The 119,116-nt window shown below is 47.3% G+C and overlaps 1 protein-coding gene and 2 non-coding genes across 3 annotated transcripts; 1 reads left to right on the top strand and 2 right to left on the bottom strand.

Annotated features, from left to right (window-relative positions):
• Positions 1-10,403: 10,403 nt before the first annotated feature.
• Positions 10,404-86,158, bottom strand: DAG1 (dystroglycan 1). Its single transcript, XM_049777335.1, has 3 exons — positions 86,056-86,158; positions 31,766-32,165; positions 10,404-15,317 (listed from the first exon to the last, which is right to left on the bottom strand). Exons 2-3 carry the CDS (start codon positions 32,048-32,050, stop codon positions 12,915-12,917), a joined length of 2,688 nt encoding a protein of 895 aa, XP_049633292.1. The 5' UTR covers positions 32,051-32,165; positions 86,056-86,158; the 3' UTR covers positions 10,404-12,914.
• Positions 60,548-60,651, top strand: LOC126015273 (U6 spliceosomal RNA). Its single transcript, XR_007498156.1, has one exon. It is a non-coding gene; the product is annotated as a U6 spliceosomal RNA (small nuclear RNA).
• Positions 86,159-109,081: 22,923 nt separating the features above from the next.
• Positions 109,082-109,188, bottom strand: LOC126015246 (U6 spliceosomal RNA). The gene has a single exon (XR_007498132.1). It is a non-coding gene; the product is annotated as a U6 spliceosomal RNA (small nuclear RNA).
• Between the last annotated feature and the right edge of the window lie 9,928 nt (positions 109,189-119,116).

Genomic DNA, 119,116 nt, shown 5'->3' with positions numbered 1-119,116 from the left:
AGCTTGCATGCCCACCAGGAAATGAGGGATGGGCATGTGACCACTTACTTTTCCAGTGTGTCATCTCCAATACTTTTAGGAGAACAGAGCAGAAATGGAATGGGAATGGTAGGGTAGCTATCCCAGTAGGAAAATGCTCAGAACCAGCATAGCTGGGATTTGTGAAAATGATTAGTCACTGGAAGGCAAATCTTGGGAGAATGAAGAGGTGACTGGACCCCAACAAGCGTTACCTAGAAGTCAGCTGAGCCTTGGGCAACCCAGACATCCCAGAGGCCTTACACCCTATGGTAAAACAGTGGGCCTCATTGAGGCATTAGTGCTAAGACCTGCAGGTTCAGGACTGCTTTGAGCAGTCATGGAGATTGTTGGCTCATGAAGGTAGAGTGGTGTCACAGTCTAGGTTTCTGCTGCATCCTTACGGGCTTTCTGAGGCATGCCTTGACCTAGGATTTAAAATTGATAAGTAGAATTTTAAATTAGTTTTGTTGCTCACATCTATTCTGGCAGAGGTCTAAAAGGCTCTAGGCCATTTCATAGCCAGAAAAGTATTGCTGGGCCGGAGCAATAGCACAGTGGTAGGGTGTTTGCCTTGCACATGGCTGACCTGGGATGGACCTGGTCGGATATGGTCCCCCAAGCCTGCAAGGAGTGATTTCTGAGCAGAGCCAGGAGTAACCTCTGAGCACCGCCGGGTGTGGCCCAAAAACAAACAAACAAAAATAGGATTGCTACATCTTCAGCTTGTAGTTGATTCCTTGATACATGTTTCTGGTTTTAAACACCCTGTGTTTAGGTTAGAAGTTTTTCTTGAGGCTGGAGAGATAGCATGGAGGTAAGGCATTTACCTTTCATGCAGAAGGTCATCGGTTCGAATCCCGTCGTCCCATATGGTCCCCCGTGCCTGCCAGGAGCAATTTCTGAGCCTGGAGCCAGGAAAAACCCCTGAGCACTGCTGGGTGTGACCCACAAAAAAATAAAAAGAAGTTTTTCTTTACATTTTCCTGTGATGTGCTTATGCAAACAGCCGCTCTTATTATTGACTAGTTTTTCCTTTAATCATTGTAGACAATATTGTTGTATATGTAAACATTTTATGGGATTATTTTGTTACTGACCCTACCCTGATCAGTGATTGTGCCCTACCCTAGGGTGTGACCTGGCATTCTGCCCCCACCCTAGGGTGGTACCTGATTCTGCTTCCACCATTGGGTGGTATCTGATCCCACCATTGGGTGGTACCTGATTCTGGGGGATAAAAACAAGGGTCTGTGGAAGGCAAGGGGATTTTTGGCTGGAACTGATGCTGAGACTTTGGACTTCAGTCTTGTCCACCAAATAAAACTAATATTTCCACAAGCCTGACTGTCTTCGAGCTGTTTACCCACCATTTCACCTCAGAACCGCCGGCTGAACAGAGTGGCAGATGCGTGCTCCGAGTTGGAGAGGAAAGACCTCATCCTCCATCCCTCCATCAGTCAACCTCTTCAGGGGCTGACTTGCAACATAACGTTCTGCCCATCATTTTTACAAGGCAGGAAACTGTCCAGATGCTCCTGGAAACTTCCAGGAAACTCTACATAAATATAGGATAAACAACTCCTATCACAATCCACCTTGGGACATATATGAAGTCCAATGAAGAGAGTAGCCACATCCTATGGCTTGAAATGCTTGGTAGTAAAAGGTGATGTGTTTGTATTTCAGTAGCAGAGTCATAGAAGGGAGATGAGAGAGAGACTTACACAAAGAGGTGGAACTAGGCCTGAAAGAAAGGCTAAGCAAGCTGCCTCTTTCCCTGAAGTAAGACACATGAGTTTCTTAGGAGAGGGCATAAAGCCATAACCACCTTCTCATTGTTCCCACATCCTACCCCAACCCCAAGCATAGAACTGAGGTAGGTTCAGTTCTCTTTGGTGACTGAGATCCCGGTGAGAAAATTGAAATAGGGATTGAGGTGGTCTTTTTGTAGTTTATGGTGAATAAATTCTGTGCTTGACTATCTTACCTGCTATTTCTCAAGGGCAAGTACCCACTCTGTACCTGGCACTGAGAAGGAGATGAGTAACCCCAGATGAGTTCCTGCATGTGTGAATGAAATAGGCAAATTAGGGGGCCGGGCGGTGGCGCTAAAGGTAAGGTGCCTGCCTTGCCAGCGCTAGCCTTGGACGGACCGCGGTTCGATCCCCCGGTGTCCCATATGGTCCCCCAAGCCAGGAGCAACTTCTGAGCGCATAGCCAGGAGTAACCCCTGAGCGTTACCGGGTGTGGCCCAAAAACCAAAAAAAAAAAAAAAAAAAAAGAAATAGGCAAATTAAGACTAGAGATTTGTCTGGGGGTTGTGGGTACTGAGGGGCAAGGAAAGCAGCATATTTTGACTTGGATACATACAACTTGGAGAATTTGTGGCTTCATTAATTTTTTTCTTGTCATAACAAGCCTTCAAAAGAGTACAACTCATAGCAATGGGGTTTAATTAGCTTTCTTGGGAGGAATGCTTGGGTGGTGGGGTTAGGCTGGTGGTAAACATTTCTAATGACTTTTTACTGGCTTTTTCACACAACTCAAATAAAGATTTGCACATTACAACAGGATTTATTCAGACAAAATATTCAGCAAATTTATACCTTACAGTTTTGCTTCTTTTTCCGACTTTACCAAGTTGACCGCTGGGCCAGCTAAGGACTCATACACAAGCAAGATTGTCCAGGCCAGCCCAGGTGGGCTGCTGAGTATCAGAACAAAGACCAGTTCTCTTGTTTGTAACCTCATATCATCTGATCTCCTGCATCCCCCATGATGAATAAGTGGGGCAGTAAGGAAATTTCCCAAGTTGCTTACACTGGAAGGTGAGATAAGCCTCTGCAGCTACAACAAAGAAGATTGTGGAGCCTGAAGGCTGGAGCCCTGGCACCAAAGAATTTCCCTGAACACTAGGTTCAGAAAAGAACCCAACGATTCTTGGTGTGTCCTGCCTTTCCCCTGTATAAAAAAAGATGCAGAGCTCATGGGACCCAAAGTCTTTCCCAGTCTCTATGAAATAGCATGGTATCCATGGTACCATTCAGTAGTACTGTCCTCAATAATCTCATTCTCTTCCGCCCTTCCTATTTGCTAAATTTGACATTATTACTCCTCCCAGTTGACATTTTTGGTTTTGGATTTTTTGTTTGTTTGTTTGGGCCACACCTATTTGACACTCAGGGGTTACTTCTGCTATGCGCTCAGAAATCGCCCCTGGCTGGGGGGGACCATATGGGACGCCAGGGGATCGAACCACAGTCTGTCCTAGGCTAGTGATTGCAAGGCAGATGCCTTACCTCTAGTGCCACCTCTCCAGCCCCTTGGTTTTGGATTTTGAGTCTCCCTGTGGAGGCAAGGAGCAACCCAGAGTAAGTTGGACTGGGAAGAAGTGGAGAAGGCCTGAGCCTGCATTCTGCCTGTCTTCCTGGAAGGATCCTCCCTAGCTCCCCCAAGGTTCTGGGTCAGTGATTGCAGATATCCGCTATCCGTGTTAACCTTTGCTACTTGCATATTAAGTCATCAAGCTGGGTGGCCAGGCATAGGTGTCAGCTTTCTGGAAAGTTGATCTTTTTGGCAATGACTGATGATTGATAGTGCAAACCGAGGGATACCTCAGAGGGCTGGACAAATGACATCTTCCACTTGCCACTAGAAAGCAAAAAGGACACATGTTCAAATGGTTCTCCTCAATCCCACCTTTGCTCATTCCAGCCAAGCTCACCTTCATCCCCTGATCTGCTCCAGGGAGCAACTTGGGTGCACAAGGTGAAGAGACCCCTCACCTCTTGCCTGACCCTCTGAAGATGGTTGGAGTTCCAGAGGCAAGCAGTGTGCCTGGAAGCCAGGATAGGATTTGTGGAAAATAGCTGTTGAGTTATGCTCTGGGGTCCAGTCAATGACTTTCAGTCACTCATTTGCACTCTGATTGCTGCTGTTGACACAATATGCATGCACTCCTCTCCCAAATGTCAAATACCATATGCCTCTCCAGCTAGAGGGACTCCATCACCTTCAATCTCCCCAGATCCAACTCCAGTATAAGTGAGTGGCCCCTGGAGTCATGGAGTGGTTCCTCCACGACAGAGCTTCAGAGACCACTGCAGGACCTCCCGTTGTGCTGCAATCAGTCCTTTCTCTACTAATATATTTTGCAAGAAAGGTGCTAAGAGACTGACGTGAGAATACAGTGTGTAAGGCACTTACCTTGCACACAGCTGACCCAGTTTCAATTCCTGGCACCACATATGGTCTTCCAAGTCCTGCCAGGAGTGATCCCTGAGTGCAGAGCCAGAGATAAGCCCTGAGCACCCCTAGGTGTGACCCAATGAGAGAGAGAGAGAGAGAGAGAGAGAGAGAGAGAGAGAGAGAGAGAGAGAGACAGCGAGAGAGAGAGAGAGAAATGGGGAGTGATCCCCAAAGAGTACTTCACCTGTGTTCCCTGTCATTTTGGCTAGCCCCTACTTGGCTTTTACCACAGGAGCCTGGGACACTGGGATACAGAAGGTGAACAGTGCCCTCACCATTGGCGCTCAGGGCCCAGGCCAGATGCCAACTGGATGCTCCCAGACACACTGCTGTGCTACCGTGTGCTCAAGGCTGTGGCGATAGTGATACCCAAGTGACCTGTGGCAATAGCAATCCCCAAGTGACCCCTGGGGCAGTAATGATCCCCAAATAAAATTCCCTAAGGTCTCCAGGTTGCCTACTCCAGGAACCACCCAAAGAACACTAGTCACAGCTGCTCTGTCTAATGTCAAGTGTCTTTCCTCTGGTGCCCGGAATAGGGGACCCCAACCACCAAAATCTGCTTCCCATCCAGGATTCCAAATGGGTTCTTAAGTCATGTCTTCTTCAGGAGCTCTCTGACAAGCACTGAATCCTCCTGTGTGCAGGCCTGGAGACACAAAGCTTGGAGTTAATGCAAAAGCCACAGGCAAGGACACAGCTCAAAGGATCCTAGAACAGCTGTGCTGTTCTCCCCTCAAGCAGTACCAGGAGCAACCCAAGCAAGGTGCCTTGGTGCTTGTGAGTAGTCCCAGAGCCCCTTTCTGTGTGTGCAGCCCAAAATAAAAAATGGAGGCCCTGGGGCTGGCGAGGTGGCGCTAGAGGTAAGGTGTCTGCCTTACAAGCGCTAGCCAAGAAAAGGACCACGGTTCGATCCCCCGGTGTCCCATATGGTCCCCCCAAGCCAGGGGCAATTTCTGAGCGCGTAGCCAGGAGTAACCCCTGAGCATCTAACGGGTGTGGCCCGAAAAACCAAAAAAAAAAAAAAAATGGAGGCCCAGGAGTGCCCAAAGGAAGGGACGTTAGAGGGTTCTGCCTACAAAATCCAAATGCACTATTTGCTGTCCTTTCAGTATTTTTCACTCTCGCTTGTTCCACACTTGTCCATAGTTCCTGCAGACTCCCAAATTTGAGGGACATGGGGCCCGGCAGCCAGGCTTTGCAGCCCTGTTACACTAGCTGCAATACATCACAAAACATGCAATGGTTAAGTAAACTAAGAAGATGCTTCAAAATGGGGTCTCACACTCAATTTACCTGGGGGCCACAGGAGGCAAAGTCGGTGTGATCCTTGAGTGCAAAGTCAGTAGTAAGCCTTGAATATTTGGGGGTGTGACCCAAACAACTAAAACAAAACAAAACAAAACAAAAGATTCCTCTAGGGCAGGGCCACAAAATTTTGTACAGAGGGCCAAAAATGGCCCATGGGCCTCGAGTTTGAGACCCCAGCCTGCGACTTCTGCCTGTAACCAGAAAGTCTCAGTCCAGCCCAGCAGCCCAGCTCAGGCCCATCTACATCCCGTTTTCTCTGTACTTGTTGGGTCTATGGACCAGCCCAGGGCATCTTTATTTTTATTTATTTGTTTGTTTATTTATTTATTTATTTTTGGGTTTTGGCTCACACCTGACAGCACTCAGGGGTTCCTCCTGGCTCTACGCTCAGAAATCGCTCCTGGCGGGTTCGGGGGACCATATGGGATGCTGAGATTCGAACCACGGTCCTTCTGCATGCAAGGCAAACGCCTTACCTCCATGCTATCTCTCCGCCCAGGGAGGGCATCTTAATCTCTCCCACTGTCAGCCTCGGCTGCCTCCGCCCCCCGAGACTTTTCCCAGCTTCCAGCGCCACCTCCTGGAAGCCTGTGGGTACTGTCCCTCTCTTGGACTGGGAGCTGGCATTAATCACTTGGTGGCAATTTAAAGGTTAGGAAATGACCCCATTCCTGTCCCCAAATCCACCCAAGACGTGGTTCTCTTGACCACATGGGTCCTGCGAAGGACATGAGCAGAGATTTGCTCCATCCTGGCTGAGACTCCAACCAAGGGTCACATTCACCAAAACTGGAGCCTGTGAGAAAGTCTCCAGCCTGGAAACCTCCTTTGAGTTTCTTATCCTTGGAGAAATAGCCCAATGAACAGACTACCTCTTCTGCAAAAGATTCATCCCAGGCACATGCAACCTGTTCCTCAGCACAGAGCTAGCAGTAATCCTTGAGCACCATTAAGTATGTTCCTACCCCACCTCCCATCTCTCTTAAATCTATCTTCTGCTCTGTGTCTCCTATGGTCCCTGGGGAACTGGAACCCATATTCTCCACTGGGGTCTTGTGTGTGTGTGTGTGTGTGTGTGTGTGTGTGTGTGTGTGTGGTTTTTGGGTCACACCTGGCAGTGCTCAGGAGTTATTCCTGGCTCCAGGCAGGCACAGGGGACCATATGGGACGCTGGGATTCGAACCGATGACCTCCTGCATGAAAGGCAAACGCCTTACCTCCATGCTATCTCTCCGGCCCCACCACTGGGGTCTTTTGAGTAATTCTTTTGCCGCTGTACAATAATGGAAATGTTATGTTAACAGGAGGGTGAGGGGGAAGTGTGTAACACACTTAGGACTACCCTGTCACAGGATGGTTTTCAGTCACCTTTCTGCAATTAGGCATTAAAAATAAGCACAGCAGGAAAAATGATTAGTCTTTTTGTTTTTGGTGTTTTTTTGTTTTTGTTTTGGGGCCACACCCGGTGATGCTCAGAGATTACTCCTGGCTATACGCTCAGAAGTCAATCCTGGCTTGGGGGACCATATGGAACACCGGGGATTGAACCAAGGTCCATCCTGGGTCAGCCATGTGCAAGCCATGTGCAAGCCCTACCACTGCGCCATCGCTCCGGCCCGATTAGCCAATTTTTACTTTTATACTTCTAAAGGGAGTAAAGCTCAGTCTCAAAAACAAGAGCTCCCATATTCCATGCCTTTTTTTGTTTTGTTTTGCTTTGTTTTTGGGCCACACCCGGCAGTGCTCAGGGGTTACTCCTGGGTGTCTGCTCAGAAATAGCTCCTGGCAGGCACGTGGGACCATATGGGACACTGGGATTCGAACCAACCACCTTTGATCCTGGATCGGCTGCTTGCAAGGCAAACGCCGTTGTGCTATCTCTCCAGGCACCCTTTTTTTTTTTGTTTTTATAAATATTTAAGCACCATGATTACAAACATGTTTGTAGTTGGGCTTCAGTCATAAACAGAATACCCCACTTCACCAGTTTGGTTTTTGGACCACACCTAGGAATGCTAAGGAGCTACTTCTGGCTCTGCACTCAGGAATTACTCCTGGCAGTGCGTGGGGGATCATATAGGATGCTGGGGATCAAACCCGATTGGCCAAGTGCAATGGCAGAATCCTACCTGCTGTATTATCACTCCAGCCCACATTCTGTGCTTTAGAGAGGACTTATGAAGCTGTTTGACAAGAAGCAGAGGCTACACTAAGGAGAACTCTAGTCTCCAGTCCCCATCAAACTGGTATTCTTGAGCAAGGTTGTTAAACATTTTCCTCTTGCAGTCATGTCCTACCCCCCTTGAAATTTTTTTGACTTCTGATACATATTTATATATACCAAACGTTTACTGATAAACCATAAGCTTTCTTGTTTTTGGGCCACACCCGACAGTGCTAAGGGGTCACTCCTAGCTCTGCACTTAGAAATCGCTCCTGGCAGGCTCAGGGGACCATATGGGATGCCAGGAATCAACCCGGGGTCCATCCCAGGTCAGCCGCATGCAAGGCAAATGCCCTACCACTGTGCTATCACTCCAGCCCCAATAAGCATTTTTTTTTTAGTTAAACAACCCCATATGGGTCATATGGATCATGACCCAGTTTAAGAAGCCAGAAAGTACAGTAGGTATTGAAAGATTGATCCCATGAACCACGTACAATACCCTCAGGAGTGATCCCTGCGTTGTCAAAAGCTTTACCACCTGGTATGAGCCAATCCCCCCACCCTAAAACAGCTAAACTCTAAAGAACTAAGCTAGTCAAGAGACCCCAACTGTCTGTCCCCTTTTTTTTGGGGGGGCACACCCATTTGATGCTCAGGGGTTACTCCTGGCTAAGAGCTCAGAAATTGCCCCTGGCTTGGGGGGACCATATGGGACGCCGGGGGATCGAAACACGGCCTTCCTTGGCTAGCATTTGCAAGGCAGACACCTTACCTCTAGTGCCACCTCGCCGGCCCGTCTGTCCCTTTTATAGGAAGACACATTAGGAGTAATATCTCTATCCTAATTCCACCCATTTATTGGAATACCTCAGAATCCCTTGGAGACCAGCAATGTCCATACATCCCCCAAGGGTAGCCAAGTCAGCAGGCAAGAATGACTGAGGGAGATGAGAAGGCAGGTTTCTGTGGCTGATAGCCCCAATTCTTATGGCCTATTCTTACAGTCCTTTGATCTACGCCCTCACTCCAGCTTCACTCCTTTATCCCCACTCCCAGGCAAGGCCACAGACCTGGCAGGAGTCTCTGTGAGGGGTCCGTGTCTGGTTGAAAAAGAGAGGCAGGTCAAAAGCCAGGCACACCTGGGCTTCTCTTCCTGCATTGACTCACAAGTCACTCAGAACCCCAGGGCTTTGGTTAGACCTTAGCAAGATTTCCTGGGTTGAGAGTGAGGTAGGGTCTTTCTGGTACCCTGCAGCTTCTTTTTTGGGAGGGATTGAGGTGTGTCCCATCTTTCCTTGCACTTGTCAGTGTGGCTCTCATGCTAGGAGTCAGCCCTATATGCAATATCAGATCTCTCTCTACTCCCAGTCTTCAAAGCTGCAAGCAGAGGAGTGTGAGGGCCAAGGTAGAGATGGAAGGACTCCATAAACGTGGGGTTGAATCCAGAAAAGGCACCAGTTGTCCTGTGACCAACGGTCTGATCCTGTCTGTAGATACAGCTGTTGTGCCCTAACCTCCCACACCCTGGGCAGTGACCCAGAACAACTCAACTCCTTCCTGGGCATTGAGTCAGGGTAAGTCAACCCAGCTGGCCTGTCCATCCCAGGAAGGGCACTTAGGGGCAGATCCTCAGAACGTGGAGGCCTGACCAGGAGAATAGCCTGAACAGAAACTGTTCTCACCCTACCTCCACCCTAAAGTCAAATCGGAGTGAATTGCTAGCCCAAGGCAAGTTAAGGAACCCCTAAGAATCTGTGGGGGCCAAAGAGAGCTCATTGGGCTATGCACATGCACTGCATGAAGGAGGCCAAGGTTTAACCTCCAGCACTGCCATGGTTGTCCCGAGCAATGCCAGTATTTGCTGTTTTTTGGTTTTTTTGTTTTGTTTTGTTTTGGGGCCACACCCAGCAGTTCTCAGGGGGTTACTCCTGACTCTATGCTCATAAATTGCCTCTGGCAGGCTTGGGGGACCATATGGGAAGCCTGATGTCAAACCCCGGTCCTTCTGCTGTGCTATCACTCTGGCCCCAAACCAGCTCTGAGAACCAATCCAGGAGTAGCCCCTGAGCATCACCAGTGTGTTCCCTGCCCCCCAAACCAAAACTTGATCTTCACAGGGGCCCACGTAGAGGGACCTAACTTGACAAAGTAGCTTTTACTATGTCTCCCTGTCCCTATTTCATTGTATTCTCTGTATCTCCTACCCACTTTGAGAAACAGGTTCAAGACTTCTCAGCTGACTTAGGCCAAAAAGAAAAAAGTGCTAAAAGGACTTGTGTTGAATCAGCTTCTGGACCACATACATAGGCACATTTCAGGGCCACTGAAATGATATGGCTGGGGCTGGAGAGATAGAATGACTGGTAGGGCAACTTGCCTTGCAGGTGACCAACCTGGGTTTGATCCAAGAGTGATCACTGAGCACAGAGCCAGAAGGAAACCCTGCTCATCACCAGGTATAGCAACCCCCTCCCCAAGATGATAAGGCTATACTAGCCATTTGCTGGTTCATCTTTTCAAGTCATCTATAACTGGGCCTAACCCAGGTCCCCTCTTCCTTGCCACATGACTCCAGACACACCCTCCCTTCACCTCCCCTCCACAAAATCCCGGAACACAAAGGGGCTAGGGAAGGAGAGATTTGGAGGCAATGGCATTGTAATAAAGACACTGCTTTTATTTAGTTTGATATGTTTCTATACAGAATGCAGAAAACACATCTTGAAATCATAAAGAAGGAAATAAAACACATCAGTGGTTGGTGAACACTTAAATGTGAGATTGGCTCTCTGTCTCCGAGTCCACAGCCATCGCCAGCCCAGTGCTCAGAAGGGGCTGCTCCAAGGGCATTGTTGCCGTTGTTATTCTGTTCACTGCCCCAGCCTCTCCAGTTGCTGTGGCAACGGGCCATTCTGGGCCAACTGTCTCTTGGTGGCAGCGTCCCGTCCGATGGAGGTGGTGTTGTTGCTAGGGACAACAGAGCTGTTTGGAAGGCTTTTCAGAGCCCTCACCTGGAACACTGAGAATTTTTTTTTTTTTGGCCAGGTCATCAGAAATAATCTCACCAGCTCAGACACCCCCTATGCTCTTGACTCTGGGGCACCAGAAAAACTCTGGTTTGGACCACGGCTTGGGGGAACAAAGCCCTGTCACCAGAGTTGAACTATACACCTCCCTGACAGGCTCCCTGCAACAGAGGCACTGTTCACATGTGTACCCTATTGGGGCCAGTCAGGAGAGACTACATGGGCCCCCCCAGTGGGAGAAGAGGCAAAGGGAAACATCCCCTGAGGAGGATGGGGTGGAGAACTCTCCCTGGAGCTGCCCTCCCCTCCTGAGGCAACGTACTCAACTCCAGCAGAAATGGTTCGATATGGCTTAGAAGTGGCTGCTTGGTGGTGTGCAAAAGGAACCTGGGTTCACCCACCTGCCCTCTACCATGGAAGGGATACGTTATTGCAGAAGGCATTCCTCCCAAGAGGTATCCAAAATAACTCCCAGACGGCAAGAAAAGTCATGCTTAGAATGGTTTCTTCCAACGGAGGAGAAACAAAGCAGAGTGGGCACCCCTGAGTCACAGGACAGAGATGCAGATGGACAGACGGACATTCTGCTAAAAGAAAAAAAGAAAAGGCAAAAGAAGTCCCAGTGTAATTCCAGAATTTAAGCCATTATTAGGAAAAGGGGGTTAAAAAAAAACCAAAATGAGCAAAGCCGTCAGTTCCATGGAATCAACACTAAGAGCTTGTACAAACTGCTGTAAGCATCGCCATTTTTAATCTTTTTTAATAAAACAAGTTGAGGCTGTATAAAAACTTTAGTAAAAAATCAGCTTTGAGAGCCCACAGAATTTCACTATGAACTATTGCTGGCACTCCTCCCCAGTCCAGACCTTGCTAGCCATTCAGGCCCAAGTCCTGGAACAGAGGTGCCAGGAAGGAGGTGTGGGGTGAGTGGGGGAGGGCGGGCTTAGGGAGGGGCTGTGGGCTGCTGGGACCAAGTGGCCGAGATCGAGTGAGGAAAGAGCATCACATGACATAAAAATATTGCATCTTCACCAAAATGTCCCCCACTGAGTGTTTCAAAAACCATGATTTTCCTTTTAGGAGGGGAAAAAAACACACAGAAGGAAAAAAGAAAGTTAAGTGGATGTGGTCGAGTTCCTCGACCCTCCCCCCAGCACCCCTCCACCAGCAGCTGGCCCACCCTGGAGCACCTAGGTTGGGGGCCACGGCCACCACTGCCTCTGAGAGTCCCCTTTCTGTGGAAACGAAGACCCTTTGGTGGTGGGCCACTAGCATATGTAGGGTAAGGGTGTGGATGTCCACGGCCCAAGAGGCCCCTCCAGCTTCCACCCCTGGCAGCAGCAGGAGAGGAGGCCCAGCACCAGGGCCGGGAGGCCCTCAGGCAAGCTCTGCGGTATCAGAGCAACCAAGTTACATAGTGTGAAAAAATAGGATTCCTTTGATAAAAAATACTGTCCCTTGGTCTTCTCTAAGTTTGAAACACCCTGGGAGCTTATTTTTAGCAAAGCAATTCCCCATACCCACCCAAAAAAAATTATACATACAAGTTTAGGTAAACAGCAGATTAAATGTAAAAACAAACTTAACTTCTGAAAGTCCTTTGAACTTAAATCTTTAGCTACTATTCTCCATGTTACATCCTGCAGCTAGACACACGTGAATAGAAAAAAAACAGTACAGTTAGTGTTAAAGGCAAAACGCAGAGTGCTGGGAGGCCGCCAGCACTGCCTGCGAGTTCATTCACGGTTCCTCGAGGGCTCCTGCCATCTACCTCTACTCCAAACACTGCTTTCAGAGTCAGCCATCAAAACCGCAGCAAAGAATTTTCTATGAACAAATAAAAAGCTGTTAGGCCCAAAAAAAAACAAAAAAAAAAACAAAAAAAAAAGAAGAAGAAAATAAAAAAGAAAAAGGAAAAAGAAAGGAAAAGAAAATTAAAAATATCCCCAAAGTCTCTCCAGCTGCTTTGGGGTTTCGGAGGACCAGAGTGGGCGGGCTTGTCCAGGCCCCGTGTCAGTGTGTGCTAGGTCAGGTGTCGGCTCCCAGTGGGTGATGGCCTGTAGGCCACTGGTCTCCACAGACAACACTGGGTTGTCTCCAGGGCCCTGCCCTACCCCTGCCTCCACCCAGGCGCTTGTGGGTTAAGGGGGGACGTAGGGCGGGGGCGACCGGTAGGGGGTCATGTTCTTGGGACGGGAACCCTTGCCCTCCATGGGGGCCGTGAAGGGTGGAGGCGGCTGGTAGGGAGGAGCGTTGGGGTCCTCATCCCTCAGGGGCGTGTACTCTCCCACGGTGTCCTGGTTCAGAGGCGTGGTCTCGGGCACACTCTGGTTGGGGTACTCGGGAGGGGGCAAAGGGGCTTTCTCCTCTTGCAGGATGAGTGGCATGCTGGAGGAAGGGGGTGGCTTGGAGTCATCCAGCTCATCGGCAAAGATGATGGGCACCCCCTTCTTGATGAAGGTAGCCTGGTCCTCGAGGGTCAGCTTGCCCTTCCGCTTCTTGCGGTAGCAGATCATGGCGATGATGCCTGCAATAAGCAGGATAGCGGCCACCACCACAGCCGGGATGACCGTGTGCAGGTAGACGTCATCCTCACTGCTCTTCTCGGGGTCCCGGTCCGTGACCTCGGTGGGCGGTGCCACCGAGGGCATCCTCCCGGGCGGTGCCACAGGTATGAACTGAAACAATCGACAGCTGCCAGCCCCTGTCACAGAAATGTTCACGGCCTTGAAGTCGGGCTCCAGGGCATTGGAGAAAGCAGCCCGGGGCTTGCCGTCATCCTCGGCAATCCTCCGGCTCAACGCTATGATCTGCTCCTTGGGGCAGGGCTCGAGGGGCAGGGTATTGTTGGTCCACTCCACCACGATGGAGCCCCGAGTAATGTTCTGCAGCGTGATGGTGCTACAGTTGCGGTCCCCAAAGGCAAAGGCCAGCTTCTTTACCAGGGCAATCTTCTTGTGTATGTCGTTGACCACGGGGGCCGGGTCACCCAAAAACTTGGCCTTAAACCGGGCGGGAGCCTTGTCCCCTTGCGGGCGCTTATGAACATGGATCTCGAAGGCGTCCACGGCGGACAGGCCCCCTTTGTCCGTGGCGTGCATGAAATACTCGTGCTTGCCCACGTGGCTGCTGTCGGGCAGGCCGTACATGAGCTGGCTATTGCTGTTGAACTGTACCCAAGACTTCTCGCCTACCAGCTGCTGCTCCCGAAGCTTGAGGGTCAGCTTCAGTTTGTCGGTGGTGGTATCCTCAAAGTCGTAGAAAGTGTCAGAGGGGATCTTCACCTCAAAGTAGGTGCCAACCCAGGCATCCACCTTGTCGATGTGGTTTTTGAGCTCGGGGCGCTGGTTGGGTTCTCCCCCTCGGGGCACCCCACTGGTGGTGGTGCGGACGCGAGTGGGTGGCGAGGCTGTTTCCAGTTTGGTGATGGGTGATTTGGTGGTCACCCGGGGCCCTGGTCGAGGTGTCCGTGGTTTCTTGGTGGGCCTGCGAGTTGTGGTGGCCGAGGAATCTGTGGAAGGGGTGGCTGGTTTGGGTGTGGACACGCGTGGCTTCTTGGTGGTGGAGGTGGGAGGGGTCACGACTGCTGTGGGCTCCACATAACCAGGAATGGTCATCGTTGGGCGGATCTGGCCAGGAACCGTGGTACCCGCTTCTACCACCCGAGTGGGCTGGATGGGGCCTAAGGTTGGGGTCTGAATAATGGCTCCTCGAGTCCGAATGGTGATTGTGGGCTTCCCGGGAACCGGATCCCTGACTGGAGGAGCCATGGTCTCTGTGGGAGGAGCAATGGCCGGAGATGTGGGGGTAGGCACGATTCTGGACGGTGGCTCCTGGATGGCAGTAGTTGGGGGTCCAATGGCAGTGACAGGTGTGGGTGTGGCGTGGATCTGCCTCCGGATGCGCTTAGGGAGCGGAGGTTTCTTGTTCGCTATGTGCCAACCCACGACGGGGTAGCCAAGCTGGGCAGACATAGCACCCTCCCTGGCAGGGGTCTCCACGCCATGAATGTCAGGCACGCTGTTCTGATTCAGGGAGCAGCCCAGCTTCCAAGAGAGCAGCGCCCCGTTCTCTACCACCTTCTTTGCATTTCCGGGGCCGGCCATGAAAGCCGACATGTCAAACAGTCGGTTGTTCACCACGGGTACCAACTTCATGTTGTGAAGCTCCACCTCCGAGAAGCTCCGCATCCTGTGCAGAAGGTCGAGCCTTTGCTTTGGGGTCATCTTGGTGAGGTCAGCATCCAGAATCACCGTCAGGACGGTCACGGGCTCGTCGGCAGCACAGGCGGATGGCACCGCCTCCCCTGGGTCTGGTGACGCTGTGCGCATAGACTGAGGCTCACTGTGGTCTTCAGGGTAGACCTCGATGGAGAACACGCTGGAGGTCTGGGGCACGTGGCTCCCGTTGGCCCCCAGCCGGGCAGCGCTCACTGAGATGTAATGTACTCCCTTATCCGTGTCCAGGGGGAGGCCCTCCAGGGTGTGGCTCTTTGGGTCCCAGTGCAGCCAGGATGGCAAGGCCTCCTTCCCTGCGGCTGATACCTAGAAGAGACACCGGCACAAGTTAAGTGCTCCTATCACAGCATAACTGGAAAACAGTTAACCCCATAGGTTATCCTGAACTGTCTGATAGGCCTAAGGTCTAATTCAGAATTCTTGCTGGGGAGGCCATGGAGCGACAGCACAGCAGTAGGGTGTTTACCTTGCATGCTACAGATCTAGGACAGACCTGGTTTGATCCCGTGACCCATATAGTCCCCCGAGCCAAGAGCAATTTCTGAGCACATAGCCAGGATCGGGTGTGACCGCCCCCCCCCCCCCAAGAAAAACAGAATCACTGCTGGGGAACCAACTCGTTTCCCTAACTTTACTGGTTACAAAATACTGAAGCTGCCAGATCAAAGGCAAATGATTCACCTAAGGCCAAACAGTGGGGAGATAACAGTGCTGGTACTCAAATGCATGCTTCGGAATTTTATAGATTTTTTTTTAGACCTGGATATTTTGGGTAGATTTTTAGACATGCCTTGCCCTGCCACTCTACCTGTAAAATCAAGTCAGTCTCAACCTGTAGTTCTTCTTAGCCCCAAATTTGCTCAAGTCAAAGTCAAGAGGCTTTTCCCTGCCCACGTGGAAATGAATCCAGATCAGAGTGCAAAGAAGAATTCAATGGCTGGAACTCATCCTGCAGCCACCATGTTACAATCAAGTGCAGTCAAGCACTTTTAGGCAGCAAATGCAGTTAATTGTATTCTGATGTCTCAATTATTCATTTCTCAAACCTCAAAAGAAGTGTTTCGCACAGGGTGGGGCAAGAAATTGCTATTGCAGAAGAGAATTTATCGAAATACTTTCAAGGATCTCTGGTTTCTTTTACTGGTTATCACACAACAGCATCTCCCAAACTTATTTTCGACATGGAAGACCTTTCGTCACAGAGATATAACTGATTCCCAGATGGATGTCATACAGACAGCTGGAGTTAACAAGAAAAAAAAAAAAACAAGACTTTCTTCATCTCCATCTGATTTCCTTCACTTTGGGAAACATGCCTGGCCCCAGATGCATCAAGGTGGCATTTATTTTCTGATTTACCTGAATGCACTCATTTCCAATGCCATGTCCCTTCAGGCCCAGAGAAATAAAAGCCAAGAGAACAGCTAGCCTGTCTGCTGCTGGCCTCTACCCAGGTCCTGCCCATCACAGCCACTGCTTGGCGACAAGGACATTGAAATGCTTCCCTCCCTGTTGCGGGAAAGAGCCTGGGCTCTTTGGGAGCTCAAGTTCCCTGAACTACCTCCTGCCAAGAGATCAGTGCCTAAGTGGCTGAAGAGGAGACCCTGTTTGTGCCTGCTATTCCTTAGATGCCAGTGTCAAGGCAATAGGCTATTCTTACCTCCCTATAAACTGGTTTCTTTTCCTCAGTAAACACCCATAAGAAAGTATCTGAGGAGGCAGTTACAGTACAGCAGGTAAGGCACTAACCCCGGGCACGGAATATAGTAGCCTAAGTCCCATCAGCAGTGATCCTTGAGCGCAGAGTCTGGAGTAAACCCCTGATCACTGCCCAATGTGGCCTCCCCAAAATATGAAAAATGACATTATTAGGAGTTACTGTTTTTGGATGGGGGAATGTTAAGTGGGATTTGGGTTGAATTGCTGAGGGGCCCAGGGGACCATATGTCAAGTTTCTTGACCCCCGTACTCTCTCTCAGGTCTTAGGAGTTACTATTTTTTTTTGGGGGGGGGTGTCACACTGGGCAGCACTCAGGGGTTACTCCTGGCTCTCTGCTTAGAAATCACTCCTGGTAGGCATGGGGGACCATATGGAATGCTGGGATTAGAACCACTATTAGTCCTGGGTTGGCCGCTTATAAGGCAAACACCTTACCACTGTGCTATCTCTCCAACCCCAGGAGTCACTTTTATTAAGGCACTGTCCCTTCCTGATTCTGAGCCATGGACCTTACCTTTCTAGGGTCTGTGAACAGCCATTTTTTTTTTTGTGATGCCCCATTCCATTCCATTATCTGTCTCACCAGTAAGAAACCCCTACTCTATTATTCAATATCTATTGCAGTGAATACCAAAAATAAAAAAATTATCAACACAAATGTCATCAAATCTATGAAAACTACAAATATAGTCATTTAAGAGTAATTTTGAGTATCAGAGGGATACATAGTGGGTAGAGCATTTGCCTTCCAACTAGCTGTCGGGTTCAAACCCCAGCATCCCATACGGTCTCCCAAGCACTGCCAGGATTGACCCCTGAGTATAGTGCCAGGAGTAACCCAGAGCACAACCAGGTGTGGCCCAAAACAAAACAAAATGAATAAGGGGCAAGAGTGACAGAGAGCACAGCAGGTTGGGCTTTTGTCTTGCACACAGCTGACCCGAAATGAACCCAGGTTCAATCCCCAGTATCCCATATTGTCTCCAGAGCCTGCCAGGAGCGATTTCTGAGGCAAAGCCAGGAGTAAACTTTGAGCACCATGGGGTATGGCCCCCAAACCAAACCAAACCAAAACTTTAAAGAATTTTTATTGTTTTAGCTGAAAAGCCTATGTTTTAATTTTTTCAGTTTAATTATACAAAATATTAGTATTGCCACTTCCATCTTTTACATATAAAACAAATGGGTTGAACACTTTCATTCTCCAAAGTCTGTGAAATGGGTGCAGTAGGGGAAGGAGCTTGGTGGCAGAGCATGTACCTTGTATATATTGAGGCCCTGGGTCCAATCCCTGGCACTATTACAGAACAACAGAAGAAAATATATAAAAGGAGTCAGAGAAGGTCGGAGAGATAGCATGGAGATAGGGCATTTGCCTTGCATGCTGAAGGACAGTGGTTCAAATCCCGGCATCCCATATGGTTCCCCGAGCCTGCCAGGAGCAATTTCTGAGCGTAGAGCCAGGAGTGACCCCTGAGCGTTGCCGAATGTGACCCAACCCCCCCCCAAAAAAAAAGAGGAGTCAGAGAGCAAACCCAACAGACTGGGGACATCTTTGCATGTGGGAAGCCCCAAAAGAGGCTCCAATAGTCCGATAGGATCAGACTACTCTTTGGACAAGGCAGTCTTTTTCTGTTTGTTTTTGTGCCACACCCCATGGATGACCCCTGGCTCTGTGCTCAGAAATCACTCCTGGCAGACTTGGGGGACCATATGGGATGCCAAGAATCAAGCCCTGGTCCATCCTGGGTCAACTACATGCAAGGCAAATGCCCTGTCAATGTGCTATTGCTCCGGCCCCATGGACAAGGCAGTCTTAAAGATGAACAAATGGGGGGGGGGTTTTGGAGAGATAGCACAGTGGTAGGGCATTTGCCTTGCAAGTGGTCGGCCCAGGACCAACGTTGGTTCTAATCTAGGCATCCCATATGGTCCCCTGTGCCAGGAGCGATTTCTGAGCGCAGAGCAAGGAGTAACCCGAGTACCACTGGGTGTGTCCCAAAACCCCCACCCCCACCCCAAAAAAAAGTGGACGAATGGGGCTGGAGCAATAGCAGTAGGTAGGATGTTTGCCTTGTACACAGTCAACCTGGTTTTGATCCCAGGCATCCCATATGGTCCCCTGGAGCCTGTCAGGAGTGATCTCTGAGTGCAGAGCCAGGAGTGACCCACCAAGCACTGCCAGTGTGGTATCCCCCCTCAATAAAGATGGTTATTTAAACCCATTTCTCAACTGGAACCACCAGGATATTCCAAGGGGGCACAGGTGAAAGATGGATAAATGGGGAGCTGTGGCACAAGACTAGGAGCTACAAAAGTAACAGAAATTGAAATCTGTTCTTCAGCAGAAAGTTTACCACAGGGGGAAGGTATAGGGGAAGGAATAAATTGTGGGGCAGGGGAAGGGCTTTGGGACAATAATATCTGCAGAAAGCAGATATCCTGGGGCAGGGATTGGTAAAGGAACGATTTATGCAAGAAATCTTACCTTTACCACTATTGAACATCAATGTGACTAAAGTTATTTTACAAAATACTTTTTTTAAATTATAAAACAGATTGGGGGAGGGGTTGCTCACCAGTAGGCCAGAGGATCACAGCAAGGAAACAAGGTAGGAACGGGGCCACATTCAGAAAAAGGTTGAGGGGATGGAATAGGTAGTGTGTGCTAATCCTGCACACATCTGACTCCGGTTTAAGCCCTCAGGGCCTTCCACGCTGACCCTGGTTCAAGTCTCCTGAGCCTACGAGGAGAGATCTATGAGCAGAGTCAGAAGTAAACCCAGAGGGGCTGGGCGGTGGCGCTAGAAGTAAGGTGCCTGCCTTGCCTTCACTAGCCTTGGACGGACCTCGGTTCGATCCCCCGGTGTTCCATATGGTCCTCCAAGCCAGGAGCAACTTCTGAGCACATAGCCAGGAGTAACCCCTGAGCGTTACCGGGTGTGGCCCAAAAACCAAAAAAAAAAAAAAAAGAAGAAGAAGAAGTAAACCCAGAGCACAACCAGGGGTAGCCCACTCCACCCCCAACTCCACTAAAGGGGAAAGAAAGGTTGAGAAATGCTGACTTAAAATATGCTTGACTTTGGTTTTAGCGGCACACCCGGCAATGCTCAGAAATTTAATCCTGGCTCTGTTGTGCTCAGGGATCATTCCTGAAGGAGTTCAGGGGACCATGTGGAGTGCCAAGGTTAGGTTGTGGAAGGCAAGTACAGATTATTGTCTCTCAGGCTCCCAATTTAAACCTACAGCTTTACTGACATTTGGGACAAACTGTCAGAAACAAGCTTCTCCAGCCTATACACCTAACCACCCCCTCTGCAGACTCCAGCTCTCCAGGGTTGTGAGGGACAATCACTGGCCACTGTGCGGGGAGGAGTCCATTCAGACTCAGTCCTGAATCTGATAGACCTCAACTCCTGAGTTCTCACTTGAACCCAAACATTGTAAAACCCAATCGTCTCCAAGCACCGAGAATATCAGGTCCAGGCAGTTCTTAGTGTGGTCGTGATTCCGTTTAGAAGGGCCACAGGAAGGCAAACCAAAGCTCCACAAGGAATCTGGCCAAGTGACAGGCACACACTGCATTTTCAAGGCCATTTGGAGAAATTCCCAAAGCGGGAAATTGCAACATGCCTCAAGGGCTGGCTGTGGCCACAGTTCCCAAGGATTCCACTAGTGGGCCCTCCCTCCAAGGACACTGGTGAGGGAACGGAAATGCTCGAGCACACAGCGCCGACTCCACCCTGACACAGCAAGAGCCTTCAGTTTCCAAAACTTCCAGGTCTAGACCACGTCTTTTTCATGCTAAAATTGAAGGTAAAGGTAAAGGCATCTGAAAGATCCCTAAGAGACCCAGCCCCATGACAGGCCAGAACTCGTTCCTGTAACAATAGCCTAGCCATGCTGAGGCCCCACAAGAGAACAGCTCTAGGCAGGCTTGAGGCCTGGGCCAACCTCAGGCCTTTGACAGCTGTGTGTGTATATTTGTGTGTGTGTGTGTAAGGGAGTTACAATCTCTTAGGCCTTTGACAGCTGGGTCTATCTCATGTGTAAGGGGGCGATGACACTGGGTAACACTGAGTCAGTCTGTCTCTTTCGTGTGTGTTTGTGTGTGTAAGTGGTTCACAGGGCCAGGGACATCCCTGTATGATCATGGGATCAGGTACATGCTGAACGTAAGCAGTGTTGCCAGACCAGGGCATATCTAGGCTTCCCTCTCCAGTTCTCCTTCCCAGCTGCTCTCAGATGCAGTGCACAGTGAGGCCTTGTTTCCCTATTCATACCCCAAAGCATAAGCTCAAAACAGCAAGGACTTGGGTAGGTTTCAGGCAAAGGGAAGTTAAGGTTCAACAGGGGAGCAAGACCAAAGCTGGGGGACTTGCCTCTGGGACTTGCCTGCCAGTAAAGACCTGTCTGCTATGAGTGGCTGAAAATCTGGTGCTGATGGGAGAGAGGGAGAACTTGTTGTAGGTGACAACAATATACTCCAATCATCAGTATTTAACCCTGACTCTTCAATCTACAGCAGGTGTGATCAGCCCTGGCTAATCCACACATGAGACTATCATTGGAATCCTCAGTTCACTCATAGAAAAATGTCTGCCCCAGGGGCTGCAGTAGGGAAGCCATTTGTCTTGCACCTGGCTGGCCATGGTTCATCCCCAGCACCCCATGTGGCCCCGAGCACTGCCAGGAGTGATTCCAAAATACAGAGACAAAAGTAAGCACTGAGCACTCTTGGCTGTGGCTCAAAAACAAAACAAACACGTTGGTGCCAGAGCGATAATATAGCAAGGAGAGCACTTTATACACAAGCCAATCTGGGCTCAATCCATGGCACCCATATGGTTTAAAGAGCATACACGGAGTGATTTCTTAGTGCAGAGCCAGGAGTAATCATGGAACGATAATAGGTGTGGCCCAAAAAACAGCCAAAATATTTCTGTCTGACAGAAACTCGCCACAACTCACCCCCTCATGGTTGTCAGGTCAGGAATGAAAAGAAAGAAGAAAGAATCAGAGCTGTCTGTGAAGTATTTATGAGCATCAGCAAAAGTGTGTAGAGGAGGGGCCAGAGCAAGAGCACAGTGGGTAAGGCACTTGCCTTGCACACAGCTGACCTGGGTTTGATCCTCAGCATCCCATATGGTCCCCGGAACCTGCCAAGAGTGATCTTTGACCACAGAGCCAGGAGTTATCACCTTTAAGTGCCACCAGTGTGGCCCAAAAATAAAAAAACAAAACAAAACATGCCAGTAGTGAGGCAGAGAGATAGGACAGCAGTAGAACATTTGCCTTGCACGAAGCCGACCCAGGAAGGACCCGGGTTCGATCCTCAGCATCCCATATGGTCACCCTGAGCCTGACAGAAGTAACCCCTGAGCGCTGCCGTGTGTGGCCCAAAAACCAACCAACTATACAAATGCCAGTAGCACCTGGTAGTTATAGGCCACGAGCCTGCAGAACTTATTTTGGAAAGGGTCCTTAGAGTGACCATCTACAGGAGCCAGAGGTTGCAGAACTATGACTGATTCGAGAAAATCATAGACTCTAGCTTGCAGGTCTCCCAGAAGGAGCCAGAAATCTTTCCCGTGTCATTAACTCTGAGAGAGGCCTTGCTTCTGATCATGAAGGCAAACCCACACTGGGGTAAACAAGATCTCAAACAGTCCACACACTCAGTTGGAAAAATTCTGATTCATAATGTCTATCTGAAAACCCTCTTTCTTAGAAATATTTTATGCATAAGAATCCAAACCACAGCTCTCAAACAGCCACACACTCAAGTTTTAGAAATACTGATTCATGAAGCCTATCTGAAAACACTCTTTCTTAGAAATAGTTTGTATATGTATAAGAATCAAAACCTAGGCTGACCCACAGGAAGTTCTAAATTTCCCCCCGACCCAGAGAAGCCCACAATGAGGCACTGTGAACCGATGACTAAGGAATTAATCAGTAATGGCTTTGATCACTACTCGTTTGATAAGACCTGGTAAACAATTTATAATTCAGTTCTGAGACACATCTCCAACTGTGTTGTGTGACTGGTGTCCTCTCTTGTACAACAGACCATCAAAAATTTGATCAAGATACAACACGTGTGTTCAACACCCACAATACAACCAGAATCTCACCCTACTCCAATACCACTCTGCATATGGAAAAGCAAGTGGCTCTAGGAGCTTCTGTTACTTGGTTTCACATCTAAAAACAAGTTTTTGTCCACATCATAATCCAGCCTGTTTGGCACAGCTGAGAGACAAAAGTGAAAAAACAAGACAAAACAAAAAAGGCTCTCACTAAGGCCTAATTAATTATAGAACTCTGGGTTTCTGAAACCAAGACAACACTCAGCAATGCTCAAGGTCATATTCTACCCAGATAGGAAATGAACTGTATAGAAGAGTCTTAGAAATGGCAAATGGGCACAGGGAGTGGCTCAGTGGCTTAAAACATCTGCATTTCAGGGGCCAAAGTAGTGGTGCAAGCGGTAAGTCATCTAGATGCGGGGCCGGGAAGGTGGCGCTAGAGGTAAGGTGTCTGCCTTGCAAGCGCTAGCCAAGGAAAGGACCACGGTTCGATCCCCCGGCGTCCCATATGGTCACCCCAGGCCAGGAGCGATTTCTGAGTGCATAGCCAGGAGTAACCCCTGAGCGTCAAACGGGTGTGGTCCAAAAACCAAAAAAAAAAAAAAAAAAAAAAAAGTCATCTAGATGCCTTGCCCACACTAGCCTAGGACAGAGCGCAGTTTGATCCCCCAGTGTCCCATCCAGTCCCCCAAGCCAGGAGCCATTTCTGAGCGCATAGCCGAGAGTAACCCCTGAGCATGACTGGATATGGCCAAAAAACAAAAAAAACAAACAAACAAAAAAAAAACAAAAAAAACACACACAAAAAAACATCTGCACATCAAGTTTAAAATTCAACCACTGGGGCCACATCTGCCAAGTGCACTCTTGGCAACTGTCATGTCATCACAAGTGCTTTCTGGTCATTCCAGTCAAATCACAACTGAAGATATGGAAAATTTGGGCTGGAGAGATAGTAAAGTGAGTAGGATATTTGCCTTGCATGCAGTCAACCCAGGTTCGATCCTGGCATCCCAGGATCTTGAGAACCGCCAGGAGTAATTTTTAAATGCAAAGCCAGGAGTAAATCCTTGAGCACTGCCAGGTGTGGCCCATCCCACACTCCCCAAGAGAGTTCGATGCTCAGTGAGCATAATTTCAACCAGAGAGGCCAGAGTAATAATAGTACAGCTGGTAGAACGTTTTCCTTGCACAAAGCTGCTCTGAATTTGAACCCAGGCATCGCAAAAGATTCTTCAAGCACTGCCAGGAGTGATCCTGAGTGCAGAACCAAGAGTAATCCCTGAGCACCGCCAGGTGTGGCTCAAAAGTAAAAAAAAAAAAAAAAAAGCAACTAAAACCCGTGTGAGGCGCATAACAAAAAAGTAAGACCCTGGGCCGAAAAGATAGCATGGAGGTAAGGCGTTTGCCTTTAATGCAGAAGGACGGTGGTTCGAATCCCGGCATCCCATGTGGTCCCCCAGCGCCTCCCAGGAGCGATTTCTGAGCATAGAGCCAGGAGTAACCCCTGAGCACAGCCGGGTGTGACCCAAAAACAAAAAACAAAACAAAACAAAAAAAGTGAGACCCTGAGCAAGCACAGTGACTGAAGGAGTGTGACCCTCAGTGAGTACCAACATCAACTGTGCCAATACCACAACAAGGGATGTGCAGGACACCTATACATCACCGTAACAATGATGGGAAAGAAAGGGCAGGGGAGATCAAACGAAAAAGCAAAAGGAAATGGTAAAACAAGCCCCCTACCTGCTGTACTTCTCTCCAGCCCCATAAACCCAGGGTCTTATTCATGCAAGGCCTGTCTGTTGTCACTAAACCACATCTCTGATGTATAATTTGTTTTTTGAAACAAGAAACACTTTTTTGAGGTGGTGGAGATCAAGTTGAGAACCCCAAAAGTGCAAGGCATGTACTCTACTACTGAGCCATAGCCTTGGCCCTGAGAAGACGAATTTTCAATATATCTGAATTGATGAGCACGGGCAAATGCCATTCGGAGAACCCACCCCCAAGGATGCCTTCCTTCGCCAACCCACATTTCCCGGTGTGCCATCTTCACAAGGGGCCCATTCAGAGCTGGGAACACCCACTCAAAGCAGGAAGAAACTACAGTTCATCTCATGCAGGCAGGACTCCACAAAGCTCTCAAGCATCTGAAGAAATGCTCCTTTCATGAACTCCCCTCCTGGCTAAAGAGACTGCCCATTGTTCTCAATGGAACAATGAGGGGCCCATGCCAGCAGCCAGGGCACAGTCCCTGGAAGGATTGCTCCCAGTCTGCTGACATCTTGGGCCAAGCAAAACTCCACATTGTCTCCAGACAGGAGGCTCTGAGGAATAAAAAGCAAGGATAAAAAGCCATCTTCACACGCTCTATCAAAATGACACATCTAGGGGCTCTAGGGGGAGTCCCCAGTCATTTCAGGGAACTTCCTAGGAAGGAGGGCTTAGGATGTCCATAGGCATCTCCCACCACCCCCATCTGCTGTCTCTCAGCCTGAGAAGCAAGAGTCAGGATTAAGGTCAACTCCAAAGCATCTAGGATCTGCCTACCAGAGGCCAAGCCAGCTGTGATGGGCTCCATCCCCCGCACAGACTTTACAGATGAAGAGGGAGAGTCCTATGAGAGCAAAAGTTAATTAAGATCTGGAATGAGGAGCTAGAGAGATAATAGTACAGTGGGTTAGAGCACTTGCTTTTGCACTACTAGGAGTGATTTCTCAGTGCAGACCCGGGAGTAAGCCCTTGAATATAGCTGGGTGTGGCCCAAAAGCAAAAAAAAAAAACAAACAAAAAGACCTGAAATGAGCTTCACATATGGCATCCAATCGGATCAAGGGAACACACATCAGAACCAAGTGGTTGCTTCACTGTGTCCCAAGATCACAGGGACAAGCCTGCAGCCCCTTTACACATCATCAGGTCAATGGTGTCCATCTGGGAGGTAAGCTGGGGTCAATAAAAACATGTTGATTTCCAAGGCAGAGCTAGAAAACAGCTGGGGAAGCAACAGTCTGGCTAGGCTGAGATGGCCCAAGGGTTATGAGGACATAAAAGGGTGTCGGAAGTTGGAGAGAATAAAGGACCCATGACTTCAGAACTACATTCTCCAGGCAAGACCCCTTCCTTTTCCTTTTCCTTTTCCTGGATACATCCTTTCTGCCTAATATATAAAGTAGGGAAAAGCCCTCATTTTAGTAACTTTCATTACTTGATAAGCAGATCTGGTGATATCAAATAAAACACCTTTACCACTCACTCCTTGAATTTACACAACTTCCTGACATAGTCAAGTACAACAACTTATAGAGACCTAACAAAATTTAGGATACTGCAGATGACTTAGAATAAAAATTTCCCATTTTGGGCCCGGAGAGATAGCACAGTGGCATTTGCCTTGCAAGCAGCTGATCCAGGACCAAAGGTGAAAGGTGGCTGGTTCGAATCCCGGTGTCCCATATGGTCCCCCGTGCCTGCCAGGAGCTATTTCTGAGCAGACAGCCAGGAGTAACTCATGAGCACCGCCGGTGTGGCCCAAAAACCAAAAAAAAAAATTTCCCATTTCATGGGGATGAAGCAATAGCACAGTGGTAGAGCATTTGCCTTGCATGCAGCTGACCCGGAGGGATCCGGGTTCAATTCCCAGCATCTGATATGGTCCCCTGAGCCTGCCAAGAGCGATTTCTGAGCGAAGAGCCAGGAGTAACCTCTGGGCACTGCCATGTGGACCAAAAAAACAAACAAACAAACAAACAAAAAAAACAAAACAAAACTTCCCATTCCTATTCTTTAAAAAATTTAAAAAATTGTTACCCTCACTATTTCAAATACAGAACTACACCATCACCAACTGCCAAGCACAATCTCTGAACAGTCAGCTCGTATGACCACAATCCATCTAATCTAATTAGACATAAGAACAAACACGGGGCCGGGCGGTGGCGCTGGAGGTAAGGTGCCTGCCTTACCTGCGCTAGCCTAGGAGACGGACCGCGGTTCGATCCCCCGGCGTCCCATATGGTCCCCCAAGCCAGGAGCGACTTCTGAGCGCATATAGCCAGGAGTAACCCCTGAGCGTCACCGGGTGTGGCCCAAAAACCCAAAAAAAAAAAAAAAAAAAAAAAAAAAAAAGAACAAACTATGAGCCCTTTTTTTTTTTTTTTTTTTTTTTTTTTTTTTTGGTTTTTGGGCCACACCCGGTAACGCTCAGGGGTTACTCCTGGCTATGCGCTCAGAAGTCGCTCCTGGCTTGGGGGACCATATGGGACGCCGGGGGATCGAACCGCGGTCCGTCTCCTAGGCTAGCGCAGGTAAGGCAGGCACCTTACCTCCAGCGCCACCGCCCGGCCCCCAAACTATGAGCCCTTAACTAGCAACCGCAGTACGTACAGCCACACTGGCATGAAGACCACCTCATCAGAGAACCCACAACGAGGGTGTTGTGTGGTTGTGACATGCTAAGCAAAGAAAAGGGGAAAGGAGTGATCTAAGACTAGATGACCTGGGGCTTAATCCTAAAAAGCAGTTGGGTCATGGGGTGGTTTGAGCAGATTAATGTTTTACAAAGATGAAGATTTCTCTTCCCTGAGTATAAGAGAACACACTGGTCAAGATTAAAGTGAGGAGAGCCAGAGTAATAATACAGCAGTAGGCTCTTGCCTTGCATGCAGTAGAAGTGGGTTTGATCCCTGGCACCCCATATGGCACATCAAGCACCACCAGGAGTGATCCCTGAGTACAGAGTCGTAAGACCTGAGGTCAGCAGGATATGGCCCAAACAAGAGAAAATTAAAGTGAGAAATTTGGGAAGGAATGAAGAATAGCTTACAAGGTACAGAGATAGTCATAATCTGTAATTCACCCAACAGCGTTCCTTTGGACCTAGGTCAGAAGTGTTCCTCACGGGGCCGGAGAGATAGCATGGAGGTAAAGCATTTTTGCCTCACATGCAGAAGGATGGTGGTTCGAATCCCGGCATCCCATATGGTCCCCCAAGCCTGCCAGGAGCGATTTCTGAGTGCATAGTCAGGAATAACCCCTGAGCACTGCTGGGTGTGACCCAAAAACAAAATAAAAAAGAAGTGTTCCTCACATAAAAATACTGGGCAGGAGGAGGACAAGTCCATGGTAAGAAGCTTGCCACAGAAAGGGGAGAGTGCAGTCAGGGCAGAGAAGAGATAACTGTGACAATGATAGCTGGAAATGATCACATTGGACAAGAACTGGGTGCTCAAAGGAAGTAAAGAGATATGCATGATAACCTTTCAGTAACAAGATTGCAAACTACAGTGTCAAAAAGGCAAAGAGTAAGGGAGGGAAGTAGGGAGAGAAGGAGGAGGAAGAGGGAGAAGAAAATGTCTGCCATAGAGACACGGTGGGGACATTGGTGGCAGATGTGCACCAGTGAAGGGATGGGTGTTGGAATATTGCATAACTATTTTTTATTTTGTTTCTTTTCTTGCTTTTTGGGTCACACACATCAGTGCTCAGGGGTTACCCCTGGCTCTGTGCTCAGAAGTCGCCCCTGGCAGGCTTGGGGGACCATATGGAATGCTGGGATTCAAACTACTGTTCATCTTGGATCAGCTGCATGCAAGGCAAATGCCCTACCACTGTGCTATCTCTCCATCCCCGGAACATTGTATAACTGAAACTCAGTCATTGTAACTGTTATCTCCAGGTGATTCAATTAAAAAAATTATTCATTAAAAATAAATATTGGAGGGGCCGGGCGGTGGCGCTAGAGTTAAGGTGCCTGCCTTGCCTGCGCTAGCCTTGGACGGACCGTGGTTCGATCCCCCGGTGTCCCATATGGTCCCCCAAGCCAGGAGCGACTTCTGAGCGCATAGCCAGGAGTAACCCCTGAGCGTTACCGGGTGTGGCCCAAAAACTAAAAAACTAAATAAATAAATATTGGCAAAATAAATAAATATTGGCAGGCCGGAGAGATAGCATGGAGGTAAGGCATTTGCCTTGCATGTAGAAGGACGGTGGTTCGATTCCCGGCATCCCATATGGTCCCCTGAGCCAGGAGCGATTTCTGAGTGCATAGCCAGGAGTAACCACTGAGCGTCACTGGATGTGGCCCAAAACATACATACATACATACATACATATTGGGTAGGGACTAGACTGTATATATAATGGAGGAAACACTGGTTTGATCCCTAGCACTAACTATGGTTCCTAAGCACCACCAAAAGTAATCCCTGAACAAAAGACAGTAAGCCCTGATCAGTTAGGTGTGTCTTAAAAATCAAGTATTTTTACATCTATCTGTGGGCAGTCATTAAACACTTCATTCCATGCAGGAGACACTATATGCAAGCAGTGGACACTGGTCTGATCCCTGTCACCACATATGGTCCCCTAAGCACCATCAGGAGTGATTCCTGAGCGCAACTGGGTGTGCACCTAAAAAAGGAACATTCCCTGAAAGTGGGAATAGTGTGGGGAATCAACAATACCTGCCTTAGAAGCATACAGTCACAAGTTCAAAGTCCTGATAGCCCCCATATGTGCTGCAAATCAGGCATCTCTGCTGCCTGAGTCTCACAGCTCTTTTGTCTGTGACCCTGGTGTCAAAAGCGATTTCTGGCTATACTGCAGGCATATGACTTATTGTGAGCAGCACAAAAAGGGGTCTGGTAGTCAGGGAGATGGTTCAAAGGACAAGAGTGCATGGTCTGCAATCTGGAGGCCTGGGTTTGATCCCTCCCACTACTGGTTAGGACAGCAAGCACTGCTGGGAATAACCAACCCCACAGGATTGCAGGGTATGGCCCAAAAGCAAAGCCAAAAAGGAAGGAAGGAGTGCGATGCCCCAGAAGCACTGCAAACAAAACGTATGTGAGCACCTCGGCTGGCTAGACACTGTAAGCACCAATCAGTTCTATGGGCCTCAACTTTGAGTGTCAACTTTGGAAGAACTTTGCTGCGGAATGTTTGGAGTATTCAAGCACCAATCTTGATAGCAACCCCTCGGCCCCTATGAGCATCCTAGTCAAGTGTGTGCAAACCTCACTTACCACAATATCAACAATAACAAAGAGAAAGGGGGTGGCGGGGTTAAAAGAAAAACCTGTTCAACTAGAAAAGACAAGTACATTTCTAAAAATATTTAAGGACTGAAGAAGTGGGGGGAATGAAACACAAATAGACTCAAGCTCTAACAAATAAAAATGGTAAAATATGGGAGACCAGAAAAATAGTAGAGGGGTTACAGTGCTTGCTTTAAGCAAGCTTTAATTACTGTGGGTGTGATCAACCCCCCCCCCCCAATGAAAAAGTCTATTGTGATTCCCAGATCAAAGCAGTTACTTTGTGCACAGCCATGGACATCTCTTAAGAAAAAAAATGACAAAGGAGGGACCAGAGAGCTAGCACAGCAGTAAGGCATTTGCCTTGGACACAGCAGACCCTGGGTTTAGTTCCCAGCAACCCATAGGGTCAGGAGCGATTTCTGAGTGTATAGCTAGGAGTAAGCCCTGAGCACAGCTGGGTGTGGCCCAAAAACAAAAAAACAAAAAGTGAATAAACATTGCTTTGTTTTTCGTTCGTTTGCTTATGAGCCACACTCCGTGGTACTCAGGATTTACTTCTGATTCTGCACTCAGAAATCACTCCTGGTGGGCTTTAGGACAATATAGATGCCAGGGATTGAACTTGGGTTGGCTGCATGCAAGGCCCAACCTACTGTATTTATTGCTCCAGTCCCCAAAATAAAAGTTGCTTTAAAAAAAAAAAAATCAGGGGCCGGAGAGATAGCATGGAGGTAAGGCGTTTGCCTTTCATGCAGAAGGTCATCGGTTCGAATCCCGGCGTCCCATATGGTCCCCCATGCCTGCCAGGAACAATTTCTGAGCATGGAGCCAGGAATAAACCCTGAGCACCGCTGGGTATGACCCAAAAACCGCAAAAAAAAAAAAAAAAAAAAAAAAAAAATCAGGGGCTGGAGAGATAGCACAGCGGTATGGCATTTGCCTTGCATGCGAAGGACGGTGGTTCGAATTCCGGCTTCCCATATGGTTCCGAGCCTGCCGGGGGCGATTTCTGAGCATAGAGCCAGGAGTAGCCCTTGAGCGCTGTTAGGTGTGACCCAAAAACCAAAAAAAAAAAAAAAAAAAAAAATCAGAACTGGAGCATTCACACAGTGATTGGGGCATCTGCTTTGTATGTGGCCAGTCCAGGTTCGATTTGCAGCTTCCCCTATGATCCCCCAAAACTACCAGGAGTGATTTCTGAATGCAGAGCCATTAGTAGCTCCTGAGCGCCGCTGGGTGTGACCCAAAAACCAAAATTAAATAAATAAATAAAGATTTAGAATGCTATTCTAAAATACATTAGGTCCATAGGTAAGCATCAATGTTCATCTCTTAAACAGCACTAAATTAAAGCAGGTCTTGGAAGAACTGAGTTCAAAATTGTTGGAACTTAGAATTGGAAAAACGAGGGCTAGAGAGCTAGCTCAAAGGGCTGAGAATATCCTGTGCGTGTAGGAGGTGAAGGTTTGATCCCTAATACCACATGGTCCACAAGTACCTCCAGGGACCCTTGAACCATAGAGCCAGGAACGCTGAGCAGTCAGGCATGGTCGCAAACCCATCAGGCATGGTCACAAACCTCTGACACCAAACCAAAAAAATTTTTTTGTATTTTATTTAACCTAAAGAATAGCTAATTCGGGGCCGGTGCAATAGCACAGCAGAAGGGTGTATGCCTTGCACGTGGCCAACCCTGGACCGACTTTGGTTCAATTCAGGCATTTCATATGGTCCCCTGAGCTTGCCAGGAGTGACTTCTGAGTGCAGAGCAGGTGTGGCCCAAAAAACCAACCCCCACACACAGAAAAGAAAAAAAAAAAAGGAAAACAAATATAGCTAAGCCATCACTTAAATAAAATGAGCATTATCCCTCACTTATACTTTATATTCAAGTCTCACCTTGATAAGTTCTCCAGTGGTGGCGATTAAATCTGTTGGAATGGTCACACGGAACGAGCGTCCCACGACAGCTGTGCCATCGGGAATGCCAACCACTGTGGGAACTGTTTCGTGGAGGTCTGAGAGCACCGAGTTCATGGAAGCCTCAAGCTGGTTCTCCCAGTCCCTGACAGCCTCCGAAGGTTCGCTGGGCCAGTGGGACTGCGCCACAGTCACAGAGAGCAGGAGGAGAAAGGTCCTGCCCCAGAAGGGGCACAGCAGCAAGAGGTCCACGGACATCCTCATCCCAGGCTGAGTCTGCTCAGAACAATGTTCTCACTGAGAAAGAAAGCGAATGATGTGGTCCCACAGCAGGGTCTTCACCCTCTGCACACCTGATCCATCCCAGAGTTCCTGGAGCCTGAAAGAGAAGAGTAAACCAAGACTTTAGCACACCATGGTTTCAAAGCTATGCAGAAGCAGTTACTACCCCGCCATGAATTCCTGCCAAACATATGGAGCCTGAGTGGTATCCAGTCTCAGTCTGCATTCTTCAGTGCTGAACCACCAACATACATGTGGCTACTCAGCACTGGAATTGTGACCGGTCCATCAAAAAACAAAGTACACAGCAGACTTCTCTTATTTGGTAGTGGGGTGCTAGGAATCTAACAGGGTCTGCGGAACGCAAGGCAAACACTTTAACTTTTGGACTATCTCTCCAGCCCTACAGTGAAACATTTTCTTTAATAGGATTTGTGAAAATCTTATTTGAATTTTTGAAGTATGGATTACAATGCTGAAATATGCTATGTGGAACATAGAAAAAGCATTAAACATATAAGTATAGTAAATAAAAGATATTGAAGTTGAATCCTGTTTTTTTCTTTTCTTTTTTTGGTTTTTGGGTCAGACCCGGCAGTGCTCAGAGGCACTCCTGGCTTTACGTTCAGGAATCGCCCTCGGCAGGCTCAAGGGACCATATGGGATGCTGGGATTTGAACCACCGACCTTCTGCATGCAAGGCAAACACCTTACCGCTGTGCTATCTCTCTGGCCCCAAATCCTGTTTTCTTGAGAGCAGGGAATAGAGGAGGAGGTTGGGGTTTGGGCCACACCTGGTGGTGTTCAAGGATTACTCCTTGCTCTGCACTCAGAAATTATCCCTGGATGGGGCCGGAGAGATAGCATGGAGGTAAGGCATTTGCCTTTCATGCAAAAGGTCATCGGTTCGAATCCAGGCGTCCCATATGGTCCCCCGTGCTTGCCAGGAGCAATTTCTGAGCATGGAGCCAGGAGTAACCCCTGAGCACTGCCGGGTGAGACCCAAAAACCAAAAAAAAAAAAAAAAAAAAAAAGAAATTATCCCTGGAGGACTTCAGGGACCATATGAGATGCTGGAGATTGAACCCAGGTCAGCACCATGCAAGGCAAATACCCTACTGGCTGTACTATCACTCCAGCCCCCTCTGCTTATTTTTATGTGGCTATTTTCTCTATCTTCCCCCTCTTCTATCTACCTATTCCCTTTGACCCCTCACAGAGAAGAAAATGTGTATTTTTCATGTGGAAAATGTAACAAGTAAGTCTTCTCTCTCCCCCTTTCTTTTTCTCTTACCCTTTCTTTCTCTTTTCCTCCCTCCTTTTACTCAACTGACTCAATTTTAGATTTATTTTCATTTCTCTCTATCCCCCTCTTCTACATATACAATTCCTGAAAGAGTATCTGGAATTTTTGACTAGAGATCAGATGTTCTGGCAATAAGATGGTGCGGGGTGGCGAAAATGTCCTGGCCAAGAAGGAGAGCTCAAGGGGCTAAGATAAATGTTTTGTATGTGGAAGAGACAGGTTCAATCCCAGGAACATGGTTCCCCCATATAGTGAGCCATGTAGCCCCTGAGCACTGAGAGGTAAAGTCCCAAACCCATAAAGAAAAATTTAAGAGGCCGAAGAGATAGCATGGAGGTAAGGCATTTGCCTTGCATGCAGAAGGACGGTGGTTTGAATCCCGGCATCCCATATGGTTCCCCGAGCCTGCCAGGAGCAATTTCTGAGCATAGTGCCAGGAGGAACCCCTGAGCGCTGCTGGGTGTGACCCAAAAAACAAAACAAAACAAAAAAAAAAAAAAAAAGGAGTTGGAGAAATAGTATTGCAGGTAGGGTACTTGTCTTATACTCAACTTACCCAGGTTCAGTCCCTAACACATATATGGTCCCTCCAGCACTGCCACGAGTGATCCCTGAGCACAGAGCCCTAAACACCACTGAGAGTGGCCTCCCCCCCCCAAAAAAAAATGTAATAAAAATAAAAGGATCAAGGGGCCGGGTAGGTGGCGCTGGAGGTAAGGTGTCTGCCTTGCAAGCGCTAGCCAAGGAAGGACCGCGGTTCGATCCCCCGGCGTCCCATATGGTCCCCCCCAAGCCAGGGGCGATTTCTGAGCACATAGCCAGGAGTAACCCCTGAGCGTTAAACGGGTGTGGCCCAAAAACCAAAAAAAAAAAAAAAAATAAAAGGATCTGTTCTCAATTTGAAGGTATTCAGGATCAAGTTTTCATCTCTGAATCTGAGACTCTTCCAAGGGAAAAAATTTTTTTTTATTTTTGGGCCACACCCAGTGATGCTCAGGGGTTCTTCCTGGCTATGCGCTCAGAAATCGCTCCAGGCTTGGTGGACCATATGGGACGCCGGGGGATCGAACCACGGTCCGTTCTATGCTAGTGCGGGCAAGGCAGATTTCTCACCACTTGTGCCACCGCTCCGGCCCTGGGAAGAAACTTTTTTTTTTTTTTTGGTTTTTGGGCCACACCCTGTGACGCTCAGGGGTTACTCCTGGCTATGTGCTCAGAAGTTGCTCCTGGCTTCTTGGGGGACCATATGGGACGCCGGGGGATCGAACCGCGGTCCGTCCTAGACTAGCGCAGGCAAGGCAGGCACCTTACCTCCAGCGCCACCGCCCGGCCCGGGAAGAAACTTTTTTAAGGGAGTAATTTGGAAAAGGTAACAATTGATTTTTTAAACATACTTTTGGAAATCAAGATAAAATCAAGTATTTTCACGAAAGTGTAGCAGGTTTGAGCAACAGTACAGTAGGTACTGTGTTTGCCCAGAAGGATTCAATGCCTGGCATCCCAAACAGTTCCCTGAGCCTACCAGGAATGATATGGAAACTTGCGCATGCCCTCCCTCTAACACCAGAGTGACTAGAGCCCAGCATAGTTCTCTCCCCTCCACACTAGCTCCAGGCAGCTCAACACCTGCTCCAAGGCTCTAGTTCACACAGATGCATTGTAAGGGGGTGAGGGGGCAACCAGAGTGTGCTTGGGGACCATAGGGCAGTTTCCCATTTGGAAAAGGATTAAGCCCTGTTCTGCTGTCATGGAACCAAGTGTTATTTTATTTATTTTTTGTATTTGATTTTTGTTTTTCAACCTAAGCAATATAAAATAAAAACAAAATTGCTGAAGAAATAAGGCAAAGGGCCTAAGTGATAGTCCTGTGGTCAGAGTAATCTGCCTTGCAGGCAGCAGACCACAGCATCCCATATGGTGCCCCCAAGCCACCAGTACTGAGTGTAGAGCCAGGAATAGCCCATGAGCATCACTGAGTGTGGCCCAAAACATAACAGAAAGGGAGAGAAGAGGGGAAGGGAGGAGGCCAGAAAAATGGAATGTATACTCTAAAATCAAGTAAATCTAGGGGCCAGAGTGACATCACAGCAGTAGGGTATTTGCTTTGCATGCAGCTGACCTGGGACGGACCCAGGTTCTATCCTTGGCATCTCACATGGTCCCCCAAGCCTGCCAGGAGTAACCCCTAAACACCGTCAAATGTGGCCCAAAAACAAAGAAACAAAAAGAATCAAGTTTAATCCAATTCCCACAGGATTTCTTTTTTTTTTTTTTTGAGGGGGGAGGGATTACTGGTTTTGTTGTTTTTGTTCTTACTGTGTTTATGAAATAAAATTCTTGAGAGGAGCAAATACCAAAGAAGGTAAAAACAAATTTGAAAGTTAGAGTTATAGCCTACCCAAAAAAAGACTCATTATAATGCTACTGTATGTGGGCCAGGGAGATGGTTCAACAGGCTGAAGTATGCGCTTTGCATGCAAAAGCCCCAGATTCAATCTCCAGCACTAACGGCATGGTCCCCATAGCACCACCCAGAGCAAGAGCAACCTTTGAAAACTGTGCTGGAGCAGACCCTTAGCAGTGCCAACTAGTGCACCAGCCCCAAGCTACAAGCAACAAGGAGCTACTGTATTTAAGGCAATGACACCTGGGGCAGAGTAGACAGTGGAACCAGAGTCGGAACCTCGAGCCAGCTTACAAAGGAGCAGTTCAAAGACACTGGGGAAGAGGCTGCCAGAAAAGAATGAAAATAATTATGCTTCTCCCTCATTTATTACACAAATTTCAGGTGAACTAGATACATAAAAGTAAAAATCAGTTGGTGGTGGTGAGGTGAGGGAACTACCTATATACCAAGGCCATAAATATTGGTACACTGTAAACACATTACCTTATAATACACTTTTTGTTTTGCTTTGTTTTGGGGCCACACCCGGTGGCCGCACTCAGGGGTTACTTCTGGCTCTGTGCTCAGAAATCGCTCCTGGCAGGCTCGGGGGACCATATGAGAAGCCGGGGATCAAACCTGGGTCTATCTCAGGTTGGCTGCATGCAAGGCAAATGCCCCACCACTGTGCTATGGCACCAGCCCCACCTCCAAAGACTCTAAGCTGCAGAGGGGCAAAAGTCTGTTGTGATCACAGATGTGCTGAGAGTACTCAGTGCCAGACACACACAAACCTAAAATGACCAGGAAGCTACAAAACTTTTCCCCCTTTATTTTTTTCTATGTTTCTATGCTTTAAATTTAGCTACTTTTTTTTTTTTTTTTTTTTTTTTTTTTTGGGTTTTGGGCCACACAGTGACACTCAGGAGTTATTCCAGGCTCTGTGCTCAGAAATTGCTCCTGGCTTGGGGACCATAGGGGATGCCCAGGGGATCGAGCTGTGGTCTGTTCTAGGTTAGCACGTGCAAGGCAAACACCCTACTGATTTCACCACCACTCCGGGTCCTAAATTTAGCTACTTTTATATTTAATTAGTTTACCTTTAACTTTTATAACCTGATATCTTAAGCCTCTCGGCTTGAGGTGTCAAAGAAACGGTACAGCGGTTAAGGAATTTGCCTTGTATGTGGCTGCAGCTGTGACAAGGGTTTTCATTTTGGCACCACATACGGCCCCCCACTAAGCAGTGCCATGTGTGGCCCCTGAACAGAGGTTCGACCCTAACTGTGAATCCAGATGTGGCACCTAAGCACAGAACCAGGAGTAGCCCCTGAGCACCACCGGTGTGTCCAATAAACAAACAAGAGAGAATTATCAGCTTATTTGAAAACAGCAAGAGACACACCCTGTCCTACCAGAACATAAGCTCAATCTGCTATCTGTGGACACAACCATGGGCATCTATTTCATGTGCATGACTAACAGCTCTGCATTTAGCAAACGGGTGATGTCCAGGGCACCACTCCAACTGCTCGTTGGTTGGTTTTCCATGCCCTGGGGAGAAAATACCCATTGGCAACTTGGCAAAAGGCAGCCAATGTCTTTCTGTTGCTAACTTCCTAAAAAACAAGACTCTCCTCTCCCCAAGCTAGAACTTGGCAGGCTGCATTCTCACACCCTTTTTAGGACATTCCTCTCGGAGGTTTTACACGGCCTGATACTCACGCACTTGGTAATTTAGAGACAGAGGCACTGTGGTTTTTCTTCTCATTTTTTGTTTGTTTGTTTGTTTTGGGGAAATACCTGGCAGTGTATAAGGGCTCTATGCTCAGGAATCACTCCTGGTGAGGATCAGGGTCCGTATGTTGTGCTAGGAATCAAAACTGGGTGATTACAAGACCGGAGCAATAGCACAGAGGGTAGGGTGCTTGCTTTGCACATGGCCGACCAGGATTCACTCCCCAGCATCCCATATGGTCCTCTGAGCACACCAGGAGTAATTCCTGAGCAGAGTCAGAAGTAGACTCTGAACACCACCAAGTGTGGCCCTAAAACAAAACAAAACAACAACAAAAAAGAAATGTGGTTACAAAGGCAAGCACTGTACTGTTGCTTAGACCCTTGTTCTTTTTTCAGGGATCAAAAAATAAGATACCAGGGTCAAGAGACAACACAGTGGTAGGGCGTTTGCCTTGCAAACAGCTGACCCAGGACCAATGTTGGTTCGAATCCCGGCATTCCGTATGGTCCCCCAGGCCTGCCAGGAGCGATTTCTGAGCGCAGAGCCAGGAGGAACCCCTGAGCCCTGCCGGGTGTGGCCCAAAAACAAAACAAAACAAAAAGAAATAAGATACCATCCAGTCAATGCCATACAGACACTGTGACCACAAAGAAAGTGCATGGTCAAAGAAGGTGCTCAAAAAACAGAAGGCTTTGGCCAAAAGTTACCCACTCATTTTCACACCAGACACAGTCACCACATAATTTTGGAATGCCAGTAAGTTCTCGGGGCAATCTAAGAATACTTCTCAGCTGAACTCAGTGACAAAAGCCACAGAAGTCGTCCTGCTGAAAAATGGGTAATGGAAATAGACATCTTGTCCCTCTGCACTCACAAACAAGACAGTCTCCACTACTGCACTTGAAAACTCAACACTGTCCTGGACTTCAGATTCCAGTAATACTTATTCCCCAATAGCTGTATCACCTAAAACTAGTATTTTAAGGGGCCAGAGAGATAGCATGAAGGTAAGGTGTTTGCCTTGCGTGCAGAAGGACGGTGGTTCGAATCCTGGCATCCCATATGGTCCCCTGAGCCTGCTAGGAGTGATTTTTGGGCCTAGAACCAGGAGTAGACCCTGAGAGATGCCAGGTGTGACCCAAAAACAACAACAACAACAAAAAAGAAAACAAACAAACAAAAACAACTAGTATTTCAAGTGTCAAATTGCATGCAGGAGGCCTGGGTTCGGTCCCCAGCAGCTTATGGTCTCCCAAGCGCTGAAGGGGGTAACCCAAGCACAAAGTTGCATGTAACCCTGAAGCTCTGATAAGTGCAGCCCCAAACCAAACAAAATATTTGTTTTTGTTTTGGGGGGCCATACCAAAAAGTGCTAAGGATACCATGAGGAACTGACACTCAAAGCAAAGGCATCTCCATGCAGAGCTGTGCTCCAGCATGTTAAGCCATCTTCTGAGGCACCAACTCCAACCTTCAAGGCTGGAGAAATAGCTCAAAGAATGAGAGATTAGTATAAGGAAAATGTGGCTTCCTTTTGGGGCCAGTGCTAAACTGCAGTTTATGGTACTTTCCTTATAAAACCTCGCCCCATCACGTATCTCTAGCACCACATGGTCTGTCCCCCATGCAGCATTGGCAGCAATAACTTAGGAGGCCCAGAACACAAGCAGCAGTGCAACTCTGGACAGCCCATCACTCTCCATCCTAGTTGGCTGAGAATCTCTGCGAGGTACCTCTTCCCATTAAAATGACTTACTCTTTTTTTGTTGTTTAGGACCACACCCACACCCAGCTGCACTCAGAGGTTACTCCTGGCTCTTCACTCAGAAATAGCTCCTGGCAGGCTCGGGTGACCATATGGGATGCCAGGGATTAAACCCAGGTCTGTCCTGGGTCTGCCACGTGCAAAGGCAAACTACAACCCCATGATTTGCTTTGTAAAACTAAGGCTCTCACACTCCAAAAGCTGAAGTAGTAAATTTTCATGTCTGTTTTAAATGGTTTTAGGAATGTCAAAAGTAAACATCCTAAAGCAAATACAACCTCTCCAGGTTCCATTTAGCAAAAAATTGTTTTGGCTTTGGGGTTGGGGGTTGGGGGGGTTAGGGCCAAGATACTCAAGAATTAAAATTAAATATTAAATGTCAGTCTAATTCCCCCTCTAAAAATTTTTTTTAAATGGGGCAAATCGAAAGTACAGCAGACAGGGAACTTGCCTTCCATGCAACTGACCCAGGTTCAATCCCTGGCATCACACATGGTCCCTCAAGCCCCACCAGAAAGTGATCCCCTGAGCTCATCAGATCCAGGAATTAAGCCCTGAGCACTTCTGGAAGTGGCCCAAAAAATAAAAATAAACGAGGGGGGGGGAAAGGGTGGGGGCTAGAGTAACAGTACAGTGGGTAGGGTGTTTGCTTTGCACATACAACCTAGTGCCCTATATGGTGCCCATGCCCACCAGGAGTGATCTTTCAGAGTAGAACCAGGAGTAAGCCAATCCTCAGCACCTCCGGGTGTATCACCCCCCCCCAAAAAAAAAGTCAGACTAATAATATTTAAATTCTGAAGGGCTGGCCAGTTGTTAAGTGTTCTGATGGCTGGATGACAGAATGTACAACACAAATGGAAAACAACAGTGTAAAGTCACTGTTCCTTTGTGCTTTTACATACCACACAGACAGGAAGAATTCTTGCTCTGAGTTAAAAATAGGCCCTTTCACTCTTTGGCATCAGATGAAAAAAGTGTTGAATCAAGTCAGTGATGTGTCACCACGCTGTCACCCTAAAATTGCTCAAGCTCAGGAGGCAAATGAAGTTTTCCCCTGATATGAGGCAGTTCCTGCATGTCTGTCCACTACAGCAACAGCACTGAAGGGGTAGGGCAGCCCTGCCAAGGAACCTGAGGGCTAGGAATCCACCAAAGGGTCACAGTGAGAAAGTTAAAAGTAAAAATATGTGGGGGGCGGGGAATAGTTATCTCTGAGCAGCTAGTGCTTCACAACACTCAAGTAAACAGAAAAGTTACTCTGGGGGCTGAAGCGATACAGCTAGCAGGTAGGAAGCAGGCAGGGTGTTTGCCTTGCATAAAGCCAACCCATGTTCGATCCTCCGCATTCCCTATGGTTCCCAGAATACTTCCAGGAGTAACTTCTGAGTGTTGAGTCAGAAGTAACCCCTGAGCATTAGCAAGTGAGTCTCCCTCCCACCCACCCCACTCCCCAACCCCGAAAAAAAGAGGAAAAGTTAAAAAGGTTACTTTGAGGGGCCAGAGAGGTAGCACAGCAATAAGGCATTTATTTGCTTTGCATGCGGTCGATCTGAAGGATCCAGTTCAATTCCCAGCATCCCATATGGTCCCACAGCCTGCCAGGGGCTATTTCAGAATACAGGGTCAGGAGTAACCCCTCCACTGGATGTGGCTCCAAAACCAACCAATCAATGAATAAAGTTTAAATTAAAATAAAAAAGGTTACTTTAAATACTTTCTCACTTGGAAAAAGCAAAGATTCAGTTATCAAAAACAGGTCCAGAAAAATAAGTATTACTATTCTGCTGTCAGTGGTTTGTTTCTGTTTTGTTGAGTTTTTTGGTTTGTTTTTCAACAAAACTGGAAGAAACCAAAAACTGAATACATGAGTATAAAATCACTAATGTATGGGCCAGAGTGATAGATTGAGCATTTACCTTGCACGCAACCAATCTGGATTTAATCTCCGGCATCCCATATGATCTCCCAAGCACCACCAGGAATGACCCAAGTGCAGAGCCAGGACTAACCCTTGTGGGTTACTCCTCTGAGCACTGTGATATGCCCAAATAAAAAACTACACAGGTACAAACAAGTCCCAAAGAATGGGTATCAAGACAAGGCTCAAAATCTAGAGCTGGGGGCCAGAGATATAGCATGGAGGTAAGGCATTTGCCTTTCATGCAGAAGGTCATCGGTTCAAATCCCGGTGTCCCATATGGTACCCCGTGCCTGCCAGGAGCAATTTCTAAGCATGGAGCCAGGAGTAACCCCTGAGCACTGCCGGGTGTGACCCCCCCACCCAAAAAAAAAAATCTAGAGCTGAGTGGTAGATGAAAAACGTGCTCATCACTCAATACCAGGGAAATGCAAATCAAAATGACAAGATAACACTTCACACCAATGAGAATCACAAATACCCAAAACAGGAAACAACTAGAGTTGTTGGGGATGTGAGGAAAATGGAAACCACTTGTGGGTTTTCATCTGGTTCCGCTTCTGTGGTAATCAGTACAGACATCTCAAAAAATAGGAACTGGAATTCCATACAACATTGAAGTTATATGTTCATCTATGTTCATTACAGCACTAAGTATAATGGTCACGGTATAGAAAAAAATCAAATAGCCAACAACACACATGCAAGGGAATACTATACAGCTGTAAGATGAGAAGCAGAAACTTGCTTTGCACAGATAACTCAGGTTCAGCTGCAAGCTTTTCATATGGTTTCCTAAGCCCACCAGGAGTGATTCCTGAGTGCAGAGCCAGAAGTAATCCCTAAGCAGTCCCTGTGGCCAAAAACAAAACAAAACAAAAAATAAACAAAAACATAAATGTTAACACTCCTCACCCCCCCTATTTTTTTTAATCTAGGGCAAATGTTGGGGCCTGAAGTCAGGTCGATCCCAGGCATAACATGGTGCCACCGAATACCACTAACAATAATCCATTTGCACCAACCCAGGAGTCGTCCCTGGGCACTGCAACTATAGTCTAAAAACCAAACAAAACATCCATGGTGGAATGGTCATCTAGCACTTCACCCTGGTTTTTAACTTGGGCAGGACTTTTTTAGAAGCATCCATCCTAGGCCAGGCTAGCACTGGCTATGAGGTAGATATTTAACATCTGATCTCATAAAGCTCACTGAGTCCTTTCTACACTTCAACAAACACTATAGTCTTCTGTTAAACATTACTCACGACTAAACAAAAAAAGCTGAAAAACCATTAAGATAGAGAGGCCAGAAAGATAGTAAGGGGTCAAGGACCTTTCCTCAAATCCCAAGAACCCTGGTTCCACACAGTCCCCTGAGCACCAAGCAAGAAAAAGTCCCCAGGTCAACACCTGCAAAAAAGTTTAAGATGGCAAATTTAGGCCAGAGAGATAGCATAGAGGTAGGGGTATTTGCCCTGCATGCAGAAGGACGGTGGTTCGAATCCCAGCATCCCATATGGTCTCCTGAGCCTGCCAGGAGAAATTTCTGAGCGTAGAGCCAGGAGTAACTCCTGAGTACTGCTGGGTACAACCCAAAAACAAAAGCAAACAAAAAAGGCAAATTTTTGTTTTGTTTTGGGGGAGTCGCACATACAGCTGTACACAGGATAATTCCTGGCTCTGCATTCAACAATCACTCCTGGCAGGCTTGGAGGAATCAGATGGGATGCCAGGGATTGAACCCTGATCGGCCGCATGAAGGCAAACACCCCCCACAGCCCCCCACTCTGGCCACAGTAATATAAACTTCTATTTTAATATAGAGGACTAGGCCACACCTAATATTCTCACAACTTACTCCTGAAGGGTCTGTGCTCAGGGATCAATCGTGGTGTGGCTCAAGTCACCACATAAGGTGCTGAGATCAAATCCGGATCAGCCACATGTAAAGCAAGCACCCTGCCCTCTGTACTATCTCTCTGGCTCTCTAGGTGAACTTTAAAAAAGAAAAGAAAAAAAGAAAAAAATTCAGAGTTAAATCAAATTTAATTATAAAATAAATGGAGCAAAACACATAAGGCTCAGATAAATCTAAGAACAGAAAATGATAAACTGAGTACAAAGACAAGGATCAGGCCTAAATGCATCTGGTGGCAGCAGCAGGACTGGGAGTTGGGGCAGAGGTGGGTGGTGAAAAGTGGGTGGCCAGATTCAGTGAAATCCAAGGAATGCATTAGCATATCCACATATCTGTGTGGCACCCGAGAACCCAATTAAAGCAAATTACAATTATCTCAAGACAGCTCAACAATAATTAACGCTTCAGTGCATGTTTACTGACTACCTTCCCTGTGCTAGGTATGATGCTTTATTTGCTACACAGCATGTGATTCTCTTCCCAAATTCCGTACAAAAGTAAGGTAGTTCCCTAGCATGTACATACGTTGCTAATGACTGGACTCGAGAGGCGATAAACTCAGTATTTCTGTATTAAGGCAGGTTGCTTTCTGAGTTGTTGCTTATTGAAAGGTAACCATCTTTCCTTTGGTGCAAAGACTGAGCGGGAAAGCACTGGGAGGGCAGAAATGTCTCGTCTGCCTGTCTATCCAGGCCAGGGCTGAATGCCAAAGGTTGCCCAGAGACGAGAAGAAAGTGGAGAGAAGAGCCCACTGCAGGGATACTCTTGCTCTTCTTGCCCCATTTGATGCCTGCCACCCAGAAGGCACTCAACACACATCAGAGAAAGGGAAGAGGTTTCCACTAAACCAGGCACAAAAACAGTAATCACCTAATAGAATATTTTGAAATGAAGTGCTGAGCCTTTTGATATTTTTTCCAGCATATTATAGATTAAAAATAAGTACCTTAGCCTTAAACTAATATGCTAAGCTGATTTCAGTGAATTAAGCTTAGACAAAGCACACTAATTGCTGTTCTTCCTGACCTAACTGGCTAATCAGATCCCAGAATGAGGGAGGGAGGTAAAATATCAAGAATGACCCCAGCCACCCCCAGCTCCATGCTCAGGTTTACCCTACCAATGCCCTTGTGTCCTGTTCGCCGCCTACCGATATTGACTTCAGGAGACTCCTGGTTCCTGGTTCCTGGGGACTCCTGCCCCTTTAGTAAAAGTCACTGTAGTATTTAATATGCAAACACCTCAGTAGCCCAGTGTTTGAAGTCTTGACCTACATTTTTGGGGTCACATTCTTAAATTTCAACCATTAAGAACACTGTAACCATCATACCAGGAATTCTCAGAGTAACATACCTTGTTTACAGAAAGACAAGACACAACTAGCACTCACTCATCTTTGCTCAGGCTTTCCTACTTACAGAATTCCTTCCCTCCCACATATAACACTGTCTACTTGGCCCTTCCGCATGCCACACATCCTTATCTAGCCGGTTACAAATGTTAAGAATCACAAGTTCTCCGAAAGATTTTAAAGGGTGTGCTTCCAGAACCGAGAACAAAGAGTAAAAAAAGATGGCCTTGCAGGTTTTTGGAAGCCCTGCTCTGTAAATCTCGTCCGATACGGACCCAGTCTAATACCACAGAACAAGATAAATACACCTCCGCCAAGTGGGCTCAGAACAGGCTTGCCCAGAGTAGCACCAGAGAACAGCAGCTTGCCAGGAACCGGAAGGCAAAGTTAAGAGGGCCAAATTCTATCCACTCTTGCTTTGCTGACCTTCAAAGGTCATTGGGTTGTTTCTCAGGGACCACAGCGCATCCAGGCAATTGCGTGTGCTCAGGAACTAAGAAAGATGGAGAGAAACCATCACTTCACTGTGCTTTCCCTCCTCTAAGCTCCGAAACTCCTCAGCTCCTGTCTGTCACAGTGGATTTACATGCAGGTTAATGGCAGCTCGAGATGTCTTGTTCTCACTTTTCACTCTCTCTACCTCCTCTTTCTGCAGGTTCTCCTCATACCTACTCCAGAATAATTATCTCTGCGTTTTAGGACCCAAAAGCAAAAAAGGGATAAGGGAAGGGCAAATTGGAAAGATCTTCCTCTTAACAAAGGAGTAAAGCTAAAATTAACCTAATGCCAAGTAATGGGAAGAAAGGAAGTTCTAGGGAGTATTGTTCTGTAGTGACCAGAATCTGAATGTACGCAAGATGTTTCCTTCTTCCCAAAAGTGATAAGATCACCTGAATTTCAAAGCTAGATCACTAGTTTTCCTGGTATCCCACAACTCAAATAGACAGGGATCTCACCAACCACAGCCCAATTTTTCAGATATTTTATCTTCATTTCCAATAAATCTTCAACTGGTTTCTAAAGTGAAAACCTACCCTTCCCAGTCTCTCTGAAAGGTTATTTATGCTGAGCACTATTTAAAGGATCTCCATTATAAATGAAAAAAAAAAAAAAAAGATTTTTTTTGGGGGGGGGCCACACCCAGTGACAGTCAGGGGTTTACTCTTGTTACTCCTGACCATGAGCTCAGAAATTGCTCCTGGGACACTGGGGATCGAACCACAGTCCATCCTGGGTCAGCCGTGTGTAAGGCAAACACCCTACCGCTGCGCCATCATTCTGGCCCCATAAATGAGATTTTTATTTTAGGTCATCAAGCATACAGCCATACAGAATCTTGGGGGGGGGGGGAGGAATCTGCAAAGTGCTCAGGAAGAAGCCTGGGGAAAAACTATTGCTGGCATGGCTTGGGGGCACCAGGGTTATACCTAGCAGTGCTCCAGAGTGCCAGGAATCAAACCTGAGATGTCACATGACAGGGCATTGCACTTTCAGCTACTTCCAAAATTTCCTCAAAGAATCAAATCAAAACTCCTGTGATTGGACTAGAGTGATAGTCTAACCAGGGAGTACGGAATTTGCTTGCCTGCAGCTGACCCTAAATTCTGGTTGGATTCCTGGCATCCCATATAGGTCATGTGAGGTACCACCAGGAGTAATTCCTGAGCACAAAGACTGGAGAAATCCCTGAGCATCTCTGAGTGTTGCCCAAATGAATGATGGAAGGGAAAGGGAAGGAGGGAGGGAAGGATGGAGGGAGGGAAGGAGGGAGGGAGGGAAGGAGGGTGGGAAAGGAAGGGAGGAAGGGAAGGGGGAGAGGGAAGGAGGGAGGGAAAGAAGGGAGGAAGGGAAGGAGAAGGAGAGGAAGGAAGGAAGGAAGGAAGGAAGGTAGGGAGGGAGGGAGGTGGAGGGGAGGGAGGGAGGGATGGGAGGGAGGGAGGGAGGGGAGGAAGGAAAGGAAGGAAGGAAGGAAGAAGGAAGGAAGGAAGGAAGGAAGGAAGGAAGGAAGGAAGGAAGGAAGGAAGAGGAAGAGGAAAGGAAGGAAGGAAGAGACTTCTGTGGCTGGAGTCCAGGAGACAGCTCAAAGGTCTAGTGTATACAATGCTCTACATTTGAGAGGCCTACATCTCTGGTACGACATTACTACCACTGCCAGGAGTAACATCCACCCCTTCCTAGCACACACAGCAACCCTCTGGGAATAGTTCCTGAGCACTGCAGGTGTGACCCAAAACAAAAAGTCCTGTGGTTTCTTAGGAATTGGACATAATCAGAGTCAGGAACGCTCATCTTTGCATTTATGTCAGTGAAGAGACAAAAAAGGACACTTTCTGTGGGAGGGGGTGGGTGCCACAAGAAAGGTAATTGGAGGGTGGTTGTTGTTGTTATTGCTTTGGGCCACACCTAGTGGGGCTCAGCACTTAACCTCCTGGCTCTGCACTCAAGGATCACTCCTGGTAGGCTCAGAGAGCCATATGAGGTGCCCGGGATCATTTTTTTGGCTTTTTTATAACCAAGCTTTCTTTACAAACTCATAATCCTCAGAAAAACTCAAGAAGTTATTCAGTAACAGAAAGTCACTCAACATAGTCTAAAACCAGAGTTTCCACTTCCTCACATCCCAAAAATAGATGCGGCTGGAAACTAGAGCAGCTAGATGATCCACCCTGAAAAGAACTTATAGCCCTATTCAAAAAGGGCAAATTTAAAGTTTGAAAGTCTATGTTTCGGGGCCGGAGAGATAGCATGGAGGTAAGGCGTTTACCTTTCATGCAGAAGGTCATCGGTTCGAATCCCCGGCGTCCCATATGGTCCCCCGTGCCTCTGCCAGGGAGCCAATTTCTGAGCACGGAGCCAGAAAAAACCCCTGAGCACTGCCGGGTGTGACCCAAAAAAAAACCACAAAAAAAAAAAAAAAAAAGAAAGTCTATGTTTCAGAGGGGGTGTGTGTGTGTGTGGGTGTGTGTGTTTGGGGGGCCATACCTGGTGTGGTGTGTGTGGGGGGGGGGCCATACCTGGTGTGTGTGTGTGTGTGTGTGTGTGTGTGTGTGTGTGTGTGTGTGTGTTTGGGGGGCCATACCTGGTGGTGCCTAGGGGTGTCTCTTGGCTTTGTGCTCAGAAATCACTCGTGTGTGTGTGTGTGTGTGTGTGTGTGTGTGTGTGTGTGTGTGTGTGTGTGTGTGTTTGGGGGCCATACCTGGTGGTGCTTAGGGGTGTCTCTTGGCTTTGTGCTCAGAAATCACTCCTGGCAGGCTTGGGGGACCCTATGGGATGGATGACAAGCCCTGCCCATTGTGTATCACTTAAGCCCCTTTTAAGATATCTGGTTTTGATTTTGGTTGTTGGGCCACACCAAGCTGTGCATAGGAGTTACTACTGACTGCACTAAGGAACCACTCTTGGTGGGCCCAGGGGACCATGTGGAAAGCCAGGAGTTGAGTCCAGGTCAGGTGAGTGCAAGGCAAACACCCTGCCCACTGCACTACGACTCTAACCCTACTTTCAGATTTCTTATAATGCATCCACGAACCTCAGCTACCTCGTACTAGTATTTAGAACTGAGTTTACTAAGACTGAATATGACACTAACAATGGGGCCAACAAAAAAAAGATAAGGCTTCATTCAGACAACACAGGCCTCTACTGAGTCTCCTGCAAGCACCTTGCCAAGCAGGATCACTTTGTCTGGTAAGGGTGACTTCCTCTTTGCTCACCACCCTGCTACAGCACAAGTAAAGCGCCTCTGAACACCAAAGGCTGCAAACTGCACTTTTACAAACCAGACATAGTCAAACTTTAAGGAAATTACTTCCAAACATTCTGGAGGTGGAAACTCAGGATCGCTCAGAATTTGGCCAGAATTTGACAAGGTGACTCCACTACTGGGACTCTCACAGTGCCACAACAGCATGCGTTGCCATCTTCTTGCACACTGCAACAAAGTGTCTGCAAACACCTCAACCTAACATAAACACCTTCAATGAGCACAACTAAAATGTGTGATCTCCAGTAAAACTGCCGACAAAGACCCTCAAAACTCTGACTAACTGCAGGCCACACCAGCGCTGCAATTAAAAATGTATGTCAAGCACCAGAGCTAAACCCCCAAGGAGAACCACAACCACGCATGTCCCTGGCCCCATCGTGATGAGAAAAAAATAAGAGGCTGGGGTCAGAGAAGAGTTGTCGAAAACACATATTCTCAAGAGTAAACATGCTCCTTGACTTTACCTATTCTCCCCACTAAGAAAATAGTCATCCTCCTCAACAGTCCTCAGGCAAAGTTGTCTTCTGGTTACTAGACAATTAAGAGGTCAGTTATTAAGAGAGGCTCCAGTCTTCAAGAATTCAGAGCAACAGATGGTGCAATGAACAACAGCAATTCTCAACAGAAAATTTTCTGAAACTATTTCACAAATATCAATCAGTTCTCAGAAGCTATTTCCCCAGCTACAACAATAATTAGCAGTGTGAATAGCGATAAGTCGAGCAAATGACAAAATAACGAAACTTGGTATTTGTGTCATTATTTGGATGAAAAACATCAGATAAGTATCACAGGGCCAGAGAAAGGGATATTAACAGACTGAGCACCTGCTTTCTGAGTAGAGATGGCCAGCACTGACCATATCCCCTGAGCACTGCCAGGAACAAACCCCTAAGCACTGAGCTGGGAGTAAGTAGTCCGAAGTACATGCAAAGAGTGGTCCCAACAGCAAAACAAAATAATGACATAGGAAAAACTTATAGTTCCCTACAATCTTTTATTTTCCATAAAAACACTGTAGTATCAAGAACAGCTAATACAAAATTATATTTCTTGGGGAAATTTGCCTTGAATGCACCTGCCCCCTGGTTTGATTCCAACCATTGAATATAGTCCCCTAAGTAATGCCAGGTAAATTACTGAGCATCATCAAATAATGGGGGGACCATATGGGGGACACTGGGAATTGAATCTCGGTCCTGTCCCTAGGTCAACCGAGTTCAAGGGCAAACACCCTACAGCTACGCCACGGCTCTAGCCCCCCAAAAAAATATAATTTTTCAATGTAAATTAAAATATCTACTTCTGGAGCCAGAGTGAGAGCACATTGGTAGAGCGATTTGCGTCTCAACATGGCCGACGCTGAACAGACCTGGGTTCTGTGTGGATTCCAAGCCTGCCAGGGAGTGGTTTCTGAGTGCAGAGCCAGGAGTAACTCCTAAGCACCACCAGGTGTGGCCTAAAAACAAACAAACAAAAAAAAAAGAGAGAGAGAGAGAGAGAGAGATCATATTTCTGGGGTCAGAAAATAGTAAAACGGGTCTCAATTCACTCTCCAGCACCATCTAGTCCTCTGAGCATGCTGGGAGTGAAGCCTGAACACAGGGACTTGCAGTAGCCTCCAAGCACCCTCGGGTGTAGTAAAGACAAAATTCTACTTTCTATTTCTTGGTTTGTTTTTTGGGCCACACTTTGATAGTACTAGGGGGACTAGATGGTGGAACGAATGAATCCTTTTGGCCACATACAAGGCCAGCACCTTAATTCCAGTACTATTTCTATGGTTCCTTCCTTGATTTTATTCAACAAGTCTGGCCACTCAGTATCAGACTATCTTGTTCTTTAATTCCATCTTCAATCTCTTCATAAGACTGACAAAATGAAAACGTTTGTTCCAATTTAGAGGATGGAAGCCTCCAAGAAAAATTCATTACTCTCATTTATTAATAAAAAGTTTCCCTACTATCCCTATGTTCCCTGAGGACTGAAAAAGAATCTAAATTCATGCATGGTCCTGGATTCAGATTCAAACTGCTTCAGTGCAGGTTAAAGAGCACGGCTCAAGATGGGGTGGAGGATCGAGTGCAGATCAGCAACCAGCAGGGGAACCCCAACTCATAGCCTCAGAGTATGCCATCCCAGCTCAGTCTGTGTGTCTATACATGATTTCAAGGTGGGGAAAAGGAAGGGACAGACAAGGTCTAGACAGGATGCTTACAGTCATTCCCTGGGGCCTTCCCAAGAAAATAGAGGTACCACCATTTACCCACTGTTGTAGATAAAGATCCAGGTCTTTAAGAAAAAGAAAAACATATCTATTCCCACCTTACTTGATCAGTGTCTTGTCTGAGGTTCCTGGCCCATGCATGAACTCTAGCCACCAAGCCGGGCCTCTTCCACAAACCTCGATGCTCTCACTGCCCAGAGAAAAGATAGGTACACAACCCTCAGGTTCTTAACTTACATTCAGGATCTGGCTCCAAGTTCTCCTCTTCTGAGACCTCTCCTTCTCCACTCCAGGAATGCTTTTCTAGCTATCGAAGCACATCCCCTCCCGTGTCACTCATTAAACAAAGAGTACACTCCTGCGGACATACTCCTGAACAGACGAGCTGTAAGTATTCCTACAACACAATTATGCTTCATTTAACCTGAATGCTTACTCCGTAATAGCCAACTCAACCCCTTCAATGGAACAGGAGTCTCAACAAATATTTGGGAAGAGAGGTTAAGACAATCACTGTTTTCCAAAAAAAAAACAAAGTTCTTTTCTTCCCTTTAGCTTTACCCACAGAAATAGTACAAATTGGACGTTTGCCTTGCACACGGCCAACCCAGGTTTGATTCCTGGCATCCTATGTGATTCTCCAAGGATACCAGGAGTGATTTCTGAGCACAAAGCCAGGAGTAACAGAGTAATGCTGGGTGTGCATCCTAAAAAATAAAAACTCAAAAGGGGCTGTATCGATAGCAGTGTGAAGGGAGATTCATTGTCTTGTACAAGGCTGACCTGGGTTCAATCCCCAGCACACCAATTTGGTCCCCTGAGCCCGCCCAGGAGTGACCATGAGCACAGAGAAAGGGAGTAAGCCCTGAGCACTGCCGGGTGTGGTTCAATAAACAAAGAACGGCCTGGAGAGATAGCACAGCTGGCATTTGCCTTGCAAGCAGCCCGATCCAGGACCAAAAGGTGATTGGTTCAATCCCGGTGTCCCATATGGTCCCCCCGTGCCTCGCCAGGGAGCTATTTCTGAGCAGACAGCCAGGAGTAACCCCTAGAGCAATGCTGTGGGTGTGGCCCAAAAACCAAAAAAAAAAAAAAAAAAAAAAAGAACACAGAAATTCTTTAACGTTAGTCAGGAGGTGAGTCATATGGGTCTGAGGCCTGACCACATGAAGAGTAGGTAGAAACTGAATAGGGCTGAAAAACTGCTGCACAGATGAGGAAAACATAACCTGAAAACACCGGGACCTAGTATCAGCCCATATAACTGACTGACCCTACCAGGACAAGGACTCCTGTTTTTAAATTTCTACTGGCTCTTCAATTCCAGAAATCCAGATTCTCCAATAAGTATCTCCAAGATATGCTGTGATGTTTTCTCATCAGTGAAATGGGAACCAAGAAGTCAAGTACTTCATCCTGGTCTGTCAGCATGACCTAAAAGTGACAAAGTAGTCTTCATCTAAAAGACTGTGAGGGAGGGAGCAATAGCACTGTGGTAGGGCATTTGCCTTGCATGCAGCGACTAGGACGACCGGGTTCTATCCCTGACATTGACATATGGTCCCCAAGCCAGCCAGGAGCGATTTTGAGCACAGAGCAGGAGTAACCCCTGAGCACTGCCAGGTATGGCCCAAAACCAAAATAATATTAATATGAATATGAATAAAAGTTAGTGTGAGAACTCGGGAAGGCCACAGCTCACCAAATTAACTTGCCTCTGCTTCAACCGCCATCATAGACTCCTTGTGTCTTGGGCAGTTCTTCAGACTATCTACAAATCTGGCCCACCCTCTAACCTGCCCAGCACAAAAGTAAGTGCTGTATAATTTGTTAAATGGAATTTTTCCTTAACTTCCTCTAACCCTCCTAGTGACCTGCCTCTTGACCGTGCCAACTAAGTCGCTCCATTGTCTGATTAGTTCTCCAGTGACTCTTTCTTCTCAGAACAGTCTTATTTGAAGGGGTGTGTGGGTGTCCTTGCTACTCCAAAGTCGGTGCTGGGGAACACTCCCCAAAGTAATCAGGGGAACATATGTGGAGCCAGAATTGAATCGGGTTGAACGCAGCTAGGGAAAACACCTTACCCCCGTGCTATCCCTCCAGTCCTGAAATTCTCAGTATAGTAAGAAAAGGGCTAGATTCTAAATTTTTTTCCTATGAGGGGTCAGAGTGTTAGTAAGTAGTGGGAAGGCATTTGCCTTGCACACGACCAATCTGGATTTGATCCCCTGGATTCTCTTATGGTCCTCCCTCCCACAAGTACTACCAGAAGTCATCCCTGAGTATACGAGCCAGGTAAAACCCTGAGCTGCCAGGTCTCTCTCTTTCTCTTGTCTGTCTCTCTCTGTGTCTCTCTAGTCCTGTATGTCTCTCTATGTCCTCTCTGCTCTCCCTCCTTCTGTCTCTCTCTCTCTCTCTCCTCTCTCCTCTCCTCTCACACACACACACACACACACACCTCACACACACACACACACACAAGACTCCTGAGCACAGATCCAAGCACCACCGGAATATGACCCCCAAAACCCCCCCAAATAAATTAAAATTCTAAATTAAAGATATTTAGTAATAAATACATGCACCATGCATTCCTATTTTTGGTTTGAATTGCCACTACTAAAAAGAAAACAAGAGTCCTTATGAAGTGCACTCTCCCCTAAAAAAAAAGATGGTAGAGAGAAGATAAAACACTTCTTGGTGCAAGATCACAATCAATACTGAAAAAGAGATAGTCCTAGTATCACTGTATGCTGACAATAGAGGGCAGGAACAAGGTATTTATATAATTTCAAGGTTATCTCTCCAGAACTATTTATCAATGGTAAATATGGGGTGTGGGAGGCGGGGAGAGTAAGTTCACAGTAAAACTTCCAGACACCACCTTAGCTAGAATTGGTCAAACAGGACAAACTAGCAAACTTTTTCTCTCCTTTTGAGGTGGGATTCCCTGAGGGAGTTTACTCAGCAAAGCCTAAGGTCTACTTCCGGTTCTGTCTATGCTCAAAGTCACTGCCAACAACTCAAAGGACCATATGGAGCTGGGATCAAACCCAGGCTTCCTCTACACAAAGTATGCATCTAATCCATAATCCACTGAGCTACCTTGGTGGTCTCCAAACTATCTTGTACGTACACCTACAGGGCTATCAAAGACATTATGGGGCTAGGGATATGGTGAGTGGTGGGTAACAGGCCTTAGGTTCAATCCTGGATACCCAATGCAAAAACAGTAACAGCTACAACAGAAGACACTACTGGGGACAACTGATACTGACAAATGTACTGTAATTATGTAAATAAATGTCCTTTTTCTTGGAAATTAGAAAACTAAGTATTTGAGAGTTGGGCCGGAGAGATAGCATGGAGGTAAGGGCTTTGCCTTTCATGCAGAAGGTCATTGGTTCGAATCCCGTTATCCCATATGGTCCCCAGAGCCTGCCAGGAGCAATTTCTTTTTTTTTTTTTTTTTTTTTACATGGAGCAATTTCTGAGCGTGGAGCCAGGAGTAACCCCTGAGCACTGCTGGGTAGGACCCAAAAAAAAAAAAAAAAAGTATGAGAGTAAAGGGGAACGATGGTTGCCAACTACTTACAAATGGTCTAGAAAAGAAAGGTAGAGGGAAAAAAAATGACAGGGGCCAGAGCGGTGGCACAAGCAGTAGGGCTTTTGCCTTGCACAAGCTAAACTAGGACGAACCGAGGTTCGATCCCCCAGTGTCCCATATGGTCCCCTAAGCAAGGAGCTATTTCTGAGTGCATAGCCAGGCGTAACCCCTGAGTGTCCACTGGATGTGGCCCCAAAAAAGTAAAAAAAAAAAAAAAAAAAAAAGGACAAAATAAGGCAAGAAAAATAAATGGTCACTCAACAATAAGGGTATTCAGGAGTTCCTTATATTGTTCTTACACTTTTCCAGAAAGGTTTAAAAAGTTTAAAACTAAACATTAGAATATGTATACCAGAAGTCTGAGAAATATAGCAGGTAAGGCGCTTGACATGCCTGTGGCTGACCAAGGTTCTATCCCTCACATCCCATAGGTTTTGTCCTGAGCAAAGCTAGCAGTTAATTTCCTAGTGCAGAGTTCCGAGCACTGCCATGTGTGGCCTCTCTCCCCGCACTGCCAGGGTTGAGGAGTGGGTAGGGGACTTGCCTTGTGTGCAGCTGACCCAGGTTCAATTCCTAGCATCCCACATTATGCCCACCCCAGAAACACCAGCAGTCGACTCCTGAGTCCAAAGGTCAGGAGGTGATTCCAGAACACTGCCAAGTATGGCCCCAAAATGAACAAACAAACAAACAAAAAACCAAATTATGCCATTCAAAATAGAAGAGACAACAGAACAGAATATGAGGTCTAGTCATCCTCACTCCTTGGGCTTCAGTTCTTTTTTGGTTTTTGGTTTTGGTTTTGGTTTTGAGGTCACCACCGGCCAGCGCTCAGAGTTCCTCCTGGCTCTACGTTCAAATCGCTCCTGGCAGGCTCAGGGGACCCTCTGGGACTCCGGGATTCGAACCACCGTCCCTTCTGCATGCAAGGCAAAACGCCCTGCCTCCATGCTATCCTCTGGGCCCTGGAGCTTATCTTAGAAAAGCAGAAAATACTCACCAGCACTTGGGGGATGCTGGAGGATCAAACTGAGATCAGTCACATACAAGGCAAACAGATGAATTTTGGGTTTTGGGTCACACCCAGCAGCGCTCAGGGATTACTCCTGGCTCTGTGCTCAGAAATCGATCCTGGCAGGCTCCGGGAGATCATCGGATGCCAGGGGTCAAACCCAAGTCTGTCCCAGGTCACGAAGTGCAAGGCAAACACCCTACCGCTGTGCATCGCTCTGGCCCAAGCAGCTAAATTTTGTAAGTTGTGATGGCCTATGCAACCCTAAACCCCATACTTCATCCTCTCAATGTCCAGCAGCCACAAACTATTCCAAGATCAGAGCACCAAAGACCTACTCAGCGTGATTCAAAACATAAACAAGTTAGGAAGGAAGTGGGAGTACTTTAAAAAGCACTTACCTCTATGAATAGAAAATACGTAGGAAAGGGTTTTAGGGGTTGGGAGGTGGCTCAACGTGCTATATAGCACATGCTCCGCAGGCAAGTGGCCCAGATATAATCCCAGAAGCTGGGAGCAATCCACCATACCCAGGAGTAGCCACAGAGCACCACTGCTCTGGGTCCCACAACAAAAACAAACATACAAAAAAAAAAAAAAAAAAAAGAATTTTATTTTAAAAGTACCTTAGGTTATAATGGAAGAAAATAACACAGTGAAGCCTGAAATTACTCTACCGGACTATGTTTGTTTAGGATTAAAAATAGATTCCATCTTCCTTTCCCAGGAGTCTTCCCTCCTGAAGGAAACAAATCCCAGAGCAGATCATCACCAAGTACAGAGGTCTGGAACTTTGGTCCTCCACCAGAATCTGGCCAGGGCTAGTGCTCACTGTTTCCCACTATCAGAGTCCTTACTGACACTTTCAAGAGATGCACAGTTAGGGCCCGGAGAGATAGCACAGCGGCGTTTGCCTTGCAAGCAGCCGATCCAGGACCAAAGGTGGTTGGTTTGAATCCCGGTGTCCCATAGAGTCCCCCGTGCCTGCCAGGAGCTATTTCTGAGCAGACAGACAGCCAGGAGTAACCCCTGAGCACTGCTGGGTGTGGCCCAAAAACAAAAAAAAAAAAAAAAAGAGATGCAGTTAAGTCTCACAATGATGCTATCAGATGTATAGCCCTTATTTCTGCACTCGATCCAATTAGAGTAATTCATACTGAACTAAAACAAATTCCCACTGAACACTAGAGTACAGCTGAAAAACATGTCTTCTTTCTAGGTGAGCATACTGAGTTTAATAGCTATCAGCAAATAACCTTTCATATCTCTAAACATATAATGTACATGTAATGTGCTCACACCAGCTTTTTACAGGCTTTTTCCCATCTGAATTCAGAAGCCTGTATTCTCTCTTGAACACACAGCAAGTAAATTACAAGTACACTTTTTGTTTATCAATATCTTTACTTAAGCACATGGTTATAAATATGTTTGTAGTTGGGTTTCAGTCATAAAATATGGGGCCAGAGAGGTGGCGCTAGAGGTAAGGTGTCTGCCTTGCAAGCACTAGCCAAGGAAGGACTGCAGTTCGATCCCCCAGCGTCCCATATGGTCCCCCCAAGCCAGGGGCAATTTCTTTTTTTTTTCTTTTTATTTTAAATTATCTTTATTTAAACACCATGATTACAAATATAATTGTACTTGTATGATTACAGTCATGTAAAGAATACCCCCCTTCACCAGTGCAAGATTCCCACCACCAATTTCCCAGATCTCCCTCCTTCCCACCCCACCCACACCTGTACTCGAGACAGGCTTTCTTTTTCCCTCATTCATTCACATTGTTATGATAGTTTTCAGTGTAGTTATTTCTCTAACTGCACTTATCACTCTATGTGGTGAGCTTCATGTCATGAGCTGCACCTACATGGGAAATGGGGGGAAATAAGGGCTGGGACTGAGGCAGTAAAAGATTAGAAATGAGCTTTGTAGGGCAGTATCAAGGTCATAATACAAGATGGATATTATGCATATATAAACTATATGCATACAATACTATCAATAGGAAACCAAGGAGAAAAAATTTCCAGTGACTGTCAACATAAACCAGTGCTAGAACGGCCCACCCTCCTCCCAAAGCGCATTCCCATTAGTGTAGGGAGAGGTAGGGGGAAAGCCTGATGACCCCTAATAGAGTCCACCTAGACCGGCACCCAGGGAAGGCCTGGAGGGAAGAAAAAGGGGGACGTCTGGGGGCCTGCCAAGCATCCCAGCACTCCCCAGGCTAGGGAGAAGGCCTCGGGCATGGGGACTCCCCAAACCCCATACCTGGCAAGAGCTGGCCTCCAGAATCAAAGGGGAAACTGGAAGCCAGATATCTGCCCGCCCTCCTCCCCATGCACCTACCCCCTGGAGTACAGAGGGAGGGGGAAAGCCTGAGGACCCCTAAGAGTCCACCTGAACCCACTTCTGGCCATCTGAGCTGGCACCAGGCAAGGCCTGGAGTCAGGGGAAAAAGACAAGGATGGCTGGGGGCCTGCCAAGCCTCCCAGAACTCCCCAGGCCAGGGAGAAGGGATCCGGTATGGGACCACATACAGCATTGTACAGCACTTACCCCTGGCTCTTTGATCAGGAGTCACTCCTGACAGGGTTCAGGGGACCATATGGGACACAGGGAATAGAAGCAGGATGAGCTGTGTACAAGGAAAGAATCTCTCTCCGGCCTCTGCCACCACTTGTATTGCTTGAGCAATGGGCATGGTAGACAGGAGTCATAAATTTCAGCTGGGAGTAACAGTACTTCAAAGGCAATGGGAGTAGGAACACACAGACAACTTATAAATCAAAACATAGTACTATGTTTTTCTAATCAAACTTGACTACCTCAGGGAAAAATTGCTATAGAAAATTTATGAGCTAGTTATAATTACTCCAAATAATAAGGTCTCTATAGTGATCTTTGCTTCTACTATTGCTTCACAGGGCCACACCTGGACTATTCGAGAACAACTCTTGGCTCAGAGCTCTGGGAACACAGATGTAAATCCTGAAGAAAGTGATGAGCTAGAGAATATTTTCAGGTTCCACACTAATCTTCATGCTCTATTTTTATTGACATGGAAAACGCTAACCTTTTCTAACTACTATTTTTTCTTTGGGGGGGAGGAATGGGAACAGAGTTGAGCACCCATTGGTGCTCAGGGCTTGCTCCTAGTTCTTTTTTCAGGGGCCACTCTTGGTGGGGCTCTGGGGGACCTTATGCAGTGCCTAATAAGGCTGACAGTCTCTAAATATTATTGCCAACCTGAGAAAAAAAATCTGTTGTCTTTCAACTATAAGTTAGGTTGCACTCTCCAGATTTGGGGCCCTGGGGAAAGGACCATGGGTTCCGGTGCTGCCACTTCAGACAGGGAGATACAAACCTATGCATAGGAAGTGCCCATCAATGCACCTTTCATCTTCTCAGAGCAGGGTGCCAAGCACACATGCACCTATCAAAACTCAACAGGAAGCAGTGATCACAAAGGCAACTGACATTCCCAAACCCCTCTATACTGTGTTGAATCCTGGTTCAAAGGCTACCTGGAAGAAACAGGTGACCAAGGTAACCCTAACAAGAGTATTAGAAATTGGAAGTCCCACTCTACGGGCACAACCAAGAATCAAACCCCCAGAAAAGAACATCAAAGAGAAGGATCAAGAAGCCCTACAGGGGGCCGGGCGGTGGCGCTGGAGGTAAGGTGCCTGCCTTGCCTGCGCTAGTCTAGGACGGACCGCGGTTCGATCCCCCGGCGTCCCATATGGTCCCCCAAGAAGCCAGGAGCAACTTCTGAGCGCATAGCCAGGAGTAACCCCTGAGCGTCACAGGGTGTGGCCCAAAAACCAAAAAAAAAAAAAAAAAAAAGAAGCCCTACAGGGGGCTGCAGCGATGGCAATGGCACAATGGTAGGGCATTTGCATTGCAGGCGGCTGACCCAGGATAGACAATGGGTTCGATCCCTTGTCATCCCATATGGTCCCCCAAGCCAGGAGAGATTTCTGAGCGTATAGCCAGGAGTAACCTCTGAGCATCCCAGGTGTGACCCAAAAACAAACAAAAAATGTATTAATTCAATAATTAGATAAAGATATCCTAAACCACTGATGGGTAAAGTGCTCAGTGAAAATCTACTCAAAACCTGTTTCTGGGCCCGGAGAGATAGCACAGCGGTGGGGCAATTTGCCTTGCACACAGCCAACCCGGGACAAACGGTGGTTTAGTCCCCAGAGCCACCAGGAGCAATTTCTAAGCACAAAGCCAGGAGTAACCTCTGAGCACCGCCAGGTGTGACCCAGAAACCAAAAAAAAAAAAAAAACCATATTTCAAAGTAATGTAGAGTTAGGCAATGTTTGAGTATGTGAATAATGCAAGACTAGGCACTAGCTGATGCTTGTTGGGAGTGATAAGATCAAAATTGATTTATTGAACTAGTCTGTCTTCATGAACTAGAAATTTTCCGTAATAAAAAAAATAAATAAAAATTGGGGGCCAGAGAGATAGCGTGGAGGTAGGGCATTTGCCTTGCATGCAGAAGGACAATGGTTCGAATCCCGGCACCCTATATGGTCCCCCGAGCCTGCCAAGAGTGATTTCTGAGAGTAGAGCCAGGAGTAACCCCTGATCACTGCCGGGTGTGACCAGAAAAACAAAAAATAAAATAAATTAAATATAAAACAAAATACAAGAACATATAAACAAAATTCCCATCATTTAAGTATCAACTATGTTAGCAAGTCAATCCTGGGTCTATACATCAAGAAGATAGGAACAACATTCCTATCACTACCTCCCTGGCCCTAAAAATATTCTATATCTTGCTATGAATGGTAAACATACACCCCAAACCACATGATCTGCAAAGAACCTCAGGAAGTGACCCCTCAAGTATAGGGCCAGGACTCTACCCCCCAGGATCACTTCAGTGTGACCCCACAATATCAAGAGGGTGAAAAATAAACATTGCAAATCACCAGATGATTCAGAGAAGTATCTATCTCTAAAAGTAGGTTTTCAAAGGTGGAAGAAAGAAATATCTGCTCTGTCCTGGCTCAGATCTGATGTCTACCTGCCACTGACAGACACCCAAGGGTGCAGGCAGTATTTTAAGGCCAGTCCTGCTAGCTCATTGCCAACACCAAAAGAGACCAGAGAAGCCAATGCCAGAAAAAGGTTTTCACTACTGCTTAACCAACCCAGCAACAGGCTATGGTTACATGTTTGACCTCACTGAATTCAAATTAATTCCACTTGTTTCTGCTGTCACAGAATTCTCTCATGCAAGAGATGTCGCATGTGCCCTCAACACATGCCTACTGCTGGCGTCCTGACACCCACTCCTACAGGCAACTCCTGAGCAGAGCTCGGCAGCCTTTCTAGCTGCTGCCTTCTCAGCCTTCCTCGAGCACAACCCACGCCTCCCTGATTCTGGAATTCCTTGCATTTTCCATCCTAAAAGACAACCCTCAGAAATCTGGGGTTCAAAACAAGAAAATAAGTGCTCGCTTCGGCAGCACATATACTAAAATTGGAACGATACAGAGATTAGCATGGCCCCTGCGCAAGGATGACACGCAAAACAAGAAAATAAAACCTGTTCTCTCTCTCTCTCTCTTAGGTCTGAGAACCTTAATGGAAATACTAAACTGTGAATTGACTTCAAAAGTAATTGGAAAATACACAAAAGTTAAGTTTATATTTTGAGTGTGCTAAGGATCAAACCGACGGCCTCAGACATGCAAGACAAGTACTGTACTACTTACTGACCCACATCACTAGCCCAATTTAAAAAAATAATTGGGGGCCAAAGAGATAGCATGGAGGTAGGACATTTGCCTTGCATGCTGAAGGATGATGGTTCGAATCCTGGCATCCCATATGGTCCCCCCAGCCTGCCAGGAGCGATTTCTAAAGATAGAGCCAGGAGGAACCCGAGTGCTGCTGGGTGTGATAAAAAAAAATGGGGGGCAGGAGAGAGAGCACAATAGTAGGGCGTTTGCCAGGACCGACATTAGTTAGAATGCCAACATCTCATATGGTCCCCATTGCCTGCCAGGACCAATTTCTAAGTGCAGAACCAGGAGTTATCCTTAGCACAGTCAAGGGTGGCCCAAAAACCTAGCCAAAATTTAAAAAAAATTAAAAAAGCAAAACAAACACCACAGCAGTTTCTGAATACTAGAAATAGGGATATCCATCAACATCTCAGGTAATGAGGGTGTGGACGGGTGTGTTAGTTATATACTAAAAAAGCCAGAACAAGCTGACATGTTCCTTGTAGAGCCAAAGCTTACTCACATCAAACTTCTCTGGTCCTCCACCTACCAACCTCTCCAGCAATCCATGAGAACAGCAACAGCACTCACAGTTGACATGTCTCTCTGGCCGGTCAGGCAGATCTCCTTGCAAAAAGCTGGAGACCAGTCAGTGACGCAAGAGAAGCCTACCAGGGTCAGCAGAACCTTCCACCAGGACCCCAGAAAACCTGGGCTAATGGTGCAGATATGGAAAAAGACTAGATTCTGGCTTCTCTCTAAACACCACCCCTTTCCTTTTCTCCACTGACATACACCTGGGTATATACCCAAAGTGATAGAACCACGGGCAGTGGCCCAGGCATTTCCAGTACTTCAGGGCACAAATAGCTTGGCATTCTCAGGTCCTTGTAGCTGACTGACTGGGACTCTTAGTGGGGCCCAGACCTCCTGAGCACCAGTTGGAAAGACACAGACACACAAATACACACATACACACAGGCACACACAACAGGAAAAAGGGTTTGGAGATAACATACAGAAGGTAAAGTGCTTGCCTTGCATGCAGCTGACCCGAGTTCAATCTCCAGCATCCTATATGGTCCCCTGAGCCCACTAGGAAAGATCCCTAAGTTCAGAGCCAGGAGTATGCCCTAAGCACCGCCTAGTGTGGCCCCAAAAAAGAAAAGGAAGGGCCGGAGAGATAGCACAGCGGTAGAGTGTTTACCTTGCATGCGGTCGACCCAGGACAGACCTAGGTTCGATCCCCAGCATCCCATATGGTCCCCTGAGCCTGCAAGGAGTGATTTCTAGTGCAGAACCAGGAGTAACCCGAGTGCCACCAGGTGTGGTTCCAGAAAATTAAAAAAGAAAAGAAAAGAAAGGAGGGAGGCAGAAAGGGAGAAAGAGACGAACGAAGAAAGGAAGGGGGAAGGAGGGAGGGATGGAGAGAGAGAAAGAGAGAAAGAGAGAGAGAAAGAGAGAAAGAGAGAAGAAAGAAGAAAGAAAGAAAGAAAGAAAGAAAGAAGAAAGAAAGAAAGAAAGAAAGAAAGAAAGAAAGAAAGAAAGAAAGAAAGAAAGAAAGAAAGAAGAAAGAAAAATAGAAAGAAAGAAGAAAGAAAGAAGAAAGAAAAGAAGAAGAATGAAGAAAGAAAGAGAAAGAGAGAGAGAAAGAAGAAGAAAGAAAGAAAGAAAGAAAAGAAAGAAAGAAAGAAAGAAGAAAGAAAGAAAGAAAGAAAGAAAGAAAGAAAGAAAGAAAGAAAGAAAAAGAAAGAAAGAAAGAAAGAAAGAAAGAAAGAAAGAAAGAAGAAATGTATATGGTTCCCTAAGACTAAGCTAGAAGGGAGAAAGGGAGAAAAGAGGGAGGGAGGGAGGGAGGAGGGGGGAGGGGAGGGAGGGAGGGAGGAGGGAGGGAGGAGGAAGGAAGGAAGGAAGGAAGGAAGGAAGGAAGGAAGGAAGGAAGGAAGAAGGAAGGAAGGAAGGAAGGAAGGAAGGAAGGAAGGAAGGAAGGAAGGAAGGAAAGAAGGAAGGAAGGGCTGGAACAATTGCACAGCAGGTAAGTGTTTGCCTTGACACAGGCAACCAGGGTTTGAACTCGACATCCCCAAGCACACCACGAGTAATTCTGAGCGCAGAGCCAGGAGCCACCTGAGTGGCATTGGGTGCATTGGAAATGCTGAACAGAAGGGAAAGGGAGGGCCCCGGAGAGATAGCACAGAGGCGCTGCCTTGCTAGCAGCCGATCCAGGACCAAAGGTGGTTAGGAATCCTGGTGTCCCATAGGGTCCCCCGTGCCTGCCAGGAGCTATTTCTGAGCAGACAGCCAGGAGTAACCCTTGAGCAACTGGGTGTGGCCCAGCCCAAAAACAAAAAAACAAAAAAAAAAAACAAAAAAAAAGGAAAGGAAAAGAATTCTCTGATTTTGTAAGGCAGGGTTAGCACGAGGGCACCTTCACCCACATCTCACAAGGTTCTTTATCGGTTCTTCAAATGGCCCCGAGGGTTAGAGTAGAGTGTGGTTCTTTTTTTTTTTTTTTTTTTTTTTTTCATCTTGTGGTGCACCATGGCAAAGGGTTACAACCAGTGGTGGGAGGTTAAGAAAAGCTGAGGAAGAGTTTCATACAATATAGGCATATGGTCCACCACATGTCCAAAGTGTATCTTTTTTTTTTTTTTTTTTGTGGTTTGGGTCACACCCGGCAGTGCTCAGGGTTATTCCTGGTCCAGGCTCAGAAATTGCTCCTGGCAGGCACGGGAGGACCATATGGGATGCCAGGATTCGAATCGATGACCTCCTGCATGAGAGGCAAACGCTTACCTCCATGCTATCTCTCCGGCCCCCAAAGTGTATTTTTTTTTTTTTTTTTTTTTTTGGTTTTTGGGTCACCCGGCTGTGCTCAGGTGTTACTCCTGGCTGTCTGCTCAGAAATAGCTCTGGCAGGCACGGGGGACCATATATGGGACACCGGGATTCGAACCAACTACCTTTGGTCCTGGATGGGCTGCTTGCAAGGCAAACACCGCTGTGTATCTCTCGGGCCCCAAAGTGTATCTTTTAACAAGGTGCCAGCACCCCAATACTCAAGTTCCTTACATTCTTATTTTATAAACTGCGATTTCCCTAAATGCTGCAGCCTGAAGGGCTTAGCTGCATTCTCAGATACAGTACACCAGGCAGCACTGGCTTTCAGCCTCCAGCATTCTTCCTCTCTGGGCTAGCCAATTTCACAAGCCTCAGTTTCTCTTCAAAAGGGGATTATAGGGGCCGGCTGTGGTGGCGCTAGAGGTAAGGTGCCTACCTTGCCAGCGCTAGCTAGGACGGACCGTGGTTCGATCCCCGTGGTCCATATGGTCCCCAAGCCAGGAGCGACTTCTGAGCGCATAGCAGGAGTAACCCCTGAGCGTCACCGGGTGTGGCCCAAAAACCCAAAAAAAAAAAGAAAAAGAAAAAAAAAAAAAAAGGGGATTCTATCTACATCATCCTAATGCCTACCCATACTTATCCCTAGTGCAAGCCCATATGGCCTCATAATAGTCACTGATCCCCACCTCACCCTATCTCCTGACAGTACCTTCTAGTCTCCCAACTCCTGTAGCTAACTTGAGAAAACAGCAAATCCAGCAAGTTTTCCACTCCTTGAGTCATCAACTCCTCCCTTTTCTTTCCGTAGTTTATCTTCTCTCTTCTCCCTCCCATCTCTTCACAAAACTTCCTCAATTATCCCCCAAAGCACCCACACACGCCCTTATCCTAATCAACAAGCTCTGAGTTCCACCACTGTGACAACTTTTCAGAACCCCTTATCAGCAGAATCCCACCAGGATGGCTTAAGGCCTGGTATCAGTCAGGTAATGGCTCAACATGTGAGTGACAGTCAGCCTGTCTTTTAAAATAATCAGTTGCTGGGGCCGGGTAGGTGGCGCTGGAGGTAAGGTGTCTGCCTTGCAAGCGCTAGCCAAGGAAGGACCGCGGTTCGATCCCCCGGTGTCCCATATGGTCCCCCCAAGCCAGGGGCGATTTCTGAGCACATAGCCAGGAGTAACCCCTGAGCGTCAAACGGGTGTGGCCCAAAAACCAAAAAAAAAAAAAAAAAAAAAAATAATCAGTTGCTGGGGCTGGAGAGATGATACTAAGAATAGGCTCTTGCCTTTCAAGCAGCTGACCCTGGTTCAATCCCCAACATGCCATACAGTACCCAGAGCCAGGAGTAATTCCTTGGTGCAGAACTAGGCGTATAAAACCCAAGCATTGCCAGTTGTGGCCCAAAAAACAAAATAATAACTAAACAAATAAAATCATCATCTGCCTTGGGGGCTGGGAAAGATAACAGCAAGTCCCCTAAGCCTACCAGGAGTACACCTACGTACCACCAATGTGGCCAAAATTTTTTTAAAAAGTAATATAGTCAGTTTATCGTCAGTTCTTCAAAGTTCTCTAAATAGTCAGATCCTCCTGATATCCCTAGCTAGTCTGTTCATATCGCTTGTCTGAACTACAAAAACTTTATGCTCTAAAAGATTATAGGTGACTGAATTAAAATTGTATTTTATATACATATTTATAAACTTTTTTCTCCTTCCGTTTGTTGTTGCTGCTATGATCCAAGGTCAAATTCATGTTCTCATGTTTACTTGTAAGGAAGACTTATCATGCCCTTCTTTTTCTTTCTCTCTCTCTCTCTCTCCCCACCTCCCTCCCTGCTCTATCTTTCTCTTCCCCTGCTCAATACCCAACAATACTCAGGGCTTACTTCTGGTTCTATGTTCAGGAGTTATTCCTGGCAGTACTTGTGGAATGACCAAACACAATGCTGGAATTTGAACAGGGGCTGGCTGCATGCAAGGCACCTTAGCCCCTGTGCTAAATCTACAGCCCTCCTCTCTATATGTTTTATTTCTGTGGTACTGGGATCAAATCCAGCATCTCACACATCCAAAGCAAATGCTCTACTGTTAAACTACATCCCTGGTCCTCTACACATTTTTTTTTCCTCTACACATTTTTTTTTTTTTTGGTTTTTGGGTCACACCCGGCAGTGCTCAGGGGTTACTCCTGGCTGTCTGCTCAGAAATAGCTCCTGGCAGGCACGGGGGACCATATGGGACACCGGGATTTGAACCAACCACCTTTGGTCCTGGATCGGCTGTTTGCAGGCAAACGCCGCTGTGCTATCTCTCCGGGCCCTCCTCTACACATTTTAATTGTTTTTATTTTTAGTTTTTAGATTACACTCAGTAGTGCTCAGGAGTTTCTCCTGGCTTGGTGCTTGCAGGTCATTACTGGTGATATTCGCAGGACCATAAAAGTGCCAGAGATTGTAAAACATGTGTTTAATCCTATGAACTGATTCTGATCCTCTCCGTAAGTTTTTAAAGTCTATATACTGGCGCTTGAGTGATAATAATAGTGAGCAGTGCGCTTGCCTTGCACTCAGCTCACACAGGTTCAATCTCAGCATCCCATATGGTCCCCTGAACCCACCAGAAGTGATTACTGAGTGTCAAACCAGAATAATTCCTGAGCACCGCTGGGTGTGGAAAAAAGAATTCTCCAGCACTGACAGGATCTTTGGAGTGCCTGCAATGGAAACAGACCTGTTTTTTGGTTGGGGACCACACCTCACATTGCTCAGGGCTTACACTTCTGGCTCTACATGCAGGGATCACTTCTGGCAAGCTAAGACCATAGAAGGGTCCAGAGATCAAACCCAAACAGCAGCTTGCATGGCAAGCACCCTATCCACTGAACTATTGATCTGGCCCTGAAAACAGACTTATTTCCACAACAGGGCTTCTTCTATTTTGCTGAAACCCTACTTGGTTACCCCACTGTGCATGAGGGTCCATATGGTGGCAGAATTGAACTGGTGTTGGCTGCATGCAAGGCAACTTCCTTAATCCAGTACTGTCTTTCCCACTATTGTTGCTTTATAGTCCCTCATCATACTCTGAAATTTTGGATCTTGACCTTCTAAGTGATGAGGTATACTCCCCCCATCCTTTTTGTTTCTTTTGGTTTTTGTTGTTGGGTCACACCTGGCAGCACTCAGGGGTTCCTCCTGGCTCTACGCTCAGAAATCGCCCCTGGCAGGCTCAGGGAACCATGGGATGCCAGGATTCGAACCAAGGCAAATGCCCTACTGCTGTGCTATCTCTCCGGCCCTGTCCCTTACTTTTTAACAAGACAAGCAAAATTTCTAGCACCACATGGAGTTTGCCTCAACAGTAGGAAGATGGGCATGAGAAAGGAACTATGAGACACAGAGTCCCCTGAGATTCCCATTCTAAATTGGCCTTTAGTAAGGCCTTTGACCCTTCTACCGCAATAAAATAGGGAACAGTTTATCCTCCCCATAAGCTACGGAGGAGGAACTAAAAGCCTTCTGGCACTGCACCCTGCACCTCTCCATAATTGCTACTTGTTCTTTTTATATCTGTCCTTTTTATTTCTGGTATAAACTAGGAGTTTGATACTTAATAGAGGCTGATCATATTTCTTAGGCTGAATGATGGATTCAGAGTTGTTTTTCTTTTTTCCTTTTTTTTAGCCACTCCTGGCAGTGCTCAGGGTTATTCCTGGCTTTGCGCTCAGGAATCATTATTGGCAGTACTCATGGGACCATATGGGATGACAGGAATTGAATCCGGGTCAGACACATGCAAGGCAAGCACCTTACCTGCTGCTTATCCATCTGACCTCAGGGTTGTTTTTTAATTGTGTTTTATAATTATATACATAAAGTAGGGATTTGAACCAAGGCTCATTTTGAGGACTCATCTATGTGTTCAGGGTTTCCTCGTGTGCTTGTTATGACCATGTGGTGCCAGGCATAGAACCTGGACCTTCCATATGCAAAGCATGCATTAAGTCCTTTGTGTTCTCGTTCTCTCTCTCTCTCTCTCTCTCTCTCTCTCTCTCTCTCTCTCTCTCTCCCCCCCTCCCTTGGCCCTGTGCTGCTTTATTTATTGGGGGTGGGGGGCTTGATCGTGTGTACACACACACACACACAGAATTTTGGGGAGAGGGTGCAAAGGGACACACTGGTTGGGCCTGAGGTCTCTCCTCAGTTGTGCTCATGTGGTGCCCCAGTCTGGTCCTGAAAACCATACACTAAGTTTACTGAGTTCTCTACAGTAACCCAGAGTAGTCCCTGACAGTGATGGTTCTTCATCTACCAAAAAAAAAATCACTGAAGGGGCCGGAGAGATAGCATGGAGGTAGGGCATTTGCCTTGCATGCAGAAAAATGGTGGTTCGAATCCCAGCGTCCCATATGGTCCCCCAAGCCTGCCAGGAGAGATTTTTGAGCCTAGAGCCAGGAATAACCCGAGTGCCGCCGGATGTGACCCACCAAAAACACAAGCAAGGGGTGTTTGCCTTACATGTGGCCGACCCGGGACAGACTAGCGTTTGATCCCCAGCATCCTATATGATCCCGAGCCTAGCAGGGGTGATTTCTGAGCGCAGAACCAGGCATAACCTCTGAGTGCAGCCAGGTGTGGCCCAAAAATCAAAACACTAAAATAAAATAATGTTAACAAGTATGATCTCAGCAAAGGTTTTATTTATGCATTTAATAGAAACAAACCACCACTCACAATCCTAAAACGAAGACAGAAATACATCACTAGACACAGGCAGAAGGATAAAAAAAAATAAGCTTTTTTTTTTTTTACTGTAGAAAAGGTAAATGGAAAGCAAACATCCAGGCAGGACAGCGCCAGCTGCTCTTTTCATAAGATACTTCCAAAGACAAAGCAATCGTACATACTAAAGCATAGTGGAAGAATGGAATTTTTTCACTCTGAAGATCAAGAAAAATTTCCAGAACCATTTCAAATTCTCTCTCTGGATTTGAACAGCAATCTCTCAGCAGCCAACCATGCCATCCATCCGTAGTTCTTCCTTAATGACCCAGAGACCCACCACACACACTAGACTCACTCATCTAACTCACATAGCCAGCACAGCAGCTGAGCAAACACATGACTGACTCCCTATCTGAAGACAATATTCCCAGGGGAAAAATACGGAGCTGGTGATGAAGTCTGACCTGTTGACTGTGCACAAATACCTCATACTTTCTGCCTGAGACACACTAACCTGGAGTCAAAAGAACCTCCCCACGGGTTAGGCATAAGGGGAGATCCCCACATCCAGAACAAACCTACTTGGGGGCTGGAGAGATGGTGCAGTTTGCCTTGCACATGTCTGACCCAGGTTCATTCTCCAGGATCTTATATCATCCCCCAAGCACCGCCAGGAGGCACCTTCAGTATGATTCGGTGTTGCTCCAAACAAAATTTTAAAAACAAAAATTTCAAGCTCAGGGCCAGAGAGATAGTGTAGAGCAGGTGGAGAATTTCCCTTATAGGCGTCAGCTGATCCCGATTCAGTCCCTGGCCCCCTATGCTGGACCTATCAGGCGTGATTCTTGTGCACAGAGCCAGGAGTGGTCCTAAACATTTTTTTCAAGTTTTGTTTTCTGTTTGTTTGTTTGTTTGTTTGTTTTGGAGTCATACCCCGCAGCGCTCAGGGGTTCCTCCTGGCTCCATGCTCAGAAATCGCTCCTGGCAGGCTCAGGGGGACCCTATGGGATGCCAGGATTCGAACCACAATCCTTCTGCATCCAAGGCAAATATTTGCCTTATCTCCATGCTATCTCTTTGGCTCCTTTTTTTTCAAGTTTAATTTCACTCACAAATAGATTTACCACAGGCTTCCTGGTGGATTTGAAGTATGAGAAAGAAGTTAAAATCAGACTCCTAGATCAGACACTGTCATCTACGGGAACAGCAAGCCTAAGTCTCTCCAAATATGGCCACAAAATTGTTGCAAGAGTGAGCTCAGAGCTAGAAAGATAGCGCAAAGGACTGGACCGCATGCCTTACATGCACAAGGCATTGAGTTTAATCCCTGGCACTGTATGGCCCCTCAAACAACAGCAAGTGTAGCCTTGGTAGCCCTGAGTACCGCTGGAGCACAACCTTCAGCTCCGAACCAAAAATAAACAGGGCCAGAAAAACAATGCATCAAATAGGGTGCTTGCCTTGTACACAGCCAGTCGACCTAGGTTTGATCCCCAGGACCCTATATGATCCCTTAAGCCCGCCAAGAGTGATCCATGAGCCAGAACTTAATGAGCACCACTAGATGTGGTCCCAAAACCAGAGGCCGAAGAGATAGCATACCAATAGGGCAATTGCCTTGCAAGCAGCCAACCTAGGATCAACGGTGGTTCGAATCCCAGCATCCCATATGGTCCCCCGTGCCTGCCAGGAGCAATTTCTGAGCAGGGAGCCAGGAGAAACCTGTGAGCGCTGCCGGGTGTGGCCCAAATAACAAAAGCACATAAATAACTAAACAAAATTTTAAAGCAAGTGAACTCAGACCTGTCAAAGGGTTTTGTAAAAATGAGATAAAATCTGGGCTGGGGTATAGCTGGGTGGCAGAGAATTTGCCTCACATGTATGCAGCCCTGGGTTCACTCCCCAGCAAGAGCACATGCACACGAACACACATACAGTGCAGACTGAGTGGCAAACAAAGCCCTATTGCTCTGGACAGTCATGAACCGCAAGGCAGCATGTGAGGAAGTGACTGCTCACTGGACTCCCAGTCCCTCAGCACCCAGTAACCAAAGCAGATGGGACAGAAAGGCCTCAGCGGACCTGATACAAAAGGAGAGGACAATGGGCCCCATTCTCCCCAGAAAGTCATGGCAGTATGAGAGAGGAGAGGCCGGGACATTTCTTCACCCCCTCACACAGAGGAAAAGGGCACAGGCAGCCCTGGGCAGCAGAATCTGCATAATCAGAAAGTATGAGCAGCGTTTCCTTCCCACGGAGTGAATCAAGGAAGGGAGGAGCCCCTCCTAAAAGCCACAGGGAGACCTGACAATGCCATCTACTGGAGCATACAGATGAGCCAGCCTCCCCAGGAAACCTCTCTGGTTAGTAATGCCCAACTAGAAGGGGGAAAAAAAAACCTCTAAACACAAGGAGGACTCAAGGAGGACCCAGCTAATAGAAGTATCAATTTTTCCTTGTAAGGAGGAGTTCTCTTTTTTTTTTGTTTGTTTGTTTTTTGTTTTGTTTTAGGGTCACACCCGGCAGTGCTCAGGGGTTACTCCTGGCTCCATGCTCAGAAATTGCACCTGGCAGGCACGGGGGACCATATGGGATGCCGGGATTCGAACCAATGAACTTCTGCATGAAAGGCAAATGCCTCACCTCCATGCTATCTCTCCGGTCCCATAAGGAGGATTTCTTTCCAGAGTCAAGGAATCTAATCTTTTTTTTTTGGCATGGGAGTGACTGAGATTAGAGGAAGGATTTTGAAGGCCACACTTGATAGTGCTCAGGGGCTAGTAACAGGCTCTGCACTCAGAAGTCAGGGGTCATTTCTGGAGGTACTCAACAAGCCATAAGTGCCAACGAGTGAACCAGGGCCTCCTTCATGCAAACCATGTGCTCCAGCCAACTAAGCTATCTCCCTCCCTTCCAGTCCCTCTGTATCACTTTTTGTTTGATTCTGGAGCTCTGCTATTCATTTTCTTGGTGTCAAGGTCACACCTAGCAGTGTCAGGGCTACTCCTGGCTTTGTGCTTGGGGTTGCTCCTGGGGGTGCTGGGGAAACCATGCGGTGGCAGAAATTAAACCCGGGCTTCCTGCATGCAAAGCATATGCTCCAACCCTCTCGCTCAGGTCCCACCTAATCACTTTTTGAACCATTTCTAAAACTGTAAAAAGCACGTCTTTAGACAAGCAGACACAATTCTGTCTGTGATTTTTAAGTCTGTACTGTTGATCTTCCTGAAAAAATGTATTGCAATCTTTACCAGGTAGGCATAAATAATGCGTAGCATAATTCAGAAGGAGAAAATAAGACAGGAATCCTACTGTTATCAATTTGTGAATTTAATGAAGTCTATTTTTAGATTTGTAATAAAGAGGTTCTCTCCTCTAGTATCCTCTTACCAAATCTCTACTCAGGCATTTTTATCTTCCCAACACTGCTCAAAAGACTAAATATAAAAGATATTATTCAGGGCCAGAGAGTCAGTAACAGGGTTAAGGCACTGTGCCTTGCACTCAGCTGACCCTGACCCCGACACCATAAATGGCCTCCAGGCACTGTCAGGAGTGATGACTGAGCAAAGAGCCCCTGAGCACTGCTGGGTGTGGTCCCAAAGAAATCAAGCTATTTTTTCGGGAATGCTAATTCAACAGTTCTACAGAACGAAGTTGTTTATAATGCTCGGTCCATAGCAATTGTATAGGGGGTAGGGCACTTGCCTTGCACACTACCAACCAGGGTTTGATCCCAGGCTTCCCATCCGGTCCCCCAGCTCACCAGGAATGATTCTTGAGTTCGGAGCCAGGAATAACCCCCAAGCACTGCTGGGTGTGGATCCCAAAAAAAAAGAGTTATTTATATTTCCTCATTTCCTCAAGATCCAAAATCCACTCCTACTCAAGGGCTTCTCATCAGACAAATCTGGACTCTTAGAAAATAATCCAGGGGGCCAGAGAGAGCGAGATAAAAGGATAGAAGAGGGGCCCGGAGATAGCACAGCGGCGTTTGCCTTGCAAGCAGCCGATCCAGGACCAAAGGTGGTTGGTTCGAATCCCGGTGTCCCATATGGTCCCCCGTGCCTGCCAGGAGCTATTTCTGAGCAGACAGCCAGGAGTAACCCATGAGCACCGCCGGGTGTGGCCCAAAAAACAAAAAACAAAAAAAAAAAAAAAAAAGGATAGAAGAGAACAGCAGTATCTCTTGTAGCCAAAAAACAATGATAAATTAAATTAATAATAATATTAATAACTTTAAAATCTATAGATGGAACCAGAGGAAAAAAGTTATAAGTACAATATATTTTGCAATGTTTTAATAATAATGCAGTAATCAAGGCTCCCTAAGGTCAGGTTAGAACCAATGCAGAGACAACCTAGAGTCTAAGCAGTAATATACACAGTTCATTTACAGTGACGAGATGATACATGTTTATTGAAGCATTTCATAGCTAAATTAGTGGCTAGAAGGAAACTGACAATGTCTTAGGCCCTTATTTATAACCAAAAAAAAAAAAAAAACACTTTTCCTTAGCAAAAACTGTCTAAAGGGCAAGAGAAAGTGAAGAGGTTAAATTAAGGCATATGCCTTGCTTACAGTTAACCTGGGTCAATCCCCTGCAAAACATGATCCCCCTAATACTGTCAGAAATTACCCCTAAACACAGAGCCAAGGCCAGAGCGATATAGCACAGTGCTAGAGCATTTATTTGCCTCGCGTGCAGTCGACCTGGGACAGACCCAGGTTCGATTCTGGGCATCACATATGGACCCCCTAGCCTGACAGGAACGACTTCTGAGCGTGGACAGACAGACAGACAGACAGACAGACAGACAGACAGACAGACAGACAGACAGACACACATTCGCATGCAGTCGACCTGGGACAGACCCGGGTTCAATTCTGGGCATCCCATATGGTCCCCCTAGCCTAACAGAGTGACTTCTGAGCATGGACACACACACACACACCACACACACACACACACACACACAGAGTCAGGAATGACCCCTGAGACTTCTGGGTGTGCCCCAACCACTGCCTCAATCTGACTTTAAAAAAAAAAAAATCAACCTATCTCTGTAAGACACCTAAACTAATTAAGAGAGGCATTTATGGCAACTAGGCAGAATTGGTTCTGCCATAAACTTCTTAGGAATTTTAAGTAACCCCTTATTAACCTCTGGAATGCGAGTGTGGGGTGGGGGAGAGAAGGAATGCTCTCAACAGTGAGCGGTAAAGAGATGACCATAAAATAACACTTGCAAAACAAACAAGTTATTAAATTACCAAATTAATGTATTTAATTATTAAATATTATCAAAAAGAAATGAACTAAATAACTATTGTTAAATTATTTTCTAGTATTAAATTTTTATTTAATTTAATTTATTAAATTATTATTTAAAATTATTTTAAAATTATTAAATTTATTATTTGGTTTTTAACTAATTATTACAAAATTATTAGTTAAAAATAAATCTCTTTTTTTTTTTTTTTTTTTTTGGTTTTTTTTGGGTCACACCCGGCGGTGCTCAGGGGTTACTCCTGGCTGTTTGCTCAGAAATAGCTCCTGGCAGGCACGGGGGACCATATGGGACACCGGGATTCGAACCAACCACCTTTGGTCCTGGATCGGCTGCTTGCAAGGCAAATGCCGCTGTGCTATCTCTCCGGGCCCAAAAATAAATCTCTTTTAAAGTATTTTTGTTTACAGATAAGATTCTCATCCTCTATATACAAAAACTCCTCCATAGAAATGGAAAGCAGGGGCCGGGAAGGTGGCGCTAGAGGTAAGGTGCCTGCCTTGCAAGCGCTAGCGTAGGACGGACTGGACCGCAGTTCGGTCCCCCAGCATCAGGGCGATTTCTGAGCGCATAGCCAGGAGTAACCCCTGAGCATCAAATGGGTGTGGCCCAAAAACCAAAAAAAAAAAAATGTAAAGAAAAAAAAAAAGAGAAATGGAAAGCAAATGCCAAACGAGGACCAAGATGGGCAGTGGCCATGATTTCCCCAAATATAATCTTCTCAAGTGCATCATGCAACCTTATGCTCCCTTCAACTGGCACTCTCCCCCTACACTCAAGGCATCCCAGGGCTAGGCCAGCTTCCAGAAGAATAACCTGGAGACCAACCCCCAGGTTAGATCCCTGGTACCCCATGTGGTCCCCGAGCCTGCCAGGAGTAATTTCTGAGCATGGAGCCTGTGTACCGTCAGGGAGAGGGGAGAGAGGGAGAGAGAGGGAGAGAGAGAGAGGAGAGAGAGAGAGAGAGAGAGAGAGGAGAGAGAGAGAGAGAGGAGAGAGAGAGGAGGGAAGAGAGGGAGAGGAGAGAAAGAGAGAGGGAGAGGAGAGAGAGAGAAAAAGAGAGAGAGGAGGGAGAGAGAGAGAGGAGGGAAGAGGAAGAGAGGGAGAGAGATGAGAGAGAGAGAGAGAGAGAGAGAGAGAGAGAGAGAGAGAGAGAGAGAACTTGTTTGGCAAGTGGCCTATCCAGGTTCAATCCCTGGCACCTCTATGTTCCAATATCCCACACCAGGGAGTGACTCCTGATTATAGAGCTAGGAGTAAGACCTGAGCATCACTAGGTGTGATCCAAACACAAAATAAAATTCTAAACTCAGAAAAAGAGCTGCTTCAGCGGTAGGGCGTTTGCCTTGCATGCAGAAGAACGGTGGTTCGAATCCCAGCATCCCATATGGTCCCCCGAACCTGTGTAGAGCCAGTAGTAGTCCCTGAGAGCTGCAGGGTGTGGCCCAAAAACCAAAAATATCCACCCAAAAATCAGAAGACAGGGGCCGAGAGGGATAGAGATGAAGATGCTTGCCAGGCACAAAGCCAACCCCAGTTTAGAACTTTGGCATCACATATGAGACCCCAAGTTCCAACAGAAGTGATTCCTGAGCAAAATGTTAAAGTAAGCCATACACATTCCTAGGTGTGACCTCAAAACAAAAATTTCTAAAAAAAAAAAAAAAAAAAAAAGACATTTTAATAAGGTGGGATTAAAGCTCAGCACTAAAGTGTTTACCTTGGGGGCCGGAGTGATAGCACAGCAGCAGGGCGTTTGCTTTGCATGCAACCGACCCTGGACAAAATGGGTTTGCTCCCCAGCATCCCATATGGTTCCCCAAGCCTCCTAGGAGCGATTTCTCTTTTTTTTCCCCCAGGAGCGATTTCTGAGTGCAGAGCAAGGAGTAGCCCCTGAGCACCGGTCAGATGTGGCCCAAACAACTAAAAAATAAAATAAAATAATATATATAATTATATTTATATATATATATATATATATAATTATATTTATATATATAATATATATATATATATATAATATATATATATATATATATATACACCTTGCTGGTGTGATCCTGGGGGTTCAATCCCCAGGACCACAAAAATAAACTTTGTTTGGTTTTTTTGTTTTTTTATTTGTTTTTGTTTTGGGGCCACACCAGTTTGACACTCAGGGGTTACTCCTGGCTACACGCTCAGAAATCGCCCCTGGCTTGGGGGGACCATATGGGACGCGGGGGATCTAACCGCAGTCTGTCCTACGCTAGCTTGCAAGGCAGACACCTTACCTCTAGCGCCACCTTCCTGACCCCACAAAAATAAATTTTAAAATAATTATATATGCCATTTGATATAGCTCTTTTTTTTTTCGGTTTTTGGGCCACACCCGGCGATGCTCAGGGGTTATTCCTGGCTGTCTGCTCAGAAATAGCTCCTGGCAGGCACGGGGGGACCATATGGGACACCGGGATTCGAACCAACCACCTTCGGTCCTGGATCGGCTGCTTGCAAAGCAAACGCCACTGTGCTATCTCTCCGGGCCCGATATAGCTCTTTTATCCTTTCAAACGATGATGTTTTATAACTCCATAATATGTACGTGATTATCATTCATTTTTTCTTTTACAGAAATTTCTTTTCAAGTACCTCACCTCCTAGTACTAGGTTGCTTTAAAGCACCTTTCAGCGAGCAGAGGCATTGCAGGAATAAAAAGGAACTAATATTGGTGATACCCACAAGCAGAGTAAAATGACCGCAATGACCAAGTTCAAAGGAAGTGGGGAATACTTACTCAAGTCTCCAACCCACACTACCAATTACTCACCCTCTTTGTCAAAGGCTCAATCCTGGACCAAAACTTATAAACAGTTGCAAAGATATAAAATTAATCCAAATGTCTATAATTTGTGCTAGTTTTTTAATGGGAGAGTGTAGAAATTCAGTACTAGAGATAAAAAAAGCTTTGCATGCTCCAGTTGGATCTCAAGTATAGCCAGGAGTCACTGCCCAGAACTGCTGAGAGTGATCCAAAAAAAAAATTCTGGTGCCTCGAATCAAACCCACAGATAAAACACAGGTGAAGCAAGCACTCTATACTGGGTAACATCCCCAGCCTAAACAGTGATATCTAAAAAAAAAAAAAAAACAATTAGCTGGGCGCCAGAGCGATAGCACAGGGGTAGGGCATTATTTGTCTTGCATGTGGCTGATCCAGGATGGACCGGGGTTCGATCCAGTGTCCCCGATGGTCCCCTGAGGCAAGAGCAATTTCTCTGTGCATAGCCAGGAGTAACCCCTTAACCCTCGAGTGTCACCTGGTGTAGCCCAAAAACAAACAAACAAAAATTAATTGAGGTTGAGAGAGAGTACAGTGGGTTAAGGTGTTTGCTTTGTACACAACCAAACCAGGTTTGATCCCCACAACTCCTATGTGGGTTCTCTGTGCCTGCCATGAGTCATCCCTGAGTGCAGAGTCAGGAGCCTTATGCATAGCCAGATGAGGCTCAAGAAACAAAAACAGGGGCCGGGAAGGTGGCGCTAGAGGTAAGGTGTCTGCCTTGCAAGCGCTAGCGTAGGACGAATCTCGGTTTGATCCCCAGTGTCCCATATGGTGCCCCCAAGCCAGGGGCGATTTCTGAGCGCAAAACCAGGAATAACCCCTGAGCGTCAAACAGGTGTGCCCCCCCCCAAAAAAAAGAAACAAAAACAAACAAGAAAAAATAGAGGCCACCAAGAGCAAGTATTACAACAGGTACACGACCAAACCAGGTTACCAGCACATTTGGTCCCCCCAACACTCGACAGGATTGATCCCTGAGCACATACCCAAGATCACAGATGATGTGGTCCAAAAACAAAAAAATTAAAAGGAAGGTATAACTGGGGTGGGAGTAGAAGGGAAGGTACCCCGAGACAATGGTGAAGGGAAGTGGACACTGGTGCTTCTACTCCCACTGTGGTGCTAAAGCACTGTATGCATAAAACCCTATCATTAATTGTATCATAAATCACCCTGATTCACATAAATTTTAGAAAAAAAATAAGATGATGGGGCCGGAGCGATAGCTCAGATAGGGCGCTTGCCTTGCACGTGGCCGACCCAGGACAGACTCTGGTTCGATCCCCGGCAACCCATCTGGTTTCCTAAACCTATAGCCAGGAGTAACCCCTGAGTGCTGCCGGGTGTGACTCAAAAAGACAAAATAGGGGCCGAGCGGTGGCGCTCGAGGTAAGGTGCCTGCCTTACCTGCGCTAGCCTAGGAGACGGACCGCGGTTCGATCCCCCGGCGTCCCATATGGTCCCCCAAGCCAGGAGCGACTTCTGAGCGCATAGCCAGGAGTAACCCCTGAGCGTCACCGGGTGTGGCCCAAAAAAAAAAAAAAAAAAAAAAAAAAACACAAAAAAAAATTAAAAAAAAAAAAAAAAAAGGATGAAGTGGTAAAACTAAACCTCAGTGCTATTAATGAAAACATTCAGTTAACAAAAATGTTTTATATTCAAGGGCCAGAGCAACAGCACAGCAGGTAGGACCATTGCTTTGCACTAATTCAACCAGCATTTTAGATGGTCTATGGTCCCCCAACCCAGCCAGGAGTAAGTCTGAGCACAGCCAGTTGTATCCTAAGGACCAATAAGTAACTAACTACATAAAATGAATAAATATAAAATAAAATTTCTATTAGTCAACAAATGGCTAGTTTCATTCAGATTTCATTTCAATAGGAAATTAAAACCAGCTCCACCAGATGACACTCCTGATTTATGTTACAGTACCTTTGTCCCCATCCATCTTCCCACCCTGGACCCAGAGCATGGCTAAGAAAACGCTTAGCTATCAAACCTAAGAAACGGGAAATAGAAAACCCTATTCATTAAGGCTAAATTAAGCCTTCGGGCTTGTATAATTTTGTAAACTACTCTAAAATCCTATTTATAGAAATTGCTATCGGAGCAGTATTACTGACTAATAATCAGAGTGAAAGGGGACCGTCAAAAGGCAGAGCTGACTAGACAACTCATGGGAAGACTGCTGTTAATGCCCAGAGCGTGGACACACAAAGCTACTGGGGAATGAACAGATTAATCACTGGTACATTCAAAACCATCACCTTACTCCAGGCCTGCAGTATCAACACAGGAAAAGCAAGAAAGAAGGGGTTTAAGCAACATCATGCTTCACATCAACCAGCAAAGAAACAGAAACATATTTAAGATGGGGTGACCTGGGGCTGGAGAGATAGCACAGCAATAGGACATTTGCCTTGCACACAGCTGGGACCGGATAGGCAGGGTTTGATTCCTGGTATCCCATATGGTACCCCGGTCTACCAGGAGCAATTTCTGAGCGCTGCCAGGTGTGGCCCAAAAACCAAAAAAAAAAAAAAAAAAAGGGAGGGACTGCAAAAGGAGGGGATGTCCTAAACCAAAACACCGGACACATCAAAGAAAAATGCCTGAATTTATTTTCACTTCAGGCTTCTCTGAGGTTCAGTGATTTCTCTGTAGGCCCCATTGGGGTCTCTGCTGATGTTCATACCAGCATTTCGTAATAAATCTAGTACTCTCAGAGACTCCATCCAGGCCATAAGCTGGCATGAGCTGGTACACTCTCCACAGAGACTCAAATCTATATAGCACACCAGGGAACAAAGATATCGAATCACATTCTCATCATTGACTTCCACTGACAAGCTAGAAAATTCAGAACCCTTCATTCTTATTCTAACCTGACCACAAAACAGATCAATAATCAGTAGTCATTCCACTTTGCTTAGTTATGCACCTCTCATAGAAAAGTAACTCAAGGATGGGCCCGGAGAGATAGCACAGCGGGTGTTTGCCTTGCAAGCAGCCGATCCAGGACCAAAGGTGGTTGGTTCGAATCCCGGTGTCCCATATGGTCCCCCGTGCCTGCCAGGAGCTATTTCTGAGCGGACAGCCAGGAGTAACCCCTGAGCACCGCCGGGTGTGGCCCAAAAACAAAAAAAAAAAAAAAAAAAAGAAAAGTAACTCAAGGGGCCGGAGCAATAGCACAGCAAGTAGGGCATTGGGCCTTGCACAAGGCTGGTCCAGGTTCAATCTTTGGCACCTGCATGGTCCCCAAGCCTGCCAGGATAAATTCCCGAGTACAGAGCCAGGAGTTATTCCTGTGCACAGCCAAGGTGTGGCCCCAAAAAAGGCAACTTAAGGGAGTGGTGTGAAGAGATAGTTCAGTGTGGATAAGGTGCTGACATGGCTGAACCAGGTTCAATCACCAACACCCAAATGTTCTCCCGAGCATCACCAGGTATGGCCCAAAAAGCAAAAAAAGAAAAAAGTACTGAGTGCTGGAGAGATCAAGTCAATGAGCTAACACACATATCTTGCATGCAGAAGCCCAAGAACAAGCCACAGTACCATCATCAGGAATGACCTCTGAGCACTGAGCCAGGAGTAGAACCTAAATACTGCAAGGTATGACTCAAAAAAAAAAGGGGGGGGGGGTGCTGGGAGACTGTGAACAAGAGATCTGACGGCAAGCACAGGTAAAGGGGTACTATGAATTCATACCACAGGCCACCCATAAATAATCTGCAGAGGCCAAGAAGGCCAAACGGGGCTGGAGAAATAGCACAGCAGTAGGACGTTTGCCTTGCACGCAAGCGACACAGGACATACCTGGGATTCAATTCCCGGCATCCCATGTGGTCCCCCAAGCCTGCCAGGAGCAACTTCTGAGCGCAGAACTAGGAGGAACCATAGTTCTAGCGCCAAAAAAAAGGGAGGGGGCGGGCAGGAGAGATAGCATGGAGGTAAGGCATTTGCCTTGCATGCAGAAGGACGGTGGTTCAAATCCCGGCATCCCATATGGTCCCCCGAGTTTGCCAGGAGCAATTTCTGACAGTAGAGCCAGGAGGAACCCCTGAGCGTTGCCGGGTGTGAGCCCCCCCCCAAAAAAAGAGGGGGAGGGGACCTAACAATGACAATTATTTTCTATTTTAAAACACCTACTAGTGGGGCTGGAGTGATAGCACAACAGTGATAGCACAATAGTAGGGCTTTTACCTTGCATGCAGCTGATTCAGGATGAACCCGGGTTCAATTTCCGGCATCCCGCTCTGCCCCCACCCAAAGACACCTACTAGAGGGTTAAAAAAAAGATTAGCTTTCTTTGAGGCCAGCGTGTAGCTGCCCAGTAGCAGACTTCCTTTGGCTTCAGTCTGTGCACTGTGTCCTCAGATAGAGTCTATTCTTTCTACCTTTTCTATTCACCCAAGGACAGACTAGCCCCTCATCTTGCCTGCTTCTTCAGTCCTTCCTCTTTCAGTAACCTAGGGCCCCTCTTTACACCACCACATCTCTCAAGTCCTCATCAGCATGAACCTGCTGCTAACTTAAATCCTTTCTGTTTTTTCTTTAAATTCTTTGATGGAGCCAGATAGTGCAGGAAGTACTTTCCACATGTGGGTGATACATACCCAACAATTCACTTTTTTTTTTTGGGGGGGGGGGGTTTGGTCACACCCTGGCTCTACACTCAGAAACCGCTCCTGGCAGGCTCAGGGGACCATATGGGATGCCAGGATTCGAACCACTGTCCTTCTGCATGCAAGGCAAACACCTTACCTCCATGCTATCTCTCCGGCCCCAACAATTCACATTTTTACTGCCATTTTTTAATTTTCCCTGTCATCTTTTGACCCTTCTTTTTTTGGGAGGGGGGTGGATATTGGGTCACATCCAGCAGCGCTCAGGGGTTCCTCCTGACTCTGCACTCAGAAACCACTCCTAGCAGGCTCGGGGGATCATATGGGATGCTGGGAATCAAACTGGGTCTGTTCAGAGTTGGCCGCACGCAAGGTAAACGCCATACCGCTGTGCTATTGCTTTGGCCCCCCATCTTTGTACCCTTCTACTCAAAATAATGTACCTGTGGAATCCAGCACAATTCATACTTCTAATATCTGACTCCTAATCATGTTGACTCTTATTTGTCTCTCTCCTGTTGAATTCTGTCCATTTTAGATCCATTGTTTCCCCTGCCCACAACCAACAGTATCCAACCAGCCTCCAATGAATTCCATTAGCCATATTTACATATCATGCTACCTCCAAATACTTGAGCTGATCCCACCACAGCTGTATTCCAAGACCATTACAATCTCCTGTCATTATATAATGACAAGCTTTTCCACAAGACTTTCTGGGACCAACCCAATTTTCTAGAACATGAAGAAGGAAGGCCCAGGCTAGAGAGAGGGGTAAGTCCTTGCACACAGTCAACCTAAATTCAACCCCAGGTATCCCCAGATGCCCCACCAGGAGTGATCCCTGAGCACATACCCAGGAATAAGCCCTGAGCACAGCTGGCGTAGTCCAAAAACAAACAAAAGGACTGGAGAGCTAGTATAGAGGGTAGGGTACTTACCTTGCACAGCTGACCCAGGTTCAATCTCTGGCACCATTATTTGGTCCCCAGGGCAATGCCAGGAGTAATTCTGGCAGAAGTAACCTGAGCATTGGTGGGCGTGGCCAAATAAAAGGCCCAGTTTTCTCCTTCCCATCCTTTGCTCACCTCTTTTCTTCCCACTATTATGAGTTTCCTGTCATCACTCCTTCACCAAAACATTAACCTTTTCTAAAAGGCTCCGCTCAAAAGACGTCTTCTCTTAAAAATGGGCTTCTTCCACGTAGGACCTTGGCTTACTTCAGCATAACAACCACAGTAATCAGGAGAGATTCTAGGAAGGCTTACCAAGCTATGGGTGCAAAGAATGGGCTCTCAAAACAAGTTCCTGATTTCTGTGTGGGGTCCCTAATCATGTCTCCTTTATTGTCCTGGCCTCCTGCCCACCTCCAGATACCCAGGCTAACAGGAAAATATCCATCCAAGGCCACCATAAGTAGTGTGATGAAACTCAAAACACCGGTGGATAGAGCAGAACATTCAACCAAGCTCAGGTCCTAACTCTGCCACCTAAGGAGTTTTGTGACACTAGGCTCAGTTGTTCCTTTGTGGCTCAGTTGACTGCGTTTTCTCAGTCAGCATAAAGGGTTCTCAAAAGCATAGGAGGTAGGTTCTGAGAGCAGAAACCACGGCAGAAGAGCCTGCTGTGGACCAGGATCCATCATATCAGTGACCTGGAGAACAGGACGGGCAGAAATAACTGAGAAGCAAAGGACTGAACATGCTCAAAAATGCTCCAATGTGTTCAATACATACCTACACTCCAAGTTAATACACCAGTTCCTGCCCAGAAGGAGACACAATGCCCCCAAAAGGTCATTTTTAGGGGGTGAATTTCTCAAGCAACATTCAGAAAAGCCTGCCCAGAGATTCTTGGCCACCAACCATAGGTTCAAAGCAAGGACTCAAGGATAAGAAGCTGCTCAGGTCCTACAATGCTGGGGGGATAACCAGGCAATCCCAGCAGTGTTGGAGCAATCTGGGATACAATCAGCAGTTTTTGGGATCTCTAGATCCCGCCTAATACCTGGAGGGACCAAGGGGAGCCGGGAAACAAATCCAAGTCTAGTGCATGCTAGGCATGCGCTCTAATTGCTATACTACTCCACTATCACACACCCCAGATACATTTTAAATAATCAAGTGCCGACATCTAAGTAGCTCCCGGGCCCCTTCAAACCATTCCACTGTCAATGGTTATCACACACCACCAATTTGCAGAAGTGAATTAAATCCTTGGTTATGCCGAGGCTTCTGGCCCACATTCCTGAACGCAGACTCCTCCCCCATCACAGCTTGGTATCCCTTCTGCTCAACCTTTTTGGCCTCCCCTCAAATGGCTCCTCCTTCGTCTCTTCATCTCTCTTCTACTGTAAGACCTCACAGACACAGGTCCTTTCCTCCTTGTTTAGGAGGAAAGTCATGGGGGCACCAGCGAGGTCCTTCTGAACACAGGTCTAGGTTATGCGATTCCCCAGGTTCCTGCACCCCAACTATGATGTTGGAACTCCTGAGAAAGGCCTAAGGCTCCCCTCAATCAAGTTGCGGGGCTCACTGGTGCTCTTTTAGGCACTCATGTACGTGTGGTTCCTTGTGTTAGGACTATGCTGTCTCCCAGCTAATTCCTGCTGGCCCTGAAAACCTCAGCTCAGGAATTCCGTTTTTCCTCAGACTCCCAAGGCAACATGTAAGCACATAAAGTAGGTAGACGCTGTAAAATCATGGGTTCCCCCACTTCCCACTGAGCTCCTTAAGGAGTTCTGCCCTCCTTAAGGGCAGAACAAATTTCATTTACAAGATGAGAAGTAGTGAAGCCAAAAAAAAAGAATGAATACACTTTGTCAACGCAATTCAGAACAGTAAAGACCAGCGGTGCTCTGCTTTTAGGAGTTACATCTGGCAGAGCTCAGGGATCATTCAGGGCCAGGGATTGAACCTGCATTTATTTCCTATGCCCTAGCTCCTAAATTGAGCTACCTTCCCCACTCGCCCCCTTCTTTCAATAGAAGCATAAAAACAGCTTTCAAGTTTAATGGGTTCTTTTGCTGGGCCTGGTGAAGTTAGAGCAATACCTTGGAGCACCAGCCATGAAGAATATGATCATGAATGCAAATCCCCAGTATCCAAAATATACTCAAGCACAGTCTGGTAGCTCTGCTATTTTAGCCACATTTAGCGTGTTTATGGTCTACAAAGTGCTGCTTTTACTCTGATTTATCCCACAGACCTTGGTCATTTTGCACTATCCAGCTTCAACCTCAAATAAGACTGCTCCAGAGGTAGCACAGCAGTAGGTATTTGCTTTGCATGCGGCCACATGGGGCATATCTGGGTTCAATCCCCAGAATCCCATATGGTCCCCCAAGCCTGCAGGACTGATTTCTGAGCCACAGTGCCCCTGAGTACAGCCAGGTGTGGTCCAAACTCCTCCCCAAAATAAAAACAGTACATGAAAGGAATGCAGAGATGGTACGGTGGCCGTGAGACCAAACCAGACTGGATCCCTATCATCCCATATGGTTCCCCAAACACTGCAAGGTCTGTATAATTCCTGAGCCCAGGGCGTGAGCACCACCAGGTATGATCCATAAAACAATAAAACAAAAGCAAAAACGACAAAACCATGTAGGCCCTGAGCTGTAATCCCTCAGCAAAGTTCAGTCCAACTTTTTTTCCATGTTCAAACTTACTCCGATATTTCCTCTCCAAAACCGGTATATTTTTTTTCAAAATGGGGTCATACAAAATGATGTCTCTGAACACTTGGCGCCTGATATAAAAAAAAAAATCACAATATCCCATTCCTACTGGATTCCAAAATACCTGATAACAAACACAAATTCAACTCTGAGCCGGTGTCCTTTTAACCACCACCCTTCCCTGCTCAAGAGTCTGGGTTCCCTGCCAGGAATCACTTCTATGGGCTTATTTAGGGAAACATCAAGGCCCAGCTCTTAAGTTAGAACTCCGGGCTCGACACGAAATGTCCCGAGCAATCTCTGGGTTTCCACGAAGCTAAATACCCCTGGTCAGTATGAAAAAGAAAAAAAAAAAAAGAAATTCTAAAAGTATTCTAAAACTTAATTCTAAATGTATCTGGGAGGGGGAAGGCTTCTCAAAGTCCTAAAAGACTGTTAAGAAAAATGCATCTTGGATTAGCCAAACTCATTTCTTATTAAATTACTTGGAGATGCAACAACAGAAAGGGAAAAAAAAAAATAAAATCTCATGCAAGATCTAATTTTATTTATTTATTTTTTGGGGCTGGGATCTAATTTTGCAAAAAGGTAAGATTCCAAAGAGGGAATCTGTTTTTGCAAAACCAAGTGAAAAGGAGGAAAATAAAAAAATGAATAAAATAAAGAAGCTCAGAGCAGAGAGAGGAGAGGGAAAGGGAAGGGGGCTGACCCTGAGTCTGGGAACAAAAAATCGGGGGGCTGCAGAAGCAGCAGCACCGCCCTTTGGGGGGGGCTCCAGCCTCAGGGGGAGGGATGCAAAACCCCCTTTTTTTTTCTTTTTACCCTTTTATTCCTTTTTTCTTTGCAATTTGCAAGCCCACGAGGGAGGCGGCCCACAGGCCGCACACATCACGCGCAGGCGGGCAAGGCAGGCAGGCAGGCCCTGGTTCCTGGGGAGCATCGGGGGGCCGCCCGGCCGAGGCCTAGCAGCCCGGCCCGGGACCCCGAAAGGCTGCAGCCCTCAGCCCGGGCCCCCGGGGCTCGCGGCGGCGCCTCACCCACCCGCAAGGACGTCCGCGGCGGCCTCCCCGGGGGCCTCGGCCAGGAGGAGGAGCAGCAGCAGCAGCAGGTGTCTCGGGGACGCGGTGCGGTGCGGTTCGGGTCCGCTGGGCCGGGCCGGGCCGGGCCGGGCTCCCCCTCCCTCCCCCGGGCGGGCCTCGGCAGGTGCTCCCGCCGCTCCCGCCGCCGCACCAGCACGTACCGGGTCCTGGGCAGGCGCGAGGGCGGGCCGCCCGCACGGCCGCAGCCTAGCAACCGCCCCGGGACACGCGAGCCCCGCAACCAATCCCGAGCCCGCCGCCGCCGCGTCCGCGCGCGACGCTCCGACCCCGGCGTCCGTCCGCCCGCCCGCACGCCCGTCCGTCCGTCCCAGCGCGCGGCGGCGGCGGCGACGACGACGACGACGAGCGCGGCTGCCTGCGTCGGACGCCCGCAGCCTGGCTGCGCGCGCAGGCCCCGCCCAGCCCCGCGCTTCTCATTGGCCGGGCTCAACCGAGGACACGCCCCTCTCCCGGAAGACACGCCCCGTGCCGCGCTTCTCATTGGACAGACACGCCCCTTGTGCTGGAGGCCACGCCCGCCGCTCCGAGCCCGGGCCGAGGCTTTGGGTTGGGTTGGGCTAGGCTGAACTGGACTGGCCGGAGGGGCGGGGCCCTGCCCAGCCCCGCGCCGCGCTTCTCATTGGCCGGGCACGCCCCGGAGGCACGCCCCTCCCTGGAAGACACGCCCCGTGCCGCGCTTCTCATTGGACAGGCACGCCTCAAAGACACGCCCCCTAAGCGCTGGAAAGCACGCCCTCTGTTGGACACGCCCCTTGTAATAGAGGCCACGCCCACCTGCCGGGAGCCAGGGCCGGGGCGCTGGGCTGAAGCTGAACTGGCCTCGGGGCGGGGTTACGATCAGATAAACACGCCCTTCATGGTGGAGGCCACGCCCACCTGTCCAGAGCCAGGTCCGTGGCTCTGGGCTGGACTGGCCGTCAGGGGCGGGGCCACGCTATGCCAGACACGCACCCGTGTTAAACACGCCCTTCGTTGTGGAGGCCACGCCCACTGGTCCGGAGCTCTGAGCGGGGCTGGACGCCTGGGCGTCCACGCCCAGGCACCCAAGCTCAGGCCTTGGAGCCTCCTGAGCTAGTCTAGCTCCTGCGGGGTGTCAGGCTGGAACTGACTGCCCAGGCTATGGTTGGGCACCCCGGAGTTCTGCACTCGGATTTTCCTCGAATGCAAATCCAGAGTTCTATTAGGGGGCCGGAGCAGTGGCGCAAGCGGTAGGGCGTTTGCCTTGCACACAGCCGATCCAGGACAGAAGGTGGTTCGAATCCCCCAGCAGCCCACATGGGCCCCTAAGCCTGGGGTGATTTCTGAGCTCAGAGCCAGGAGGAACCCCTGAGAGTGACCGAGTGTGGCCCAAAAAGCAAAAAAAAAAAATGAAAATGAAAATAAGAGGAGCCAGAGAGATAGCATGGAGGCAAAGCGTTTGTTTGCCTTGCATGAAGAAGGACGGTGGTTCAAATCCCGGCATCCCATATGGTCCCTGAGCCTTCCAGGAGCGATTTCTGAGCGTAGAGCCAGAAGTTACCCCTGAGCGCGGCCGGGTGTGACCCAAAAACCAAAAATAATAATAATAATAATAATAATAATAATAATAATAATAGTAATAATAATAAAACTTCTGGGGCCAGAAAGATAGCATGGAGGTAGGGCATTTGCCTTACATGCAGAAGGTCGGTGGTTCGAATCCTGGCATCCCATATGGTCCCCCCCTTGAGTCTACTAGGAGGGATTTCTGAGCATAGAGCCAGGAGTAATCCCTGAGCACAGCCGGGTGTGACCCAAAACCCAAAATAAATAAATAAATAAATAAATAAGAGTTCTATTAAAGCTGGGAAAACAGTCAGGAATTGCACAGACTGATGGCACTGTTGTGTTTGGCCCAGTGGGAAAACCTAGCAGAGGACCAGGAGGAATGGAAGTTAGGGGGTTGTGAGGTGGAGGAAGGGAGTGCCCTGGACCTGACCCTCTTCATGGGCATGGCCCCCTCCCCCTGACACCGGAATCCGGAATCCAATGCCTCCTCTGCTGCCTGAAATAGCTCTGACCCTCTCGCTTTGGTCACTCACACTACATGAGGCCCACATTCTTTCTGGGGGTGGGGGACTCAAGGACAGAACAGTGAGAAAGAAAGGCAAGCTCTTCTGGCACTCTCCAGCCCTGACAGACAGAGCCCGCTGGCCCAGCAGAGTGGGTGAGACGTGACATTTCCTGGAACTAACTAACTAACATTCACTGAACCTGAACAGTTGCTGGAAGGGTCAGGGAATGGGTCCCCCGGTGGGCCATGTCCTCCTTCTCCTCCTCCCCACTCAGCCCCACCTGCCAGTTCCTTCCCTCCTGCTCCTCTGCCTGTATGTAACCTGGTTGGAATGTCAGCAAGCACATTCTGAACACTCCACTGGCTATGACTGCCTAGCTGGGTTCCTCTGTTAGACAACTCTGGGCATCCTGCCTTTCTCCCCTTTTCTGGGAGAGCCTGGTGGGCCTAAGTTTCAGAGATTATAGTAGGAAATAACTTCATCTCCCAAACACACCTGTTTGTGATTTTTTTTCCCTTTGGAGGGGAAGATGCATATAATAAATATACTTTGGTTTTTTTCCAGAACAAAAGACAATGGCAGTTACAGACCCCACTGTAGCATCCTTTCTTCTTTTTTTGCTACCAGTCTTGCTAAAGGAGGCAAAAAAAACCTCATTCCAATTTTCTGGGTCCCGGTGCCCATTCATACCCAGCAGAATTCTAGACAAGAGGTTCTTTACCTCAAGTAGCTGATACCCAATAATGCAAAAAGGGTCAGAGGATATGAATCAAAGGCAAAGCACATGTTTTTCAGATATCAGACCCCTGCATTTCTTTTTTTTTTTTTGTGTGTGTGTGGTTTTTTTTTGGGTCACACCCGGCAGTGCTCAGGGGTTATTCCTGGCTCCAGGCTCAGAAATTGCTCCTGGCAGGCACAGGGGACCATATGGGATGCCGGGATTCGAACCGATGACCTCCTGCATGAAAGGCAAACGCCTTACCTCCATGCTATCTCTCCAGCCCCGTGACCCCTGCATTTCTTTTTTTTTTTTTTTTTTTTTTTTTTTTGTGGTTTTTGGGTCACACCCGGCAGTGCTCAGGGGTTATTCCTGGCTCCAGGCTCAGAAATTGCTCCTGGCAGGCACACGGGAGGACCATATATGGGACGCCGGGATTCAAACCGATGACCTCCTGCATGAGAGGCAAACGCCTTACCTCCATGCTATCTCTCCGGCCCCGACACCTGCATTTCTAAGCTTAAGAAAAAGAAAGAAGCCAGAGCAATAGCGCAGAAGGTTAGGCATTTGCCTTGCATGTGGCCAACCCAAGTTTGATCCCCAGCATCCCATATGGTCCACTGAGCTCACCAGAAGTAATTTCTGAGCTCAGAGCCAGGCGTAACCCCTGAGCACTCCTGGGTGTAGCAAATAATAATAATAATAATAATAATAATAATAATAATAATAATAATAACAGGGGCCCAAGTGATAACACAGCAGGTAGGACGTTCGTCTTGCACAAAATCAACCGGATTCAATCCCCAGCATCCCTTATGGTCCCCCAAAGCCTGCCAGAGTAATTCTGAGCAGAGACAGGAGTAACCCTGAGCGCTGCCAGGTGTGATCCAAAAAGCAAAATAAGAATAAGAATAAGAAAGGGTAACAGAGTTTACCTGAAATCCTTACAGCAAAATATTTTCCAATCCTGGGTCAGAAAAATAGCACAGTGGGTAGGACCAGCATCTTGTACACAGCCAACCCAGGTTCAGTCCCTGGCATATCCCATAGGGTCCCCTAGCCTGCCAGGAGTAATTTCTTTTTCTTTTTCTTTTTCTTTTTTTTTTTTTTTTGGCTTTTTGGGCCACACCCAGTTGCACTAAGGGGTTAGTCCTGGCTTTGCACTCAGAAATCACTCCTGGCAGGCTCGGGGACCATATGAGATGCCGGAAATCAAACCCAGGTTCATCCTAGGACAGCATGCGTAAGGTAAACGCCCTACCAGTGTGCTATCTCTCCGACCCCCCAGAGTAATTCTGAGTTCAGAGCCATGAATAATTCCTGAATGTCACTGGATATGGCCCCAAAACAAACAAACAAAAACAACAAAACAAAACAAAAACAGGGGCTAGAGAGGTGGTGCAGGGCATAAGGCATCTATCTGCTTTATGCATGCTAGTCTAAGGTAGACCTGAGGTTCGATCCCCGGAGTTTCATATGGTTTCCCAAGCCAGGAGCTATTTCTCAGCACATAACCAGGAGTAACCCCTAAGCGTCACTGGTTGTGGATGAAAACCAAAAAAAAAAAAAAAATTCCAACCCCTATTTCTCCAGATCTGAGATTAGTTGGAGGTACTGTGGTCTAGGCTAATCTTGATTAAACACCCCCGCCCCACAGCATTGGCAAATTTCACTGTCATCTTTCCTAGCTCTTGTCTTGTGTTGGTGTCCCGACAAACATGTTCCTTCATGCTCTGGAAGACAGAAGGTCTAGTTGGCCATGGTGAAATGTAAAAAGTGTAGTGAACTGCAGCCAAAGGTTGGCTGGGTTGGGTTGGGGCTCTAAAGGCAAAGCCTCAGAATCCAAGCTTTTCCCCTCTTAAGGAACTGCAGACCACACTGTAAAAGGGTTCAATACAGGGCCAGAGAGATAGCACAGTGGTAGGGCGTTTGCCTTGCACACAACTGATTCAAACAGATGGTGGTTCAAATCCCGGCATCCCTATGGTCCCCCATGCCTGTCAGGAGCAACTTCTGAGCACAGACCCAGGATTAACCTCTAAGCGCTGCCGGTGTGACCCAAAAAAAGCCAAAAAAAAAAAAAAAAAAAGGATCTAAGTCACTCACCTTAGATGGCTTTCTAGAAGCTCAGCAGGTTTACTGCACATCCATTTGTAAATAAACACCAAGAGTGAAGCCAAGGGGCAGTTAAGAGCAGCTGCCCAGCAGGTTCAGGTGGTGTAGACCTTGGAAGACTGAGGTCCAGAAGCTGAGAACTGAATTTTGTAGACCTGATTATCAGTCTTCAACTTCCTTCGCCCTTCAGTCTCCAGTACTTCCTTCCTCCACTTAGAAACCCCCTAACCGGATGCTTCGGGAAGGTTATCTGGTACGGATTGTCTTCACCACTAGAGTGTGGCGACCTTTGTGAGCAGACAGCAGTAAGCTTGGTCATACCATGATTTTGTTTTGTTTTGTTTTGTTTTGTTTGGGTTTTTTGGGTCACACCCGGAGGCACTCAGGGGTTACTCCTGGATCTGTGCTCAGAAATTGTTCCTGGTAGGGTTGGGGGACCATATAGGATGCTGGGAATTAAACCGGGGCCCATCCTGTGTTGGCCACATGCAAGGCAAATGCCCTTAACACTTTGCGTTTCTCTCTCTCTCTCTCTCTCTCTCTCTCTCCTCTCTCTCTCTCTCTCTCTCTCTCCTCTCTCCTCTCTCTCAACACTCTCCTCTCTCTCTCTCTCTCTCTCTCTCTCCCTGATTTTGTTTGTTTTTTAGAGTCAATAGCCAGACCAATAGTGCTCAGGGCTTATTCCTGTATTCTCAAGGATTATTCCTGGTTTTTCAATCATGGTTTCAGTGAACCATATTTGGTGCTAGCGATAGAACATGAGTCAGCTATGTGCAAGGAAAGTGCTTCACCTGCTATGTGTCTCTCCAGCACCAATCTGGTCACTTTTTTTTTTTTTTAGAGGGGTTGGAATTTTCAGGGAGGGGTTTAGCCACATTCAGTTGTGCTCAGGGGCTACTTCTTTTCTTTTTTTTTTTTGGTTTTTGGGTCACACCCGGCAGTGCTCAGGGGTTTCTCCTGGCTCTACACTCAGAAATCGCTCCTGGCAGGCTCGGGAAACCATATGGGATGCCAGGATTCAAACCACCGTCCTTCTACATCTAAGGCAAATGCCTTACGGCTGTGCTGTCTCTCTGGCCTCAGGGGCTACTTCTGGCTCTGTGCTCATGGTCATTCTGGCAGTGCTGTGAAGACCATATGAACTGTCAATGCTCAAGCCACAGTCCTCCATATCAACCCCAAATCTTTAAAACTATACCTAACAGGGCTGGAGTGATAGCACAGTAGTAAGGCATTCGTTGTGCACATGGCCAACCCAGGACGAACCCTGGTTTGAATCCCGGCATCCCATATGGTTCCCCAAGCCTGCCAGGAGCAACTTCTGAGCACAGAGCCAGAAGTAACCACTGAGCGCCATTAGGTATGACCCCAACCTCCCCCCCAAAACCCTGTATCTAACATATATAATATATATTACTATAAGATACATATATTCATATATAATATATTTGAAACTCAATTTCTTCCTTTCATTTACATATATGTGTGATCTATATATATAATTTATATATATATACATATTATATATTTAGGGGATCAAGAAGTCAGGGTGCTTGCCTTGCATGCTGTCAATATGGATCCCATCACCAGCACCCTATATGGTACCCTGATCACCACCAGAAGTGATCCCTGAATGCAGAGCCAGAGTAAGCCATGAACATCATTAGATGTGGCCCCCAACAAAATATTTTCATTGTTCATTTATTTTTTTTTTGTTCATTTATTTTAGGACCAGAGATAGATAGGAACAGAGATCACTTGCCTTGTATGTCATCAATTCTAGATTGATCCCCAGTACTTCATATAATTCCCCCAAAATCCAGGAGTACAGAGCCAGGAATAAGCCCTGAGCATAACCAGGTATGCTCCAAATACCAAAATAAAGTAAAAATAAAACTTCAAGGGGCTGGGGCAATAGCACAGCAGTAGGGTGTTTGCCTTGTACGCAGCCGATCCAGGATAGACCTTGGTTCGAACACTGTGTCCTATATGGTCCCCCGAGACAGGATTGATTACTGAGCACATAGCCAGGAGTAACCCCTTAGCATCACGGGTGTGGCCCATAAAGCAAAAAAAAAAAAAAAAAATCAAGGACTAAAACAATAGCATAGCAGTTAGAGTATTTGCTTTACATGCAGCCAACCCTGGTTCAATCCCTGGCATTCCATATGATCTTCTAAACCTGACAGAAATAATTCCTAAGTGCCAAGCCACGAGTAACTCCCGAGTGTTGCCAGGTATGGCCCCAAAACCAAAAAAATTTAGGGGTTGGAGTGGTGGCGTAAGCTGTAGGGCACTTGCCTTGCATGCGCTAACCTAGAACGGACCTCGGTTCAATTCCCCAGTGTCCCATATGGTCCCCAAGCCAGTAACAATTTCTAAGTGCATATCCAGAATAACCCCTGAGCATCACTGGCTATGGCCCCAAAATTATAAAAGGCAAAAAAAATTAAAATTTTAAGGTGGAATTAGAGCAATATTACAGTAGGTAGGATGCTTACCTTGCATGAGGCCAACACAGGTTCAATCCCCAGCACTCCAAGCCAGGAGTAACGTTACTCCTGAACATTGCTGGGAATGGCCCAAAAAAAAAACCCCAGTCTAAGGATGGAGGCGATAGCATTAGGTTGGGCATGCTCAGAGCTATCCCCAATTCAATGCTTGGGAATTGTTCCTGGCAATGCCTGGAAACTATGGAGTTCTGGGGTTCAAATCAGTCATTCACGTGTGAGCTGGCTCCTGGTCCTACAACTTAATTTCTTTCTTTTTCTTTTTTTTTTTTTTTTTTTTGGTTTTTGGGCCACACCCAGCGGTGCTCAGGGTTACTCCTGGCTGTCTGCTCAGAAATACTGGCAGGCACGGGACCATATGGGACACCGGGATTCGAACCAACCACTTTTGGTCCTGAATAGGCTGCTTGCAAGGCAAACACCGCTGTGCTATCTCTCTGGCCCTCTTTCTTTCTTTCTTACTTTCTTTCTTCTTTCTTATTTTCTTTTCTTCTTTCTTTCTTTCTTTTCTTACTTCTTTTTTCTTTCTTTCTTTCTTTTCTTTCTTTCTTTCTTCTTTCTTTCTTTCCTTTTCTTTTCTTTCTTTCTTTCTTTCTTCCTTCCTTCCTCCTTCCTTCCTTCCTTCCTTCCTTCCTTCCTTCCTTCCTTCCTTTCCTTTCCTTTCTTTCCTTTCCTTTCCTTTCCTTTCCTTTCCTTTCCTTTCCTTCCTTTCTTTCTTTTTTTTTGATTTTGGGGTCATACCCAGCAGTGCTCAGGGGTTACCCCTGGCTCTATGCTTAGAAATCACTCTCAGCAGGCTCAGGGGACCATATGGGGTGCCGGGATTCGAACCACCGTCCTTCTGCATGCAAGGCAAATGCCTTACCACTGTGCTATCTCTCCAGCCCCTCCACAAATTAATTTCTGTGTGAAAAGAAAGGTTTAGAAATGCGCTTCCCAAGGGCCGAGAGATAGCATGGAGGTAAGGCGTTTGCCTTTCATGCAGGAGGTCATCGGTTCGAATCCCGGCGCCCCATATGGTCCCCTGTGCCTGCCAGGAGCAATTTCTGAGCCTGGAGCCAGGAAAAAACCCCTGAGCACTGCCAGGTGTGACCCAAAAACCAAAAAAAAAAAAAAAAAAAAAAAAAAAAAAAAAAATGCTGCTTCCCAGTTAGTAGTTTTCGGCCTGGATCCAGATCCCATGTATCTCAGTGCTTTTTTTGTTGTTTGTTTTTTGCTTTGGGGTCACAGCCGGCGGTGCTCAGGGGTTACTCCTGGCTCTGCACTCAGAAACTGCTCCTGGCAGGCATGAGGGACCATATGGGATGCTGGGATTTGAACCACCATCTGTCCTGGATCCGCTGCGTGCAAGGCAAACCACCCTACCGCTGTGCTATCTCTCTGGCCCCTGTCTCAGTGCTTTTAATGATATGATTTAAGCTAAGGCCTCCTTCCTGCTCAGCCAATGTCAAACAGACATGGACCAAATTTTCTTCTGGTTCTAGGATTCCAGGCCTTTTTTTTTTTTTATTGTGGTCTGTTCCCAAGGAACGAAGGGCCTCATGCCAGTGCCCAGCTTCAAACTTCCAGAGAGTGGGAGGCCCCTGAGTGACCTAGCCCCAAGCTGATGGAAATGGGGGAAGGGTTTGAGTGCCAGCTGAGGGGTGAGGCTCCTGACCCAAGTGCCAAGCCTGTGGGTCTGCCTGGGGCTGTGGCTGGCAAGCAAGGCCAGCCAAGTGAGGGCAAGGGAGGGGTCCCTTTTGTCTGGCCTTAACAGAAGGCAGATTGTCTGGCAGTTCTGGCAGAGAGAAAGGGCTGATAAGTTCATCCGGGAGAAACTGCCAGTAGGCGTGTTTGCAGATCACCACGGGCCTTACAGAAGCCAATTCCTTCCCTTTTGGGGGGCCCTTCACGGCAACCCTCCTAGAGAACTCTTTCATACATGTCTGGCACATGGCCTTTCTCCAGCCAGCCAGAGAACAGCTTCTAGGACTGGCCATCCAGGAATATCCATCTGTACCTATGTATCCTGGAAATCCCAGCATGGGTAGGCATAGGTTAAATGACTCAGTCCCCTCTGTCCCCGGAGGACACACATATCTGCTTTCACTCCCTGCAAATTTGGGTAAAGACAGTCCCCCAAGGCCAACTTTAGGTGACAATTCCCAGAACACTGAGTTTGTGACCTTGAGCTCTGGACCAAAGAGCAGATTAGGTCAGTCTAGTCAGGCAGTGGGGTGGAAGCCGAGCCAAGCCAAGGACCTGTTTGTTAATTCTCCTCACACTGAGGAGCTATATCAGCAGCTAACCCTTAAACCTAGTCTTGGGAAAAACCATCCACCTTCAACCTTCAACGGTTCACCAGGTTTAAAAATCCCTTCTCTCCTTAGTCACATACTAATTTAAGATCCACATTCCTTTTTATCCCAGAACTGGATTCTGGTCCTAAATTATTTTGTTTGTGCATTTCTGGACTACAACCTGACTCTGTACTCAGGAATCACTCCTGGCAGTGCTCTGGAATTCTTCTGTGATACCCAGAGTTGAACCAGGGTCAGTCTCATACAAGGCAAGCACCTTACCCATTGCACTAACCTGCTGGCTCCAAGAACTGGTCTGAGGGGGTGGAGTAACAGCACAGTGGGCAAGGCACTTACCTTGTGCATGGCCAGATTGGATTTCATCCCCAAGGTTGAAAATATTGTCCGTAAAGCAACAATGACTTTTTTTGCAGACTTGAAGAAAATTTCTGCAGATCAGCAGCAGTACATAGACTTCCAGTTGAAATCTAATGGACTAACACCCATTGAGTTTGACTAACAACTGTTGTTGACAGGTTTGCCTCTGGAACTACAAAGTGTTGGGGCTAAATAAAGATATTTTGCTCCATGTTGGGTGCTGGCAGAGGAGAAGGATCTCTGGGAGCCCCACCTGAAGTCTGAGAATCCTCAACAATCTGGGAGGAGTCAGAGGAATTCTCCAGGGGACCAGAGAAATAGCACAGCGGTAGGGTGTTTATCTTGCATGCAGCCAACCCAAGATGGACGGTGGTTCAATTCCTGGCATCTCATATCCCCCAAGCCTGCCAGGAAGGATTTCTGAGCTCAGAGTCAGGAGTAACCCCTGAACACCGCTAGGTGTGGCCCAAAAACAAAAATTAAAAAAAAAGAAGAAGGGGCTGGAGAGATAGCATGGAGGTAAGGCGTTTGCCTTTCATGCAGAAGGTCATCGGTTCGAATCCCAGCGTCCCATATGGTCCCCTGTGCCTACCAGGAGCAATTTCTGAGCATGGAGCCAGGAATAACCCCTGAGCACTGCCGGGTGTGACCCAAAAACCACAAAAAAAAAAAAAAAAAAAAAAAAAAAAAAAAGAAGAAGAAATTCTCCAAATTATTTTATTTTATTTTATTTTATTGGGGATGCTCTGCTCACCCCTGGCTTTGCTCAGGGATCACTCCTAGTGGAGTTCTGGGACCTTATAGAGTGTCCAGAATCAAACCCACATCAGCCACAATAAAGGAAAAAACTTTGCACTGTACTATTTCTCCTGAACTCTCCAAACATTTTTCTTTCTGTTTTTTTTTTTTGTTGTTGTTGTTAATATTATAGTGCCAGGGATGCCACACATCTGGTTGCAGCACAGAGAGAGAACCAATTCTGCCAAGCTAGAGATTGTACTCCACATGATTATCAGGTGGTACCAGGGATTAAACTCAAGGCTTCACACCTTCTAGGTAGGTTTTATTAGTGAGCCAGATTTCTGGGCCCAATCCCTCCAGATATTAAGAGGAGCTAATAAAGGGATAAAGAAGGATTGGATAAAAGGATAGCAGAACAGCAGAAGGGGTAGGACAACCCACCCAGGCTTAATCCCCAGCATGGCATATGGTCCTCTAAGTCGTGTTAAGAGTGATCCCTACGCATAGAGCCAGAACTAAGCCCTAAGCACTTCCAGGCATGCCCTAAACACATACCAAAAAAATTAAAAAAGGAATAGGCCATAGCACATAAGACACTTGCCTTGCATATGGCCAACCTGCGTTTGATCCCCAGCATCCCATATGGTCCACTGAGCACCATCAGAAGTAATTCCTGAGTGCAGAGCCAGGAGTAAGCCCGTAACATCACCAGGTGTGGCTCAAAACAAAATATTTTTAAGAAAATGACACTCGGGGCCGGAGAGATAGCATGGAGGTAAGGCATTTTGCCTTTCCTGCAGAAGGATGGTAGTTCGAATCCTGGCATCCCATATGGTCCCCCGAGCCTGCCAGGGGCGATTTCTAAGCGTAGAGCCAGTAGTAACCCCTGAGCACTGCCGGGTTTGACCCAAAAAACAAAAACAAACAAACAAAAATGACACTCAAATATCCATCCTAAAGCAAGTCCTGAGCAATATCTGCTGTGACCTCCCAGTTAAAGAAAAAGAATAGGGGCCAGAGCGATAGCGCAGTGGTAGAGTGTTTGCCTTGAATATGACTGACCCAGGACGGACCTTGGCTCAATCCCCAACATCCCATGTCAAGCCAGGAGCGATTTCTGAGTGCATAGCCAGGAGTAACCCTGAGCATCACCATATGAGGCCCAACCCCCTCCCCCCCAAAAAAGAATAGGGGAGCAATAGCACAGCAGGTAGGGCATTTGCCTTCAAGCAGTCAACCTGGGTTTGATCCCATATGGTCCCCAGAGCCTGCCTGTTTCTAAGTGCGGAGCCAGATGTAACATCTGAGCACCGAGTGTGACCCAAAAACCAAATAAACAAATAAATGTATAAATAAATGCATAAATAAATAAATAAATAAAATCCCCAGGTGGAACAGCAGGGCTGCAAGAAGAGGTCAGGATTCAGGATGGACTATGTGGTAGGGTTCATCAGAGAATTCTCTCTGAAGGCAGACCCTGAAAGGTGAAGGAGGAAGCCCAGAGGCTCCCTCAGGAAGAATGGTGTCAACCCAGGACAGAGCAAAAAATCTAAAAATAGGGACTGGAGAAGTAGTAAAGTAGTACTACAGGTAAGGTGTTTGCCTTGCATAAGGCTAACCTGGATTCAATTCCCCGGATACTATATGGTCCCCCAAACCCATCCACAGTGATTTTTGAGCACAGCCAGGTATGACCCCAAAACCAAAACCAAAATTATATATGTGTGTGTGTGTGTGTGTGTGTGTGTGTGTGTGTGTATGCATATATATGTATAATTAAGTAAATCTGAGTAAATCTAAGTAGTCTTGATGAAGTAAATGGACAGGCAGGTGGGAGGAATCCTGGAGGTGGTCATGGTTGGAGCAGCGAATGGAACAGTGAACAAAGAAGAAGGAATGATTGGTAGGCTGTGGGCGCAGGCTAGAGTTTGCCAGCGAAGGATCCCAGGAGCAAAGGGCATGGGAGCTGAAGAGAGGAGAGAGAAGAGGGGGAGAGGGGACGTGCCCTCGGGCCTCCTGGAAGGAATGCAGTGGGGTGAGGAATGAGGGGGTAGGAGCTTGGCCCTGGAGCCTCTGCTTCTCCTGGTAGGTGGGGCAAGAAAAGTGGGAGAACAGGCAGGGGTAGCGGCGGAAATGGGGGTCTTGTGGGGGAGGCCACCAGGGACCAGTCAAGTCTGAACAAGCTTTAGGAGAGAAAAGGACTCACTCTCCAAGCCAGCACCTTCCCCAGGAATGTAGAGGAAAGCCCCTTCTCCCAGCCCCGGGGAGAGAGGACAAAGGGAGGGGCAGCTTCTGGGGTGGGGGGGAGCATTCCCTGGAGCTCAAGATGCTAAAGGCTGCTAATGAGGGGAGACCAGCAGACCCCCTAGATAGATTCCCTGGGAACTCTCACAACAGCTTGCTGGAGGCTCTCCGCCAGCTCCCACTACCACCTTTCTTCCTGCCATTTGCTTTTGGATTTGGTATCCTTTTATTTAATTTTTTTAAGGAAGGAATTGCCCAAACAGTGCTCAGGAGGCCAGGATACAAGCCATTCCTTGGGAGGGCCAGAGGATGCCCTATGATGCCCATGGATTACACAGGTTACCTCATTGGGGTTCCCAAGGTCTTCATAGGTAAAACTTCAGGGCTTCATGAAGGGACATGTACTGTTGAGGATGGGATTGTTGAGGATGGGACAGGGACTGTTTGTATGGAAGGGCATGCACCCTAACACTTTGTCCTAGAGCTCCCCAGGACTGATCTAGGTAATCTTTTTTTTTTTTTTTTTTGTTGGTTTTTTGGGTCACACCCAGCAGCACTCAGGGGTTACTCCTGGCTCTATGGCTCAGAAAATCATCCCCAGCAGGCTCCCGGGGGACATATGGGATGCTGGGATTTGAACACCGACCTTCTGCACGAAAGGCAAACACCCTTACCTTCATGCTTTCTCTCCGGCCCCAAATCTTCAGACTCTTTTTAATTTTTTGGTTTTGAGGTCAGACCTGGTTGATTCGCAGGGGGTTACTTCTGGCTCTGCACTCAGAATTCACTCCTGGTGGGCACAGGAGACCTTAGGGATGCTGGGAGCGAAAACAGGTAGGCTATGTACAAGGCAAGCACCCTACCCTCTGTATTCTCTCCAGCCCCAAGATCTGGAAACCTTTTAAGAGACCTTCTCTGGAGGCTCCAGCTGACTGGGGTCACTCTGAGAATGGGCCAGGAGGTCAAGGAGAGTGGGCAGACCCATGGAAATGTGCTCAGCACATGTCTTGTCCTGGATGAGGCCCTGAGTTTCATCCCCAGTACTGCTTGAGGTGAGTAGTAGCTACCCCTTACTACTAACATAAAAAAAATAGGATAGTCCCACAATAGGTAAGGTCTTGTTCTTGTCTTGCACACTACTGCCCCAGGTGAAGTCCCCAGTGTCATATGTTATATATGGGTCTCCTGCATACTGCCAGATGTGATCCCTAAAACAACAAGAGACCTCAGGAACCTGGAACGCCTGAGGTGAGAGGGCCTGGGTTAGGGACCAGCTTGGACGGCCAGGCTCTGGTTGTCTGGGTATGGGTGGGATGGGCTGAAGCCAGTGGCAGCTTTCTGCTGAGGTGCTGACATGTCCAACAGCCACACAAAAGGTCCATTCATGCCCCGCGGGGAAGGTTTTCCATCTCTCCCTGCTGCTAGGCCCAGAAGGAAAGTTAGCAGCTGGTCCAATATGAAAGTGGGGACAAAGAGTGGTAGAGGGCAAGCTGGGGCCTCAGAAACAAGGTCTCCACAGCTGGTCCACCCATGCTGAGAGCCCCAAGAAAAAAAGCAAGCCCCTGCTGAACCCTGTCCTCCCTACCCCTAGCCAGAATACTAGCCTGGACACACCCAGTGTTGCTAATTCTTTTTTATTTGGGGGAAGGGTTTCACACCTGACAATGCTCAGGGGTTACTTCTGGCTCTGTGCTCAGAAAATCGCTCCTGGCAGGCTCAGGGACCTTATGGGATGCCGGGGGACTCAAACCGGAACTCAGTCCTGTTGTCCTGTGTCGGCTGCATGCAAGGAAAAAAAGCTCTACCACTGTGCTATAGCTCTGGCCTTCATGTGCTAGCTCATGGTCTCTCAGTGCCAGGCTCACAGCGATGAAGCCCCCACCAGCACCCACAATTCAGGGGACCTCACTGCCATCAGACCACTCTGGGCACAGAAGGCAGGCCAAACACTCTCACAGGAAAGGCGTAGTGGGGGCAGCCCAGGGTTCCAAACCCCAAACCCTGCCTACCCTGCTTGCTGGGGTTCAGGGTACATACAGGCCTCTCTCTGACTTTGGACACATCTTCTCCAAACCTTTTCCCTCCTCAGATCCTCTCACTAGCTCCCAAATGGCCCGCTGTTGTTTACTCTTTTTCTTAGGAGGAAAAGGCCCAGGACACAGGTGCTGATAAAAGAGGAGCAGGGAGGGAGGTGTGGGGGAGAGGGGATGAGAGGGAAATAACCAAGGCTGAGGTTGTGGGGAGTGGGCTTTGTGAGAAAGATAGCTCATAGGGGGGAGAATACTTGGCATCCTCTCTAGTCTCCATCCCCCATGTTGGCCTTTGCTTCTCTGAGGAATCAGTTGGCATCATAATGCACAGGAACTAAAACGCACACACACACACACACCACACACCCACACCCACACGACCACACACGTCACACAATGCTGGGAGCCAGGCAAGCCTGCAGCTGCTTCACCCTGACCCTCTGCCCTCTCCCCCAGGTTCTCATTCCTCCTTTCCCCAGGGTTCAGTTGCCAGGCAGCTTCCTCACCTGCTGCTGTCCAGCCTCCCGCCTTGCCCTTCCTGGGTCTGCAGCTGTTCTCCAAACATTAGCTTGAGGACCCACTGCTGCCTCCTCTTGCCTTGATGGCGCTGCTGGGCCCCCCCACAGCCCCTGCCCTGCCTGTCAGGTGTCCTGGGCCTCAATCCCGGAGGGCCCTACAGCTGTGTCTGCCTGTCCGGCTCCTCATAAGAAGCAACCAGATGCTCCTGCTCCCACGCTAGGCCCTCCTCAAGGTCTCTTTGCCTTTGTGACCGGAGATGAAGGCTCTAGCCTGAACCTGCTTACCCTGCTTCCCATCCCTCTCATCCTTTTCCTCTTCCTTTCTTTTATTTATTTATTTTTGTTTGTTTGTTTGTTTGTTTTAGGGCCACACCCAGTCAACTCTCGGGGTTAACTTCTGGCCTCTGTGCTCAGAAATCGGTCCTGGCTTGCGGGACCATATGGGACGCCCGGGGATCGAACCGTGGTCTGTCCTAGGTTAGTGCGTGCAAGGCAAATGCCCTACAGCTTGCGCCACTGCTCTGGCCCCTCCTCTTCCTTTCATTCTTCCCTCTTCCTATCTTTTTTGTGTTGTTTTGGGGCCACACCCAGCAGCTCTCAGATGTTCCCCCTGGCTCTGTGCTCAGAAATTTCTCCTGGCAGGCTGGGGGACAATATGGAATGCTGGGGATTAAACCTGGGTCTGTCCTGGGATGGCCTCGTGCAAGGTCAATGCCATATATATATATATATATATATATATATATATATATTTTTTTTTTTTTTTTTTGTGAAGACCACACCTGGTGGCACTCAGGGGTTATTCCTGGCTCCGTTCTTAGAAATCACTCCTGGCAGGCTCAGGGGACCATATGAGATGTCAGAGATCAAACTCTGGTTGGCCGAGTGAAAGGTAAATGTCCTACCCACTGTGCTGCCACTTTGGCCCCTCCTCTTCCTACCTTTCCTTTTCCTTTTTTTGGTTTTGTTTTGTGGCCACACCTGGCAGTGCTCAGGGTTTATTATTCCTCTGCACCCAGAGATCACTTGTTTTTGTTTTTTGGGCCACACCCGGTGTTGCTCAGGGGTTACTCCTGACTTGGGGTACCATATGGGACGCCTGGGGATGAAACCGCAGTTCGTCCTAGGCTAGTGCAGACAAGGCAGACGCCTTACTGCTCTGCACCACTGCTCTGGCCCCAGAGATCTATGTGGACCTCATGGATCAGCCTGTGCAAGGCAAGTGCACTAACCACTGCTCTATCATTCCGGCCCATTTATTCCTTTCTTTTTTATGACTTGTGGGCCGCATGTGCTAGGGTAGTGCCACTACTTCTAGCTCAGTGTTAAGCATTTACTTCTAGTGGTACTCTGAGGTTGTGGTGCCAGAGATCAGTAGAACCCAGAGCTTTTGCATACAAAGCATGTGCTTCTAACCTGTTGAATTATGTTCCTGGCCCTCTGTTTTTTTCTTTCTTTCTTTTTTAAAGTTGACAGCACGTGTGGGATGGAGACATAGCACAGTGATTAGGGTGCTTGCTTTGTATGTGGCCACCCTACGTTCAATCCCTGGTATCCCATATGGTCCCCCAAGGCCCAAGAGTGATTCCTGAACACAAAGCCAGGAGTAATCCCTGACTACTGCCAGGGGTGGCCCCAAAATAAAAACAAAACAAGGGACTGGAGCGATAGCACAGCAGATAGGATATTTGCCTTGCATGAGTGAGGCCAAGCAAGGTTCAATTCCTAGCAACCCATATGGTCCCCTAAGCACCACCAGGAATGAACCCTGAGTGCAGAGCCAGGAGTAATCCCTGAGCACAGCTGGCTGTGATCCAAATAAATATAATCAAAATAAAAAAAAAAAACAAAGTGGGGGCCGGGAAGGTGGCGCTAGAGATAAGGTGTCTGCCTTGTAAGCGCTACCAAGGAACGGACCGCGGTTCGATCCCCCGGCGTCCCATATGGTCCCCCCAAGCCAGGGGCGATTTCTGAGCACATAGCCAGGAGTAACCCCTGAGCATCAAACGGGTGTGGCCCAAAAACCAAAAAAAAAACAAAAAAAAAACAAAGTAATTTTATCTTGCCTGGCAGTGCTCAGACAGGGATCAGTCTAGCTGTACTGTAGGGTGGGTGGGAACCAAATATGGATAGTGGCCTGGGTTGAACCAAGATATACCTCAAGTGCTAGGGGCTGGACTCAGGATTTTGCTTTTTTGATTTTTGGGGGGTGTTTTTGGCCACACCCTGCAAGACTCAGGTGTGACTCCTGGCTTTGCGATCAGAAACACTCTGGCAGGGCCCGGAGAGATAGCACAGCGGCGTTTGCCTTGCAAGCAGCCGATCCAGGACCAAAGGTGGTTGGTTCGAATCCCGGTGTCCCATATGGTCCCCTGTGCCTGCCAGGAGCTATTTCTGAGCAGACAGCCAGGAGTAACCCCAAAACAAAAACAAACAAACAGAAACACTATGGCAGGCTTGAGGGGTCACATGGGATACCAGGATCAAACCCAAGTAGGCCACAAGCAAAGCAAATGCCCTACCTGCTGTGCTGTCACTCCGGCCCCAAGGACTCAGGATCTTTACATGGAAAGCATAAACTCAGCCACAGAGTTCAATCCCTTGAGTTTCTGACCCTCATCCATAGTACAATGATCCTGTGAGGAGAAGGGATTTGGAAAAGCCTGTGTAGAAGACTACCTGCACCACCACTCAGACACTGTACGACATCCCTCGTGCCCACTTTCAACCTTTGCCTACTTCTGATCCTGCTAAGCCTGTTTCACAGGACAAAGTTTCTTCTCACAAGCAGAGTTGGTATGGCTGGCCCTTGACTCTGTCCCCACTTTCCCCTCTACTTCAACCTCTACAGAGCTCTTCACGTACTTACAAACATGCCAGGCATCTGGCCAGCTCTCCTGTAGTCTTCCCATATCTAACATTTCTGCCCATGTTATCCTTCTCCCATTTTGCTACCTGATTCCTGCTCTCACCTCAGTTTTAGCCTGCGCAGTGTCCCTGCTCAGGACCTCTGTTTAACCTGACCACCAAATTATTATGTCTTTTATGGGGCTGGAGCTGTGGCGCAAGTAGTGGGGCGTTTGCCTTGCATGCACTGACTTAGGACAGATCACAATTAGATCCCCCCAGCATCCCGTATGTCCCCCCAAGCCAAGAGCAATTTCTGAGCACACAGCCAAGAATAACCCCTGAGCGTCACCAGATGTGGCCCAAATTCCCCCCCAAAAAATATCCCCAAATTATTATGTCTTTTTGTTGTTGTTTTGGGGCCATACCTGACAGTGCTCAGGCGTTACTCCTGGCTCTAAATTCAGAGATTACTCCTGGTACACTCAAGGGATCCTGTGAGATGCCGAGGATCAAACCCTGATCAAAGCCTGGTCGGCCCCAGTTAGCTGCTTGCAAAGCAAATGCCTTACCCACTGTGCTTTAGCTCCAACCCTATTATGTCTTATTTAAAGTTTACCTCTGGCTCTGCACTCAGGAATCGCTCCTGGTACATGCAACAAACCATATGGGATTGAACCTAGGTCAGCTGAGTGCAAGGCAAGCACCCAACTTGCTGTACTGTCTCTCTGGCCCCAAGAACAGATGTTTTTTGTTTGTATTTTTGGGTCACACCCAGTGCTGCTTAGGGATTACTGGCTCTTCGCTCAGAAGTCGCTCCTGGCAGACATGGGGGTGGGGGACGGGGGCATATGGGATGCTGGGATTTGACCACTGTCCATCCTGGATAGGCTGCATGCAAGGCAAATGCCCTACTGCTGTGCTATCTCTCCGGCCCCAGAACAGATTTTTTTTTTGGTCACACCTGACTGTGCTCAGGGGTCACTCCTGGCTCTGTGCTCAGAAATTGCTCTGGGCAGACACAGTGTGTGTGTGTGAGGGGGGACATGGGATGCCAGGATTTGAACCACTCTCCGTCCTGGATCGGCTGCATGCAAGGCAAACACCCTACCGCTGTGCTATTCTTCTGGTCACAGAAACAGATGGGTTTTGTTTGTTTGTTTTTATCTTCTTTTTACAGTGGATTACAAATATTTCACAGTAATATTTTAGGTACATGGTGACATTAAATCAGGGGGGCATTCCCACAACCAATGTTGTCCTCCCTCCACCCCTGTTCTCAGCATGCATCCCATATCCCCCTATTTTGCCCCCCCCCAGGGCTGCTAGAATAAGTGGTCCCCTCTGTGTCTAGCTTGTTATAGGTTGGGTATCAATTCTGTTGTCATTGGCTTTGGATTTGGTGTTTAAGTCTAATCATTTTTTATTTCTACTCAATGTTAAATGACTGTTTGGTAGAAACAGATGTTTGTTTTTTTGTTTTTTTTTTGGTTTGTTTTTTTTTTGGTTTTTTGGACCACATCCGGCAGTGCTCAGGGGTTACTCCTGTCTGTCTGCTTAGAAATAGCTCCTGGCAGGCACGGGGACCATACGGGACACCGGGATTCAAACCAACCACCTTTGGTCCTGGATCGGCTGCTTGCAAGGCAAACGCCGCTGTGCTAGCTCTCCGGGCCCGAAACAGATGTTTTTAAGTGAGGTCTCTTACAGTTATACTGGAAACCAGTATCAGTCTATAGACCCAGATAATTCTTTTTTTTAATAATATCTTTATTTAAACACCATGATTACAAACATAACTGTAGTTGGGCTTCAGTCACTAAAAGAACATTCCCCTTCACCAGTGCAACATTCCCATCACCAATGCCCCCCATCTCCTTCCTCCCACATCCCATGCCTGTATTTGAAACAGGCATTCTACTTCTCTCATTCATTAACATTGTTGTGGTAATTGTTAGTGTATTATTTCTTTAACTTCACTCATCCCTCTTTGAGGTGAGTTTCATATCATGAACCAGTCCTTCCAGCCCTCATCTCTGAGCAGTATCACAATAATGTCTTTAATTCTTCTTAAAACTCATAGTGAGGGGCTGGAGAGATAGCATGGAGGTAAGGCGTTTGCCTTTCATGCAGGAGGTCATCGGTTCGAATCCCAGCGTCCCATATGGTCCCCCGTGCCTGCCAGGAGCAATTTCTGAGCATGAAGCCAGGAGTAACCCCTGAGCACTGCCGGGTGTGACCCAAAAACTACCAAAAAAAAAAAAAACTCATAGTGAGGGGGCCGGCAAGGTGGCGATAGAGGTAAGATGTCTGCCTTGTAAGCGCTAGCCAAGGAAAGGACCACGGTTCGATCCCCTGGCGTCCCATATGGTCCCCCCAAGCCAGGGGCAATTTCTGAGCGCGTAGCCAGGAGTAACCCCTGAGCATCTAACGGGTGTGGCCTGAAAAACCAAAAAAAAAAAACAACAACTCATAGTGAGTCTATTCTGTGACTTTCTCCCCCTCTGACTTATTTCATTCAGCATAATAGATTCCATGTACATCCATGTATAGGAGAATTTCATGACTTCATCTTTCCTGATGGCTACATAACCCATTGTGTATATGTACCACAATTTCTTTAGCCATTCATCTGTTGAAGGGCATCTTGGTTGTTTCCAGAGTCTGGCTATTGTAAATAGTGCTGCAATGAATATAGGTGCGAGGAAGGGATTTTTGTATTGGATTTTTGTGTTCCTAGGGTATATCCCTAGGAATGGAATAGCTCGATCATATGGGAGCACAATTTCCAGTTTTTTGAGGAATCTATATATTGTTTTCCATAAAGGCTGGACTAGATGGAATTCCCACCAGCAGTGAATGAGAGTTCCTTTCTCCCCACATCCCCACCAGCACTAATTGTTCTTATTCTTTGTGATGTGTGCCAGTCTCTATGGTATGATTTGCATCTCCCTAATGATTAGTGATGTGGAACATTTTTTCATGTGCCTTTTGGCCATTTGTATTTCTTTTTTTTTTTGTTTGTTTTTTGGTTTTTTTTTTTTTTTGGTTTTTGGGCCACACCCGGCGGTGCTCAGGGGTTACTCCCGGCTGTCTGCTCAGAAATAGCTCCTGGCAGGCACGGGGGACCATATGGGACACCGGGATTCGAACCAACCACCTTTGGTCCTGGATCGGCTGCTTGCAAGGCAAACGCCACTGTACTATCTCTCCGGGCCCGGCCATTTGTATTTCTTCTTTGAGAAATTGTTCAATTCTTCTCCCCATTTTTTTTTTTTTTTTTTTTTTTTTTTTTTTTGGTTTTTGGGCCACACCCGGTGACGCTCAGGGGTTACTCCTGGCTATGCGCTCAGAAGTCGCTCCTGGCTTGGGGGACCATATGGGACGCCGGGGGATCGAACCGCGGTCCGTCTCCTAGGCTAGCGCAGGTAAGGCTTACCTTACCTCCAGCGCCACCGCCCGGCCCCTTCTCCCCATTTTTTGATGGGGTTAAATTTATTTTTCTTGTTCAGTTCTGTCAGTAACTTGTTTATCTTAGATTTTAGCCCCTTATCTTAGACCCAGAGAATTCAATTGGCCTTTTGTTTGTTTGTTTGTTTTTGGGCCACACCCGGTGACGCTCAGGGGTTACTCCCAGCTATGTGCTCAGAAGTCGCTCCTGGCTTGGGGGACCATATGGGACACCGGGGGATCGAACCGCTGTTCTTCCTAGGCTAGCGCTGGCAAGGCAGACACCTTACCTCTAGCGCCACCACGCCAGCTTCCCAATTGGCCATTTTTTATTTGTTTGTTTTTTTCGGGTCACACCCGGCAGCGCTCAGGGGTTACTCCTGGCTCTGTGCTCAGAAATTGCTCCTGGCAGGCTTGGGGGACCATATGAGATGCCGGGATTCGAACCACCGTCCTTCTACTCCATGGACCATACAGGATGCTGGGGATTGAACCCGGGTCAGCTGTATGCAAGGCAAATGCCTTACCCACATACTATTGCTCCAGCCCCAAGAGACTCAAATTTATTTCCTCATACTGCCAAGTGTGCCCAACCCAATTCCCCCCCCCCAAAAAAAAGAAGTTTCTAGACTGAGAAGAAACAGGGTCAGAGGTCCCCTCACCTTCTCCTTAGTGAGATTTTGACACTGTTTGGTCAGGATCCAGTAAATTCAAGGAGAGGCCATCAAACAACCTCCATAAGGAAGGAAAGGCAAGGCAAGGCCTCCAGTTCAATTAGTCCTTCTTTATGTGTTTTATTGATTTAACTTGTATTTGGGAAGATTATATTAAACTGCATTCAGCTGTTACTCAGGGGCTTGATAGTTCAGTGGGCTAGGATGGTATCAGGGATTGGCCCAGGGCTCCTATATGCAAACTTGTGCGCCAGCCCTTTAAGTTATCTCTCTGTTCTTCTTGTTATTTTGTTTGGTTGGTTTTTGGGGCACACTGGCAGCGCTTAGGGGTTACTCCTGGCTTTATGCTCAGAAATCGCTCCTGGCAGGCTCAGGGGACCATATGGGATGCTGGGATTCGAACCACTGTCCTTCTGCATGCAAGGCAAACACTCTACCTCCATGCTATCTCTCTGGTCCCTCCTTCTTGTTATTAAATCAAAGTCCATGGGGACCAGGGAGACAGATCATGGCTAGTGTGTGTGCTTTGTATGCTAAAGGCCTAGGTTTGATCCCTAGCACCACTGAGAATAACTCTAAGTACCCAACCATAAATTGCTCCAGGCCCGTTTTTTTTTTTTTTTTTTTTTTTTAATATGGAACACTTCACGAATTTGCATGATATCCTTGCGCAGGGGCCATGCTAATCTTCTCTGTATCATTCCAGTTTTAGTATGTGTGCTGCTGAAGCGAGCACTCTCCAACTTTAATTTAATTTAATTTAATTTTTGATTTGGAAGTCAAACCTGATGGTGCTCAAAAGTTACTCCTGGCTCTGCACCTGGTGGTGCTTGGGGGACCATGTGGGATGCTAAGGATCAAACCCAGGTGGGCCACATGCAAGGCAAGTGCTTTACCTGTTCTACTATTGCTCCACCTGTCTTCCTGCCAAACTTTTTAAAACCCCAAACCAAGCAACCAATAGAACAAACAAGCCAAATAAAAGCCAAAGGTGAAGAAGTAGAAGCCATGCAGTTGAGACATAGAAAGCAAGAATTGTAGCTCCTCCTCAGTGGCAAAACTTCAGTCAGTGTGAAGAAAGATCTCTGGCATTTCATATGGTCCCCCAAGCCTGCCAGGAGTGATTTCTGAGCAAAGAACCTGGAGTAACCTCTGAGCACTGCCCAGTGTGGCCCAACATCTAAAAAAAAAAAAGAAAAGAAAAGAAAAGAAAAGAAATGAAATGGTGGCCTGAGTGGTGGTACTGCAGTAGGGCATTTGCCTTGCACATGGCTGATCTAGGGTAGACCGTGGTTTGATACCCCGACGTCCAATATGGTCCCCCTGAGCCAGGAGCGATTTCTGAGTGCAGAGCCAGGAGTAACCCCTGAGTGTCACCGGATGTGGCCCAAAATAAAAAAAAAAGAAAAGAAAAGAAGAAAAAGAAAGAAAGAAAAAGAAATGAAATTGAAGGGGCCAGAGAGATAGCATGGAGGTAAGGCATTTGCCTTTCATGCAGAAGGTCATTGGTTTGAATCCCGGCATCCCATATGGTCCCCTGAGCCTGCCAGGAGCGATTTCTGAGTATAGAGCCAGGAATAAACCCTGAGTGCTGCTGGGTGTGACCCAAAAACCAAAAGAAAGAAAGAAGAAAGAAATTAAATGAGAAAAGAGAAGAAAAGAAAAGAGAAAGAGTCCACTTGGAGGAGGATCACTGGATGTCAGGGGAGGGAGTGACTGAGAATTTGCTACTTTAGTGAGTTCCCTGGAGGAGTTCAGCAACAGCAAGCCTGTCCAGGCCAGCCCAGATGGACAAGAGTAGGCTAGAGGTAGGTAACTGAGCAGGCACTCAGCAATCAGTCAGGTCAAACTTCGTTATAACTTGCCTGATCCTGTGTAGATTGATCTGGAGTGGGGGCTTAAGAGAGCTGGGCAGCCTCCATGCATCCTGCATTACCCAATGCCAGAGTCATCTTGTTCCAGATTCCTTTCATAATAAGATAACATGTACCACCCGGAGGCCCAGAATGGGGCCTGCTAGGGTCCAGTGACTTCATTAGCAGGACGGGAGATTCCAGGAAAGCCAGGGAAACATATGCCCTCCTTGGCTTCCCTTCCTCAGCAGCTGCTATAAACTTCTCCCAGCTCCCAACTATGCCCAGCAGTCCCCCAGGGATGGGCTCAAGGCAGATAGGGAGTCTGCTACAGAAATTTCAGAAGGCAGTAAGGGTCTCTCTGGAGACAATCAGGAAAAAATGGCTCTCATTTGGAGAAACAAGGCCCCTTACCTTCCATACCTCTCAGACCTGAAAAAGCAACTGACATTTTACCTAGAAAAAAGTCTTCCTGAGGCTGAAGGGATAGTACAGCAGTAGGGCATTTGCTTTGCTCGAAGCCAACCTGGGTGGACCCGGGTTCGATCCCTGGCATCCCATATGGTCTCCTGCCAGGAACGATTGATTTCTGAGCACAGAGCCAGGTGTAAACCCCTAGTGCCACCGAGTGTAACCCAAAAACAAAACAAGACCAAAAAAGTCTTCCTGTACTCATGAAAGTCTTTCTGTACTCATAATATTGTTTATAACTTAAGTTCTCCAACTTTCAACTCTCTAATCAGTCCTCTCAACTGATTCATCTTGAAAATGAATTTCTTTTTTATTTTTATTTTTATTTATTTATTTATTTATTTTGGTTTTTGGGCCACACCCAGCATTGCTCAGGGGTTACTCCTGGCTGTCTGCTCAGAAATAGCTCCTGGCAGGCACGGGGGACCATATGGGACATCGGGATTCAAACCAACCACCTTTGGTCTTGGATCGGCTGCTTGCAAGGCAAACGCCACTGTGCTATCTCTCCGGGCCCTTTTTTTTATTTTTGTTTGTTTTTTGGGCTACACCAGACAGCATTCAGGGATTACTATTGGCTCTGCACTCAAGAATCACTCCTGGCAGGCTCAGGGGCCCATATGGGATGCAGAGGATTGAACCTGGTCAGCCACATGCAAGGCAACGCCCTATCCCCTGTACTATGGCTCCAGTCCCAGCTACTAAACCTTTTATGTAAAATTTAATTTTGGGGGGGAGGGCCACGCCTGGCAGCGCTCAGAAGTTACTCCTGGCTCTGTGCTAAAAAATTGCTCTTGGTAGGCTCAGGAGACCATATGAGATGCTGGGAACCAAACCTGGGTTCATCCCAGGTCAACTGCCTGCAAGGCAAATAAATGCCCTACCACTATGCTATCACTTTGGTCCCCCTTGTAAAATATTTCACATAATTATTCTTTCTGTTTTGTTTATTGGGGAATACCAGTTGGCGCATGGGGGCTATTATCTGAGAGGTTTATTCATGCCATTCCAGGGATGATCTCTTGTATGCAAAAGTGTCTCTGTCCCTAAATTATTTGCTTTAATCTCTTTTTTTCTTGGTTTTTGGGTCACACCCGGCAGCGCTCAGGGGTCACTCCTGGCAGGCTCGGGGAACCATGTGGGATGCCGGGATTCGAACCACCGACCTTCTGCACACAAGGCAAACGCTTTATCTTCATGCTATTTCTCCGGCCCATATTTGCTTTCATCTCAACTAGGTTTGAAGTTCTTTGAGGGCAAGCACCTCTGCTCATCACAGTACACCTACATGGAGAAAGTCAGGAGTCAGGAAGATGGCACAACAGGCTGAGTGTATGCTGTGTGAGCTTGGGCTCTGGGTTTGAGCCCCAGCACAGCATGGCCGCCTAGCATTGAGCTTAGGACACCTTACTCAACCTTTCCATTCAGTTTTCTTACCTGTGAAATAAGGAGACTTTATTCTTTGTTTGCTTGTTTTTTTTTTTTGTTTTTTTTTTGGGTCACAACTGGTGATGCTCAGGGGTTACTCCTGGCTATGCGCTCAGAAATCGCACCTGGCTTGGGGGACCATATGAAATGTCGCTAGGGGATCGAACCACTCCTGGCTATGTGCTCAGAAATTGCTCCTGGCTTGGGGGACCATATGGAATGTTGATAGGGGATCGCACCACTGTCTGTTCTAGGCTAATGCACCCAAGGCAGATACCTTACCGCTTGCGCCACCACTCCAGCCTCAGGAGACTTTCTTCTTTTTTTTTTTGTTTTTGTTTTTCAGGCCACACCTGTTTGAAGCTCAGGGGTTAAGCTCATGGCTAAGCGCTCGAAAATTGCCCCTAGCTTAGGGGGACCATATGGGACTCCAGGGGATCGAACTGAGGTCCTTCCTTGGCTAGCACTTGCAAGGCAGACACCTTACCTCTAGCGCCACCTCGCCGGCCCCAGGAGACTTTCTTCTAAAGTGGAATACTTGGAGCGAGGAACTCAGTGTGATGCTGAGGAGAGAGCTGAAAGGGCTGGGATGCAACTTTCATACTTAATGCAGGAGTACTGAGTTCCTTTTTCAAAATCATAAGGTCCCCTAAGAACTGAAACACTGCTAGTCTGGCCACCAAACAATAGGCAAACAAACAAACAAACAAACAATAAAACAGAGGAAACAGGGGTAAGAGAACAATGTGAGGCACATAATAAACCACAAATGGAATTGTAATGGTTGTGATTGTTACTTTTTTATTATTTTGCTTTTGTGTCACACCCAGGAAGTGCTCAGGAAGTGCTGACTCTGGACTTAGGAATCAGTCCTGGTAACCTCAGGGGACCACATGATATGCTGCGGATTGAACCTAGGTCACCCAGGTCAGCTATATGCAAAGGCAAGCACTCTACCTGTTAGTCTCTCTGCCTCTGTTACTTTTTTTTTTTTTTTGGTTTATACTCTGCGGCACTCAGGGGTTACTCAATGACTTGCACTCAGATGTCGTTCTTGGCAGGCTCGGAACCATATAGGATGCTGGGAATCAAACCAGAGTCCATCTGGGGTTGGCCGTGTACAAGGCAAACACCCTACATCTGTGCTATCACTCCGGCCCCTCCCTGTTCCTAACTATAAACATTTCTAGGACATGTATCACATTGATTCTGGTTGGACCCCTGGAAGTAGAAAGAAAAACTGGAAGAAAGATAGAAAGAAAAAAAGAGGGCTAGAGCCGTGGCGCAAGTGGTAAGGTGCTTGCCTTGCACATGCTGACCTAGGACGAACTGCAGCTCAATTCCCCAGCATCCCATATGGTCCCCCAAGCCAGGAGCAATTTCTGAGCACAAAGCCAGGAGTAACCCCTGAGCATCACCAGGTGTGCCCCCCCCCCAAAAAAAGGAAGAGAGAGAGGGAGAGAGGGAGAGAGAGAGGGAGAGAGGGAGAGAGGGAGAGAGAGAGGGAGAGAGGGAGAGAGAGAGAGAGAGAGAGAGAGAGAGAGAGAGAGAGAGAGAGAGAGAGAGAGAGAGAGAGAGAAAGGAAGATCATAAAATGTTGGAGGATGGGAGGCACATATTATCGTGGGAGGGGCCAGAGAGATAGCAGAGAGGTAAGGTGTTTGCTTTGCAAGCAGTCGATCCTGGACAGATGGTGGTTCGAATCTAGGCGTCCCATATGGTCCCCTGTGCCTGCCAAGAGCGAATTCTGAGTACAGAGCCAGGAGTAACCCCTGAGCATCTCTGGGTGTGACCCAAAAACCAAAAGGGAAAAAAATAATTATCGTGGGAGAGGAAGGAAGGAAGGAAGGAAGGAAGGAAGGAAGGAAGGAAGGAAGGAAGGAAGGAAGGAAGGAAGGAAGGATGGAAGGAAGGAAGGACGGAAGGAAGGAGGAGGAAGGAAGGAAGGAAGGAAGGAAGGAAGGAAGGAAGGAAGGAAGGAAGGAAGGAAGGAAGGAAGGAAGGAAGGAAGGAAGGAAGATCATAAAATGTAGGGTGGGAGGCACAGAATTATCTTGGGAGTTTGACTTTCATCAGGTTCTCAAATGACCTAGAAATAATACTTTTTGGCAGCCATCCACAGAATTCAGGCGTGACCATGTGAAAGGGAGGCCAACTTTGGCCTATGTATTTGTGGACTGTATTCTCTGTGTCATAGTTGCCTTGATGGTAATAAGATAAAATCACGGGCTGGAGCAATACTACAGCTGGTTGGGCATTTGCTTGCACGCAACTGACCCGGATTTGATTCCTGGCATCCTATATGGCCCACTGAGCCCACCAGGAGTTATTTCTAAGCTCAGAGCCAGAATTAACCCCTGAGCACCGCCAGGTGTGGCCCCAAAACAAAATAAAAAATGAAAATATAGGGCCAGAGCGATAGCACAGTAGTAGGGTGTTTGCCTTGCACAGCAGCTGACATAGGACGAACTCAGGTTCAATCCCTGGCATCCCATGTGCCCCCCCCCAAACCTACCAGGAGCAATTTCTGAGCACAGAGCCAGGAGTGGACCCTGACCGTCTCTGGGTGTAGACAAAAAAAAATTTAATTAAATTTAAAAAAAGAAAAGAGGGGTCGGAGAGATAGCACAGTGGCAAGGCATTTACCTTGCATGCTACCGATCTGGGATGGATCTGGTTTAATTCCTGGCATCCCATATGGTCTTTCGAGCTTGCCTGGAGCAATTTGTTTGTTTGTTTGTTTTAGGGTCACACCCGGCAGCGCTCAGGGGTTACTCCTGGCTCTACGTTCAGAAATCGTTCCTGGCAGGCTCGAGGACCATATGGGATGCCGGGATTCGAACCACCATCCTTCTGCATGCAAGGCAAACACCTTACCTCCATGCTATCTCACCAGGAGTCATTTCTGAGGGCAGAGCCAGGCTTAACCCCTGTGCACTGCTGGGTGTGATCCAAAAACAGAACAAAACAAAAATTAAAAAAGAAAAAAGAGCATCATTCCTGACACCCTGACTATGTCTGCTGTTCATGCCCTTTGACCCTCCCTACATAGGATTTGGGGAGCTTGCTTCTCTTGAGCTGGTGACTTATACTGTCCAGTAGGTGGCACTGCTATACTGGCAATGCTTGGAATTTGCCAGATGGGGACCATTATCAAGGAACTACTAGATCATGTTGCCCAGGTGCCATCCTAAATTTATGCACAAATTCAACGACCACAATTTGAATACCTACTTTGTGCAAAGCTCTATTATAAGTACTGAGATTTGACTAGGCACAAACCTGATGAAATTTTGTTCTTGGAAGGCTTACATTTTATTTATCTAGTTATTTTTGGGCTTGGGAGGCCACACCCAATAGTTCTGGAGGTTACTTCCCATTCTGTTTAATAGTACTGAGGATCAAACACAAGTCCCTCAGACTGGAGAAATAGCACAATAGGTAAAGATGTTTGCCTTTCACGTGACTGATGGGGTTTTGATCCTGGGCATTACAGATACCCGAGCCTTACTAGAAGTGATCCTTTGGACTGGAGAGACAGCATGGAGGTAACATGTTTGCCTTTTATGCAGAAGGTCATTGGTTCAAATTCCAGCATCCCATATGGTCCCCCGTGCCTGCCAGGAGCGATTTCTGAGCGTGGAGTCAGGAGTAACCCCTGAGCACTGCCGGGTGTGACCCAAAAACCAAAAAAAAAAAAGTGATCCTTGAGTCATGATTAAGTCCTGAGCACTGCTCTATGTGCCCCCCCAAAAAGTTTTAAAATATATATACATAATAATCGGGGTCTGGAGAGATTGCACAGTGGTAGGGCGTTTGCTTTGCACGCAGCCGACCCAGGACGGACATACTAATTCCCGGCATACTAAATGGTACCCCAGGCCTACCAGAAGTGATTTCTGCGCTCAGAGCTGAGATTAACCCCTGAGTGCCTCCGAGTGTGGACCCCCCCCAATTTTTTTGTTTGGTAGGGCATTTGCACTGCACACAGCCAACAGTGGTTTGATCCCTGCCATCCCATAGTATCCTAAGCACCACAAGGAGTAATTCCTGAGCTCAGAGCCAGAAGTAACCCCTGAGCATTGCCAGGTGTGGCCCAAAACACAAAAACAAAAACAAATTGTTTGTATTTGGGCCACACCCAAATGTTCTTGGTGTATTCCTGTCTCTGCTCAGGAATTACTCCTCATGGATTCCAGAGAACTATATGTATGCTGATTATAGAACCCAGGTTGTCCATATGAAGTTCTGTTCTATTGCTCCTGTCCCCAATAATTTAGTTTTTCCTTCTTTCTTTCTTTTTTCTTTCTTTCTTTCTTTCTTTCTTTCTTTCTTTCTTTCTTTCTTTCTTTCTTTCTTTCTTTCTTTCTTTCTTTCTTTCTTTCTTTCTTTCTTTCTTTCTTTCTTTCTTTCTTTCTTTCTTTCTTTCTTTCTTTCTTTCTTTTGCCTTTCTTTCTTTCTTTCTTTCTTTTTTTATTTTGCCTTTCTTTCTTTCTTTCTTTCTTTCTTTCTTTCTTTTTTTATTTGGTTTTTTTTTTTTTTTTTTTTTTTTTGTTTTTGGGCCACACCCGGTTGACGCTCAGGGGTTACTCCTGGCTATGTGCTCAGAAATCGCCCCTGGCTTGGGGGGGACCATATGGGACGCCGGGGGATCGAACCACGGTCCCTCCTTGGCTAGCGCTTGCAAGGCAGACACCTTACCTCCAGCGCCACCTACCCGGCCCCTCTTTCTTTCTTTTTTTTTTTTTTTTTTTTTTTTTTTGGTTTTTGGGCCACACCCGTTTGACGCTCAGGGGTTACTCCTGGCTATGTGCTCAGAAATCGCCCCTGGCTTGGGGGGACCATATGGGACGCCGGGGGATCGAACCGCGGTCCGTTCCTTGGTAGCGCTTACAAGGCAGACACCTTATCTCTAGCGCCACCTTCCCGGCCCCCTCTTTCTTTCTTTATTTGGGTTTTGGGCCAACCCTGGCAATGATCAGAAGTTACTCCTGGTTCTGCAGTCAGAAATCACTGAGAAGGGCCCGGAGAGATAGCACAGCAGCGTTTGCCTTGCAAGCAGCCGATCCAGGACCAAAGGTGGTTGGTTCGAATCCTGGTGTCCCATATGGTCCCCTGTGCCTGCCAGGAGCTATTTCTGAGCAGACAGCCAGGAATAAACCCTGAGCAACGCCGGGTGTGGCCAAAAAACCAAAAAAAAAAAAAAAAAAAAAAAAAAAGAAAAAAAAGAAATCACTGAGAAGCCATAAGGGATGCTGAGAATTCAACTCTAGTTGGTACATGCAAGGCAACTGCATTATCTGCTGACCTATTGCTCTAGTTCTAAGAACCTAAGGTTTCTTTTTTTTTTTTTTTTTTTTTTTGGTTTTTGGGTCACACCTGGCAGTGCTCAGGGGTTATTCCTGGCTCCAGGCTCAGAAATTGCTCCTGGCAGGCACAGGGGACCATATGGGGCGCCGGGATTCGAACCAATGACCTCCTGCATGAAAGGCAAACACCTTACCTCCATGCTATCTCTCCGGCCCCCAGAACCTAAGGTTTCTTACACTCAGAAGTTACTTTCTGATTTGCACTCAGGAATCACTTTTTTTTTTCTTTTAGGAATCACTCTTAGTGAGCCCTGGGAACCACATGGAATGCTAGGCCAACCCAGGTTGGCCAAATGCAAGCCCAACCCATTTTGGGTCCAAGAATCTAGTTTTTAAATATATGTCAAACTTTATCAAAATGGAGAAAATAACATGATTCCATGGTTCTGCCAATTTTTTTTGTTTGTTTTTTGTTTTTTGCTTTTGGGCCACACCGGCGGTGCTCAGGGGTTATTCCTGGCTATTTGCTCAGAAATAGCTCCTGGCAGGCATGGGGGACCATATGGGACGCCCGGATTCGAACCAACCACCTTAGGTCCTGGATCGGCTGCTTGCAAGGCAAACGCCTCTGTGCTATCTCTCTGGCCCCAGGTTCTGCCAAATTTTTTGTTTGTGTTTGGGCCATACCCGGTTGCGCTCAGTGGTTACTCCTGGCTCTGTGTTCAGAAATAGTTCCTGGCTGGCTCAGAGGACGATATGGGATGCCGAGGATCAAACTTGGTTACATCCCGGGTTGGCAGCATGCAAGGGCCTGCCTCTGTGCTCACTCTGGGCCCTCTGCCAATTTTTTGTAGGAGGTTACACCCTGCAATGTTCAGGGATCACTCCTGACAATACTCTGGGGACCATATAGGGTCCAGGAACTTGGTCTGCCATGTGCAAGGCAAGCATCCTATCCACTGTACTATCTCTTTTGCCCTTGCCTCTGCCATTCTGTATACTCTAATTTCTTATATTAAAAATATTGTATTGGGGGGCCGGGAAGGTGGCGCTAGAGGTAAGGTGTCTGCCTTGCAAGCGCTAGCATAGGATGGACCATGGTTTGATCCCCCAGCGTCCCATATGGTCCCCCCAAGCCAGGGGCGATTTCTGAGCACATAGCCAGGAGTAAACTCTGAGCGCCAAACGGGTGTGGCCCAAAAACAAACAAACAAACAAACAAACAAACAAATATATATATATATATATATATATATATATATTGTATTGGGACCATAGCAATCATAAAAAGTATAGGGGAGTTTTGCTTTGCATATGGCAAGCCAGATTTGGGGAAAACCCGTGTTTCCCCAAGCTGGAGCATCCCCAAGTGTGCCCACCCTAAATTGATTGATTAATTAATGTTGAGCCACACCCAGCACTGCTCTCTGTGGAGGATCATGGAGTGTCAGGATCAAACTCAGCTTTCCATATGCAAAACATGTGACCCCCTTTTTGCCCATCCTTAAATTTAGCATTATGTGGGTCTGGCGAGATAGCATGGAGGTAAAGCGTTTGCCTTGCCTGCAGAAGGTTGGTAGTTTGAATCCCAGCACCCCATATG

The sequence above is a fragment of the Suncus etruscus genome, chromosome 7 (assembly GCF_024139225.1).
Source record: "Suncus etruscus isolate mSunEtr1 chromosome 7, mSunEtr1.pri.cur, whole genome shotgun sequence".
NCBI lineage: Eukaryota > Metazoa > Chordata > Mammalia > Eulipotyphla > Soricidae > Suncus > Suncus etruscus.
This window is presented reverse-complemented; position numbering and strand designations above follow the sequence as displayed.

What these genes read in the sequence shown, in the direction of transcription:
- DAG1 (XM_049777335.1), bottom strand. Translation starts at nt 32,050, where the DNA reads ATGAGGATGTCCGTGGACCTCTTGCTGCTGTGCCCCTTCTGGGGCAGG. An exon ending in CCACTGGAGAACTTATCAAG is followed by an intron (nt 15,318 to 31,765) that starts GTGAGACTTGAA and finishes TGTCTCTTCTAG; the next exon opens with GTATCAGCCGCAGGGAAGGA.